General features: G+C 40.2%; 2 protein-coding genes across 3 annotated transcripts; one reads left to right on the top strand and one right to left on the bottom strand.

Moving 5' to 3' along the window:
• Nucleotides 1–42346: 42346 nt before the first annotated feature.
• On the top strand, nucleotides 42347–71510 carry TBPL1 (TATA-box binding protein like 1). Its single transcript, XM_061207275.1, has 7 exons — nucleotides 42347–42433; nucleotides 65175–65353; nucleotides 66844–66926; nucleotides 67093–67156; nucleotides 68686–68789; nucleotides 68882–68976; nucleotides 71002–71510. The coding sequence occupies exons 2-7, from the start codon at nucleotides 65219–65221 to the stop codon at nucleotides 71079–71081; spliced, it is 561 nt and encodes a 186-aa protein (XP_061063258.1). The 5' UTR covers nucleotides 42347–42433; nucleotides 65175–65218; the 3' UTR covers nucleotides 71082–71510.
• A 2398-nt stretch (nucleotides 71511–73908) lies between these two features.
• Nucleotides 73909–130122, bottom strand: SLC2A12 (solute carrier family 2 member 12). 2 transcript variants are annotated; one of them, XM_061207065.1, is made up of 5 exons: nucleotides 129859–130122; nucleotides 109861–111198; nucleotides 91006–91128; nucleotides 87391–87523; nucleotides 73909–75462 (listed from the first exon to the last, which is right to left on the bottom strand). In XM_061207065.1, exons 1-5 carry the CDS (start codon nucleotides 129971–129973, stop codon nucleotides 75309–75311), a joined length of 1863 nt encoding a protein of 620 aa, XP_061063048.1. In that variant the 5' UTR covers nucleotides 129974–130122; the 3' UTR covers nucleotides 73909–75308. The 2 variants fall into 2 exon arrangements, with proteins under 2 accessions (XP_061063048.1, XP_061063049.1); XM_061207066.1 differs by lacking the exon at nucleotides 73909–75462 and adding an exon at nucleotides 83554–83701.
• Between the last annotated feature and the right edge of the window lie 14057 nt (nucleotides 130123–144179).

Raw genomic sequence — 144179 nt, 5'->3', positions numbered from 1 at the left:
AGCAGGAAGGTAAACTCCACATTCTACAACTTTCCAGGCGCGTACATGAACCCAAGCAACCCATAGCTGCAAAACAGTGAAGAAATACTGGGAGTGATGAAAAACGTAAATGCCATACCTTTGGAATGTGTTTTACGATTTTCAAAGGGCTGCAACGTGTATTATATATTTCTTATTAATAACTGATGAATTACTTATAACAACGCGCATGCCTGCCTTTCGGTTACATTAGCCAGCGCGTTCAGCTCCTCTCCACGACTTCCGGTGGATTGGGTTTTAATTTAAACATCTTCCAGGCTACGGAACAGCTCGTTGGGGAAGATTAAGTTGAGATAAACAGAGAGGCGAGTCCGAGGAGCCTGGGACCGGGTTCCCTCGCTGCCCCAGCGCAGCCAGCGGCGGCCGATGCGCCAGATGCCACCAGGGCTGTTTAATGTTCGGGGTTATGACCGCAGTGTTTACAAGACGTCTTCGGTTATTTATACTGTTATTCCTCGCAGAGGGCCTTGAAACTTCCGCTTCATTTGCTCTTTCTTTTCGATTTTTTTTTCCTTTTTCTCGGCTCAGTTAGGTACCTTGAGTAAGGGCTCCCCCGCTCTTGCACTTACCTTCAACCAACACCAAAGGCCGCTTAGGGGGTGGAGCCCTCAACCTGGACAGCAGGGAAGGAGCCAGCGGTGCTCTTGACCCAGGGAACGGCTGTGCCAGGAGGGATGTTCTCTGCCAGAGATAGTCACCACGTTACCAAGTCCACATCTCCATTCTCCAAGCGCTGGGAACGCGGGTGACTCCTCACCCACGTACCTGTCATTCGCACGTCGGAGGACCTCTCAGGGTGTCAGGCTTCCCTCCCCCTCCCTTACCCCCTACCCGGACTTGACCCTCAAGAGAGCATTTTAAGCTCTGGCCACCTCCACCATTCCCAAATTCGCTTCTACCAGAGGGACGGACCATCTACCCTCGCCTCACCGACCCAGAGTTCAAGTCAGAGATGCGTCCCAACGTGATTCAGTTGTCTGCGTTTCACGTTCAGCAAATTTTCCAAGCTCCCACTCACGTTTTTACAATAAATACTCAAAATTCTGAGCACTCTACGCAGGCGGCCCCCTAAAGAAGAAATTTCTGCTTGCTCATTCTTTGAGGACCCCCAACCGCAAAAGAATTTGTTAAAAAAGTCCTCATGCCTCCCACCGACAATTTGCAGCCTGTGCTTTCAGCATAAGGCCTGAAGCTGTGCACACGGGACACGCAAGTTAAGCCCTAGTTTTGCGTCCAGTTCTTTCCTGAAAAGGTTTGGATTCTCAGTTTTCTCATCTCCAAAAGTGGGGATAAATGTGATTATAATGATAATAATAATCGTACTCATACATTTCCTCTTTCACCTCACAAAGCCTTAGTGGCGCTCAAATGAAATTATAGTTTCGCAACTGCTTTGTAATGGAAAAGATCCGTGCACATATTGGTCACTTGTACTAAGTGGCTGGCGGTGAGCTGCCTATACTAGACCCGACTAGACCTGAAAGTACTCAGGCAGGAAGCTCAAGAGCATGCACAAGCGAGGGTCTTTTTATTGCAGGAACCAACACACCCCTTATATGCAATGTTGAAGGTTACAATTTCTCTCTCTCTCTCACACACACACATACACACACACTCACACACACACACACAATCCTTTACCCCTCCTCGATGTTCTTCCATTTTGTCCAGAGCTTTATACCAATGTGACTATTTCCTAGAAATCCAGAGTTCAGAAAAATTCAGAGAACAAAGATAGGGACTGGGACCAGCAAATAGAAGGGCTACACTGGTGCCTGGCTGTCAGGAAACCCTGAGCACAGGGGTCTCAGCCTTCGAGCCTGGGCACACTAGGGGACCCAAGTGTTGTCCACTGAAAGGAGCAAGCAACATGGTGGGAATGACTGGGTTGTGGCTACCAGTAGCCCTGGCACAGGACAACCCCCCTCCACACACACACACACATCCACAGTCTAAACATCTCTCCTTCCCATGGACCCTTCTCTTCTGCCAGATCATCAGTCCTCCCACACCCACCATGCCCTGCTTCCCAATGTCTGGTGCTCTTCTCAAGCCTGTCCCAGCGGGGTGTGACTTTGAGCCTACCGTGCCAGCACAGGTACTTGGCATGTCTCGATCTTAAAGGAGGCAAGCGGTATCTGAAGGAGTGGGGGACCCCCTTTACCACAAGCCAGATAGTTAGGGGTGAGGGAGGTGTGACCTCTCAGTTACAAAAAATATCTTAGAAGGTGCTTTCTAAGATAGTCTAGAAGGAGAACGACCAAAGCAGGTTGTAGAAGCCTGGAAGGAAAATGAAGTGTTTCAAATAAGCATGTCTGCGAGTTCTCAGGAGGAGGAGACAGATACTGAAAGTGGACTGAAGCTGGGGAAGTCCCTTCTCCTCCCTTCTCTCTCTCTCTTTCTCCTTCTGATTGCTTCTATGACTTCTTATAGGCAACACATTGTGCTTCCAGCAGTCTTCCCCACTGTCACGTCAGACTTCTTTCTAAACAGATAAGTGGTAAACAAGGTTGGTACCTGCTAGTTATATTTAGTGATCAGTGGGAAACACTGCCCAGGGAGGATTTTGAGCCAGGGATTCCTGGGCATGTATGGGAATCACCTGGACAGCTCCTGGAAGTAGAATGTTGGGCTCCATCCATCCGAGTTCCAGATTCAAGAGGTCTGAGGTGGAGGTGAGGCCCCAGAATTTCTACTTCTAACAAGTTCCCAAAATATGCTGAGGCTACTGGTCGGGAAACCACATTCAGAATCACTGTTTGGGGATTTGTCTCATTAAAGAAACAAAAGACGTTGAAACGGAGAGAAAGAAAATATTTGGGAATTACTTTTTCTTAAGAGGCTGCATGTTCTGGGCTCCAGGTTCATTTACATTTCTATTCGCTCCACGGTGGCATGCAGTGTATTCTTAACGCTTAAATGCCAGTCGAGACATCAAACCACTAGTCCTCAGAAAATATTAATAAAAGATTTGTGCAACCCTGGTGTATGGATGTGTGCGCGCGTTCGTCTTGAGCTCTCAAAGAGATTTCAGGTGATGGATTAAAGGCCTGGATGGATTAGGGCCCGGCTGCTGTTGGCTCCGTCGCGACCCCTAAGGGGGAGAGAAATCCGAGCGCCCGGGACTCATGCCCCCTACAACTTCTCGGTTGCGCAGAGGGTCCCGCGATCCAATCCAGGTCAGCAAAGCTTTCCCCTTCACCCCAGGGGGAGTAGGAGGGTTTGCTCTGGGCTGGGGCCCTGCGCTTCCGGCTGGTGGGAAGTCGGCCTGGGGTTGAGGTGCAGGGTCTCGGGCTGGTAGGGAGAACGTGGCAAGCGCCCGGTGGGGCTCTCGGGCAGGAAAGGGCCCCGAGCCAAGAGGCGGAGTAGGGAACGGCTCCTCTGGGGCTTTTCTACCCGGGACACAAGTTTCTGGAAGTGGGCGGGAGAAGAAGGATGGAGAATCCGATTTCGAGCCCCAGCCTACACCGCCTCCTGGGTCCGCATCCCTTTCCGGGCGCCGCCTCCTAGACGGCCGGGTGCGTGTGCCAATGCGGACTGGCCCAGCGCAAAGACACCGCCAGGGAAGGTTCTAGGGTAATGACCCTGCTCAGCCAACAAGGAGAGGCGCAAACTCCAGCCAGCTGGCGAGGGGAACTTCCTTTCTTAGCTTTGCATCCTCTTCTCCAAATTCTGGCGATGCCCTAGGAAACTCGCGCGGTGCCAGTGGCATTCTTGAGAGCCAGGCTGGCTTCCTCCAGGCGTCGGGGTTCCAGGCGCCTTTGATCTTTCTATCTGGCAGGCTCAGCTGGTCCACCTCCAGCCCGTTCATGGAAAGATTAACCACCCCAAGGACTAGGCTAAAGATCCCTTCCCAGGGCAGAGGGAGGAGAAAGGGGTGGAAAGGGCAGAGAGAACAGTTGAGAATGTCTTCGAGTTATGAGACCAGACTCCTCGAGGCGACGTCATCTCATCCATTGTACCCAGCATCCAGCTTAGCGCCTGACACCTCAATACATGTTGAACCGCCAGTGAATCATTAACTCTCTGAGGCTATGGTGAAGGAAGAAGTTAAGATACAGGGCAGTTGGAGCAAAGAAATTGACGGTGGGGCTGTTGCCATGGTTAAATTGAAGCAAACCGGGACTTCCCTGGTGGTCCAGTGGGTAAGACTCCGGGCTCCCAGTGCAGGGGGCCGGGGTTGGATCCCTGCTCAGGGAACTAGATCCCACATGCACGGCACAACTAAGAGTCCACATGCCGCAACTAAAAGATCCCGCGTGCTACAATGAAGATGGTGCAGACAAAATAAATAAATAAATAAAATATTAAAAAAATAAAATTTCTGAAAAAAAAGAGAAAGAAACAACCTCTTAGTTGAAATCTGGTTGTATGTTTGAGAAAAGAATAAAGCAAGCAGACATCTTGGGACCAGATGGCATCAGCTGAGGATGGGTTGTTTGAATTGCCCTTGCCCCTGACACTCAGATGAAGTCTGTTCTTTCCCCTCCCAGTAGAAGATGACATTATTAGTTTTGAATTTATATGGCCCTTAGGTCAGAATCATTAGCTTAAAAGGTGCTTTGAAGAGTGGAGATAATTTGAGAGACTTTATAGGATAAAATGTAGACTATACAACTAAAAGGATCCTTATTTTAAAATTAATCCAGGTCATGATAAGTAAGTAATTTGTTGCCTTTTGTGCAGGTTAGATCTACATCTAGTGGAGGGTATAGCGGAAAAAGCTTTTGACTGAATCCTTGGGCAAGAAACTTGACCATTTAGGACCTTAGTTCTTCCATCTGAAAAAATGGGTATAATAATGACTGCTTTGCAAATGCCTACCCAAAAGGCAAAGATATACGAAGCAACCTAAGTGCCCATCAACAAATGATTGGATAAAGAAGACGTGGTATACATATACAATGGAATACTAGTCAGCCATAAAAAAAATGAAAATTTACCATTTGCAGCAACATGGATGGACTTGGAGGGCATTATGCTAAGTGAAATAAGTCAGAGAAAGACAAATACTGTATGATATCACTTATATGTGGAATCTAAAAAATACAACAGACTAGTGAATATAACATAAAAGAAGCAGACTCACAGATATAGAGAACAAACTAGTGGTTACCAGTGGGGAAAGGGAGGAGAGGAGGGGCAATATAGAGGTAGGAGATTAAGAGGTACAAACTATTAGGTAGAAAATAAGCTACAAGGGTACATTGTACAACATGGGGAATATAGCCAATATTTTATAATAACTATAAACGGAGTATAACCTTTAAAATTGTGAATCACTATATTGTACACCTGAAACTTACATAATATTGTACATCAGCTATACTTCAATTTTAAAATTATTTTTAAAAAAGTAATGGCTGCTTTGGTAAGATAATGTATGTGGGTGATGTCTGGTACATCACGGGCACTAACTAGTCTTGGTTTTCTTCCTTTCTTCTCTTCTTCTTCTGGTCATTAAGTTATAAAAGTGCCTGAAAGAATGATATGCATCTCCCCTAAATAGTTATCTACCCAGTAGTAATTACTGAGTAGAATAATTATTATATAGAATTATTAAATTCTCATGAGAATCCAGTTGCTTCAGGTCATCTTGAACGTGATTAAAACAGACCTCACCACCTTATCCACAGTGGATCCTGCTCCTAATTCTCCCCCCTGACCCTGACCCTGACCAGGGATCGAACCCATGCCCCCTGCATTGGGAGTGTGGAGTCTTAACTGGATCACCAGGGAAGTCCCCGGTTCCTAACTCTGTATTTCAACATTTATAACATTATCAATAACAGGTAATCATTATTTCCTTTCATTTCTCTGTTTCTTTACTTAGTTTATACTTATCCTCACTAGCTCCATGAGGGCAGGGACCATGCCTGACTGATCCACTTTTGTTTCCCAGCCCCTAGCAGAGTGACAGGCATGTGGTAAGTGTTTGAAGAGGACTGAATGTATAAAGCTTAATAATAGGCTTCTAGAGATACCTCTGTTTTCTAGGTAAGTTCATATTGCATTGCCATAACCAAGGACTGGTTTAAATATATCATCTAATTTTAATTTTAGAATTTGGTAATGGACACGTATTCTAAAAATGAAAATAAATCTATAATGAAAAAAATCACCATCAATTATGTTGATGGGGAATTAACCTGAAACATTAGTCCTCACCACATGCAGATTCTCCTTTTAGCACTAAATCCCAGGAAAGTGTCTATAGGAAGTACTGTGTCTTTCAAAACAATGCATGTCTCCCTTCAGTATTCTCACTATCCCTGGGGACCAGTCACCTCTAAACTTTTCTGCTTGGTTCCTGGAATTATTCACTAATGAATCTTAATAGAATGTTTTTGTTCTTCTTTTGCACTTTATGTGAATACCACCTTCTGCTGCTGCCGTCTAATCTCTCACTTTCAGGCATCTGTCACCCACTCAAAAGCTCCTTCAACTTTTTTTTTTTTTTTTTTTCTTAACAAGCATTCTTTCTCTCCCCACCAAGGACTAAAAAGAAACCCAAGACATCTCTAAACCCCGGAGAATTTTTTAAACCAACAGGGGTCATTTGGTTACAAGGAACAAAAATCCCTTCAAACTGGCTCAAATAAAAAGGGGAATGAGGCATTGTAAAGATAGTACAAGGACTCTGGCTGACATCTCCAGGCAAAAAATAAACAGTAGGGAAAAATCTATTGGGAAACTGAAAGTCAAGAGTACAACTCCCTTCCTCTCTCTCTGGAGCTCTCTGGGCTCTTATCTCTGCTTTCTCTGCCAGTCTTCTGCATTTCCTCTTCTGATTTTCTGTGCTGACTTACTTTCTACTTCTCCTGAACTTTTTATTTCAGATGGAACTTGTTTGTTAAGTTGCTATGGCCCCAATTCTATAAGAACATGCAGTTGCAGGCTCTACTATCCAAAATTTTAGTCTCAGCACCTCTTAATTTGAATTCTTAAGATAAGGAATATGCATATGGACTACTATAGACTCGTTCTAAGAGGCTCTGATTAAATTCCCCAGGTCAGTTGTACGCCTCTTGTCCTGTCGGCTCTGGTTGGCTGGGGATGGATGGACAGGTGGGCTGATGGCTGGGGCAGATTCTTTTGAGATGTAGGCTCTGGGTGAGACAAGAATCCCAAATCTGTTTGCTACAAATGCAATCTAAAGTAATCAGGGTTGAGGTGTCTGCATATGGGCCACCTGGTTTTATTCTGGTACACCAATGGTGAGCAACATGTGTTTGGAAAGAGGTCATGTTGTATTTGTAATGGGGGGAAAGGGTAGAGATACCAACATCAAGAAAACATATATACATATAACCAAATGATCTACTTTATGGAATAGAATAATTTTATTGAGAAAATCACCACTGGTATGCCAGTGCTATTACTGGGCATATTTAGGAAAATGCTAACTCGTATAGATTCAGCTTTATTAATTTTCTTCATCCATCTGCATTACACAGAGACCATGCATATGAACAATCATATTTCATCTTCAAAACAACCCTAACTACAAGGTATTATCATCCTTACTTTTCATGTAAAGCAGCTGAAACACAGAAAGGGGAAGTAAATCACCAGAAGTTATACGGTGGATTAGTGGCAGAAAGCTGAGTATAGAATTTTTCTACTTAATTAAACTGAAATGGTCTCCTGCCTTGAAAATAGGAGACTCCCCAGGATAAAAGAAATTAAGGATGATTATAACCCTATAAAAGAAAGAAATCCTTACAAGAAGGGCATGACATGACGCTTTTTTCAATCAGAATTTTTGTTTTATGAAAAAACAAAAAAACTTTTAGACTTATTTAAAAACTCTTTTAAAAAACTCTTTTAGACTTATTAATATTTTTTATCCTCTACCACTATTAAAGATAAAAAAAAGGAAACTATAAGCAAAATAAGTTAGTTAAAATAGTCCAAAAACCTATTTTGTAGTCAGAGTGCAATTCATTCCGAATTATTTATTTACTCCGTCATTAAAATCTAGTGATTTTCCACCCATTACGTATCAGTTTTTGTCATGTAATAAACTACCCCAGAACCCAACGGCTTAACACTGTAAGCATTTGTTATTGCTCATGCGTCTACAAGTCAGCTGTGCAGTTCTGCTGATCTGGACAGGGCTATGCTGTTCTCACTCAGCTTTCTCATATATCTGTGGTTGGGGGGCAATTTGTCTGAGAGCTAGCTGGTCAAGGATGGCCTCACTCACATGTCTGATGACAGTCTGGCTACTGGCTGAGGTGATGAGGGTGACAGAGCCACGTGTCTCTCATCATCCAATAGGCCAGCATGTACTTGCTTTCATGGTGACTGGGGAGGGACGAGAAACTCACAAGCTTCTTGGACTTGGGTTCAAAGCTTGCTAGTGTCACTTTGGCTGTGTTGTATTGGCTAATGCCAGTCACAGAGCATCCTAGGTTCAAGGGGTGGGGAAATAGATGCTACTTCTTGATGGGAAAAGCTGCAGTCACATCGCATAGAGCACGGATACAGAGAAGGGTGAGATTTGGGACCATTTTTATAATTAATCTGCCATATTAAGGTTTTCCTAAAACTTCTTCATATTCAGAGTCTAGCCTTTCTGAATTATTTCCCACTTTGAATTGTCAGTATCTAGTGCTGTACCACCCATTTTGTCCTCTGGGTTACAAAGACTATTTCTTAGAAGATTTTTCCTCTATCATTACTGTGATTTTCTTCCAAGCCACTGATACACATTCTGCAAATTTCAGTGCTTACCCTTTCTTGATTTTGTCAGAAGGGAGAATAAAGAAAATACCAACAAAAGTTAATCATACCCACCTTTCTTTTACCTATTCTTAGAAATTTGGAGGTTCTTCTGACACTAGTTTCATTACTTGACATGTATAAGAGGATGAATGGTGGCCTCAAAGACATCAGATCCTAATCCCTGAAAACTGTAAATATTATCATAATTGGAAAAAAGTATTTGCAGATGCAATTAAGTTAAGGATGTTGAAATGGAGAGATTATCCTTGATTATTTGTGGGCCCTAAATGCCATTACAAGTGTCCTTAGAAGAGAAAAGGAGAGGGAGATTAGATACACAGAGGAGGAAAAGGTCATGTGAAGACAGAGGTAGAGATTAGAGTGATGAAACCACCAGAGGCTGGAAGAGAAAAGAAATTGATTCTCCCTTAGAACCTCCAGAGGGAGCAGGGCCATACCTACATCTTGATTTTGACCTAGTGAATCTGATGTTGAACTTCTGGCTGTCAACCAAGAAAGGGTAAGTTTCTGTTGTGCTAAGGCAGCAAGTTTGTGGTCATTTGTTACAGCAGCCACAGGAAACTAATACAGCATGTGACAGGCAATCCGTTGCATGTATCTCAGTAACAAAATGTAACAGGGTCATCTACTTATGATTTACTTCCTTTCTTAATTTCTATAAAGCATCTGCACGTGCCTTTGCAAGAAAGTACAGAATTATGGATATTCCTCCAATGAAAAATGCATTTGTTCCTATACATTAGTTCTCTATTTCCATGCCTTGCTATGCATAACAAAATTATATTTATTATTGATATCTATATACCAAAATAAAATTTTTTCTGATGCAGTATAATCTTTTAAAAGACATTTTCCATGGCAATTTAACCCAGCATGGATAATACCAACAATATAGAAAATTCAAATAAATAGACCAGTGTTAAGATGCATCTCAATTTTAGAAATGTGAAAAATAATGCATCTTAGAATGATGATATATAGTAGCTCATTTCATTCCATGCATCATCACTGAGTACCCACTGTATGTAGGACCCCGTGTTACACACTGAAAATAGATAAGATGACACCTTTCTTATCTCCAGCTTAGGTCTTACTCTCCAGTAGTTGCAGACTTTCTTCTCTGCAAGGACCTGAAAGAGCAGGGCAGTCTTGCACCTGCTGTGCCAGTTTCCAGAAGGGTGGGCTACTGGGACATACTGGCTGCTTCTGCCACACTCTAAGTTAGTGCTGCAGACATCTCAGCCTGTCACTCATTAAGCTAGTCCAACATGGTGCACTGCCTCTACCCCACACTAACCAATCTCCCAGGAGTGAACAAATATCTGGGGAAGTGATTTCAAAACGTCACTTTTTGCATCCAAGGTGGTTGTCCTGGAGGCTTTTATTTTCCCAAAGCTAAAATTGGATCTCAGGCCATTTGGAGATGGGCTACATAGAGTGGGCCACCTTTCTACCACACTGATATAGGAAGTCATTTTGCAAATATGTGCTCTCGGTCCAAAGCAAAACATTTTCAGGATATGATAGGTGCATTAGCAGAAACTTATCTCCACTACTGGAAAATCGACACCAGAACTATGAATGACAGACCATCAGAGTCAGCCATGCCCTATAACAGAACCTGTCTTTTGCTTTTTCTTCTCTTCTGAATCTTATAAAGCAACTCATAAATTATATGACACTGAATTCCACTAACTTCCTCACTATTACATTATCAGGTATACTCTAATTTATTAGGACAAGATATTTTTAAAGTGGTATTTTCAAAAGCTCATAGACACCATGGTACTCTTCCCCCAAACCAATAACACCAGCCTAATTATTTTAAAAAATCAGACATATCCAAATTAATGGATATTCTGCAAAATATCAGTACTCTTCAAAACTATCAAGGTCATGAAAAACAAGGAAAGACTAAAGAAACTGTCATAGATCAAGGGAGATTAAGGAGACACAATGACCAAGTAAAATGTGGTATCCTGAATAATATTTTGGAATAAAAAAAAGACATTTGGTAGTGATAAAGGAAACTAAATAAAGTATGGATTTAGGATAATTGTACCAATGCTAATTTCTTAGTTTTGACAAATTGTATATGTAAAAAGTTTTAAAATAGGGAAAGTGAGTTAAGATACAGAGTCTATAGAAAATTTTGCAACTTTTCTAAACATCTAAAAATTTCCAAAGTAAAACAATAAAACATTTATTAAAAAAAAAAAAAAAAAGCTCATAGGCCTGAGCTTTAGGGGCTAAGCTACTCTGACCCCAAGCTAATCATTAATCATTTAATCTCACTGTGCCTTGATTTCTTCACCAGCAAGGTTTTTAAAGTTCCCTTCATCATTAAATTAAAAAGTCATAACTCTAGAAAACACTTTCATGTGGTTTTTGAGCCAGACTTATGGTATTTGGCCAGGAAAATGCCCACCCACTCTCAACTAAATGTAGGAAGACCCAGAAACTGTTGGTACCATGACTAGTTTTAGAACCTCTGCTGGCCCTGAATACAGAACCAAGAAGAACATGAGATTTCTTCTAAGACTCTCTCTCTCTCATTAGAATGATTTCTTTTTCTGCATGTTACATAATATTTAGAAAAAATTCAAAAACAAATGATATGTGCATATCTATTTAGTTACCATTCTGACCCTGGTCTGGGCTTATCTCCACCAATGGCTGAATAAGCAAAATAGGACTGAAAAGAGGATGATGGCCCAAAGGCACGGCACTCTGAAGAATTATTGAACCTTCAAAAGATTTAATGTCTTATCAAATTTTATTTATCCTATCCACAGTTTACCTAACCATTCCATGATTTTTAGATATTTAGATGGTATTTCACTTTAGGCCACGATACCCATTTTTTTATATATATATATATTCTTTTTCAGTTTCTTTTCCATTACAGGTTATTACAAGATATTCCATATAGTTCCCTGTGCTATACTGTAGGTCCTTATTGTTTACCTATTTTGTATATAGTAGTGTGTATGTTAACCCCAAACTCCTAATTTATCTCCCCACTCCCCCACTTTGGTAACCATAAGTTTGTTCACGATACCCATTTTGGATCTTTGTCTGCATCTTCCAGAAGTAAAATTCTGGGCCAAAGAGCATGACCAGTTTTAGGCTCTTCATACATTTTGCCAAATTGCTTCTCACTTTACACCCCATCAGCAATTACCTAGATCACTACTGGGACTAAATTTTAAATTTAACTGTTTTTTTCCTCTTGCCCATATAAGGAAGTCTAACCATTGAGTAGGGAAAGAGAATGAGGGATTGAGATGAACAAATTTCTCTCTTCTCTGCTAATTTATACCATCACCCCCTTTTGGGTCAACTTACAACTTTAAAAAAATAATATTTGTTTTTGTGCAAGGACTGAAGGAGAACATGAAAATATTAAGACTATTATAACTGTGCAGCTGTTGGGGGAGGGAGTAACCTTGTTTCCAATTTTTTTCCTTTCCATTCCATCCTCAAGAACTTTTAAAAACAAAATTTTACCTTGTGTGCCTTATAGAAAAGACTTTTACCCACAAACCAGAAAGTCCCAATTTAGGTGCTGCCAAATTAAAACAAATGCTCTTAAGTAAATTTTTTTCTGATAATAAAAGCAATCTATGATTATTTTAAAACATTTGGAAAGAAAAGGTTTACTTCCATAGATATAGGTTGATAAACATAACAAAATTAGGTTAATATTGTATATGCGGTTCGTACTCTACTACTTGTCACTTAATATTATGAAGCAGGCTTTTTGCTACATCATACAATTTTTTGGAAACATTATTTCTAATGACTGGGCAATCTTCCATTTAATGGAGAAACTATAATTCATTTTTGGACATTTAAGTTGTTTCTAATTTTTCCTATGATAAATAATTCTGTATTGACCATCCTTATGCACCCTTATATCTTTGATTACCTCTTAGATTATTACTTTGGATAGATTCCAAGAATGATTCTTTATAAATATTGCAAAATTGCTTTACAGAAAGGTCGTACCCATTCAAACTCTCACTAGCAGCATATAAGAATACCCATTACAATGAACCATTATGAATGCTTAACATTATTCTTCTAGGTCTTTGTCAAAGATGTCTCTATTTTTCCAACTTGTTTTCCAGCCAGGTCGGGGTAACTTCACTTATTTCTTATACAGCTTTTACTGAGAGAGACTGTGAGTTTCTGCCCCCAAAATTGTTCAGATTGCTAGGAAAGGCAAGTTATTTCCCTTGGTAGCATTTGGGTTGGGTAGTTGCTGAGTTATATGGTTGATCGGAGTTAGTCGCCACCACCCCCTAGAGTTTCCCTAAATGTTCTGGTCACGTTTGCTTCATGATTAGCTTTACTGCTATGAAATACTGAGGGATGTATAGGACAGATGCCCAGTCATATCCCTTGGTTTGCATGGAGCTCAGAAGTCCTGTGAGAAATCACTTGAAACTCTCTTTACAGTTGGAGTTAAGAGATGTACAGACCTGATAACCTGCGGGTCCCCAAAGTAATCTGGAGTGGTGGAAAGACAGTGAAGGCTGAGTGAAAAGGAGTGGACCAGCTGTGTAGCAGGGTACGGATATTGAAGACAGCATTTTTTTACAGGGAGAATAAAAAACTAGGCTCGATCATCCTCTGAACTAGCCACTGAGGGCTGAAAGAATAGTATTCCAGATGAGCAAATTACAGTGCTGTGGGAACCCCCTTTTTAAAGAGGGAGTCACCAGAAATAGGGGACTTCCAATAGTGTAAAAAGAATACCAGGAAACAGTCCCGAGATTAGCAGAGGAGGGAGCAGAAACCCATGGGAGGAGAGGGAGCCTGCTCTTCCAAAGACGCTGGTTCAAGGAGAAGAGTGACAGCTGTCAACCTCAAACCGAGCAGGAAGTTAGAAGTGCTAACACTGGCTCAAAGGAGCCAGAAGCCACTGTTCCTGATTACCTTGAAAGGACAGCCCTGATGCTTCAGTCTAGCTCCTGCCCTTACCCAACCAGTCCCCCAGAGATTCCAACATTGAAAATGACCCTCTACAGGGTCAAACTCTTAGAAATTCATTAAGAAAAAGACTACAGATTGCTAGTCAAGACAGTGGGGACCTTAGCCCATTGGGATGTGTGGGATACAAATATGAAAGATTTATTCTCATCAATTGGTGAAGCCTTTTCAACTTTGTGAAATTTATGGACATGCTGTTATCTGGCTGGAACATACAGTGTGTACATCAATTATTGGTAAAGAAAACCCTTTTATTTCTCAAATTAAAAACCTATTGGTTGTTATAAATTCCATCTTTATATTGGCCAGATTGTGGCCACTGTAAATAATGGAGCACAGAAACTTCCAAACAGTTCTTTTTGCTTAGAAAATATATACACATATAGACTAATGAATATATATGCACACTTGCATACATGCATACACACATGAACATGTAACATGTTGATGAACAGTTTTAAGTTCACAGGGATAAAAATGAAACCAGTTTCACTTTCCTCCTGTTACTATGCTATGTCGAATTTCCTCTTCTGAGTGGGAAACAGATCCTTAACGATATCTTGGGCAGATACCACAGCATTTCCAACACTTCGTAATTAAAATACAAATTCAGTATTGTCCAGTTTAAAACTCCAATCTCATCTGATGCAAATCTCATCCCTGCTAGCCATGGTCCATGGCTCCAGAGACCTGCAGTGAGTTTGGTCATTGACTTGGGTTGGAGTCAAGGGGGACGGGGGTCTGGCTTTTCTCTTCCTCTACCTATTTAAGAACTTATTTTCGGTTGTGCAGGTTGTAAGGGAGGATGAGAGAGGATGTTTCTTTATTGACTGCCTACTCTTGTGGTCCTCTGCTGGTTGTTGCTTCTCACTTGCCTACGCTGCCCTCTGTGTAACAAGGGCCCAAATATATCTTCTCACCTGGGCTCAAGAGTAAGTTCTTCTGCAGGCTTTCTTCTGGGAGGGGGATATTGGGAGGGGAGAGGATGCTATTAAGCCACTCTTCTGCACAGTTCCATCAAGTGGAGTTTGTCTCTACATCTTCATGTCTAGCTTTCCCAACCTCTTCAGCACCTTCCCTCTTGCCTCTGGTGTCCTCTCACCCTGTGGTCAGCTCTCATACATTTACCATCTGTCTCCAGTTCTGTTTTCCCCTGTTCATGTACGTATATGGGCCGATTGATGGATCAACTATTTTAACCAAATCCCCAAATTTCCTTCAGGGAACGAGATGCCAGTCTCACAGTGTTTCAGGCAACCTTAATGTCTGTAAGCAGTTCTCCTGATCTTCTCTCCCTTACTTGATTTGTGCAGATGGGGTGGTGGGGGGTAAGCATCACCCCTCCTTTTTCCATGGAAATCAGTGGGGAATAAACAGAGATCCCACATAAACTAACAGCATCTGACTTCAAAGACTTTTCCCAACCCTACCACTATCCCTAGGTCTTCTTTTTATAGGACTGTAAGGGAACACTGAGATGATGGCTGAGGCTGGAGGAAGGGGAGGGGATGTACTAGGATAATGTTTGGAGGCAGCAGAGCTAATTTTGCCCACTTGTTTTTAGCCTTAATAGAGAGGTCAGCCGCAAATGTTCAAGGTTCCCTGGAGGGTATCACTGTAGAATAGGTTACTTTATGATCCTTTGCCCATAGCCTATAGCCTTAGTTGCCCAAAGCAACAGGAAAAGCCTCACTTAACAATTTTAGTATGTGTAGAACGTTCAATAAGTTTTATTTTTCAGCTTGCTTTTAAAAAGTCATACAATTTCATTTATGGATACCATATTAACCATTTCTCTATTTTTGGATAAATTTTTTCTAATTATTTTCCCTATTATAAACAATGTTAAAATAATCATCTTTATTCTTTATGTACTCATGTTAGTATTTGCATAGAATAGATTCTTACAAGTAGGATTGCTGATCTTGTTCAAATTTTTGGATGCCTACTATCAAATTGCTCTCACCAAAACTTGAAAAAGTTTACACTCCCAGTACCAATTTCCTCATACCCTTCATAATATTCAGTGTTATAAAGTTTTAAAACTTTTGCTGAGGACTTCTGCTCCCAGAAAGATGAAATAGATGTATTTTTCTCTATCTGACTAAGTACAACTAAAAACTCTGGACATTTTATATAAAGCAAAAACAGACTTTGAAACCAGCCAGAGACCTTGGAACCTAAGAAACAACATGGAGTAACTTTCCTACAGTGTCAGTGGAGACCATGTGAGGAGACTGGACTTCCATCCCCACCTGGCAGTAATGCAGTGTCCCTCCACTTCCCTCCTGAGGTGGTGTTAGAGGTCTACTGGAGAATCAAGATTTTTACCACCACCCAGCAGTAACAACACCACTGCCACTGCATTGTCAGTGGAGGCCATGTGAGGAACCAGAACTCCTACCCTGTCCAAGCAGTAACAAGGAGCACCCCACCTTTGAGTCTCAGTGGAGGCCAAGTGGGTCATCTGGACTTTTACCTCTGTCTGGCAGTAACAAGGTTTGATTACAAGTAACAAGGTGTTAACAAGGAACAATGGCACCCTGCCAGAGTAGTGTCAGAGAAAGCCAGCTAAAACAGAAGGCTTAAATAAGATCCGTTTTCTCAATACAAAAATGTGCAGGTTTCAATAAAAAAATTACTTATACTAAGAACCAGGAAGATCTCAAAATAAATTTAAAAAGATAATCAATATGGCAGTTCTAACTTATGCAATAAGACAAGAAAAGGAAATAAAAGGTATTCTGATTGGTAAGGAAGAAATAAAGCTGCTTGTTCTTGATGATGTGATCATCTATGCAGAAAATTCAAAAGAATCAACAAAAAAATTCTAGAACTAGTAAGTGATTATGGTAAGGTAGCAGGATACAAGGTTAATATATGAAAGTCAATTGCTTTCCTATACACCAGCAATGAACAAGTGGAATTTGAAATTAACAACACAAAACCATTTACATTAGCATTCTCCAAAATGAAATATGTAGGTATAAATCTAACAAAATCTGTACAAGATCTATGTGAGAAAAACTGCAAAACTCTGATGAAAGAAATCAAAGAACTAAATAAATGGGGAGCTATTCCATGTTCATAGATAGGAAAACTCAATACTGTAAGGTGTCAGTTCTTCCCAACATGGTCTCTAGATTGAATGCAATTCCAGTTAAAATCCCAGTAAGTTATTCTGTGGATATCAACAAACTGATTCTAAAGTTTATATGGAGAGGCAAAAGATCCAGAATAGCCAACACAGTATTGAAGAACAACAAAGTCAGGGCTTTCATAATCAAGGCAGTATGTATTGGTGAAAGAATAGATGGACCAATGGAACAGAATAAACAGCCCAGAAATAGACCCACCTAAATATAGTTAACTTATCTTTAACAAAAAAAGCAAAGGCAATACAATGCAGCAAAGACAAACTTTTCAACGAATGGTGCTAGAACAACTGAACATCCACATGACAAAAAAAAAAGGAATCTAAACACAGACCATACACCCCTCACAAAAGTTAACTTAAGTGGATCACAGACCTATATGTAAAATGCAAAACTATAAAACTCCTGGAAGATAAAATAGGGAAAAATCTAGATGACCTTGGATTTGATGATTTTTAGATACAGCACCAAAGGGACAATATACGAAAGGAAGAATTGATAAGCTGGACTTTATTAAAACTAAAAACTTCTGCTCTGCAAAAGATACTGTCAAGCTAATAAAAAAACAAGCCACAGATTAGGAGAAAATATTTGAAAAAGATATATCTGATGAAGGACTGTTACCCAAAATATACAGAAAACTCTTAAAACCCAACAATAAAAAAAAAAAAAACCCGATTAAGAAATGGGTAAAAAGAGGGGGTAACAGCAAAATGTGTAACAGGCCCAGGTAGGTAGATTTGCTATCTTAATTGCTCCCACACACCACAGTCTTCCAGGGGACAGGTTGCTTGCAGCTCAGAGCTCTGCTGCCCCAGGGGAACCCATCCATCAGTGGAGCATGCAATGTGGGGGCTGGGAAGGGGAAAAAACAAAAACTAACCAAACAAAAAAAGGACAAAGACCTAATAGATACCTCACAAAAGAAGATATACAGATGACAACTAAGCATACAAAAAGATGCTCCAGTTTATATGTTATCAGGGAAATGTAAATTAAAAACAACAATGAGGTACTACAACACAGCAACAGAATGGCCAAAATCCAGAATACTAACAACACCAAATGTTAATGAGGATGTGGAGCAACCGGAACTCTCATACATTGTTGGTGTGAATACAAACTGTACAACCACTTTGGAAGACAGTTTGTCAGCTTCTTACAAAACTAACATATTCTTTTAGCAGGAGGAGGAGAAAAGGAAGGGGAAGAGAATGAGGAAGAGGACGAAGAAGAAAAAGAAGAGCAAGAAGAGTAAGAGGTAGGAGGTATAAGGAGCTGAATGGAAATTTTAAAACCTAAAAATACAATAACCATCAGTGGATGGGTCCAATGGCAGAATGGAGGGCACAGAGGAAAGAATCAGTGAACTAGAAGATAGGACAATAGAAATTATTTAATCTGAACAAAAGAGAGAAAATACACTGAAAAAATTGATCAGGTCCTCAGTGTCCTGTGGGATTATAACAAAAGATCTAACATTTGTATCATCAGAGTCCTGGAAGTAAAGGAAAAAGAAAACAAGACTGAAAAAGTACTCATATAATAACTAAAAGGTTCCCAAATTTGTCAAGAGATGTAAACCAACAGATTCAAGGTGCTGTGAAGATATTTTGTAATTAAAGTCCATAATCAGTTAACTTCAAGTAAGAGAGATTGTCTGGATAACCTGGTTGGGCCTGATTCAATCACTTGATAGGCCTTAAAAGCAGGGCTGAGGTTTTCCTAATCAAGAAGAAATTCCACCTGTGTACAACAGCTTCGGTCCGTGCCAAAGAGTAGACTTGTAGAATGAATGCCTTATCCGCTATCGTGGGATTCTACACAACAGTGCTTCTGATAAAGGAACTCACTTCAAAGCAAATGAAATGCAGCAATGGGCCCATACTCATGGAAATCGCTGATCTTATCATGTTCCCCATCATCCTGAAGCAGTTAGTTTGCTGGAATAGTGGAATGGCCTTTTGAAGACTCAGTTACAGCACTGGCTAAGTGACAATACCTTCCTGGGTTGGGGCAATGTCCTCCAAGAGGCGGCATATCCTCTAAATCAGCCTCCCATAACCAGGATTCACAGGTCCAGGAATCAAAGGGTGGCAACGGGAATGGCTTCACTCACAATTATCACTGATGATTCACTATCAAAGATTTTGCTACCTGACCACACAAACTTAGGTTCTGCTGGTCTAGGCTGGTCTAGAGGTCCTAGTTCCAAAGGGAGGAATGGTTCCACCAGGAGACACGACAATGATTCCACTGAAGTGGAAATTGAAACTGACATCTGGCCACTTTGGGGTCCTCATGCCTCTGAATACACAGGTAAATAAGGGGTTACTCTAGTGGCTGGAGTGATTTATCCTGATTAACAAAGGAAATTGAGTTGCTACTATACAGAAAGTAATAAGAATATACAGAAGATACCCTAGGGCACCTGTTAGTACAGTCAGTTCTCTTTATTTGTGGTAGTTATGTTCTATAAAGCCCATACAAACACTGAGTAGTAAATATTGAACCATTGTTTCCAGGGGAAATATGTCTATATTTCACATGTATACATACATTTCTCACATAGACTACAATCTTAAATCTTAAAACAACTCATCCTGGTAAATTCCGTTATCTTTATTTCACAAAAGGAAAAATGCTACAACTATTTCAAAAAGTTTCATTTTTTTGTAAAGTGAAAATGAGGTTCAGAAATGTTAAGTGACTTGCCTGAGGCCACCCCACCAGCAGGGGCCACAGTTGGAATTCAAACCCTGTCCAACTGGCCCCAGAGCTGGAACTTCTTGTACTATCATTGCATTGTCCTACTGGCTATATCTTCTGGTTATCTTTATATTGGAGCTGCAACAAAAAGCAGAGTGTAGCCTTGTGTATAACCTAACTTAGAAACATGCCCAGCAATTGATTCAAATTTTTCTCTGCTCTGTCCATATCTGCAAATGACCACAAAAGCCTGCTAGTCTTGATTGGAGGATTAGAAATACATTTTAGCATAAGCGAATTCAAAAATACAGAATCCCTGAATAATGAGGGTCAACTGTACTATCGTGCCCAGAGAAACAGAATGTATAGGATTATATAAATATATAAATGTAAATAATATGTATATATGATTTATTATAAGAAATTGGCTCATGCAATTATGGAGGCTAAAAAGTTCCATGATCTGCCAAATGCAAGCTGGAGACCCAGGAAGGCCGGTGGTGTAGTTGTAATCTGAGTCTGAAGAACCGAGAACCAGGAGAGCCAATGGTATAAGTTCTAGTCCAAGGCCAAAGGCCTGAGAACCAGGGGAACTAATGGTGTTAGTCCCAATTCAAGGGCAGGAGAAGACCTACGTGCCAGTTCAACAATCAGGCAGAGAAGGTGAATTCTCTCTTTCTCTCCTATTTTGTTCTATTCAGGCCCTCAATGGATTGGATGATGCCCATCCACATTGGGGAAGTCAATCTACTTTACTCACTTTACCGATTTAAATGCTAATCTCATCTGGAAACACCCCTAGAGACACATCCAGAAATAATGTTTAATAATGTGACCCATCAAGTTGACACATAAAATTAAGCATCATATCCTGTAATTAAATCAATGGAAAGCTGTAAAATATCGAATTTAGCCAGGACCACTGATGGCCCACACCCTTCAGAAATGAAGATCTGGGTCACTTCACCAGGTAAAGAACCACGACTAGCTGAGGTGCTTGCTGAGGGCAAAGGGAATATGAAATGGATAGTGGAAGAAGACAGCTATAAATACCAGCTACAACCATGTAACCAGCTGCAGAAATTAGGGCTATAATCGTTACGAGTGTTTCTTCCTGGTTTTGTTATAAATATTTTGTATATATTTTAAGCAATTATTTTTGTTTTCTTCCCTCTTATTCCTTTATCATCTAAGATATATTAATGACAATTAACTTTAGATCACATTTATTTTTTTTATTTCTGAGATATACATTTTAAAGTAATAACTAGAATTATGACTTATAACATTATACCAGAACATATAAGATTTTTAGAAATTTCATGTAATGTCTGAAAATTTATATTAACATATTTCCATACAAATAACCCAATGAAAGTTTAGTATTAGTTGTTTTGTTTGTTTTTTTTAATACTGCAGGTACTTGTTAGTCATCAATTTTATACACATCAGTGTATACATGTCAATCCCAATCGCCCAATTCAGCACACCACCATCCCCACCCCACCTCAGTTTTCCCCCCTTGGTGTCCATATGTCTGTTCTCTACATCAGTGTCTCAACTTCTGTCCTGCAAACCGGCTCATCTGTACCATTTTTCTAGGTTCCACATACATGCGTTAATATATGATATTTGTTTTTCTCTTTCTGACTTACTTCACTCTGTATGACAGTCTCTAGATCTATCCACGTCTCAGCAAATGACTCAATTTCGTTCCTTTTTATGGCTGAGTAATATTCCATTGTATATATGTACCACACCTTCTTTATCCATTCGTCTGTCGATGGGTGTTTAGGTTGCTTCCATGACCTGGCTATTGTAAATAGTACTGCAATGAACATTGGGGTGCATGTGTCTTTTTGAATTATGGTTTTCTCTGGGTATACGCCCAGTAGTGGGATCGCTGGATCATATGGTAAATCTATTTTTAGTTTTTTACTGAACCATACTGTTCTCCATAGTGGCTGTATCAATTTACATTCCCACCAACAGTGCAAGAGGGTTCCCTTTTCTCCACACCCTCTCCAGCATTTGTTGTTTGTAGATTTTCTGATGATGCCCATTCTAACCGGTGTGAGGTGATACCTCATTGTAGTTTTGATTTGCATTTCTCTAATAATTAGTGATGTTGAGTAGCTTTTCATGTGCTTCTTCGCCATCTGTATGTCTTCTTTGGAGAAATGTCTATTTAGGTCTTCTGCCCATTTTTGGATTGGGTTGTTTGTTTCTTTAATATTGAGCTGAATGAGCTGTTTATATATTTTGGAGATTAATCCTTTGTCCATTGATTCATTTGCAAATATTTTCTCCCATTCTGAGGGTTGTCTTTTTGTCTTGTTTACGGTTTCCTTTGCTGTGCAAAAGCTTTGAAGTTTCATTAGGTCCCATTTGTTTATTTTTGTTTTTATTTCCATTACTCTAGGAGGTGGATCAAAAAAGGTCTTGCTGTGATTGATGTCAAAGAGTGTTCTTCCTATGTTTTCCACTAAGAGTTTTATAGTGTCCGGTCTTACATTTAGGTCTCGAATCCATTTTGAGTTTATTTTTGTGTATGGTGTTAGGGAGTGTTCTAATTTCATTCTTTTACATGTAGCTGTCCAGTTTTCCCAGCACCACTTATTGAAGAGACTGTCTTTTCTCCATTGTATATCTTTGCCTCCTTTGTCATAGATTAGTTGACCATAGGTGTGTGGGTTTATCTCTGGGCTTTCTATCCTTTTCCAATGATCTATGTTTCTGTTTTTGTGCCAGTACCATATTGTCTTGATTACTGTAGCTTTGTAGTATAGTCTGAAGTCAGGGAGTCTGATTCCTCCAGCTCTGTTGTTTTCCCTCAAGGCTGCTTTGGCTATTCGGGGTCTTTTGTGTCTCCATACAAATTTTAAGATTATTTGTTCTAGTTCCGTAAAAAATGCCATTGGTAACTTGATAGGGATTGCATTGAATCTGTAGACTGCTTTGGGTAGTATAGTCATTTTCACAATATTGATTCTTCCAATCCAAGAACATGGTATATCTCTCCACCTGTTGGTATCATCTTTAATTTCTTTCATCAGTGTCTTATAGTTTTCTGCATATAGGTCTTTTGTCTCCCTAGGTAGGTTTATTCCTAGGTATTTTATTCTTTTTGTTGCAATGGTAAATGGGAGTGTTTCCATAATTTCTCTTTCAGATTTTTCATCATTGGTGTATAGGAATGCAAGAGATTTCTGTGCATTAATTTTGTATCCTGCAACTTTACCAAATTCATTGATTAGCTCTAGTAGTTTTCTGGTGGCATTTTTAGGATTCTCTATGTATAGTATCATGTCATCTGCAAACAGTGACAGTTTTACTTCTTCTTTTCCAATTTGTATTCCTTTTATTTCTTTTTCTTCTCTGATTGCCGTGGCTAGGACTTCCAAAACTATGTTGAATAATAGTGGTGAGAGTGGACATCCTTGTCTCGTTCCTGATCTTAGAGGAAATGCTTCCAGTTTTTCACCATTGAGAATGATGTTTGCTGTGGGTTTGTCGTATATGGCCTTTATTATGTTGAGCAAAGTTTCCTCTATGCCCACTTTCTGGAGAGTTTTTATCATAAATGGGTGTTGAATTTTGTCAAAAGCTTTTTCTGCATCTACTGAGATGATCATATGGTTTTTATTCTGCAATTTGTTAATATGGTGTATCACATTGATTGATTTGCATATATTGAAGAATCCTTGCATCCCTGGAATAAATCCCACTTGATCGTGGTGTATGATCCTTTTAATGTGTTGTTGGATTCTGTTTGCCAGTATTTTGTTGAGGATTTTTGCATCTATATTCATCAGTGATATTGGTCTGTAATTTTCTTTTTTTGTAGTATCTTTGTCTGGTTTTGGTATCAGGGTGATGGTGGCCTCATAGAATGAGTTTGGGAGTATTCCTTCCTCTACAATTTTTTGGAAGAGTTTGAGAAGGATGGGTGTTAGCTCTACTCTACATGTTTGATAGAATTCACCTGTGAAGCCATCTGGTCCTGGGCTTTTGTTTGTTGGAAGATTTTTAATCACAGTTTCAATTTCATTACTTGTGATTGGTCTGTTCATATTTTCTGTTTCTTCCTGGTTCAGTCTTGGAAGCTTATACCTTTCTAAGAATTTGTCCATTTCTTCCAGGTTGTCCATTTTACTGGCATAGAGTTGCTTGTAGTAGTCTCTTAGGATGTTTTGTATTTCTGCGGTGTCTGTTGTAACTTCTCCTTTTTCATTTCTTATTTTATTGATTTGAGTCCTCTCCCTCTTTTTCTTGATGAGTCTGGCTTTTTCTTGATGAGTCTGGCTTATCAATTTTGTTTATCTTCTCAAAGAACCAGCTTTTAGTTTTATTGATCTTTGCTATTGTTTTCTTTGTTTCTATTTCATTTATTTCTGCTCTGATCTTTATGATTTCTTTCCTTCTGCTAACTTAGGGTTTTGTTTGTTCTTCTTTCTCTAGTTCCTTTAGGTGTAAGGTTAGATTGTTTACTTGAGATTTTTCTTGTTTCTTTAGGTAGGTTTGTATAGCTATAAACTTCCCTCTTAGAACTGCTTTTGCTGCATCCCATAGGTTTTGGATCATCGTGTGTTCATTGTCATTTGTCTCTAGGTATTTTTTGATTTCCTCTTTGATTTCTTCAGTGATCTCTTGGTTATTTAGTAACCTATTGTTTAGCCTCCATGTGTTTGTGTTTTTTACACTTTTTTCCCTGGAATTGATTTCTAATCTCATAGAGTTGTGGTCAGAAAAGATGCTTGATATGATTTCAATTTTCTTAAATTTACTGAGGCTTGATTTGTGACCCAAGATGTGATCTATCTTGGAGAATGTTCCGCGCGCACTTGAGAAGAAAGTGTAATCTGCTGTTTTTGGATGGAATGTCCTATAAATATCAATTAAATCTATCTGGTCTATTGTGTCATTTAAAGCTTCTGTTTCCTTATTTATTTTCATTTTGGATGATCTGTCCATTGGTGTAAGTGAGGTGTTAAAGTCCCCCACTATTATTGTGTTACTGTCGATGTCCTCTTTTAGAGCTGTTAGCAGTTGCCTTATGTATTGAGGTGCTCCTATGTTGGGTGCATATATATTTATAATTGTTATATCTTCTTCTTGGATTGATCCCTTGATCATTATGTAGTGTCCTTCCTTGTCTCTTGTAACATTCTTTATTTTAAAGTCTATTTTATCTGATATGAGTATAGCTACTCCAGCTTTCTTTTGATTTCCATTTGCATGGAATATCTTTTTCCATCCCCTCACTTTCAGTCTGTATGTGTCCCTAGGTCTGAAGTGGGTCTCTTGTAGACAGCATATATATGGGTCTTGTCTTTGTATCCATTCAGCAAGCCTGTGTCTTATGGTTGGAGCATTTAATCCATTCATGTTTAAGGTAATTATCGATATGTGTGTTCCTATGACCATTTTCTTAATTGTTTTGGGTTTGTTTTTGTAGGTCCTTTTCTTCTCTTGGGTTTCCCACTTAGAGAAGTTCCTTTAGCATTTGTTGTAGAGCTGGTTTGGTGGTGCTGAATTCTCTTAGCTTTTGCTTGTCTGTAAAGCTTTTGATTTCTCCATCAAATCTGAATGAGATCCTTGCCGGGTAGAGTAATCTTGGTTGTAGGTTCTTCCCTTTCATCACTTTAAGTATATCATGCCACTCTCTTCTGGCTTGTAGAGTTTCTGCTGAGAAATCAGCTGTTAACCTTATGGGAGTTCCCTTGTATGTTATTTGTCATTTTTCCCTTGCTGCTTTCAATAATTTTTCTTTGTCTTTAATTTTTGCCAATTTGATTACTATGTGTCTCGGCGTGTTTCTCCTTGGGTTTATCCTGTATGGGACTCTCTGCGCTTCCTGGACTTGGGTGGCTATTTCCTTTCCCATGTTAGGGAAGTTTTCAACTATAGTCTCTTCAAATATTTTCTCTGGTCCTTTCTCTCTCTCTTCTCCTTCTGGGACCCCTATAATGCGAATGTTGTTGCGTTTAATGTTGTCCCAGAGGTCTCTTAGGCTGTCTTCAATTCTTTTCATTCTTTTTTCTTTATTCTGTTCCGCAGCAGTGAATTCCACCATTCTGTCTTCCAGGTCACTTATCCGTTCTTCTGCCTCAGTTATTCTGCTATTGATTCCTTCTAGTGTAGTTTTCATTTCAGTTATTGTATTGTTCATCTCTGTTTGTTTGTTCTTTAATCCTTCTAGGTCTTTGTTAAACATTTCTTGCATCTTCTCGATCTTTGCCTCCATTCTTATTCCGAGGTCCTGGATCATCTTCACTATCATTATTCTGAATTCTTTTTCTGGAAGGTTGCCTATCTCCACTTCATTTAGTTGTTTTTCTGGGGTTTTATCTTGTTCCTTCATCTGGTATGTAGCCCTCTGCCTTTTCATCTTGTCTATCTTTCTGTGAATGTGGTTTTTGTTCCACAGGTTGCAGGATTATAGTTTTTCTTGCTTCTGCTGTCTGCCCTCTGGTGGTTGAGGCTATCTAAGAGGCTTGATGGGAGGCTCTGGTGGTGGGTAGAGCTCTATATCACATTTTTAAGAATATCAAAAAGAAGAGTGAATATTACCCTAGGATTTTGCATCCTCTTCTGGAGAAAGGGTTAGTGTGTTTTGGTTGTATGGAGTATGTGTGATGTCAGGTGGAAGTATGATTCTGTTGTTGTCTTTATTTGGAGCTTAAGTATGGTTTATGGAGTTATGTGTGTGTGCCAAGTAGACAAATAGTGGACTGTAATGGTCTTTTTGACATGTCCACTTGGCTAGGCTATAGTCCCCGGGTACTAAACAAAAAATCCATGATCCATTAAAGTTGACTTTAAGTAAGGGCAGTTGTCCTGGACAATTTGGATGACCCCATTCAATCAATTGAAAGAGCTTAAAGTGGAGCTGAGGCTTCCTTGAAGAAAAAGAAGTTCCACCTGTGGACAGAAATTTCCGCATACGCCTGAGTTCCAGCTGCCCTTCCTGACAGCCTGCTCTGCGTATTTTAGACGTGCCTAGACAGCCCCTGCAATCGCATAAGCCAACTCCTTGCCATAAATCTCTTAATATATGTCTCCTACTGGTTTTGCTTCTCTGATATACGTGCCAAAAGAGAATTAAGGCTGCAGATAGAATTAAGCTTGCCATTCAGCTGCAGCTGACTTTAAGATAGGGGGCTTTAGCTTAGATTACCCAAGTGAGCCCAGTGCAATCTGATGCAGCATGAGAAAGACTGGACTGCCATTGCTGGCTTTGAAGGTAGAAAGGAGCCATAAGCCAAAATGGTGGCAGCCTTTAGAAACTGGCATTGATGAGGAAACTGATTCTCCCCTAAGCTTCCAGAAGGAATGCAGCCCTGCTGATGTCTTGATTTTAGCCCAGTGAAACCAACTTCAAACTTCTGACCCCCCAAACTGTAAGATAATAAATTTCTGTTGTCTTAAACCACTAAGTTTGTTTGGTAATTTGTTACAGCAGCAATTAGAAACTAATATACCAAATATATGAATGCTGTCTTAAAGTTTTCCTTAGACTCAGAGAGTGATATATATACATACACATATATAGTTTAGAAATATATATAGTTTATAATTATATTGTTTATATATAAATATAATTTAGATTATAAATATATAAATTATTAATATGAATTTTGATATAAAAATTATAGCATTGACTTTATTCTTTATAAAAGAAATTCATAAAAATAATTACCATTAGGATTAGTCTCGCATAAGAGAATGTTCATATAGAAGCTTCCACTGAGGCAGTACAAGAGAACAGATGTTAAGATTCACATCAGAGCCCCCTATGAAGAATCAAGAATATGAAAGGGACAGGAAAGTGTGGAGAGAAAGGAGATTGTCATGTGAAGACTATCTTTGGAAGAAGATATTGCATGTGGTGTAGGGCTCAGCTGAGAGCCCCACCTCACCCCAAACCAAGGAAGCAAGGAGGAACCTGCCATACTGTGGGATGGGGAGCCTCCCCAGAGCTTTAGGTGTTATTCCTGTGGGGGGAGGATAGGACTGGCTCTCCCTGAGGCCATAGAGATTAACGTCCCCTGTGGCAGGTCCAAGAGTCGGATACTTGCTGGGATCTACATACCCAGAGCCTGTCCCCCTATAGGAGAGAGTAAGCAGGCATGAGGTCACCATGGGTCCAGTCCCAGCAGACCACCTGGAGAGGCAGAGGGGCAGTAAGTTACAGCCCACATATAGAAACTGAAGTGGCCACCTGACGTAAAGATGCATCTGTCTGGGACAAGGGACAGTGCCCATAAGAGAAAGGTTGGGGTCAGGTTATAATGATACTCTGTTCCTATAATATCTTTGCTTTCCCTTACTAGTCTCACTAGACCCACTGCTTCCTGTTTCAACTTTTGGGGGTCAAGAACTGGCAGAGCAAGGGGGTTAGAGGAAGAGAAAAAAGGGAGGAGAGACTGAGATGAAGCCAACTGTAATTCTAGAATGGTACAAGTCAGCCAAATTAAATCAACTAATACCTGGTATAGGCATAACATTTGCAGGTTCCCATCAATACTGGTTTGCCCATTTAGTGAAATGTATATATCTGAGCCAAGGATGGATTGACAAAAGGGACGTGATCTACATAGAAAAGTAAACTCTCCATTCTATTCAGAACTTCCCAGAAAGATATAAGAAACAGAGGAAATTTTTTCACAAGAAAGGTACTTTGATGGTAGAACAGAGTTCACTGGGTTTCCACAGAAGTTGGATTAAGGACCCACCTTTATAGTCAGTGTCCAATCAGAGAGCAGAAACCATATAGTTATCTGAACAGGGAAAATTTAATTTAAAAAGTTATTAACTACAGCAGAGGATTAACTAGAAAGGGAGAACCCTGGGGCTGATGGGGTTTACCCACAGAGGGAAGAAACTTGTAAGAGAGGCCCCCTTCCCAAGGCTAGGATTCAGTTTTTACTGAAGAAGTCCACCAGAGAAGATTTCTGTGCTGTTCTGGACCACAGCTGGTCCACAGGTGCTTGGAGCAGAGGCTGGCAAGCAAGGAATTTCAGCTGGGACCAGCATGCAAGGAACGATCTTCTGGGGTGGAGGCAAACAGAGGCTGGCAAACTGGAAACCTTGGCTGGAACTCACTGGGAATTGGACCTCTGGGAATTCTAAAAGGGAAAACCATCCACAAAAGGTGCCATACCTCGGAAGTTGTTGTAAAGCCACCAGAGATGCTGGGTGGAGGCCCCTGCAGAGAGGAGCTATGTTCTGTTGGCCACCGGACTCTACAGGCTGCCACACATGCTGCAGGAGCCTGGCCTGCAGAAGCTGGCCCACAAAGGAGGTTGCTAGAAGGAGCACAAATGGGTGAAACAGAAAGGGTACCTTTCCTCCTTCAGTGTCCCTCCTGCGCCCTCTACTGACAAAGCTTAATATCCCGCCAGCTGCAAAGGAGAGATGCTTATAAAATCTAGCTCCGGAACACTGGATTTAGAGCTGAGCAGGCAAAAGGGTGGATTTGGAGCTAAGAGGCAATACCTTGATAACTGGAACACTGGCAAAACCATTATCTTCCTGTGTTTTTGTCTGTTCATCAGACAAAATGGATCTGTAAATCAACTTCCCAGGTATCTAAACCCTAAGGGTTCTTTGGACACCACCATCACCACCACCACCATCAAAGAATTCCAGGGCAACAAAAACCAGTTCTTGAGATTTGCTCTAGGACAGATGCTTGCATACATTATCTCCCTGATGCAGGATAACACAATCTACAGTGTTATATATTGAATAGTAAGCAGTATGTAAGTATATGCTACTGTTCTTATTTTAACAAACATATGAGGAAACTAAAGTTCAAGAACACACAGCTAGTAAATGATGGATCTAAAAATCTGAGCCTAGGACCATCTGACTAGAAAATTGCTGCTGTGTTCACTAACTCAGTCTTTCGCACCAACAGACTAATTTTTGTGCGATGTGCTAAGAAATTCCATGTTCTAGGCTAAAACGTGGTGCCTCAACTAAGGTCCTGCCTTTGAGAAATCCTGCTGGCAAGAATCTGTTACTTTTAGGACAACAACTTTTCCAAGAATGCGTTAAAAAATGAAATAGAAGTGCTGGTTTTCTTTAAGAAATTTGATAGCTTCATTGTGATTACACTTAAAGTATAGTTGTACACACATCTCTGCTGCTGAGAGATTTTATCAGCCTAACATCTATGCAGCAGTGAGTAAATGCTAGTCATTGTGCTAAGTTCCGTGAATGCCTTTTGCTGTGTAATCTTTGCCACAGCCCTGTGGGTAGGGTTAGTAGTCCCATTTTCAGATAAGAAAACTGAAGATTGGAGAAGTTGAATAATTTCACCAAGTTATCACATAAGCGGTGGCACTGGAATTTGAATCCAAAATAGGTCTAACTCCAGAGCTCAAGTTCATGATCATGAGGCCAGGGCCCATCCAGTTACCCTGTGTTGTACACTTTCTTTATTTCAAATATTCTAGATTTTAAGTTTTAAAAATAAAAAATGGGCTTAATATATTTTTCAGTTGCTTTTTTTTTTTTTTTTAATTTATTTATGGCTGTGTTGGGTCTTCGTTTCTGTGCGAGGGCTTTCTCCAGTTGCTGCAAGTGGGGGCCACTCTTCATCGCAGTGCGCGGGCCTCTCACCATCGCGGCCTCTCCCGCTGCGGAGCACAGGCTCCAGACGCGCAGGCTCAGTAATTGTGGCTCACGGGCCTAGTTGCTCCACGGCATGTGGGATCCTCCCAGACCAGGACTCGAACCCGTGTCCCCTGCATTGGCAGGCAGACTCTCAACCACTGCGCCACCAGGGAAGCCCTTCAGTTGCTTTTGATTAATAAAAGAGATTGCTCCTTTGAGATGATTAGACTTCTTTAAGAATAAGAATGTTAAGCGGTCTTACAGGGGGAAGCCCATTTCTAACCCTGTTAGATTAGCAGGGAAAGAAGAGTTTCTGATATGGTGCCCCTTGCCCATTTTCATTAATTCCAAGTGAGGTAGGGCAGACATGTGGATACTTGACATGAGCAATTTACAGTTGTCTAGGATGAAGATAGCAGCTGATACAGCAAATATTTTGGCGAACTTATTTTTCATTGCCTTTCTTCTTACCCTACGTCTGCTTATTAGGAGCATCCCAGCCACAGAGCAGGCCTCTATGCAACTCAAGCAGTGATTCCTCTTGGGCCCCCCTTTATTTTTAACCAAAAAAAGATCTCAGTGCCCATTTCTGTGACACTCAAACTAGAGCAAATCTATTTAAATATTTGCTTCACTTGGCATTCATTAAATTCTGTTTAGTTAAATTATCTCATTTATATAACATGGCTATCATGTCAAAAGTATCTGATTGTGAAAAAGGTAGGAACAAAGAGAATTTTAAGAATTTAATACCTTATATTTTGTTTTATCAAATAAAATTATGCATATCTAGATATATTTTTAAATGAAAACTATAGATTCCTAAGTGCCTTCTATAGACCTTTCAATCTGTGGACATGGGTCAATTATAATATCTTCCTGGGACCTCAGGCAGCTACATGGCTAGGTCCAAAAGTTGTAATTACTAAAAGTTGGTAATTACTGTTCTAACTAATGGAAATTTCACCTTGTGTAATTTCCCCAATTCTCACGCTTCTCTGTATAAACTCCACCTTTCTGTTCAAGTATCACACCACACGATGGCAGCCTTGTTTCTCATTTCCTCTTCTGTATTTTCAAGGAGGGATCCTCATTGTTACTGAATGAGTAGTGGGTTTGGGAAGAAACCAACTGTTTCAGACCGAAGTTTCTGGAGGACGCTAGTAGGAAAAATAGTGTGGGCACTTGTTTCCTTATTTATGGAACTGAATAGATCTCCAAACTCTGATTTATGATTCCAAAGCTGACTTGCCACTGAACTTAAATCTACTAAGACTGTGAGAAAAGGATGATGGGACAAAGCCTTCAGGAGCAAGCTGACCAGCACAGGCAAAGAGTAAGGAAGTAATGAGGGAGGGCATGAAGTGAGGTGTTCCCAGCATTTCCCAAAAGGAAGGTAAGAAAACAAGCTCGGCAAAACTCTTTGAATGTTTTAAGGTCTCCGGGGCAAAAGAAATTAGGAAGATTGTGATGGAAGTTATAAATGACCTAGAAAACACTGGTTGTGTTCAATTTCCATACCCTAGAAAATGTACTAAAATCAATCATTATGTATAAAACTACCATCTCAGAGGAAAACCAGAAAGCATCAATTCCTGATGAAAGTAACTCTAACAGCTGCTCCTACGAAAAATACAAAAACACTCCAATCCAATCAGGGCATAGTTTCAGAGGAAAACCAATATCTAATCAATAATATTATAACTCTTCTGAAGAAAAAATAAGATGATAGAAAGATAACAGGTTCTTCCCTGGTGGCACAGCGGTTAAGAATCCGCCTGCCAATGCAGGGGACACAGGTTCGAGCCCTGGTCCGGGAAGATCCCACATGCCACGGAGCAACTAAGCCCGTGCGCCACAACTACTGAGCCTGCACTCTAGAGCCCGCAAGCCACAACTACTGAGCCTGCATGCCACAACTACTGAAGCCTGCGCGCCCTAGAGCCTATGCTCCGCAACAAGAGAAGCCACCACAGTGAGAAGCCCGCGCACCGCAACGAAGAGTAGCCCCCGCTCACCACAACTAGAGAAAGCCCGTGTGCAGCAATGAAGACCCAGTGCAGCCAAAAAAATAAATAAATAATAAAATAAAATTTATAAAAAACAAAGAAAAAGAAAGATAATAGTCTGCATGGTGTCTAAAATAGGGGAGACAGAGAAGAATTTAAAATGTCTTCTGCAGCATTGTTTAGGAGAGAAGGTCTTGATCGCATTACGTATATATTTGGTCCATTTGAAGTGAATGTATTTTTTCAGCTTTCTTGGAGTTTCTTCTGTTTTTCTTTCTCTAACTTGATACTTCCCATATCAATTTTCAGGCTTTCTTCTTTAAAGCAAGTAAAACTTGTTAATTATGTTGATTAAAACTTCTATAGCTCTGTTCACAGATGTAGAGAACAAATGTATGGACACCAAGGCGGTGAAGTGGTGGGGGCGGGGGGGGAGGGGTGGTGGGATGAACTGGGAGATTGGGATTGACATGTATACACTAATATGTATAAAATAGATAACTAACAAGAACCTGCTGTATAAAAGATAAAATAAAATTCAAAAATTCAAAACAAAAAACTATAGCTCTATTAATTTTTAACTGCTTTATATTTCAATAAATCAGAGATTTATAGGGATATCTTCTCTGATCTAAATTTGTCAATTTCTCATCATCAATTTTGTTTTTGTTTTGACAATATTAATATGGCTACTGGTTTTTAATGTTTAGCATTTTTCTAGAATCATTTGCATTTTTTAGCTTTCATTCTTTCTGTTCTTTAAATGTAAAGAATATTTTGGAAACAATATAGTTCTCTTGGTTTTTTTATTTTTTATTTTTTAATCCACCAGAACAATCTTTATTTTTTAACTGGTGAGCTTAATATATTTATAGACAGAATATAGTTGAATTATTTTTAATCTATTACTATATTTTCTGATTTTTTGCATGTGAGGTTAATCTATTTACATGTATTATGTTTACTGGAAATTTAGAATTTGTTTCCACTATCTTACTTTATGATCTCTTCTGTTCTACTATTTCTATGTTTTCTTTCTCTCTTGACTTTCTTTATATCCGTTTGTTTTGTTGTTTAATTTTGGCCTTCTATTAGATGGGAATTTATAGTCTATTTTTTACTTTTTATAATAGCAATAGTCTTCTAGTAATCTTATTTAACAACTCAACAATGTCTAACATTCAGCATACCTTAACTCCTCTTTTAAACAATACAAATCTAAGGACAGTCTTTTTGCATCAGACTCCACTTTGCTCTCCCAACTTACTTGAACTGCTAAATAGCATGATAGAATTTCCAGAGTAGAAATCAAGTAGATAACTTTCTCACCACTAGAGGGCAAGATGCATTTTCAAAATAATTTTTTATTTTATATATTTCAAAATAATGTTATTATTTATCTAAGTTGTGAATTGAATTATTAATCAAATGACCAAGTAAATTTTGTTTCAAGAAGGTGGCCTAAAAACATATTTACCCCCTTTGTTTTTCAAAATACAATTAACAGAAGAAATACAAATAAAAATTAATTCAGAGCACTAAAAAGGAGTCTATGATGCCAGAAGACTAGAGCACTGGAGAATTTCTGAACCGTATAAAGGAAATGTCACACTACAGTGTTAATTTTGAGGAGGGATGGGACGGCAGGAGGTGGGGGACTAAAGGAGACTTCACTTCGTGTATGTTTGTGTTGTCTGAATTTCTACTGAGAAGTGTATTCATGTATTACAGGTGTCGAATGAAAGATTATGTAGTCACTTTAAAATAAACTATATGGATAGAGATTTGATGATAAAACCTAATAGAGCTGAGGATCTTTGAAACCCATGCATTTGACAAATGTCAAGAACTTCTTCAAAACGGAGCTAAAATCAGAGACAGTGGAGATCCTTAATCCATGTGGAAATTATTTTTGTTACTAAATAAAGATATGACTATATATTTTTCTAATGGATAGCCAACTGTCTCAATACCATCTATTGATAGTTTATCCTGTTCCGAGTTGAAATGTCACCTTTATCACTTCGTAGATTTCTTTCAATACATCGATCTGTATTTTCTATTCTTTTCCACTCATATTTTTGCCCATTCCTGCCCGAAGTATACTTCATTAATTATTATTGCTTTTTAATGTGTTTTTATATCTGGCAGTATAATATTCTCTCTTTTGCAAAATTGTCTATGTTATGCTCTTGCATTTTCTTTTTCAGATGAAATTTAGAATCTGATTAATTTCATTAAAAAATTATTGCTGGCTATTGACTGGGATAACATTAAATTTATAGATACAGTTGAGGAGAATTGACTTCTCTATACCACTGAACTTTCCAGCCAATCACTTGCTTCTCTTTTCTCTCCATCTTCTGTCTCCATGTCGGCTTTGTTATCTCCTAGTGATTATCATTCTCTGCCTTACAGAAGAGGATATGTCAGCCTGTTGCCCTCATTTCACACTTTCCCAGTTTCACTACCAAAAAAGGAAATTGTTCTTTTTCCTAGCTGCATCTCAATAAACAAAACTCTTTGACTTGACTTGGTCGTATACCCTCTTCCCAACCAATCACAGGAGCCAGGAAAGTGGAGTAGTGAATCCAATCAGGGGAGATAAATCACACAGTAATTTGAGCAGAGACAGTACAACATAATTCTTATCTATAACAGGGGATTGGAGTATTGAGGAATTGGCTAGTGTGAAATAAAGAAAACTCTAAGGAATACAGGAATAGTGCAAATAAGGAACAGGTGCCACCTTTAGGTCTGAGATGGAACACCCAAGAAAAAAGCCCTCCATGGCTGAGCTCCAGACCTTGTCGGAGAGGGCATGGCCATGGCTCACCAAGTGACACAGAATTTGCTATGATGCTTGACAGACGAAATTCACTGGAAACTGGCCCTGGGTGCTGGGGAATGTAGTTCACAAGGTGATGACTGACTGGAGGCAATATCCTACAATACCAAGTGATGAGGAGGAGATTTGGAGGTAGCTGCAGGAGCTAGGAACTGCAGTAGCTGCAGGAGCTAGGAACTGCGGGAGCTGCATGTGTTGCAGGAAGCAGACACTCAAGCTACTCACTTTGTAGGAGCCCCGTGCACTACAGGAACTTGTGACTACTTAGCTTCCATAGCACCTGTCTACTTAAATCAATGCTGTGGTTCTATGTATTACAGTAAGATACTGCTATCCTTCTTACAAGTGAACGACTCGCCTTTTCCCCAAAATGAGGAGACAGACTCCTAGGAGTCATTGTATCCACTGCTGCCTGTATTGATTAATCCTCAAATTCAGTCACAGTTCCACTGAATATTCTGTTACCTAAAGACTGATTGTAAAGCTAACTTCTATAGTAAGTTGCACTGTGGCCTCAAAATATATGTCCAAGTCTTAACCCTCAGTACCTGTGAACATGACCTTATTTAGAAATAGGGTCTTTGGAGATAGAATTAAATTAAGGATCTTGAGATGAGATTATCCTGATTTAGAGGCGGCCCTAAATCCAATGCTACTGTTCCTTATATGAGAAAGAAGAGGGGGATCTGAGACACAGAGGAGAAGACGATATGAAGATGGAGGCGGAGACTGGAGTGATATGTTATAAACCAAGGAATGCCAAGGATTACCAGGCAGCCAGTCACCAGAAACTAGGAGAAAGACATGCAACATATTCTTCCTCAGAGCTTCCCAAAGAAACCAACCCTGCCGATACCTTGATCTCAAAATTCTGTCTTCCAGAATTGTGAGAGAATAAATTTCTGTTGTTTTAAGCCAGCAAGTTTGTGGTACTTTGTTATAGCAGCCCTAGGAAACGAATACAACTTTGACAACTTCAATATAAAATAAAAATGGGAAGGAGAGAAAGGAAGAAAATGATTAGTAAATACAAATAAACACATGGATATAACAAGTCAATAGATAATATACAAAGATACTGCAGTCCCTGTTTCTGTAATTGTTCACAAAATCATAATTCTTATCTATGGCTTCCATTTTCCTCTAACCATTCTGTATTTCCCCTGCCCTCAGTCAGAACCTCAACTGGTTGGGATTCTTTACTTGGTGAAATGACCCAGATCTTCATTTTCAAAGGTTCTGAGCCCTCAAGAACCCTACTTTTTATTTTTGGTTGCTTTAATTTTTCATTATTCTTATTACTAGACATGCAAGTACTAAGACAATGCCCAGAAAATCTTTTGGGTTCCAGGCTGTCCTCCTTGCCTCCATTGTGTAGAATAAGCAAGCCCATTTCCCCTTGGTAATCAGGATCAATCACTCCAGCCAGTAGACTACCCCATTTTTGCTTTTTGTTTCAGTGGTATAAGGAACCCCAAATGACCAGTTGATAGCCTCATCTTCCAATTTAGTGGAACCATTGCATCTCCTGAAGGAAACATTCTCCCCTTGGGGACTAAGACCTCCACACCAGCAGCAGTCAAAGTTTTTAGGTAAGGGAAGAAAAATCCTCAGAGTGAAAAGAGACACTCCCACTGCCATACCTTGATTCAAATGTATTCTGACTGTAGGAGAGAGAGTACCATATAATGGTCTCTGATTCAAAACATACCCGGTAAAACAGAATCCCATTTCTCCAGAGTGTTGCCTCCCAACTGGATCATAACAGTGTCGTCAGTAAGTCATTTAGCTTTTCAGTTAAGCCAGCTGCTTCCAAGTGATGGTGTATGTAGTAACATCAGTTAATTCCATAGACATGGACCCATTGCTACACTTCCTTTGCTGTAAAACGAGCACCCTGATCAGATGCAGTGTTGTGTGTGATGTACCGGTGGTAGATAAACCATTTTGTGAGTTCGCAGACAGTGGTGTTGGCAGAAACATTATGAGCAGTCAAGGCCAATCCATTTCTAGGACATGTAATTATTCCAATGAGGATGAATCTTTGCTCCCTCAATGATGGAAGAGGTCCAATGTAATCAACCTGCCAGATGGCTGGTTCATCACCCTGGGGACTGGGGCCGTATCAGGGACTCAGTGTTGTTTTCTGCTTTTGACAAATTAGGCGCTTGGCAGTAGTGTCAGCTAGGTGAGCCTTAGTATTGGAAAATCCAGGTTGCTGAGCACATGCACAGCCTGCATCCCTACAACTATGGCCACTTTGTTCATGAGCCCATTGAGCAAGCACTGGCTAGGTGGCTAGGCAAAGAGGCTGGCTGACATCCACAGAGTGTGCCATTTTATCCACCTGATGATTAAGTCTCCTCTACGGTGGGTACCTTTAATGTGCATTCAGATAGGACACAAATATCTTCACAGTCTGTGCCCATTCAGAGAAATCCATTCATATACCTCTTCCCCATACTTCCTCGTCTCCAATCTTCCAATCCCATTCCATCTAGAAAAACCATTAGCAACTGCCCATTCTGGTCATCCCTCACTCCAGACATGGTGAATAAACAAATATACTATTTGAATTATGCCCACTTAGAAGATTTTCCTTCACCACTGACTGTCCTTCAGACCCCTGAGTGGGGCTGGGGAAGCCACCTGTGCTGCAGGAGGTGGATTCTAGAAAAACCTTCCATGCTTCCGGTGCCTGGCAGGGAAGCACACTGGAACCAGGAAGCAAAACCTTCCCCTCCTTCAGTGTTGCTCCAGCACTTTTTCTACTGACAAAGTGTAACACCGTGATAGCTAACGAAAGAAGAATATTTAATGGGTCAAGATCTACCTTCACAGAACAGGCACAAAGACTGAATTTGGAACGAAGAGCCATAACTCAATTACAGTACAGATACTATAGAGTTGCCTTAGCTCAGCTCAGAAACCCACTGCTCTGTCGATCACTGTGGCTACTGCACATCCCATTTGGACCCATATTAGATTGGCAGTAGATAAAGAGTAGAAGTAGTTGCCCCAAATAGGAGGGAAGAGTACTCTTCCCAAAAGAAGAGGGGAGTTCTGGGTTGACAAAACAATAAATGTTCCCTTCACATCACCCTTGGCTGCTCGGTGTATACATACACACACACACGCATACACACACACACACACACACGCATACACACACACACACACACACACACACTGATTTCTCCATAGCTATAGTTTCTCTTAACATAAAGCAATGATCCATATACAATTGACAACGTACTCAATCCCTACCAAGTGGGAGGAGAAAACTCAAAGTCATACCCAGCCCAAATTCAGGGTCTTTGGGTGTAGTCAATCTTGATCAGGTCCAGATATAGCTAAAGGATGAATAATAAAATTTTCCCCAATGCACAAATATACAATAAAGGAGGTAGGGGATGGGATAACAAAAACTAATGAGAAAGGGCAAAAAGGAGACACAATATATGATGGCTGTGAGATTACACCGTATCCTGTTGGACAAGAGTAACAAGGGTGAGAAGCACCTCTCTTCTCCAGCAGAGAACTGAGATATCTGGTGAGCCAATCAAAGCGCCAAGATTTCCTTTATCTATTATCCTGAAAGACCCTGCCTTAGAGGAATAGTGAGAAGGAATCTCCTGGGACTGCCCCAGCAAGCGAATTCATCTTTCTACAGAGACAGAGACTGGGACATTGTCTTTGAGACAGCATAGCAGGAGATGCCTTCTGCCAGGCTGAGGATTTTCTGGCTATACCTTCAAACAGTGTCATTTGGGGGAAATCCATTAGCTTGTTAACAGAAATCTCATTGAAACATAAGCTTTGAATATGGACTCTGCCCTTCCTGCTTCTATCCCTTGGAAACTGGCCTGGCCTCTCTATCATTCTCCCTAGATCTTAGTTCACTGTCTTTGCCATAGACACTACGCTATCTGAGCACAGAGGGAGGGAACAGCTGGGGTCATAAAGCCAGGTTACAGTATCACACTCTGTCCTATAAGTTGCACACTACTCAACTGGCATAATGGGAGGAATTACTTTTTCAATTGGTGTACAGAGTGTACAGCAGGAGATATTCGAGTAGAATCCTGAGAAATGAGGATCCCCAACTCCATTGTTCTGCTGGGACTCTGCATTCCTAGTTAGTATGTTAACTTTACGTGGGGCAGAAAATTTCGTTGTTTCAATTGGCAGAGTAGATATTATCTGATCCCTACCAGTATAGGATAACTAAATCACTGGCAGAAAGGACTCCTCTTAACAATGCTGTTTAAGTACCACCCCACTATTGCCTGTCTCCTCAGAAAGGCTGTGCTGAACCACAGTTTGTCTCTCTCAAAGCACTAAGGGAGACAAGCAGTAGCCAACATATTCCAATAACCTGATTTTTTCTTAACCAAGTTCATAAAGTTGGAGCCTTAGTGGGCATAACTGTGGTGAAGGATCAGTGTTTTGGTTTGTTTGTTTTTATTTACCAATCCAACACAGACAAGTGTTTTCATAAATACAAAACTGCATGCTTAGATGTCACAGTAATGTCAGATTATTGAAAGTTTCAAAATGCTCCTCTTGATTTCTATACCTATTTTATTGTTGATCAGTAGTTTACAAACTGGCTTTTGTCTATAAATCACATTTTTAGTAGCACATATCTAACTGATAAGGTTTACTGTTTTCCCAGCCTAGATATCAATTTCTGTATTAATCGAGAGGCTTGGTTCAGAACATATGCTGTATATTCTAACCTTACCTGGCACCTGAATAATGAATAATATTATAATCTTACCTGGATCTTGAATAATGGAGCACATTATAAGACCAGTGAAGCCCATGGGCTTTATCTCATTGTCTTACTTCTTTCATCTTGAAATGAATTCCTTGGTCAGAGGAATGGTGTTTGAGCTAAGCGTTCAATGAGTCTATGGAGAATGGTGCCTGCAGTAAAATCAAACCCAATTCCAGAATAAGGAAATACTGTAATGGGACAGATTGTTGACTGATCTGTGACAAAAGGGGGTCCAAAGCAATTGACATGCTTGATACCAGGTATATTGCTGGTCTCCTGCAAGGAGGGTGCCTCATAAAGACCTTAGTCACCATTGCTGTAAAGCTGACTTTTCAGCAGTGGCAGTAATCATTGGGATAGAGCCTTTCCCTGCCACTTTCTTGGTAAATCAGCCCTTGCCACTCTACAGCTTAAACCACTTCACTTCCACTAGCACTTGAAAGAAAATCTAAACTCCCTTCTGCATGGTCTGCAAGGCACTGAAGTTTCAAGGCCTTAGTTTCTCTCCAACTTCATCTCATGTCCTCTACCCCTTGCTCTGATCATGATGCCCCACCCACTCTAATACTCCAGCACAGCAAATTCTAGCCCATACTGTTCCCTCCGCCTGGAACACTATGTGCATACCTTCCACTCCCATCCCTTTCAGATAACAGTTAAAATATTACCTCCTGAAAGTCATCTCCCCACTACCCCGCAGACATTACTCTCTAACCCAGCCTCTTGTTCATTTTCTTCATCACACATATTCTTGTTCATTTTCTTCATTAAATAATTATAATACAAGCTATAATTATTGAATATTATTCAAAAAATAAATTAGTAAAGAAAATGAAACAAAATGGAAGTTACATAATTCTACAGTGCTTTTAAATGTCAGATATTTTACTGAACAGTCAGAGTGGGAAGCAAAAGATCTAGAGGCATCCTTGAAGACCCCGTAAGTAGTGAAACACTCAAATGGTTGTCTACTCCCAAATCCCCCAGAAGTCAGCCCAAGTCTTTTCAAAAGGACTGTGGTGTTATCATTTTTCATGCAGGATTCACACCAATCAGAGGCCAGGTACTCATTAGCCCGCCTCATGGCCTTTTATTAAATTAGAGCTGCCCACTGGCCTCATCCAGGGCCAGAGGCTTCTGACTGCAGCCCAGCCCTGGAGCAGAGGCCTGCGCCGGCCTGGGAGTGGGGCTCTGGGGGCGCCGCGGGGTCCCGCACTGCCTGGAGCTCCCAGGGCCGTTACTCGGGTCTCGCTCCCGCAGGCAGCGCCTTTTAAGTCACCCCGCGAGGGTCCCCGAGGACCCCAGCGCAGCCGTTCAAACTGGCGAATGTGCACCCCTGGGAGTCCGCCGGGTCAGTTCACGGCTACTTGGGAGCACAGCCGAGGAAGGGTCTCAGTCCCAAGTGCCCAGCTTCCACGTGAGCCGAGCCGCCGCTGCTCCTGCCCAGCGTCCCAGTCCCAGCCTGCAGCCGCCCTCTCCCACCTCCCGTCCTTCTTGGATCCGGCTACGCGGCTTAGAAGCCTCGGAAGTGCCTCCCGGCTCCCAAGGCAGAATCCTGATCGCAAACCCAAGCTGAGTAAGGAATATCGAAGGGACAGGCGACAGAAGCTTGACCTAAACTCCCTGCGTTATCTATCTATCTATCTAATCTATCAATTTACCCGTGTATCCATTCTTTCATCTTTCATATCCTATCGCTCTATTTTAGGACTAGGATTAGAATTCATTCTTGAGAGTTTGATCGCGAAGTCGTAAATTAACCCGAAAAAGCGAAGTAGGACTTTTTCACAGAAAATGTCTTCGTTAGAATTAGAAGAAAAAAAAAATTAGTTCTCAAGGGCTAGCTTCGCTAATTATGTTGAATTTTGGACCTTTTCTATAAATTGAATGAGCTAACGAAAGTTCCAAGGTTTTGGCAAAAAGCAAACAAAAAACCCTAAAATCCGTTTATATTATACTGTACGCCAGAAATTACGTGCTCATGTTTAGCTACCAGCTAAAGATGTACAAGGCATACATAGTTTTCTCGAAATCTTTTCAAGCGGTTCTGAAGCAAAAGTCTAGCCTACTCCACACCCACCAACCCCACCTCGCCAAGGTCTCCAGCAGGCCGGGCCGGACCTGGGCACCAGGAAGAAGGAAAGGAAAGCGGAGGAAGGGGCGGGGGAAAGTGACGGGAGCAGTGAGAGCCGGAAGTGATTGGCTAGCGAGGAACCCAGGAGCGGCCTGTCCGGCGGCGCTCTAGCCTCCGCGCGCTGTCTCTGTGCTCCCCCGCGTCTCGTCTATTTATTGTCGCGGGGAAGCAGCGGCCGCCCTGTACCCGGAACAACAAAGCACGAAAGACGGAGCCCGACCCTCGGGGGCTCCTAGCAACGGGCCGGGGCGGGAGTTCCATGGAGACTGGGGAGCGCGCCCGCCTCATCATTATCCTTGTCCTCCAGCTTATCCTTCGCGTCCGCCGCAACCGGCAGCAGCGCTGCCGCCGCGTCCTCTGCCGCCGCCCGCTCTTCCCACGGTAACCCTGTCGGCGACCCTGGGCGGGGGGAGCTCGGGCGACCGGACTGCCTGAGTGCCGGGTGCGGGGCGACTTGGCGCGGGGCTGCGTGTGCGGAGCCGCGGCCGTGCTGCGGGTCGGGTGTGTGCGGGCGGATGCCTGAGGGAGAGGCGCTCAGATGTAGGAAATCGGTCCGGGGGCCGAGGGAGGGTCCAGTTCTTAGGAGGACAGGGTGATATTTGGGGGTCTCATCAGGGATAACGGGTTGGGGGTGGGGCGTCACTGCCTGGGAGCGTTATCCAGCGAGGTGTAGGATAAGAAAAGAGGTATTTTATTTTTCCTGTTAGCCACCACTGGGAAAGACAGGAGAAGGGAGATTCCCCATCCGTCTCTGTGGAGCCCTCCCCCAGGGGAAGAGAAATCGTGCAAAGATGCTAGCGGGTCCGTTGCTTCCCAGAAAACTTCCAACGGCCTTTGCCGCGGCGGGCCGGCTCCCATATAGCACCTTCGTCGGTTCCTGGTTCTGGCAATGCCAACAGCCTCGCTTTATGTTATTATTAGTAGTAGAATTAACCGAAATTAGACTTGATGCAGAAGGATCTGGAACTGAGGAAGATAAAATGGATAGTAGGTAGGGCTAAGCAGGGTTGAGAGTCGGGAGAAGCGCTTAGTGATATCCAGTAGAAGCTCTAAAAGTACATTTAATTGGGAATGACGGTTTTTAAACTCTCTCCTTCTGCCGAGATGTGCATCTGCGGGCTGTGTCAGTGTGCTCATTGCGATAGGATTCAGACTGCAGCCAATCCACATCTGTGAGCTCTCTGACTGCATCTGTCACCTGCAGTTCCAGAGCGACACTGGCAGTTAACTAGCGTTAGGCTTGTGTATTTAGGGTTAAGAACAGTGCCTTAAAACTGGCTCAAGGAAAGAAACCGAAACAAGCTTGGTGTGATTATTGTGTGAAGAAATAATAACAGATTCCTTGGGGAAATTGGGAAAGAGAAATATGAGAAGGTTCAGCTATTCTAGCACAATCTGCAGTCTCTTGGAAAGTTTGAGAAAATGGCAGTTCATTCAAATCGAGAAAGGATTTTTATCACTGTGTGGTTTAAAGAATTATTCGCAGTTGATATGTTAAATGCCAGTTTATGCTATCTCTTTAAGCCTTACGTCTCTAACTATTTAATGGTTTTATGCTTTCCAAAACCATTCTAGGTCAGTAAATGAGGTTTTCCTGTGGCGTGCTGAAACGGCCATGTATGCATACTACAGTAATACTATTTTTGTGTCCAGTGGGAACAAAGCTCTTTATATAAAGTTGAAGATTAAAGATGAAAATAAAATTGATAAATAACAGAAGCAATGATGTCAACCACAGTTTCTATTTGTTCCTTACCTTTTTCGCTAAGTCTGGCTTGTCTTAAGCAAATAGGTTTCATCCTTGTCCCCCAGCCCACTTTTTTCATACTCTGCCTTCGGAATCAGTCTCAGAAACTGTAATGATCTGCTGCTCTGTGCTCTTGATTGGTTGATGCCAGAACAGAGTTTTTGACTTAGGCATTTTCATGGAATTGAGGTGCAGCATCTCTTGTTAAGGAATTTCATATATGTGCAAAGAGGTGGGCAGTTTCCTTTGACAAAGATGGGAAGTATAAACATTGGGAAACTTAAAATTGCATTTTAAACCTCTTAAGAAGAAAAACCTAATATTGTCATCTTTAGGTTAGTGAATCAAGGACTTTTACTTAATCTCTTCATGTAGCTGTACTTCTGTGAACGTTGTTCTGGGGGGTGACCACACTTGAGGCTATTGGATGTTGAGTCCCAGGATTTTCTCAGTGTGTATGAGACTTAGTGAGGTCCCTCAGTCTCAGGGCTGCCATCACACTCACTTCATTTAGATTTTGTTTGCTGTTGCCTCTGTCCCTTACCCCTTCTGTGTTTGAGGGGGGAAAGGATTTAAGCCCCGACTTCCACCTTTATTAACAATCCCTGCTTTCCCTGCTCTCTGCTCCAACACTCCCAACGTTTTGTGTTGTCTTAGTTCCTCTCCTTACTTAATCACATCCCAATCAAAAGTGATTTTTTATGCTATTTGTATTATTTCTGTTTCTTACGGAATTTTCAACATATGTCCTTGGCCTGTATATCCTTTTCATTAATGTTACTTTGTTGCATTTTCCTTCTGTATCCCTCCCCTTATATGGAAAATGGAGTGATCATGTCAGATGCTCTGTATTTATTCTGAATACAACAGGTAAGAGCCTTAAACCAAGAATCAAGACTGTATTGAAATAAGGCACGTAAAAATATTTGAACGTTTAGGAATAAAAGGTGTTTCAGAAGTCCAAGTGGTAACACTGTAATTGGAGATGTAGTCACTTTTTTAAAAATAAAAGAGTATTGTAGAGCCTGCTGTGTGTTTTTAATTGAACCTTAGATTTTCATAATTTGTACTCTAAAAACCTTTTCTTAACATCCATCTTTTCTGATCATTTTGCATCTGAATACTTGACTGAAATTACACTTTGCCAAATTAGAGGGAACAATTTAAGTGAGTCCCACAATTTTGTTTCATGTGGAAAATTGTCATGTCGAAATTTTTGTGGATGTATATATATATAGAATGTGCAGAGTTTGCTGTAAAGTAGAATGAATACATGCAAAATCTACAGCTGAATATTTTTGGAGAGTGTTCTTTCTTAGCATGGGTGTGGCACAGTATTTAAAAGTCAGCAAATATTGTATAATCTAGTTGAGTGGGTATTAGTGCTGTTTTTAGGTGAGGAGGCCCTTAATTACCTGGTGATTGATTTCTTTCTGTTGCATCATAGACCATGTGATGAATTTTTATTGCTATGAAAAATAAAGTGTAAATTGATTGTAGAATTGATAGTAGAATGTTTCCACAATGGCTCAAAACCTGTAGTGCTTTGAAAATTTAGCTGTATTGTGACATTTGAATTAATAAATAAAGATTTCCTGAAATTTACACTCATGTTTGTTGTACCTTTAATATGTCTGATGCCACGGCAGGTGTTCAAAGCTGGATGAAAGTGTTTCTCTTCAGGTGCTTTTTGTGCACTTGCAGATAGCAGAGAAATGACATGCATAGATACTAAAACATGACAAACATAAATTGGAATTTTAAATCCTTTATTACATACTGCCTGGTGCTGTAGTTACTGGTGTATGGATTTCATCATGCCTGCTAAATTAGAAGTTTCTTGGGGGTCAGGACTGTTAAGTCGCCATCATGTTGTATGTTCATGTTGCATATGTGTGTATTTTGAAGATTAACATATTAATAAAAGGATGTATATATATTTTATTTCTTTCACTTCAGGGACTTATCTAGTGGATGAGGGGAACCTTTAGGCATCTAATCTAATTAAGAATCTAATTCCTGATGCCTAAAATTAACTTTTTATACTGGCTGCAAATTCTAAACAGCAAAATTTCTCAAACATGATTAGGGCTTTTTTTTTTTTTAACCAATTCAGATAATAAAAATAATGGTTTACTGCCTTGAGTTGATACAGTATTTGCTCTTGTTACATGACTGCCACTTTGGGTAATTTCAGAAGGGTGAAAGAATATATTTATCTGAGGTCTTTCCAGGCCACGTAAACAAATTTGATTTTTGTATTGTGACACAGTTTATTTAGAAGAAAAATGGAGTGTATGTGTTTGTACAGTTGTGAAAAAGCAAGATCCCAGAAGTATGTCATTAGTGGAAAGGAATCAGGTCATATCAAAAATTGTACTTACCTGGTCTTATCTTGTGACTAAAGGGTGACAAAATTCACAATTTGGTTTAAATGGCTTGTTTTGTAATGGGAGGTGTGCTGCTGGGGATCCCATTAAATGCTAAAACAACACAAGGTGAATTCTGGGACAGTTCAAATCAGCCTTCATGTGGGAGTCCATAATGAAGCTGTTTAAAATTTCACCAAAAAAATGCAGCACAAAACTTTGGCTGGCGATTTTGACCATGCAGTATTCATCCATCAAGAAAGAATACTGAAAATCAGATTGCATCTGAAGGACAGTTTTCTCAGGACATGTGTGGATGACTCTTGGTACTATAATTGTGTTTACCATCATAGACTTCTGTCCATAGACCTTGATCCATGATACGTTTTTGTTTTTTAACTCACTAGGTGAGAACTCACAACATTTTAAAAGAAGTCAAAATTTGTTTTTATTACTAAATGGTTCCAGAGAATCAGGCATTAACCTTTTTCCTTCTGATAAATTACAAGTATTTTAATTGTAAAACCAGTTTTGATCAAAATCAGTTACGCTTTCTTGGGATTAGGGTTAGTATAGCGCTTAAGAGTATGGACTCTGGAGACAGGCTGCCTGTGTTCAGCGTGGTGGCGATGCTGCTTGTTAGTGGTGTGGCCTTGAGCAAGTTTTTTCACTGCCTTCGTTCCCCAGTTTCCTCATCTTCAAAATGGGGTTCATATAAGTACTACCTCATAGGGTTGCTGTGAGAAGTAAGTGTAAAGCACACAGTTCTGCAGAGTTAGCTGAAAAAATACTAGCTGGTGCTTGACTCAGTGGTGCGAGGTGTAGTACATTAAAGGTGAACCATTAGACCACTCAGACGCTTTGTTTCTTTCCTTTGGAGGCTATTAAAACAGTGAAATTCTTTGTGATGCTGGCTATTGGACTCATCTCTGCTGTTAGGTCTTGGGAGGGGGAAGCGCTTTTGTTTTAATTTTGAATCATCACACAGACATCTGGTTATCACTTATGGCAGATGGATTCAGTAAAAAGAGACATCTCTGTTTCTTGGAAAAGGAAGGCCAACAAAGCCCGGTCTGGCACCATGTTGCAGCTATTGAAATGCTATTTCCCTGTGGACTTGACTGCTTGTTTAGTTGTGTGGTACTTCTGAATAAAAGGAATAGACCCCAGTGGTTTCATTTAGCAGAATTAGTCCTTTTTTAGAAGACACTGTTTTTTACTTGTATAGCCTTAGGTGGTGGTAAACTTGAAACTTATTGGTGTCATTATCACTTGGGTTTTCTGTGTCACTATAAATGTGCTCTACATAGTAGCTTTCTTGTAATTTTAGAGGTAGCTGAAACTACTGCTGTGCTCCAATAATTCAAGTGGCTCAGGAATGACTGCATAGGATTGCAAGATTATTTGTTTATGGTAAGGCTGACACCAAATACTGAGGCTGCCTAGTAGGGGATAACCTGATCATTATAGCTTTGTTTATTAGGCTGCTATTGAAATGGCTAACTTTTTAATGTTAAATCCAGATGTTTTAGTTTAGTTGTATGGACCTTTGAAACTGTTGACTAGAAAATAAATATTTGTCTTAAGTACAATGTATCACAAACTGTTCTTTCCTATTTTGGCTAATATGTAAGTCTTGGTTTTTAGTTGAAATAATATTTTTTATAAAACATATAGAAGTTTATATAAAACATTATTAAAAGTATGTTTTGCTTTAAATATACAGGGGTAAAGTTTTATAATTCTTTCTTCTATATTGTGCAGTTTTTGTTTTAGTTGGTTTTTATAACCACCCCACCAAGAAGATTGGCAAATAGGCTTGTATTTAGAGGCATGACTTCTGTTTTCCTGATTGAAGAGAGTGACATTTAGTTGATACTGTTGATTTCATTGAGTACTAATAATTACATTGGCCAGAATAGATGAGGTATTGATATAATATTGTTAACATAATTCCTATAGCCATCATGGATTCTGGGTCTAAAAAAATACTGAGATAAGCAAGGAAATGATCATGGCTGTTTCATATATATACTCGCACATGTATATATCCTTTAATTTTAGATATTCTGAGGACTGTATTGGGAGATTTTTAGGACAGCAGGTCTCCAAAGTGTCAATACTGTTGCCCAGAATAAAACCTGGGTGTTTTATTCTGTCTAACACATGTTAATGTTTCCCTGGTGTCCTTAACACCACCCTTTTTCAGGGACAGGTGTTGCCATCTTTCAGATATGAAGATAATAAAACCAGTGTGTAACCCAAAAGTGCGAATCTGAAGATGGGCATTTGGTTTATGAGTATGGCCAACACTTATAGACCCTATCATTGTTTGAACCTCTGTTCAGATTCACGATGAACCTGCAGCTTATGTGGAACAAGAACCTCTCCATTCTTTTTAATTTGCCAGATACTTTTGTTGAACCACAAAACCTTTTATCTTTCACCTGCTTATGGCTGCAGTGAACCTCTTGGGTATCTCCAGTTTCTTGTATGCATGTGCAACCTAGTGAGGTTGTCATGAGCAGCCGTTAACTGCTCATGGGTTGACTGCATCCCAGGACGTGGCAGGTTAGGGTGGTGGTAGGAGCCACAGCCGTGTTGAAGGCACAGTCACCAGTTCATTAGATCTTCCTCAACACCAGCCTGGTGTGCTCATCTCAAAGGTCCACCAGATTTCTTAACTCAGTTCTCTCCTCTTTTTTGTTGTTGGTGGGGGAGGACCTGAGGTAAGGGGTGTGATGTGGCTCAACAGTTCACAACTGATAAAAAGCTCTATGAATAATACTTTTTTCATTATCTCAGCAGCATATTGCTAATGTAAATCTTTAGAAAAAACCTTTGGCTGACCAGTAATCTTGAAAATTCTGCTTCTATGCATAGTGTAAACCTACTTGGGTGATAGTTTAATTTGTCTGTGCATTAAGAATGTGTACCTTTTAAGTTACTCTTTGTAGGCTTTTTGTTTAGGGCCTGTTAAATTAGAAGAGTTTCAGATGTCTGAAACTATATTCTTAACTTAATTTGTATTGTATCCTCTCACTTTGTAAAGAGAGGAATAATGGCTTTATTATCACACCCTGTTTAAAGGATGGTTGTTATGCTGAAGGTAACTGACAGGGTAGCTAGTCTATAACCAGCTTTCATGGAATAAACTTAGGATATGGATGAGTTAGGACCCTTGGGGCTGAAATGGAGGGTGTAGCTTAGGAAAGGGGAAAGAGAATATATACCAAAAGTGCTAAGGGTCTGTATGTGTGTTTTAACCAAAATTATTCTTTCCTTACATCAGAACCGTATTATATTTCTGTATTTGTGAAAACTCCTGGAACACAGTTGCCCTTTAGGACTTGGGGGTCTGAACTAAAACCGGTCTATTGAGTTGATGACCAAGTGCCAGCCACTAAGCCACATCCTCTTTAGAATAAAAGCAAAAGGGACTGCAGAATAATAAATAATAATAATAATAAAGCACACATTTATATTAAACCGTTCTCTTTAAGGAGCATGGTGCCTACAATCTAGTAGAGTAGACAGTTATAATACAGTCAGTACCTTTACATTTGCTGTGCCCTCTGCTTGGGATCTCTTCTGTCAGTGTTTCATATGGCTGGCTCCGCCTTATCCTTCAAGATCTCATTTTAAGAATAATTTCTCATCTCTGAGGAAGTTAAGGGACCTTCCTGGATCACTCTAGAGTTTCTCTTTATAACATAGATCACATTCTCTAATTATTTTCATGGCTTGTCTTTTCATTGTCTGTTTCTTCCACTGGAATACAACTGCCATGAGGGTTTCTTACCTGACTGTTTTGTTCTGAGCTGTATTCCCAGTGTCTAGCCGTAGTGCTTGGTTCACATCAGTTGCATGCTAATGAATACAATTGTGAGTAAGTGTTTGTTAGTTGACGGAGTGGGGAAGGGGCATCCTAGGCAGGTATAAAATCAGGAAACGGTGTGCTGTTGCAAGAGGAGTGGTAAAAAGTTTTGAAACAGTTAAGGTGTGTTGGAAGTGGAAGATTAGGTTATAAAAGGTAATTTGGATACATGAAACTCACTGCGTTCCAAGCTGTCTATGTAAGAGAGACAAGAGATATTTATTTAAGCAGGGGTGTGGCACAATTAGGAAGACAATTCTGGTAGCTTATTTGGTAGATGGACTAAATTGTGGAGACTGCAAGCAGAGAATTCCACTAAAAGGCTGTAGCCTTAATGGCACGTGAAAGCCTAATATAAAACACTGATGCTTGGGATGCAGAAAAGAAGCTAGATGAGAAGTTAACTGGGTGTAGGAGAAAAAGAAGAAATGAAGGATGATTCTGAAGTTTCTGATTCAGGTTTGGGAGTGTTGGGTGGTGGCTCCATTAACTAAAATTAAGAATCTGGAGACAGCAAGTATTTCTGAGGGGATTAATTATTAGTTTTGGATGTGTTGGTTTGCCTTAATGAATATGCCTAACAGACAGGAATATGGATTCAGATCTCTGATAGGTCAGGATTGAAGTAAGAGCCATAAATTTATGGGTAGCAGTTGAAGCCTGGAAAGCTTAAATTAGAAAGGGATTTAAGGCAGTTGTTTATAACCTTCAAGGATCTTAAACTCATTTGAGAATATGAAGAAAATAATGGCCTCCTCAGATATACATCCAAATTTGTGTGGATATGATTTCAAGGGGGTTTGCACCTCTGGACCCAATTGTTGAGCTCTTCAGGGACTGTCGTGGACTTCCCTGAAGAATTTATGACGTAAGAGGCAGACAGAGCAGTATTTGAGATGGGGAGAACCTAGGAAAGGTGCCTCAGAAGCCAAGGATAGGGGATGGTGAGGAAGAATTGGGGGAATCAGGGGTTCCCAGGGCTTTATGCTCTGGAGAGGTCCAGTAGGAGGAAGTGTCAACTGTGACATTGGATTCAGCAATGAGCAGTTCATTTGTAACATTTCATCCCATGCAGAGGCAGAAGGCAGATTGTGACAGTTTAATGCATGAATCCAAGTTAAGGAAACAATGCATGGGAAAGAGTGCAGAAGTCTTGATGTTCTCTATGATAAACAGTCCTGATATGAGAATATAACCCACTTTAAGGACCTGCTGAAAGGGAAATTCCATTATTTTGTTGACCTGTTGTGGCGTTTCAGCCCAGTGGTTCTCAACTGACTGCCCCATTAGAAACAACTTGGAAATGTTTTTAAAATCAGGGCCCTACAGAGGTTAGTTAATCAATATCTTTGGGGCTTGTGTCTCTTTATAGCTTTTATTTTGTTTGTTTTGTTTTGGCTTTTTCTTAAAAGTTAAGAACCAATGTTCCCATCAGAAAACCTCCTTATCACTCTTTTTATGCGTCTGTGTTAGAATACTTTCTTTAATTGTACGTTATTATCAATTACGCAGTTTACTGTTGTGCTAGGTTTAAATCAGTGCCCTTTAGTCCTTCTCACAGACCGTAGTTTCCAATTTAAAAAATTTTATGGCTTTCTTCTGATCTTCAGCCAAGTTCTACATATTTATCGTTTTTGAGTGATACAGCCTTCAATCAGTGAAAGATCTGCCCATTTCTGAGTAAAACAGGAAATTCTTAATGGTGCTTACATGTGGAAAGAGTATTCATTCTGCAGTCCCTTTTGCTTTTATTTAAGTATGTTATATTTTTTACTAAATAATAAAAACTATTTTTTAACTGAAAAGTTTGAACTCTGTACACTATTTTCCAAGTAGCTAATTTCATAATCTTACCTTCCTTTTTTTAAAAAATGACAGTCATACATGACCTAGACCTTAAACAGGTTGTCTCCATTAGAGCAGACATTTTATATGAAGGGTAAACCTGTAAAAGCAGTTGAAAGGAAACTGTCAAAATAGGAAATTCCACCAGTTGTGTTTTCAACTTGCAGTGCTTTCTCTGGATTAAATTCTTGATGAGCTGTCAGCAGTTCAAGTTTGAATCCTGCGTTCATACCCTTGAAATAAAAATCAGATTACGGAAAAAATTGAACTTTATGCATGCCAACCTTGACACCAACCACAAGCTGAAAGAAGGTTTATTCCGTTTTTTAGCAACCTAATTAATTAACATTTTTACTTGGGAAGAAAATGATAATCTTTAAAAAATTCTGTTGTGTTATTAGCATCAACTTAATGGCTAGAGTAGTCTCACAAATTGTAGTTGCTTATTATGGGTAACTTAGGGCAAATATCAAGATTCTCTGTAAAGAGACAAACTTCCTCATTTTTTAAATGATAGCTCATAATATGGGAAAATAGGGATGCATGTAAGATCTGCTGGGAAAAACTGAGGCCTTACACTTAAAATGAACATGATAAATTTACACTTTAAATGAAATGAACATGATGAATAGTTTTGTTGCAGTTTAATATTCAGTTTTCCTGTTTTTGCAGGTGCCTAGCTAAGTAAATGTTGGCAAAATGTCTGTTTTGTAATTTGTAGTAGACTTGGTCAGACTCTTCTCCCCGTCTCTTCCTCTCTCCTTCTCCTCCAGACTCCCAACTCCCCACCCCCCAAAAAACCCACACAATCAACAACTACTTTTTGTTTTGGTTTGAAACGGTTTTGTTATTGTTGTTGTTGTTGTTTTAATTCACTGTTAAATTTAGTTGTTTTTTAAATACTGATTTCATTTACCAGATACATCAAAATTGTATTCTTTATTTTTACCCTTGCTTTTAGACCTGAAGCAACATGATCTGTTTTTGTGTTCCAAAGCTGGAGAACCACAATGAATAACTGGAAATCCTTTCCGTTTTTGAACATTTCTCTATCCGTGGAAGATGAAGAAAGGAGATAATTATAGTAACAATAAGAATAGCTAAATTTGAATGCTTACCGTGTACAAGTACTATGCTAAATGCTCTGCATGAAATTTTAGCTTTCCCAGCACTTGGCACTAGGTGCTGTTATCTGCCTTATCTTACAGATGCGGACATTGAGGCACAAAGGCGTTAAATAACTTCCCCAAGGTCACACGACTGATAAGTGGTAGAGTCTGGATTTAACACAAGTAATCTGCTCCAGAGCCTGCGCTCTTAAAACTTGTGTTTGTGTGTGCATGTGTAGAGATGCTGCTTTTTAATAATCTCAAGCTAACAGTTAACCTCTCACAGACACTTTATTGAATGTGTCTCATGCACTGGGAACTATTCCAAGACTTGGGTACAAAAATAAGTAAGAATTGATCACACGTCCGAGGAGCTTATTGTCTACCAAGGAGACAGAAATACAAAATTTCACTATAGTGTGGGAAAGTGCTGTGTAGTAGTACAACTAGCAGCATGGTCATGAGACTCGGAGCATTCATCATGGTAATGGATGCTCTGGCTCAGTCTTGGGGATCAGATGTCTTAGTTCCTTTGATTTCTTATTTTACCCATCATGGTTTTAATTACCTTCTGTATGAGGGTTTCCAAGTTTTCACCTCCAGTCTAGACCTAGGCCTGCCCTGAGCAGTGGCTCTTATCTGATTGTCTGTATCTCCTCTTGGATGTCTCACAAGTTCCTTCAAGTCAACATGTCCAAAACAGAATCCTTACCCCTCCTCCTTTTCCCATCTCCCCTTGCAAACCTGCTCTCCCTTCAGTGTTCCTGTCCCAGTAGATAGTATCTTAGGCCACAAACCTAGAGTCATCCTCCATCTCCCTTTTCCTCTTTCCCGTATCAGTCACAAAGTTCTGTTCACTCTGTCACCCAAAAATGTCTCTCTTCAATCTACTTCTTTCCGTCTTCATCCACCCTGCTCCCACGACTGTCCTCTCTCACCAGGACTGCCGCACTAGACCCTAACTGAGTTTTCTGCCTGTTCTAACCTTGCAGTCCATTCTCCTGTTACAGAAATGGCAGTGATAGATTTTCATGAAAAGCAAATACGTTATGTCATTTCTTGCTTCTCTTTAGCCCACCATTATCTTGGGATAAACATGAAAATCCTTAACTTGGCCTAGAAGGCATAATTTAACCCCTGCCTGCATCTCTAGCCTGGTTTCATGCCACTTTCCATCTTCCCACTCTAGCCAGGCTGGCCCTTCTTCACATCCGAACAGTTCACACTGCTCACTCACCTCAGAGCTGAGAACACCAGCTATTCCCTCTGCCAGATCTTGGTTACTGCTGGACCCCCATCCACTGGGACTGGGCCTGATGCTTAGATTTCTGTTTCATTGTTATAGAATTGATTGAATGAAGGTGATGCTGAGCTATAGAACAAGTAGGAATGAGCTAGATATAGAAGTCGGGATTCATCATTTTTAGCAGAAGGAATAGCATAAGCAAGCAAAAGGCTGATATTTCTTTACATATAAGAGCTTTTTATAAATCAGTAGGATATCTCAGAAGGAAAATGAACAAAGGATATGAGGCAATTAACATAGAATAAATACAAGTATTCATATTTGAAAAGTTCACCTTCATTAGTATTCAAGGAAAATCAATTCAATATTGCTATATTTCTTATCTCAGGTTGTCAAAAGATTTTTATAAAATCCTGTGTTGACTAGATACAACACCGTATGCATATGATCTCAATCTTGTTTAATATGCACAGATAAATATATGGATTTAGCAGCCTCGAAACATATGATCTCAATATTGTTTAATATACACAGATAAATATATGGATTTAGCAGGCTCATATACCTATATGAGCATAGAAAAACAGCAGTAATTATCACTGTGGTGGGATTATGGATGACTTTTTTTTTCTTTAAGTATTTCTTATGTAATCAGAAAATGACATGCCATCTTTTAAAATCATATATTAAGACCATGTAATTGAAATACTAAGAAATCTATCCAAAATAAATTTTGCTTTTACATAATAAGGAATCTGTATGCCAGATTTCTCATCTTTGAGTGTGAATCGCCAGATTTCAAGTTGTAGTCAGTAAAATACTTTTTTCCTCTTATAATAGTACATTAGTTAAAATTAATGTTAGCATTGACTAATGTGACAACACTTTAATAGAGCATATTATAATTTGTGAGGTGCTCATTAATCCCTCAGATCAATCATATGATGAGTAAATAGTGTTGTTTGTATTTTGCAAATAAGGGGAGAAACAGTTTAGAGTCAGCCCCCTGTCACATAGCATCCATTAGACATCCAAGATTTCTTACTTTACAGATACATATTAGTACATATTAAAGTAGTGAAATTCTTAAGCAGGCTACTGTTTAAGCATTATTAATATGGGGTAAGTATTTGATTATGTATTCTTAAACTGCAAAATACTTTTTTATACTGGAACTTTTTCATGGCAGTGTAAACCATTGACTTATCTTTCCTTAAGCAGTCATTTTCAGAAAATCAGCATCATTTAAATCTTCCTCCACCACCTTTTAGGCATCATTACAAATATTTTCATTGATTAAAACATATTAATATACTCCTCTTTACTATTTTTTTTTAATAGATAGTTGCTGGCAACCCTCAGAGTTGTTTAAAAAACAGTATCTTTCTCTGTAATAATCTATATGGGAAAAGAATCTGAAAAAGAATAGATATATGTAAAAACTAAACTAACTAAACAACAAACTAAATCACTTTGCTGTACCCCTGAAACTAACACAACATTGTAAATCAACTATACTCCAATGTAAAATAACAAATAAAATAAAAACAGTATCTTTGTAATTCTCAATGTAGATTTTTAAAAATTGTAATAACCATTTTGCTACCAGTCTTCAGAATTGGTATTTAGATTAAGTCAGAGATAGAAGGTGGAGACATATGTAATGAAGATAGTTTAACTTTCTGTTTAACTTAATGCAGTGATGGTTTTGTACATCAAATACTTTTGCTTTTATTTAAGCATTTAACTGTTTTATATGAGTGGTATACTACATAATCCTTTCCTTTGGAATATACAAGGATTTTTGTGCCCAGGCATACTGTTAATAAAACTTTCTTAATGTGGCTAGAACACAAAAATGCCAACCCCAAGGGCTGTTGGTATAAAGTATAAGCTGTTGGGCCGTGCAGAGAAATGTCTTCATGGTGTGATGTCACCATGCCAAACAAAGAATTTGCAATTTGGTCATCTGCCTCTGCCCCTCAGTGCATCTTTCTCCCTTTACTGCCTGTTTGAACACGAATGCTTGTTGAAGGGAGGGTGGGAAGTTCAGAATTGGGATGTTAATTTAACTAAACTAACATAATAGTTCTAGAATGAAAATTGAAATTTAGTATGTAATTCCTAAATTTGTCTATAGTATGTCTTCATGTTAGATGTTGGAATCCTGGGATTTGAGAATTATATGGCATCTTAGAAACCATCTAGTGGCATCTTCCACCTAATAAGGGAATCATTCTATAACATTCCTAACTTGGTTAAGTATTTTGCCCTACCTCCCCTTTTTTGGGAAACTTACCTTCCATTTAGGCTTCTGCTTTGCAGGTATTTGCTTTTTGGTGTGGCTTTATGAGGCCTGCTTCCGTGCGACTTTATTTGGCTCTTTCAGTTTCCTTTTTATTCAGACATTTGAGAGCAACTGCTATCTTTCCTTTCTTGTGCTAAATGTCCTGAGACTTTCCTCATACAACTATTTTTATATCTCATGCCATCCTACTTTCCTCTGGATATCTGGATATCAGTGCCCTCTTTAAATGATAAGGTCAGGATATTCTAGATGTTTTAGTAGCAAAGAGGCTACTAATTCCTTTGCTCTGAATACTCCTTTCTAACCTAGTTTTTCTTTTTTTTGTAAGTAATATAATTAAAATCCATGTTGTCTTAGTGTGACCTATTGTGAGGAAATTCTTTTTTTCTTTTTAAACAGCTTTTAAAAATTATTATGGAAATTTTTAGACAGAAATGTAGGGAGAGTAGTGTAACGAATACCCATATATCCTATCACCTAGATTTAATCATTAGTAAGAGATGAGGCAGTAGTATGGTACTTTTTTGTCTTAAAATTATACCTACTATCCAGATTCATTCTGTACCTCAGAATAGATTGTCCAAATTTGTTTGGTTCCTGTGGTAAGATTCCAGATAATGAGGGACTCATCGGAAACTTTATCCAAATCTATTTGTTACGGAGTTCAGACAGTGGAAGATTCCTGTATCTTAAAGTAAATTACAGACATGGCATTTCCCCCGTGAATATTTCAATATGCATGTCTGAAAAATAAGCATAATTGTCTACATGACCACTCTATAATTTCACCTAACAAAATTAACAGTAATTCCCTAATGTCATCTATCATACTCAAATTTCCTCTTATAACTGTTTTGTTCAAACCAGGAACCAATCAAGGACCATGATATACAGATGTTTTATTCACTTTATTTATTTTTTTATTGGAGTATAATTGCTTTACAACGTCGTGTTAGTTTCTGCTGTACAATGAAGTGAATCAGGTATATGTTTACATCTATCCCCTCCCTCTTGGACCTCCCTCCCACCCCCCCATCCCACCCATCTAGGTCATCACAGAGCACCGAGCTGAGCTCCCTGTGCTATACAGCAGGTTCCCACTAGCTATCTATTTACACATGGTAGTGTATTTGTGTCAAACCTAATCTTCCAGTTCATCCCACCCTCCCCTTCCCCACCCAGTGCCCACACGTCCGTTCCCTATGCCTGCGTTTCTATTCCTGCCCTGCAGATCCGTTCATCTGTACCATTTTTCTAGATTCCACATATATGTGTTAATATACAATATTTGTTTTTCTCTTTCTGACTTACTTTACTCTGTATGACAGACTCTAGATAAAAATGTGAGCTTTACATTTATTAGCATTAAATTTTATTTTATCGCTATTGCCCCATTGCGCTAGTGTAGGGATCTGCAAACTTTTTCTTAAAGGACCAGATAGTAACTATTTTAGGCTTATAGGTCATTTGGTTTTTGTCACAACTATCAGCTCTGCCACAGAGTCATTATGTAAACACATGAGCATGGCTGTGTTTCAGTATGACTTTTTTTTTTTTTTTTTTTTTTTAACAAATCAGGCCCTGGCCCATTGGTTGTAGTTTCCTGACCCCTGCCTAACCTCTTATGATCTCTGTTTTTTTCTGTAAATGTGACTGTTCTCAAGTTTTGTGTCAATTCACTAAATCATACTGTCTGGTTGTGATATTCTACTACCTGTGAATCCATTAAACAGTTATAGCTACCATTTAGTGAACACATGCTGTATGCTATGTACTTGACATAAATAATCATAGTTAATCCTTAAAAGCCCCCGGGGAGATGCAGTGATGTTATCACTGATTTTCAGAAGAAAAAATTAAGACTTAGAAAGAGGTCAGGTAACTTACCCAGTATCACACACCTAAATGTAAACACTAAGTCACCATACCCTTTTGTAAGGTTTATGCTGTACTATTAAACAGATATGAAATAAGACCCTCTTTCTAAAAGGCTTTTGTCCATCTTAGTGTCATAGGCATGTGTTGAGAGACGATCGAGTAATCTGTTGGGATCAGGAACACAAAATGTCTCTTTCCTAAGCTGCTATTTTGGGGGCTTTATAAAGAATATGAGGTTAGTTTGGATGGCGTATCTTATTTGTAGAAGAATGATCTCTAGGACACCACCTGGGTTCACACTGTGTTTGCAGTTGGACTATATCCAGTCTTTCCCTCCTTCTGCCATTTCTCAAATCATGGACAGTAGTTCTGTGGTTAAACCTTTGAGGACCCACACCCACAGTATCCTCAGATGCAACTTAAGTACACTCAAAAGTAGCTAGAATCTACTTTTCTGTATTCTCATGTTTATTTTATTCTTTTGGCTCTTAGTTAGATTTTTAGGGTTATTTTTGCATTGTTTTTATAACAGTGTTTATTGTGCCCTTTTAGTTTAAAATGTCTTTCCTGGTGTGGAAAATTTTAAATGTAGTAGCCTCGGATGTAATTTGTCTTAAAAACCAGGAGGTGGCGATGTTTTCTAGGTGATGCTTTAAGGTTGTAGTTCGAATACCCCTGTAAAGAGGATCTAACTTGTCCATAAAAGTCGGTGAGCAGGGAAGAAGCTGTTTCAACTTCAATAATGCATTTTAATACAGTGCTAGAAATATGTTATTTCTTGAAGTAGGACAGCTTCAGTTTTCAACTTTGCTTTTTATTAGAAGGAAATATTTGACAAACACATGTTAGGCATTTACTTGAGAAACAGGACAAAACACCTTATTAAACCATGTCTTAATATTAGGCCTCGGGCAGTGGGGAAATTACCAAAGTCACTCTGTTGCCAATTCTCTGAATAGAATAATTGTTAACATTTTGGCATTTTTAATGCATACAGAGATATGTAAACCAAAATGAACTCTATCAAACATATATTTATTTTTTACATTATGAACCTCCATCTACATCCATGTAGTTGTAATTTATAAAGTCTGTTCAGTAGTCTGTTATATGAGACTGCTATACTTTATTTAATCAATCCCTTCTAGATGGGCACTTAGGTTTCTGTTATTAACAGAATTGCAGTGTATAATCTTATTTATACTTTGCTCAGTTGAATAATTTCTCAAGATGCATTCTTAATGGTTGACTGCAATTCATCATATACACATATTTTTAATTATTTGAATACACACTGCCAGATTATCTCCTGTAGAAATTGTTCCAAATTATAAGAGAATGCTCTTTTATTTACATCTTCATCAGCAGTGTTTGATGCTTACCAGTATAAATAGTGGTATCTCATTCTTTTAAGTTAGCACTTCCTCATTACCAGTAAATTTAAAAACTATACATGTCTAAAGGCAAAGAATTTCTAAATAAATAGCTAATTAGTCTAAGAAAAATAATAATGGAAATGTAAATATTGTTAGAATCAAGGGATAATGAAAACATAGTATATCCAACTTCAGATGTACCGAAAGCACTTGGTTATAAACGCCTTAAATGTTCATATGAGAATAGAGAAAAAGTTCAAAACTGAAGTATTAAGCATCCAACTTACTTTCCAATATAAGAAATTAGGAAAAAATAGATCTGTAGAAGGAAGGAAATAATGAACATAAGGCAAAAAATTTAATAAAGAGGATCAACTAACTGCCAATAGTTTGTCCTTTGAAGAAACAAAAAATAGAAAAACTTTTCAGCAAGATTGATAGGAAAAAAAGCAGGGATAAATGATACTATGATGAAAAAGAGATAAGTATACTAAAGTTGAGTTTTTAAAATTTGTAAGAAAACCATGAAAAATTGTATGCCATAAAATTTTAAATTTTAGAAGAAATGGAAAATGTCCCAAGAAAATTTAATTTAGGAAAACTGATTAAAGAAGAAATAGAAGACATCAAATGTCTTAAAACTCTTAAATTGAATTAATCTTTTAAAATCCCCCAAGGAAACAAGAAACAGGTCCACACAATTTTCAGATAAGGTCTTCTAAAACTGTCTTCCAGAGAATTGTTTTTAAAAAAAGAAGAAGAAACCTCACTACAAGTAACTCATTTTTGTTTCTTTTTATGGCTGAAAAATATTCCATTGTATATATGTGGCACATCTTCTTTATCTGTTCATCTGTCAGTGGACACTTAGGTTGCTTCCATGTCCTGGCTATTGTAAATAGTGCTGCAGTGAACATTGTGGTACATGACTCTTTTTGAATTATGGTAAGTCAGAAAGAGAAAAACAAATAGTATGTAAACACATATATATGGAATCTAAAAAAAAACAGTTCTGATGAACCTAGGGTCAGGACAGGAATAAAGACACAGATGTAGAGAATGGACTTGAGGACATGGGGAGGGGGAAGGGTAAGCTGGGACGAAGTGAGAGAGTAGCACTGACATATACACACTACCAAATGTGAAATAGAAAGCTAGTGGGAAGCAGCTGCATAGCACAGGGAGATCAGCTCGGTGCTTTGTGACCACCTAGAGGGATGGGATAGGAGGGAGGGTGGGAGGGAGACGCAAGAGGGAGGGTATATGGGGTATATGTATGCATATAGCTGATTCACTTTGTTAAACAGCAGAAACTAACACAACATTGTAAAGCAATTATACTCCAATAAAGATGTTTTAAAAAATAAAAACAAGAAAAAAAAAAGAAACCAACCTAACTTGTCTAATAAGTCTAGTGTCACCTTGATACTCAAACCAGATAAAGACAGTCCAAGAAAGGAATATTAGAGGCAAATTCTACTTACAAACTTAGACATATCAATCCTAACTGAAATATTAGCAAACCAAATCCATCAATGTATTTTTTTTAAAAACATGACTTACTGGGTTCAAGGACGTAATACATACGTCATGACTTTAAGAGGAATATATGAGAATGATAAAACAATTCAGCAAGAGTAGAGATTTTCTCCAAAGGGAAGGTATGAGCATGTAATTTGGGAGAAGTGCATGAGGAGACATCAATTGTATTGTAAATTTTATTTTTTAAGCTGGGTGGTAGGTACATGGATGTTCGTTTTTGCCATTTATGTATCTTAAATATTTCATGCTATAGTGTCAGCAGGCTTAACAGCTTTGTAAGTTTAAATGCCACTCTAAAATACTATTCTTTTTTGTGGATTTGCTTAAACACATTTCCCTTGGAACTGTACAAACAAGTTTAAAAAGTTTTATGTGTAAACCATCATGAAATATAGTAAAGTGTACTACATATGCATTTTCATGGATATTATATTAAGGGGCATGTAGGAAAGAAAAAGACTCTTAGCTCTTCTTCATTTATATGAAAATGAGTGGCTTTGGAAGTAAAGTTTCAGATTTGCTTTTAGTTTTTTAAAAAATTTTCCATGCCTAGTATTAAAAGAAATAGTTTGGAATTCTAAGTAGATGAGAAATTTAATATAGGCTAAAGATTGAAATGTTGGATTTTCTAGCATTCATTCACCAAATAGTAAGAGAACATTTACTATGTGCCAGATATGGTGCCAAGCCATGGGTGTGTACAAACATTTAAGATGTAGTCTTTGACTTTCAGAATTTAGTAGGTGAAGTAAATGGTCCATATGTTTAACTGTAGGTACCATAATAGTTACAAGCAATTTGGAATATTTCTTCCCTAGTGGGAATTAATTGTCCCCATGCTTTTTATAGTAGTGTGTGTGTGTGTGTTTAAACTGTGTTTAAAAAGTTATGTGTGTGTATTTTTAGGAATAATCTAAGCCTTTTGAACTACTTTTAAGAGGTAATCAATTCATTCCTCTTTAATGCTGACAATAAAGTTTCCTCAGGTAGAATTTTTTACCCATTGATAAATGATTTAGCTTCACTCAAAATTGAAAGGGGTATGATAGGCTGTCAGATGCTCTGTAGAAGTTGAGATTTGTCTCTTTCACTGGATTGCCATTTGAATTATCCTATTTAAAAGTGATATGAAATGCTTTAGCTTTAAGAAGTTAATCTTTGTTAATATTTAGTACTACTCTTGTTTTACAAGATAGATAAACTGCAAATGGGCCTTTTTTTTTTTTTGATACTGCTTGAAAAAGGTGGACTCTTTCATGTAGTATGCCTTGCATCGTTTTTTTTCTTAAGTACTGATTTCTTCATATTTTATCCTTGATTTAAAACCTATTAAAGCAATGATATATCTTCTGAGACTGTTTGACAGCTTACTCATATAAAATATGAATACTTCCTAACTTATGATGATCTATGCCCATGACTTCATTTTTAGAATTTAAGTTGCTGATGTATAGAAACAATCATCAATTTTGAATTAATTTCAAATTAATTAAGGCTTCTTTGCATTCTCAAAGATTTGCTTTACCCCTTCTTTCTTGACTTATTTTTTACCTTATATGTTATCCTTGTATTCTCTCCCAGACAGTTCAGCAGTTTAATACTCACAGTAGTAGATTTGAGTCAATTTGTTTTAGCCTGTTGTAAAAAGTCTATGTGAAACAATAAATTTGACATAGTTTCTTCATATGCAATTTCTCTGTTAAGTAGTGCTTTTTGTGGCCTCTTATCATGGGATGTGTGTCAGTCAGGCTGCATATAACTAAAGTCCACCATGGGGGCTTAAGATAGAAATTGATTTTTCTCTCACATTTGTAAAGTCTAGAATTAGAAAGTACAGGGCTAGTAAGGAGTTTCACAGTATCAGGGACTCGGGCTGCTTCTGTCTTACTATTCTTCCATACTCATCTCATAATCTCATGATCCCAAATGGCTTCTTGAGTTCCAACTCTCACTTCCAGACTCCATGCAGCAAGAATGAAGAAGAGCAGAAAGGCAAAAGGGTCTTCACTGGTTAATTTGGTCCCTCTAAGCAGACTTCTCAAAGGACACAAAACCATTCATTTTACATTTCTTTGACCAGTACAGAGTGACCCTAATAGATGTTGGGGTGAGCGGCCGGGAGCCTCTACCTCACAGTTATTTCCTAATTTTAATAGGAAAATAGCAGGTGGCTCAATATCTGGGTTGTGATGTAATCGTGGGAAGTAATGCTAAGAAATCTCTGCTCTGCCTGTGGATTTGAACTTGTTTTTGTCCCTAGTCACTGTTATTTTTGTGTTATTATTTTCCAAGTATATGTGCTAAGTACTTTTCATACATTTTATATAATTCCCATAACACTGTCTGGTAGGCACTGTCTATTCCATGTCACAGGTGAGAAAACCAAGACACAGACAGAATGCATAACTGGCCTAAGTCCTGAGAACTAGTCGGTGGTGAGTCAAACATGGAGTCTGCCCTTAAGATCACCACTGATAACTGTTTCTGTCCTCTGCTTATTAATCTGTCCACCTATATATCTATCCCTCAGACTCCACTGCCACCCCTGTCCTGCCTCTTGTACATAAGAATCATTTGAGGTTGCTCAAACATACACAAAGAACAGAGAAACAAAAAGATAAGCAGATTGAAGGGAATATAAGAGTGAGAAAATAGAATGACGTTGAGGTTCAAGTAATACACAGAGTTCAATGCTATATGATCCTATAGAGATGCTAAAAGTTTCGGTCTGACTTCTCATTGTGTCCTATCAGAAACTAAAAGGCAGGAAAACAAAACTGAATTTTTTGTATTTGGACTCTTGGCTTCTTCATTTTTTAGTCATATAATGACTTGAATCCTTAGTCATATAATAACTTGAATCCTTATAAAGAATCCTAGTTCATTTTCATATTGTGGCTTCAAGGAATTGTAAAGATAATTATAATAGTATTGTTACTATTTTCTGATTTTCTTTTTGTGGGGTAGGTAAGCTGAATTACCATTACTTATTTTTTAAGATGTGGAAACTCAGAGAATATTTTAGCTGGACATGGATCATGTGCTTAGTAAAAACAAGGGCTTGTTCTTGTTTGTTTATAGAAATTCAAACAGTTTTGAAAAGATATATATTTTGGAAGATTAGGATCTTGATAAAAATGCTGTTGTGCTAAGTAACTGTTTGTTAGAGCTCCCCGTACACACACAGGTTTGTGAGCTCCTTCAGGACAAAAGACCTTGCCTTATTCCTTTTTTCCTCCAGTATCCTCAGTGTATGGAGGTGTTCAGTAAGTGAATAATGAATGAATGACTAGTAAGTGAGAAAAGTCTGTTAATAAATGTTATAATTAATATTGCTGCCTCTTTAAACTTAAGTCAATGGCTCTACCCGAAAAAGCGGAAAAGTAGGTCATTCTTTTTATAGCCCTTAAAGGTTGTATGAGGTGGGTTATAGTACCATTAATGGTTGGACATTGGGACCACAAAGTCCAGCCCTTGAACATGGTGTGTTTGGAGAATGGCCATAACTGCGATATGCCTGGAGCATGGTGGTTGTAAAGGCGAGTTGCTGCAGATACGTCTGGCAAGCTCCTGGCGTGTAAAAGTTACTGATTAATTTTAAGGAATGAAAGTTAGGTCCAAATTTGGAAGGATTTTATATGACATGTTATCTTTTAAAAAGTGACATTCTTCGTGGGGAGAAGAAAGGATATGATTTGATTTGAGTACCATTTGAACAATAAGTAATGAGATCGACTTCTTGCATTTTAGTTTTCAAGATTACTTGTGAACAATATATTAACAAAACATTTGAGTTTAATTATTTTATTTTGTTTTATTTCTCAGGATGTGATCTTCGTGGTGGGAAGCTAAGTTTTTAAACTACCCCAATGGATGCAGACAGTGATGTTGCACTGGACATTCTAATTACAAATGTAGTCTGTGTTTTTAGAACAAGATGCCATTTGAACTTAAGGAAGATTGCTTTGGAGGGAGCAAATGTAATTTATAAGCGTGACGTTGGAGTGAGTATCTGAATTTTGTCGTGTGTGCTACATTAGCCTAATTTTATAGTGCTGTGAAGATACTAAGTAAACAATGATGACACTACCTTATACATTTATTATAAAAATTAAGGATGTGTATGAAGGCTCTGTTTAAGCTCTAAGAATCAGATGCCAGTATACCTTGATAAATTTTCATTAGTTCTTCATGCTAGAAACTAAGTAAAGATGAATTAAATTCAATTAAAAACTTCAGTGAATCACAATGAAAGGTTTTCAGGTTCATCAATAATGCCATCTTCACTTTAAAAAAGGAGCAAATATATCTGCTAAAAAGAGAGGAAAAGGCTTAATGCTGCGTTGGAACCTTAGCATGCCATATGGTAGAGAAGTCATTTTTTCTAGGAAGGTTAACTGAAAACTGAGTTGATGGACGAGCTGGTAGTGCAAGACAGTTAAACGTAGAATAAACTCAATGTTTCTCAGCCACACACTTACGTATGAAATTTTATAATGTATTTTAGCTCAGATTTTATTTTGCATCTGTGGTAAATTTTGTCTCCCCAGATTTAATAACTTTCTAGTTTGATAATATGGCATATGACAGAGAAAAGAAGGAACTAAAAATGTAACAAGAGTTTTAAGAAGAAATGTCTCATTCATTTATTTGCTACATATTCAGTAAACATCTCTTTTATACATAATGGCCATATAATAAATATTGCCATAAATGAAAAGCTGCAGTGAAAATTTAAATTCACATTTTATCTTGGACTTTAGTCCTTGACCTATTTATACTCACACTGTAGGTAATTTCTTCTAAACCCATAGCTGTAAGTGCCTTTCGTTTCTAAGGAATCTAAAATTACATCTCCAGCTCCAGCATTCCTCGCGCATTCCGGATTTGCACATCGACCTTGAATATGTAGTGGGCATCTCAGCTGTAAGACACAGTATCAAGTAGTGGCGGGCACCAAGAAGCAGAGAAAAGCAGGGTTAGAAATCAGGGAGGGGTGAAGGGATGGGTACTTTGGTGGAATGATCAGGGAAGGCCTCTCTGTGGAGATGACATCTGGTGAGAGACCTGAATGAAGGGAGAACACTGAAGGAAGAATATTCCAGATGAAAGTAAGCTAGGCAAAGCTCCTGAGGCGTGAACAAGTTTGGCATGTTTGAGGATGCATGCAAATTGCAAATTCCAGTTATGTGAACAGAGTGGAACGAGAGTTGGAGTGTGTACATCCTTGTGGTACATTGATTTCAAGTATACAATGAGAGATTTATACAGGCCTTGAATTTTTAATTGATTAAATGTCCTTTTGGATTAATACATTCTTTGTGTTCAGCGTGGTTCTTGATTTCAGAATGGGTGATTTGGAGAACAGTTATTTCAGTCTTGGGTAAGCTTGGCGTAGTATTTAAACATGAAATGGCCACATAGAGTAGAACCGTGTGTGAAAATCAACACTGTGTAATCAGGTTGTTGGAGTTTTGGTTGTCTTTTTTTGCAGAAAGTATTAATGAAGCTTAGAAAGCCTAGAATTACAGCTACGATTTGGTCCTCAGGAAAAATTATTTGCACTGGAGCAACAAGGTAAATGTTACTTGGGTTTTCAATTTTCATTTTTTAATTTTCCCCTCATGGGAAGGACATTTTTCTAGACTTAAAAACAAAATCACGCATACAGTTTGTTGTGTTCCTCAGTATAAAATTTATTTCCTGTGTAACTGATCATCTTTTTCTTTCTTTCAAACCACAGTGAAGAAGAAGCTAAATTTGGTGCCAGACGTTTAGCCCGCAGTCTCCAGAAACTAGGATTTCAGGTAATGTTTTCAAAAGCTATCCGAGCTGCAGATACTCAAGGATTTATTTTTGTAAAGTTAACATTTTTTTTTAACGGACTAAAGAAATCTCCACAGAAAGTCCTCTTACGATTGACCTTTTTCTACATTGTATAATACCGTCCTTCAACACAAAAATTTAGTGGCAGACCTTGCCCGTGTGGGTATTTGTAAGGAATCCTGGCTTTTTCCCAAATCCTTTCCCCATAGAGAGAGAGAGAGACTTGTTTCCTTACAGATTAACTGCCTTTTCAACTCTTTACATTTTTCACTTCTCACAAAAAAAAAAAAAAAAAAATTCTGTTTTTGATCATCATAAGAATGCTGTATCCGGATGGTGAGCGGGAGCTGCAGGACCCTGTTGACGCGGACACACTGGTTAGCAGGCTCTCACCCTTGTAAAATGACTGTTACTAGCAGGCCAGCCTTATCAAATATAATTTTGTAGAGGCATGCACTTGAATAAAATTAATACATATCCTGGACCTGCTAGGTCACTTGGAAATGATGAGTAAATGCAAGAAAAAGATGAGCTGCGGTTCCTGAACAGGCGGCCCAGGCAGTTTGGGATTTGGGGGGGAGGTGATGGATGAGAGGCTGAGTTTCTCTCTGGTGACTTCAGTCTCCTCTGAGGTGGAAGGTGCTAGGAAGGCACTGAGGTGCTGGGGGGGGCGCGGGGGTGTTGGTGCTGGATGGGGGTGCAGGATAGAGAGCCATGATTGACAGCGGGGCTACTGTGCACGTTTTGTGACTTTCTCCCACTGCCTTGTGCCAGTACTGAGTTGGAGAATAGTTCATCCAGATTTGTGGTTTTACTAGGGACAGTTGAAAAGATGACAGGGTAAAACCATTAAAATCTTGGTAGGAGTGGCTGAAGTTATTCATATTGAGAGGACATTATTTGCAGCCTTGGAGCCTCTTTTCTTAGCATAATATTAGAAATGTTGAGAGAAATCCCAGTGAGTTAAAAACACAATTCTATCACACTATTCCTCATTTTGTCCCCCTAAAGAGACACACATCTAACTAAACTCGCAGAAATGCCATTTTACCCGACTGCATATAAGAAAAAGTCTGGCGTTTGGAGCTCAGTATCCACTACTTTCTGAGTTTTAAGTGATGGCTTTCCATTCTGAGACTTCAGACTCTGCTTTAAGTTTTTCCTCACTGTTCTCCCTCTTATCCCAGTAGATTAAATATTAAATGGGTTTAAAGTATTGAAAAATTAAACTGAAATAAGATTCAGAAGACCCCAGATGTAGCGCTTTGATCATGCAGTTATCTCAGGCTTTGTTTATTTTTTTAATGAAGTTTTTGAGCCTTTTTTCCCCCCTTTAATTATAGCATTAAGGAGTCCCCGATAACTTAAAACACTAAATCCATGCTTTAAATGTTTCTGTTTATCTTGTTTGTTCTTATATTTAAGGATTACAATTCAATGATTAAGATTGCCATGATGAGCAGATTTTTTTGTTTCAAAATAATTCATTCGTTTTACTTCTCTCCTAAAGGTAATATTTACAGATTTTAAGGTTGTTAACGTTTTGGCAGTATGTAACATGCCATTTGAAATACGTTTGCCAGAATTCACAAAGAACAATAGACCTCATGCCAGGTAGGTCTTTGAAGAATCAAGATAACTTAGCAAATTTGAAATTACTTGTCAGGCTATAAGTATTTATATTAATTTTGGCTTTTTTTGCATAGTTACGAACCTGAACTTCATCCTGCTGTGTGTTATCGGATAAAATCTCTAAGAGCTACATTACAGATTTTTTCAACAGGAAGTATCACAGTAACAGGTATTTTATGATATTGAAACCAAGCTTGTCAATTATGGATTGAATGAGATAAGAGGTGCCCATACCAAAATAGAGATAAAGTCTGCTTTGTCCCTTTTAGCCACTTCTGCCCTTCTAGGGGAACCAGTCTCCTCACTTTTAACGCAGTGGATTAGTTTAACCTGCTTTTATATACTATTTTGAAATCTTATGTATACTATTTTGTGTCAGTCTTCTTTATCTTCATCATTACCCTAGTGAGATTCATCTGTATTGCTCCATGTAGCTGTAGATCAGCCATTCTTACTGCTATTTAGTACCCAGTATGTGAATATATTGTTCCCTGGGCATTTGGATAGTTTTCAGTTTGGAATTAAAAATATTCTAGTATGTATTTTCATATATGATTTTTAAGTTTATGACATCTTACATTTAAAATACTCAAGAGAAACCCATTCTATGAACTTCATAGAGGTTTTACATGAGCAAAATATTCATATATAATTGGTACCTATTTGGTATGTTTTATGTGTATTTTGTTATATCTTTTGAATTGTTTTAATTACTTGGAAGGGGTAGTTTCAGAATACTAGGTAGGCATAGATGTCCAAGGGTAGTATTAGCATGCAGGATGATTTTTTTAATGGTACTATGGTTATAAATTGTTCAGAGACATTACTTGAGAGTCAGACCCAACCTTTGGCAAAACTGAGTTAAGGAAAATTTCTGTAGTGTCCTTGAATTTTCTTTTTATTCCTTCAATCCTTAGAGGAAAATAAAAATTATTGACACCTGTAAGCCTTCAACGAAAAAGCTTTAGTTCTGATTCAGCCGTGGATTTTCACATCTTCCTTGGAGACTTAAAGGCTCTTGCCAGAGTCATGCCTGAATCTTAAAAATGGGGGAGCAAGTCCATTTCTTTCCTTCTTTGGACTCTCTGTTTCTACACTTTGGAGCCCAGACCTCACAGAGGCCTCCAAATCTATTGACAAGTCCCTACTAAGTATGGAAGAAAATAATGCATATGTAAAATATATATTAAGTTAATAGATTTAAACAACATAGTAGCAAACTGAAGACCATTGACCTGGTTAATTAGTATGCATTATATATTAACCTCTGGAATACCCTATGAACTGTTAATTCAGTGGACATATACTGAGTGAGTGGTACCCGTGGGCAAAGCTCTACTCTGTGGAGGGACTGAGGTGAGTCAGGAAGGATCGGACCAGGGTAAGACGTGGTCAGTACCTTCAAAGAGTTCACAGTGGATGCATATGTACGTTTTTTAGGATCTTTCAAAAGGTAAGTTTACGTTAGTAGAAAAAACGTATTTATTCAGAATAAGTTTTATAAAAATATTTTTTCATTATCCTTTTTAAATACTTTTTTAGCTATTTAGATGAAAGGCTACATATTTTTCAAGTCCTAGCATTATATAGATTAATTAATACATAGCATAACCTCATCCCCTGGTGCTTTTTTTTTAACGGGCAGAGTAAGCTGTAAGGGTGAATGGCCAGATTAGTAATAAACGTGTGAGTACCAAATAGTAGTAAATTTGTGGGGATGTTTAGACCGTGCAGTTTATAACAGCCCTCTGGTTTCCCAACGCTCAGGTAGCAGCTTTGTTTAGCTCTGCTGGGTTCCTCGATACTCCTGAGCTTCAGTCGTAGCCTAACCAAAAGCCAGACTACAGTGACCAAAAGCATAATAGTTGTGTAGTCCCGCTTGTTATTCCTTCCTTTAATAAGCATATTACGGTACTTTGTGACTGTCTGCGTGGTTTTTTTATATACTCTCTTTCCACAATGGCGCCCTAAAACAAGATGAATATCATCATTTTGTGTTTGATTCCCTTTAATTGTCCATAAAAAATCTTCTCTTGGTTCTTGCTGTGACTGTGTGTATAATTATGTAAGTGTCGATTTTTTTAAAACAACCTGATAAATTCTAAAGTACTTGGTTATTTGTAATTCTGGGAAATCAGCTTTTCCTAGTGCTCTTTTGCCTCTTCACACCCCTTCCTCCATTGTGTTGTTACAGGGCCCAATGTAAAGGCCGTCGCTACTGCTGTGGAACAGGTATACCCATTTGTGTTTGAAAGCAGGAAAGAAATTTTATAAGTCATCACGTAATTGGTTAGAATCCCAAACTGAGCACCTTTTAAAACCTGCTGCACATTGGACTCAAAACAAAAGGAAAACTGGACCAACAGTAATTGAGGAAATAGACTCTTTTATTCATTCACGGCTACAGTGTAAGCTCCAGTCCCTTTGGATTTTATTTCAAACCTTGCTGTAATATAAAAAGGAAGTTTACAAGACATGACATTGCTGCTTTTACAAAAGGACATTCTATTTATTTTCGCAGTAATTTCATGTCCCCACGAGCAGAGCTGTCACAGTGTGCACTACCTTAAAGTGTTTTGTTGTTGTCATTATTTTTTTCCAGTTTGAGCTGATGTGTTTTATTTGTGAGTAGTCTTTTACATTTTTGTATGCTGAATATGGGCACCAAAGAACCTGTAAAAGTTATCTTTTTCAATTGAATGTGCACAAATAAAAGTTTGGAAAAGATCACTCTTCATATCCATTCTATTCCCCATTTTCTATTTTAACAAAAATTGTATTCATAATTCTTTTTTTTTTTTTAATCTATGCAAGCTTAGACTTTTGCTAAAGTGTGTTGGCTTCTTTTTGAAGTGCACTTTGTAAATACATATATGCCACATGTGTATAGTATCTTTTAGTGCTCTGTTACCAAATATCAAATAGGAATTTTTTTCTTGCAGATTAGAAATAAAAACATGTATATAAATGCTAGGGAACTGGAGTAGAACTTTATAAATTAAGCGTAATGTTTTATGTTGCTAATTTAACATGATAGAAAATGTTAACTATCTTTTAAAAGTCGTAAAGTTGTAGTTTTAAAAAGAGAAACTCTTACCTACCAGATGAATATAAGAAAGAAGCTGTGATGGGTTGTACCTCATATGTACCTTTGTTATTCTGGAAAGACTCAACTCTGGTTATAGGAAAGTAAAAATCTTAGGTTGGTACTCAAGGCTTTACTAAGAGTCTTGTCAGAAGTTGAAACTTTGTGCTGTTTTAGCAAGAAGTGCCCAAAAGCTGACTCTGTGCCACAGTGTAATTATACTACAGTTCAATTTGAACTTGAAAGCCATTTTGCAAGATAAGTCTTTCCCCTTGCTGTGTCTTATTTAATAAAGCTAAAGAGCGACTACTCAGTATATGGGATTGCTCCTCTTAAAGTTATAATAAATATGCATTTGTGAAACAGTGGCTCTCTGGCTCACCCATGAGCCCAGGAATGGTAATATAGGATCAGGCTGCAGTGGTGCTTGGCCCTTTGTGTTTAGGAGTTTAGTATAACTAACAATGATTTTACCTAGAAATAAAGCTGAGTGGAGAGTCATATTAGCTTCTCAGTTAAAATTAATAGAGGTAATAGTACAACACAATTTTCCATTAAAACCTTGAATTTCCAAAATGTTTTGAAACCTTTGTGAAAAATTGGAACATCTTAACCTCCATTTTCCCTACCATATTCTAAAATCTTGAAAGCTGCACTGAACAATACGTATTATTTTTTATGTTTATTTTTATCTTCTTTCTTCTCGATGCCTTCCCCTACCCTGCCTCTCACTCCCTCATAAGTTGGGGCCAATGGCTTTTATATTTTCTTTCTTAGGAAAGACTTATATGTGATTTTAAGACTTCTTTCTCATTTTTTACATTTGTGTTTATTTGCTTCATTTTGAGATCCAGTGGGATAGGCAACCTCAAAAAATATACAGAATAAAATTCAATGAAAGTTATAGGTTCTGGGCAGACTGTTTCAAAAATTTGAGGTTTTCCACTTAGATTTAATTAACAGTAATTAAGTGACCTCCTGTTTGGCAGTGTTCACAAAAAAGAAATAGCGAAAAGGGGGGGGGGGAACATGATTATATAGCCAAGGTGCAGATCCAGATGTTTGTTGTAATATTTTTCAGTATTCGAGTGACTTGAAAACTATGTAGATCAGTAGCTCATCAAAATGCTTTCTCAGAAAAGAGGGAGAAAGACAATCTGACTGGGTCTGGTTTCAGGGCTGCTTGCTTGAGTATCGCCTGGCAAAGTGTCATGGGTGACCCACTATACTTAACAAAGCTGGTAAGAAATGAGTGTGTCTGATGTCTTCTGGCTTTTCACAAGTGCTGTACATTTTTTTTATAAATAAAAACTGTGAATATATACATATAAATTATAAGTATTCCCCCTTTTTTATTTTTGAAAGTCAAAAAACTCTAATTGGGTGCGTATTGGGTAAAATTTAGTTTGAAAACAGAACTGTTTCATTATAGATTCTGGATAATAAAAGAAAAATACAAGAGAGTGTTTAAGATACTGAAGTTGAAATCACTTAGTGATAAACCTACTAGGTTTATAAACAGTTTCCTGCCCATTTACAATGTGTGGCTAAGCCAAGAGATAGCTAAAGTATATACAGTGTTTGAACTGCACAGCGAAATATGTAACAGTTTTGTTAAATATCTGACAATCTGTGATGCTTGGCAAAGAAAAAAAGAAATTCATATTGATTACTTGTCTTGACCTTTTTTAATCTCAGCGTATAATTGCACTGAAGGTTCATAATAAATTTCTTAAATTGATCCTCTACAGAACACACTTTCCCTTCTTCCAAAACAAGTGAACAATGCATGTTCCAACTTGCATATGAAATGTACCATGCAGAATGAAGACTGCAAATCTCCCTTCCTCATAACTTCCCCTGCCAATTTTAATTTAGATAGTATGTTTCAGCACCAGGACTTTTAGTCATTCTCCTGAGTTCCTGATAATACAGTTTTACTATTGCTTACATAGGTTGTAGTCAGATCACTTCATTATAAGGGAATGCAGTAGATCATATTTCCTTATATCAAACTGGGACAGTTTGTTATGGGCCAACAGAAAAATTTCAAGCTGAATAAAAAGGGCTTTTGACTCTTAGGATTCTCCTTTCTTCAGGTTAATCATATTTTTGTATTCTTTTTCAAGTTAGGTTGTTCAGTACTTTTTGTGTGTGTCTCCCATAGCTTATAATATTAGTCATTTAATGGGTTACTGCATAAGTGGTTTGAGATTCTTTATTGTAGATTTTCTATCATCGTATCCAAATTCTATTGGTAAAATGCCTCCCCACGTCTTAAAATTCAACTGGTGAAATACAGAAGAGAGCAATCCATTGTTGTGTGGGTGAAAACCCAAGTTTCTGGTACAGTCGGTGATCTCTGTTTCATCATAGAGAAGACCATACTGAGGGAATTGTCCCGATGTTTGGATGTCATTTATTATGTTTGCAGGCATCTGAAAGTCAGCATCAATTATAGCCTGTAGGCCATAACCTGAGGTAGTGATAATCCTGAGGAGTGCGAAGAATCACAGGAAACTATGGATCGCTATTAAGGTATGAAAGCCTTACAAAGAGAGAACTGTATAAGCTTGACTTAGTAACTCAAACCTAATTACTTACAGATTTGGATAAATAACCTAATGGCCTGACTCCTTTTCTCGTGTTTTACTAACAGCTACTTCTAAATAAATATGGTCCCAGGATTTTGAAATTGTCCTTTCTATTCGTATTTTTAAAAACTGGATGGAAAAGTGCTTATTTTTCTCAACTATTGCAGAGTTGTTTCTCTTAATATTTTATAATGCTAATACCAAATTCATAAAAGGATATTTTGAATTACATTGTAGTTCATAATTCATAAAATAGGATGTATAATCTTTATACTTGTTGAACTGTAATTAGAAATTATCACTAAAATCCTAACCAGGACCCTATCCTAACCTAGAACATGTTTGCAATTGTCCACATTGTGTCCTGGTTCTTTTTTACACAAGACCCAGTGCAGGTAGTGTCTTGGTAGGCAAAAAACCATAAGCTTATGTTCAGACAACTTCTGTGTCTTAATAATAAAGCCGCAACTGGCCTCTATGCATACAAACCTTAAGGTCAAAGTTGTTCTCATCACTAGTTCATAGTCTTTCAAAGGCTGCTCTGTGAAGAAGGTGGAAGAGAACCAACCGGTATTATTTTTTAACCTGGTATTCTGCTCAGAGTAAGAAAGGGATCACTTGGGACCTTGTTCCTCACCTCCCTTTCATGGTTCCTTTTTGGGGGGGTAGAGATTAAAGATTGTCTCTATAATTTCAGGGTGTCCCTTTTAAACTAGCTCTGTGAAACTGAAGAGAAAACATGGGAGTGGCCAATATGTATTGGTAGGAAGACACCCTAAATGTTCTCATACTGTATCAACATTTGTAAGGTTTTTGAGGCCATTAGGTCTCTGGAGAAAGCTGCCTTGGCTGTCCCCTACCCCGTAGCTTTTTAGACTCCAAGAACTGTTCTTGGGGTTTTCTTTTTTGAAGCTGTTTTGGCACTAATTCCTCTTGGTGATGACTCATAAAACAAATATTGTTTTTCACATAGTTCCTGAAAGAGAAAGAGGCACTAATGAAAATGTCATTCTTAATTTACAGTATTTGAAAATGTGCAGGCTATAATTTTTTAAATCACCCTGGGGCTTTAATGTTTTAGCTCTGCAAAAAAAGACCAAGGTTTATTGCAAAGTTTCCACGTGTCATGAAATTCAGTGCACCACAGACCTTTGATCAATCTCATGCAAAGGGTAAGGTGGGGTGCCTTCTTCTCAGAACATAATCATGGCATTCCTGTCTGCAGGGAGGGATTCCAAGGATAGTCTAACATAGAACTACTGGAGATTACATCCCAGATCCTCTTTAATTTCTTCCCTTTTCTCAAACTCTGCTTACCAATATGCCTATATTTATATCTACATATTCTGCTTTCTGCATTATCCCCTTGCCCCTGCATTAACAAATTCATTTCTGCAACATTATTCCCATCAGCATAAAAACATGCTCTAGTATTTTATGTTTATTTAAACAAACACCTTTGAACCTCTCTCTCCCCTTTCAAATATCCTGTCCTATGATTTAACCAGTTCATCGAGTGGCTACAACATGCCAAGTGCTATGGATGGAGGAGATAAAGACTCTGGCTTTCAAGGAGCTTACACCTTAACAGGAGCCAAGCACGTAAGCATATAATTTCAAGTAGTAAGAGTGCTAAGGAGAAAAGTAAACCAAGAAAGGGAAAAAGAATGACTTAGTTGGGGTGTGGGGGACTGTATCATACTGCTGGCATCTCTAAAGATTAGGTGACATCTGATCAGAAACTGGAGTGAAGTTAGGGAGGGAGCCACGTGAAGGATTGCAGCTAAGTGCTGTGTTGCGGAAAGTCCGATATGGCTAGAGCATGGCGAGTACATGAATGACAGACGTGAGGTTGGAGGGGAGGGTAGCAGCCATAGTTAAGAAGCTTGAATTTTATTCAAAATGTAGTAGGAGCCATGGGATTTTGAGCTGAGGAATGACGTTTTTAAGATCCATCTAGGGACTTCCCTGGTGGCGCAGTGGATAAGACTCCGTGCTCCCAATGCAGGGGACCCGGGTTCGATCCCTATCAGGGAACTAGATCCCACATGCATGCTGCAACTAAGAGTTCTCATGCCACAACTAAGGAGCCCGCCTGCCGCAACTAAGACCCGGCACAACCAAATAAATATTTTTTAAAAAATTTAATCCTTGAGCCTCAGTAAAGTCCTCAGATGATTGCAGCCTTGACCAACAGCTAGATTGCAACTTCCAGAACCAAAGCCATCCTGCTAAACCACTCCTAAACTCCAGACCCACAGACACTGTGTGAAATAATAAATGTTTATTACAAAAAATAAAAGATCCAGCTAACTGCTGTATGGAGAATAGCGTGCAGAGCGCAAGAGTTGAAAGAGAAAGACTAGTTTGGAGGTTAGTAAGTCCAAATAAAAGATGGTGGCTTGGATTTAGAACAGTACTGGTGGAAAGTGTATATTCATATGTTTTGTTAACATCTAACAAGACTTACTGATAGTGTAGCCGTGGGGTGTAAGGAGTAGCGTGGATGAATCCTAAGCCTCTGGCCTCAAAGCACCCCTGGCTTCAGAAGTTCCCCCCAAGCAGAAGACCGGTGGAGGAAATGTGACTGCATGATCAAGGGGACTGGGAATCAAGAGTTCTGTCATATTAGATTAGAGATGCCTTTTGGATGTTCCAACCAAAGATGTCAAGTGGACACTTGGATTTCGGAATTCGAAAATCAGGTAAAAGGTCTGAGACTAGAGATAGCCATTTGGGAGTCATCAATTTATGGATGGCTGATAAAGCCAGGGGAATACATCCAAGAAGTGAGTGTAGATGGAGATCTAAGGATTGAGCCCTGGGCATTATGGTATTTGAAGGGAGGGAGGGAGGAAGGGGAAGCAGCGGAGACCGAGGAATGACTAATGAGGTAGGAGGAAAACCAGGAAACTGTAATATTCCAGAAGACAAGTGAAAAAAAAAAAAATGTTTAAAGATAGGGAGCATGAGGGCCTGGGCACGTGCTGCTGGAAAGTCACATAACACGGGAACTAACCCTGAGGTTTGGTAACTCGGCAGAAGTCATGAGTAGCCTGGGGAGTCAGAAAGCAGGAAAGCAAGCCTGAGAGGACTAAGTTCAAGAAAGAATGAGAGGTGAGGACCTGGAGACAACAAGCAGAGCACTCTGGAACTGAAAAGTGGGCAGGGAGTGAGTGGGTACCCGGGGGGAATTTGAGGTTTGAGGTCTAGGGAGGTATGTTGTTTAGGATGGGGAGTACTGCAGCTCTGTGTGTGTGTGTGATGATAATCCCATAGAAGGGGGAAATTGATGACATGCTCAGGACAAATGAAAGAATTGGCCTTTGCACCAAGAGAGAGAAGGTGGGCATAGATGTAGGTAGTTGAGTAGATGGTGTGGAGGATGAAGTGGGCTCTTTCTGTTTTCTCGGTGAACTAAAAACCCAAGACCATCAGCAGAGAGTGAGGAAGTGGGAGGGAGTGCTGGAGGCTTGAGAGGGGACAGGGTGTGAGGCCACCATCTTGGACAGTAGGAAAATCAACTGACCAGGGCCATGTGGTAGGTTGCAGGACATTCCTGAAGACCTACTTGAGACTTATGTTCATCAATTTAAAATTGGACTTGTCAGTATAGTTGGGTGTATCTTAAGCCAAGTTCCTCGGACGCAGGGATAAAACAAGCTAAGAACTGGCTTAATCAGAATTAAGGTTTGCCTGAATGGAGGGAGAGGGGGCAGGGTAAAGGGAGGGGTGGTGCATGGGATCTAAGGAAGGTCAGAAAGGAAGTGAGGACATGGGTGATGACTCTTCAGTGGATTCCCAGTCCTGGTAGGTGCTTGAGAGAGAGCTGAAACGCAGAGTGGTCCGAGGGTGAGCGGGATGCTTGTGAAAGGAGCAGCGATGGGTAAAGACAGTCGAGGTTATGATCATCCTGTTTGCTCCCCTTCCCAGCATCATCCAGTCCCTCCTTCTGACAACACTCCTCTTGGCTTCAGTGATACCATATTCTCCTGGCTCCTCTCCAGCCTCACCGTTGGCTTCTTTTCAGTCCTTTCGATACTCACTCTCCTCTGCCTGTTCTCTAAGTGTTGGCATAATCTAGGGCTTGGTCCTGCACCTCATTCTCTTCTCTCTGCTCTCTGACTAGATGATCTCATCTGGTTCCATAACCTAAATACCACTTACCCAAATCTGACCCTGACTCTGAGTGTCTCCAGAATTTCATACTTACATATCCAGCTGCCAACCAGTACTATATCCATCTGATGTCTAATGGACATCTCTGTAATCTTTCCAGCCCTGAAACCTAGTTCTGAAAGGGCTCCCCTGTTTTACCGTCCATGCACTTTCTCAAGCTAAAAATTTAGGTACCACCCTGACTACATCATTGCCTTACTCCTATATCCAGTTAATTCATTAATTTATTCATTTTCAATAATGAGCTTCAATTATATGGGAAGAAATTATTCCAGGTGCTGGGAAACAACAGTGAACAAAGTATACAAAATTCCCTGCCTTCAAGGAACTTAACGGAGCGAGAGGAGACAGACAAGAAACCAAGTGAAATATAGAAGGTACCAGCTTTGGGGCAAAAACTGAAAAAAGAGAGTGGATGCAGAGTTGGGACACGATTGTGATTTTAAATAGGGTAACAGGACAATTCAGAAGGAGATAAAGTGGTGAGACAAGTGGATATCTAAGGGAAGGGAATTCTAGACAGAGGAAACCAGGGCAGAGACCCTGAGTCTTGAGCATTGCGTGGTGTGTTTGGGATGCAGCAAAATGGCCAGTGCAGCTGATGAGAGTGAAAGAGGGGGAGAGTAGTAGGATATGTAGGGCTGTACGGGCCATCAAAGCCGCTGGAGGATTTGAGCAAAGGAATAGCTTGATCATATTTAAAGGGATCACTGGCTGCTGTGCTGAAAACAGATCGGAGGGGATGGAGGCTGAAAACAGGACCAGGCAGGTGGTTACTACAGTAACGCAGGAGAGAGCACGGCGACTCAGATCAAGGGAGGGGCAGTGCAGGTGGCAGGCTCTGGATCTTTTTTTTTTTTAATAAATTTATTTATTTAATTTATCTATTTTTGGCTGCGTTGGGTCTTCATTGCTGCGCACGGGCTTTCTCTAGTTGCAGCGAGCGGGGGCTGCTCTTCGTTGTGGTGCGCAGGCTTCTTATTGCAGTGGCTGCTCTTGTTGTGGAGCACGGGCTCTAGGCGCACAGGCTTCAGTAGTTGCAGCACAGGGGCTCAGTAGTTGTGGCTCACAAGCTCTAGAGCACAGGCTCAGTAGTTGTGGCGCACGGGCTTAGTTGCTCCGAGGCATGTGGGATCTTCCCAGACCAGGGCTCAAACCCGTGTCCCCTGCATTGGCAGGCAGATTCTTAACCACTGTGCTTCCAGGGAAGTCCCTGGATCTATTTTTAAATTAGAGCCAACACTGTTTTCTGAAAGACTGAACATGGGGTGGGAGGGAAAGAGTCAGGGGAGACGCCAAGGTTTGTGACCAGAGCAAGTAGAAGGATAAGGTTGACATCAACTGAGGTGGAAAAGTCTGCGAGTGGAGTAGGTTTGGGGAATATTGGGGTTCAATTCAGATCATGTTTGTAATATTTGTTAGACATTTGAAAAGAGTTGGAGAGCAAACAGTTGAATAGACAAGCCTTGTGTTCAGGAGAGATATTGAAGCTGGAGATGTAAATGTTGGATTCAGTGGCATATGGATGGTGTAAAGACCGTAACTTTGAGATCAACGAGCCAGTGAGGGGATAGAGAAGGGGTCAGAGGACGAAGCCGTAGGGCACACCAACTTTAAGATAGTGACAGATGAGATGGAACCAGCAGAGGATGCTGAGGAGGAGTGACTGGTAGGAAACAACCAGGAGGTCAGTCCCTGAAGGCAGTGAAGCAAGTATTTTGGGAAGGAGGGCATGCTCACCCCAGTCAATGCTGGGGATGGTCACTACATGAGCCATTAAGACGACGAATGAGAATTGATCACTGGGTTTAGCAACATGGAGGTAACCAGGATGTTAAAAGGAGCAATGACAGTAGAGTAATGGCCATAAAAGTCTCATCAGAGCAGGTTCATGAGAGAATAGGAAGAGAGGAATTGCTGACAGTGAATAGAGACAACTCTGAAAGAACTTTGCTATAACTGATGGCAAAGAATACAGGTGAAAATGAATGATAGCAGAGCAGGACTTCCCTGGTGGCACAGTGGTTAAGAATCCGCCTGCCAATGCAGGGGACACAGGTTCGATCCCTCGTCCGGGAAGATCCCACACGCCACGGAGCAACTAAGCCCGTGGGCCACAACTGCTGAACCTGAGCTCTAGAGCCCGCGAGCCACAACTACTGAGCCCACATGCCACGACTACTGAAGCCCGTGTGCCTAGAGCCCGTGCTCTACAACAAGAGAAGCACTGTAATGAGAAGCCCGCACACCGCAACCAAGAGTAGCCTCCGCTCGCCGCAACTAGAGAAAGCCCGCGAGCAGCAACGAAGACCCAATACAGCCAAAAATGAATAAATAAAAATAAATAAATCTAATTTAAAAAATGATAGCAAAGCAAAACCTAGGGAGGAAAATGGGGTCAAAAGATTTTTTTTTTTTAAGATGGGGAAAAAAATCACACAAGGTTGCTCTGCTGATGCAAAATAGAGATCTAGGAGAGAGGGAAGATATGGATGATGCAGGGGTGATCAGGGAGGACCATTGGGGAATGTTCTGGAGAAGGGAAGGGCAGAGGGCATGAAGTGGTTGGCTTCACATAGGAATGAGTTAAAAGATAGAACCCAGAGGGATGGTGGTGTATTCGGATACAAATACTGATGTGTGGGTTGAGGTGGAAGGTTAAGGAAGTTCCCTTTCTGATTGTGTTCATTTCTTCCATGAAGTCAGGAGCAAGGCTGTTGGCGGGAGTGAGGATGGCTAAGGAGGTGGGAGGTTTCCAGAGAGAGGCTGGTATTGAGCAGTTGTCTAGGAGAGACAGTTCATGGACAAGGGACATGGGTGATTGCCAGGTAGCATGGAGGGGGCCTCTTGAGGTCAGTGAGGATGATTGAACCTGGGCCCCAGCCCTGTGCTCGTGTGCTTTCTCAGCTATGTTCAGCTGTGTGCCTGCAGACGCTGGCTTGGCACGCCTTAAAGTAAATGAGGTCATGTCACTCCCCTGCTGAAAATACTTTAGTAGCTTCCCATTGCACTTAGAATGAAATCCAAACTCAGTCTGTAAAGCCCCACACGTCAGTCTCCACCGACTTTCTCACTGGATCTCAAAGATCGCAGCCTCCTGAGCATCTTTTGGTTCCTGGAACAGGTCCAGTGTGTTTCTGATTTAGTCTTTGCACTAGCTGTTCTCTGCCTGAATTCTCTTTCCCCCTACCTTTGCAGGGTTGGCTCTTCATTACTACTCAGATTTTATCTTAAATGTTATCTCTCAGGATAACCTTCTCAGATCACCAATCAAAAATACCCCCCTGGGCTTCCCTGGTGGTGCAGTGGTTAAGAATCCACCTGCCAGTGCAGGGGACACGGGTTCAAGCCCTGGTCCGGGAAGATCCCACATGCTGCGGAGCAACTAAGCCTGTGTGCCACAACTACTGAGCCTGCGCTCTAGAGCCTGTGAGCCACAACTACTGAGCCCACGTGCCACAACTACTGAAGCCTGCGTGCCTAGAGCCCATGCTCTGCAACAAGAGAAGCCACCGCAATGAGTAGCCCGCGCACTGCAATGAAGAGTAGCCCCCGCTCGCCGCAACTAGAGAGAGCCCACGCACAGTAACAAAGACCCAACGCAGCCATAAATAAATAAACAAATAAATAAATAAAGTACCCCCTACAATAAGATACCACCTCAAGCCATTAGGTTGGCCACTACCAAAAAAAAAAAATAGAAAATAACAAGTGTTGCACTACTATACATAAAATAGATAACTAATATGGGCCTACTGTATAGCACAGGGAACTCTACTCAATACTCTGTAATGATCTATATGGGAAAAGAATCTAAAAAAGAGTGGATATATGTATATGTATAACTGATTCACTTTGCTGTACAGCAAACACTAACACAACATTGTAAATCAACTACTCTAATAAAAATGTACAACGAAACAAAAACCCAAAAAAACAAAAGTACCTCCCCCACACGCTTACTATCTTAATTGTCATGGCATTTTTGCTCACTGATTAATGTTATAGCACCTAGAACAGTTCGTGGCACAGAACAGGTGCTCAGTAAGTATTTAGCGAATAAATGAATTTGGGTGAATGAATGAAGGAATGACCACATAAAACGAGCTGCTAAAAGTGAAAAATAACCTAAGTCTCAGAACTAAAATATTTACAAAACATTAACCTGTTAGCTTTCTCTAATTGTTTCCACTTAAACTGGGGAAAAGAATGAAAGTCACAGCTGAAATAGCACATATGGCAAATGTCCCATTTTGTGTTTGTGTTTGTAGCTGGCAGGGCACAAGTTCAAAATAAAATCCTTTCAAATTACATTATTGCTGAAATCTTTTCTGACCTCTCCACTGAGTCATTGTTTATCTTACAAGAAACTTAACAACTTTGGAAGAATATTTGTTTTCTCAGCCTTGTAGAAATAGAAGGAAAAGAAGCCAACTCCAAATATGAGAAAGGAAAATATCAAGCGGTATGGAGTATCAAATTTGAAGTTAATTTGGTATTATAAATAGTTTCCTTTCTTGCTGCTTAGAAAATCATTGGGACATACACATTTGGACTCTCTTTCCCTGGGGACAAAAGTTGATTCACTGTTTCATTAACTCCGAAGTTCATGAAGACTCCCTTAGCTCAGCAGTAGCCGTCCTCCATCTTCGAGTTTACATCAACTTTCGTGTCCTCACAAGTCCCCGGGGGCTTTCCACCGCCCCACGTTCACTTAGCTAGTTCGATCACTTTTCAATACCATTATGTATTTTATTTCTATTTTTGTCTCTGCCATTTCCCTCCAGGGAACCTTGTTTAACACACATACTTCATACATAACTTTGGTCAATTTACACCATTCAGGCTGCTTACATTTTCATTTTTAAAGCATTTGCCAACCTACTGCTTCAAGCTAAGACATGTCCCAGGCTCTTTGATGTTGCAGAAATCAGAGTTAGCCAAGATTTCTGAAGGCAACTGTTTCCCTTCTGCCCTCAGGTACTGGGCTTTCCCCACAAGAATGCATCCCTGGTAGACACTGATGCTTGCTGCTCCTAGAAATGAATTTGAAATGCAGAATTGTTTTGCCACCTCGTCTTTCATAATTGGCACCTGTGCCCTTATCTCTATTTTTTCTTCTTCACCAACCTCCTGGTACTTGTGGAATCTGTCTAGGGGTGGGGAGTACTTGGGCTTTTGGATCTCTCCTAATTTGCAATTTAAAACTTTCTTGGAGAGGGTCTGGATTTAAGTTTGAGTAATTCAAAAACATTTCATAATGCAGAGTTTGGTTAATTTAGACAGATTTCTTCCCCACCCCGAATTCTGAATGAATATGTTTTGTTGAGTTTTAGACACCCAAATCACTATGTTCTTACAGAACGTCTTATTCTGGAGGCCTACTGGATGGAAAGATTGGCTTAAGTTTTGTCTTCAAATTTTCATTCGATTTGAAATTTGATCCATTCTGACAGCCCCATATTAAAAAAAAAAAAAAGATCTAAAAGTTTCTTAACTTTAATTCATTGAGAACATTCTGCTTTCAAGTTAGACTTTTTTAAAAAGAGGGCAATGAGGAGTGATTCTTAGTTTCGTTCAATTAATTCATTACTGCTTTCTCCCTGCTTCAATTTTTTAGTTAGTATTGCTCACAAGAATTGTAACAAACCTTTATTTTTAAAGGCATTCTCTACCCCAATACATGTGCCCTTCCTTTGCACTTGCCAACACAGTGTATTGCAATGGTCTGTTTTCTGGTCTGCCTCTCCAAGTAAAGGAGCTATGGATTCTTTGTCTCCTATATTTTCAGTCCTTTCCTAATACAGTGTCTACTCCATAGTAGATAATCAACAAAGAGTTGAATGAATAATCTCTGAAGTTGCGGGCAGGGAGTGGTATGCTGGAGGCCATATGTCTCCCTTTTCTGAACACATACCTCTTCCTGTTGCACAGATTGTTAGATCATAAGATTAAATCTCATCTGTGATCCACAGATCAAAACTTGTTGTGGTTTATATTGTTACCCATAATCTAATCCCCACACACAATGAATTCAGCATTGGATTGACCACAAGGTATCCAACTGAACAGTGGATACTTTTTAATCATCTGCTAGGAATCAATTTTAAGCTAGGCACTGTAGAGATTACATACAAAAGATAATGGGCCAAGACCATTCCTGGATGCCAAAACTTTATAACCTACTTAATTAAGGAAGTGAAATCACTAGAGTTTTAGCTAAGGCAATATAAGAAGAAAATGGGGGGAATTCCCTGGTGGTCCAGTGGTTAGGGCTCCCCATGTCCACTGCAAGGGGCACAGGTTCAATCCCTGGTCAGGAAACTAAGATCCCGCATGCCCTGTGGCGTGACCAAAAAAAAAAAAGTGGGACTAGAAAATATTGATGATCCTGGTGAAAGGAATATTATCAGGGCTAGGGTTACTCAAGGCTTTGAAGATGAGGATTTGCATTGGCCCTTAAGGCATAAGGCTATAGGGCTAACTCTTCAAAGATAACTCTCATGTAGGAATAGAAGCAGAAATAAGGAAGTAAGAGTTAGTGAGGCAGGAGAAAACCCAGGGAAAAAAAATTGTTTCTTAGGAGGTAAAAGAATTTCAAGAAAGAGTAGGTGTGGTAGATTAAATGTGGTAAAAAACAAAAACAAAAAACTTTGCCCTTCGTTTCATCAAGACATAAGTCAATCCCTACACCCCTTGAACCTGGGCTGGCCTTGGGACTTGTACTGACAATAGAAAGTAATGGAAGTGATGTAGTGTGACTTCCAGAAGGGAAACCTCATGGAACCTTGCAGCTTATGCCTCCACTACCTTGGGATGCTGCCCGGAGGCAGACATTGTTGATGTCTGACAGGTGAGGAAGCCACACTAGCCTCCTGGAGGATGAGGCTACCTGAAGAGAACTGAAGCTCCCCGCTGTGTCAGCACCTTCCAATCCAACTGACCCTCCTGCTGATGTTGGGGGAGCCTGGGTGACATGAGCAAAGGCCCCACCTAGCCAAACCAAAGGATCACGGAAAATAGTAAATGGTGTATTTTAAGCCACTACATTAGGGGAGAGCGTTTTATATCTAAATAGACCACTGATGTGAAACAAGCTCTAGGGAAGATGAGAAATGAAGGGTGACCAACAGATGTGGACATCACTGGTGTTCTGGCATCTAAGTTCTGGAAAAGGCCTGCATCGGTCAGACATGTTTCCAGTTTACAGATGAATGCACTGCGTTATCAAGGTCTGAGGCTATTCGTTATTTGAATCATGTATGTGTAATTAATTGTCGTTCAGATTCTGTGCTCGCCAAGAAATCTAATTATTTGACTTCAACTTGAATAGAGCCAGGCAATGCTCTGGCCAGGCCAAGGAGATAGCTGGCTTTCCTGACAATTATATTTCTCTTTGTAAATGAATACTTTTCATTTTCATTGAAGGCTTTAAAAATAGGGCCTTATCTGCATCAAAAATCAGCCCTACAGTTGACATTCACCTTGAATTAAGAGAAAAGTTTTTCTGCTTACTAAAATGAAATGTCTTTAAAATGTAAACCTTTTTTTTTTTTTTTGGCCACCCCACTCGGCTTGTGAGATCTTAGTTCCCTGACCAGGAATTGAACCCAGGCCCTGGCAGTGAGAGTACCGAGTCCTAACCACTGGACCGCCAGGGAATTCCCTGTAAACCATTTTAAAGTATATAAGGTACAAAGTAAAAATCATCCATACTCCTACTTACTTCATACCCTAATAATAATAAAAAATTATTATATAATACTAATAAACCAGGATTAAGAGCTCGGTCTATATTTTTGTACACATATACCTACCACCAATTCACCTATCAGGTTTATTCTTCCTTCAGACAAAACATGAAGAATCACTATGCCCACAGTTTCTGTAGCCATCATACATTTCTCTCTAGTGTAATGCAAGTTTTTTTAGAAGAAAGGCACAAACTATAAATACGTAGTTTCCTCCTGTTATATTAAAGTCCACGAACAAGTATCCCTACATTTTTGGGCAGAATGATTAAATCCTAGGAAGAGCAACAAGTTCCCCTTCATTCCTGGCCCCTTTGCATCCTCTCCTCCCCCAGGCCACAGTTTCAACAGTCAAGAGCTGTGAGACCTGCTCCTAAAGAAAAGAGGAGTATTCTACAGGCCACTGCTATGTCAAATTGTTCAAGCAGTCTCTCCGTATGAATTTTATTTAACCAGTGTTCTAACTGCCTATTCATGTAGGAAACTCTTTATCTTTCTTCGTGCACTTTGTGCCATATTTGGAATAATTGTAGACATTTAAGCCCAAGAGTTTTCCTGGTAACCTTAGCCTTAACAAGTGTTTAGGGCTTAGAGACCTACAAGTGTGATAGAGGTGGAAGGCTGAAGCCCACGGTGCTAGCACAAGGCAAGCATGACATTCCAGGACCACCTGAAACCCCAAGCAACTCCCACCCCCTGTGTGGGAAACCAGAGATGGGCGAGGTACTTCAATCATTACTGAAAAGAGCTTTGAAAGTTTCACTTGTTAGAAAGCTCTGCTTATTCTAATTCCTTAGCTGAATTAGCCAAATTAAATGCATGGCAGAGAAACTCGAATTATGCTTTGAGATATGGTTTCTCCACCAAAGGGAATATCCTAAAAAATTTCAGATATTATTATTATTCCACTGTATATAAAAGTTGAATTTTTGACCAAAGAGTGCTGTTTGGAGAGCAATGCACATAATACTCACTCTTTTGCCAGCTCCATTGATATTTGTTCCAAAGAGCATCCCTTTGTTTCGGGTATAAACACAACAACAAAAACCAGAGATGCTAGACTCATAATTGTATATATAAAGCACACACATGGCAGGCCAATGAGATCTAGAGAGGACAAAAGAAATTGGTTAGAGATGCATTTTGTGTTGCTTTCATCCCATTTGTGGACAGCTGCTTCTTAGAGCATATATGAAAACATATGTATTTTCAAACATACCGGTAGTATCCAGGAAAATAGCAATCACAAATTAAAAATATAGCCAGCCTCTAAAAGTTTCATTTTCACAAACAACCCCAGCTTTCTCTGGTAAAGTGAATAACAATCTTGTAAATATCACAATTTAAACCCAATGCCATCTTCTTGGTGAACATAATACTTTTCGTTTTCAAAATGGTAATAGAAATGCTCATTGCCAAAAACAAAAACAAAAACAAAACAGAAACACATAAAACAGAAGGTAAACTATCTCCTCTCTCCTCACCCTCTACCATTCCTCTCGTGGGAATCCCCGCCATCGCAGTTTGGTTTCTACTTGGTAGACATTTTTAAAGACATATTTATACAGATGGACTCTTCTTGGAATGAGCTCCCCCTTCTTTACTCTGATTTGAATAAATTGTTTCATGTTGGCAATATTTCATCATTTTAGTAGCTGGCAGTATTTGTAATACTGCTTCCTGGATTCAGAGAAAAAAAGTGATAATGGTTCGACTGAAAGGCATTAACTTGCTAAGATGCATCAGCAAGAAACAGGACCCTCCAGGTTTTGATGGATCTCACCCGCCAACCTAGTTTTCCCTCTGAGTGCTTCTAGCCAGAGGTACAGTCCCTTTGTAGTACTGACCAAGGTCAAGGTATGTTAGCTGGTGAGAGGTGGCCCCCAAGGCACTTGAGTCTGCCCTTGCACTGCGGCACCCCGGGCTCAGCGGCAAGTCCAGTGTGGCCAGGAACAGGGAGGAGGAAGCTGGATTTTTTTGAACACAGGCTCAGACCAGCCACAGACTGAAACAATGCAAATAGCCCTTAGCGGCCACAAATCACAACTGGTCAGTCGGGGACATTGAGCAGTTATGCGGAAGGCATTTGGTAATGCAAAGTGGAAGGCTCTATGCATATTAACCACTCATAGGTCAGCTGTGCTGAGGTGGGGAGAAGCAGGGAGAAGGAAGAGCTCTGCAGTCCTTCTGGCAATTTTAATTGAAGTTCGCTCCCTCTGTGCTTTTCTTGCTGCTGACACAGGGTTTTGCCCAAGTGAGTGTTTAATAAAGTGCTTGGAGAATTGGTCCTTCTTTCCTCTCTGGGGCATAAAACCAGAAAATAAAAAGTGGAAAAAAAAACAAAAACCCAAAAGGTTATCTCAGCAAACTTCTCTGCTCTTCTGTTTGAGTACTTTCAGTAACAGGGAGCTCATCACTTATCAAAAATGCACACTGCAAAAAAAAAAAAAAAATGCACACTGCGTTGTGAGTCAGCCCTGTCTGTTTCAAACACATTCCCCACTCGTTCCTAAGCCCAAGTCCACCTTCCGGGAACTTGGGTTCAGAGGTTCCGCTGTGCCCTCTGGATCAGCCTTCCTCATCCCTTCTTCACGAAAGCGGCGCAGATATTTGAATGCACCTCCATCCCTTGTTGAGCATCCTCTTGTCCAAGTCAAACTCCCAAACTCTTGCAACCGTTCTTCACAGACCATGGGTCACCTGCCCATGTTATCCAGGTTGCCCTCCCTTGGTGGACACACTGCAACCCTCTTCAAATATTTTACTCAGAGCTGAGAGCAATACCACAGCTGTATTATGACCACAGCAGAGTATGTCTGTGTCTCCGGTACACCCCGTTCTTATTGATACAGCTGAAATTGCGCTAAAAGTTGGTGTCCAAGGGCTTGCCACCAAGCAGAACCCTTATATCTTTTACTTGGAAAATTGATTTTTGAAAAGAAGTATAGAATTTCAAACCTAGTCCAATGAAATGTCATTTACAGGTTTGAGCTCATTCCAGAATTTTTTTTTAGAATGAGTACGCTTTCCCAACGTTTGTTCTAAGAGCCCATGCAGAACTTCTGAATCTTCATCAAGTTCATCCTATGTATTAGCTATCCTTCCCAGAAATTCGTGTCATCTTTATCCATCCTTTATCATTTCCATTCTTTCTTTTATATTTCTCTTTCTCCATATAAACAGTAGGTAAGTGTGTGTGTGTGTGTGTGTGTGTTTGTGTGTGAGAAGGTGAAGGGCACGGGTCTATGTGTGTGATCTGAGCAGGAGACGTACGGTTGGTGCAAATGACCAGTTCCTGTGTTTCCTTTCATCTTGGGCTATTTCCAAAAATGTAGGACATAAATATTTTAAAATTTTATGTAAAAACCCAAACTGTGCTTAATTAATAACTCTAAAAGTTCATTTCCAAAAGTAGATATACTCAAAAAAAAAGTGACAAGATTCAGAAGTACTACATATAGATATATACTTTTTTGACTATACATCCACTTTTGAAATGGTATCAATATATATTATCTCTGTATTATAGATACTATTTAATATTTATACATTATATATATATACATATACATATAAAATAAAGGAAGGGACGAAAACTCAACTCATTGGTCAGTTTTGGAGGATGCTGGGGAACTACCTCATTATTTTGAAAAGCAGAAAATAAAGAGAAAATTTCAAACATTAATCTTGGTTTTCTTATATGATTCATACTTCAGGGTAGGCAAATAACTAATGAGAAGAAATTTCTCCTTAAGAGAAGTATTGCTGATAAAAAACTTAGTAGGAGTGATGAAATGAAGATAACGGATCTGAAAAATGATCCTCAAAGGATGCAGGCATGACAAAGTGGGAGACAAGCACACAGGATGTGCCTCTGATGGCAGGACACAGGCCATCACCAGGGAAGGAGTTTGCAAATAAACAAGAAAATCTAAATCTTTTTCAGCCTCTACATCTAAATAGCAGTCTACAGGAAACACAAAGGACAGAGGGTCACGTGATGTGACTAAATCCAACCCCCGGGGAAAACAGCAAATCCAACCCCGGGGAAAACTCTATGAAACAAACGACCCAGTTTCTTCATTAAAAATATAAAGTGTAGGGGGAGGAGAAATGGAGACGAAACCTACAAATTATGAGACATATCAATCAACCATAAATTAAGTATTTGGATTGTGATTCAAACAAAGTATAAAAAATAATTATGAGACAATTGGAAGGATGTGAACACAGACTGGATACTTGATACCAAGAGACTATTAATAGTATAATATTTTTAGGTGTGATAATGATATTGAAGTTATAGTGTTTAAATGTCTTATCTTTTAGAGGTCCCTGCTGAAATTTTAGGGACAAAATGACATGTTTGGACAATGACTCAAAATAATTTGGGGGGAAGAGCAGGTGGGGTCACAAATGAAGACTGATAAATTTTTAAATTGGGTGGTCAGTACATCAGGTTCACTGCCATTCTCTTTACTTTTGAGTGTGTTTGAAAATGTTGACAAGAAAATGTTTTTCAGGCGAGTGTGCTTCCCTAAGATTTGTCCTAAGAGCACAAAAGGCATTAGAGGAAAGCGAGTTCTTACCTGTCACAGTCAAAAAGGTCAGAGAGATGAGGAGATTGATGCCCCAGTTCATGCTAGAAGTTAGAGCCATGGCTCGTCCTCGAATTCCACCAGGAAAAATCTCACTCAGCACCAGCCAGGGCACTGGAAGACAAGGAAGAGTGGGTGGGGGACAGCAAAATGAACAAAAAGCCATTGAAGCTGAGGGCCAGCCCGCTGACCTCTGCCCTAGTCCCACGTGATCTGTGGTTGGAGAGCAGGGCCATGTCCTTTTACAGGACGAGGGAGGAGAGAGTGTGCTTTCTCTTCACCTCCAACCAAGTGAGAAGGGATTCAGGAGAAACACTGAGAGAGCTTGACAATGGTCCCTGGAAGTAGGGGGAGGGACATAAAGGGCTGGTAGGGGACACTGGCCTGAGAAATGCAAACAGAAAGGGCAGTGGCTAGGGCCACCTGCCCACGACAAGGGGCAGCTGTGAGCCTCCTGCCAAGCACAGAGCCTCAATGCCAGAGCCCGGCTCTATCTGCTTTCCTCTGGGCCCTTTCCTGTAATCTCCTCTGCCCCCGACCTTTGCCAAGTCCAACATCATAGCTACTGAGTGGGTAGGAGATAGAGCCAGGAGGGCGGAGGAAGGAGGCTGGCTCCTCTCCCCTCCCCTACTTGGGCTTCCTGACCTGTGGCAAGCTGGGTGGAGAGAAGCTCTCAATTAGACAGAGCTCCAGGATTCGATGTTATGCCAGACAAAACATTTGACTTTCTGAAAGGAGACTCTTCCTGGCACGAAAACTGATCAGAGGACTTTTTATGATCTGAGAGTGACACAGAACATTATAGGACCCGCCTGACGGGATTAGAAAGGGCAGCAGAGGAGCAAATTAACTTGTCTTCTGCTCACAGCCTATCAAATCCAGTTTGCCTAATAGCTACCAGTTCTTCCAATGGGCTGAGACCTTTACAAACCTTATCTCATTTGATCCTCGCTGAATTCCTACCAGATAGGAACTACATTACTCTCCCTCTTTTATAGAAGAGGAAATTGAGGCTTAAAGGAGTTCACAATTTGCCAAGGTCTCAGAGCTCAGAGGTGGCAGCAGAGGTGGCGTTGAGCCTGGGCAGCCTCTGGAACTCATGCTTTTTCATCTCGGTGCTCTCTTGGGGGTGGCTCAATAAATATTCGTTAATGAATACATAAATGTGGAGTATAAGCACCTCTGATGCTGAGGAAAGAAGGGCTTAGGAGCTGTCCCAGCCCTGCTCCCTGCTGGCTAAGTCACATTGTGTTGCAAAGCCGGTGTTTAGATACAGACCAGATGCATCGCCTTGCCCGAGAGGAGGCGGTGTGAGGGAAGGAGCGAGAGGCCAGGGAGCGGCCCCCCCGCCAGCAACCACCTGGGCTGCCAGTGCCAGAATCATGGAGCAGTCACCTGTGTCCCTGATTGAAAAGTCACCTCTCACGACAAGATCATGCTCTGTAGAGAAAACACCTGCTCGGAGTAAATGTGCTGTTTTAAAGTAAGAAAAATATTTAAATTATACAAGAGGGCTGGAAACACATTTTTTTTCTCGATTATCTTCTCCAAGTGAATCTACGTAGGGCGTGGGCGAGAACTGCAACCAAAGGAACATGATTATTATTGTTCTAATTAAGAGGGAATTCAAAAATAACATTCCAGATCCCTCCCCTCCACTCTTTCCCCCAGAAGACCTTCACTAGATTCTTGCAGATTATATCCTTGGAGACCAGTGCAAAGCTCAGGTAACCTTGCCTTGAGCTTTGCAAGACTGGGGATCTGGATCTGAGTAGAATGACGGCTGCATAATTCTGGTGAAGCCTTTGTAATGACCTGTCCTTGGGCAAATACAAGATGAAAGTATGTAAGTCCACTCTGTTGAAGATAAATAATCTATGCCGCAGGCCAATCCCCCAGGCCCCTTCCTGCCTTGGGTATTTGGTGAGGGTAGGGGTGGAGCAGAGAGTACCTTAGGGTCTTTTGCTCTAGCAGCCATGAGGAAAAGGTGGGGGAATGGACACGCTGATTTTCTTTGAGGATAAGAGTTAGCACTGGTTTTCTTGATCTACTTCCATCCCCTCTTCATCATCTCTGATATACCCCACTTCCCCTCCCCATCTTGCATCACGATGGCTTCTTGGAATTATTTGGTGGGGTTTGGGGAAAATCCTTTCCACGCTGTCCTCAGATGAGAATGAGTTGATCCTGCTGTTACAGAGAGTGGTGGATCTTACCAACAAGAAGATGGGACAGTTGCACAAAGCACTAGTTATAAGTGCTCAGTTTGAACTGTCAAGGGCTCACCTAAAACAACCCAGCAACCACACTGAGGCCTGTCCTAGGCATGCGTTCAGTGCAGCAGCTGAGCCAAGCTCTTGGGCAGTTTAACCAGTCAGTGAGCAATGAACTGAATACTGAAAAACAGACTTCCGTCAGTCTCTGATGGGCCCTTGTTGTCAGGCAAAACTTACACCTGACATTTCCAAAAGTAATATATCATTGCTGAAAGCGACTACTTCTTTTTTGATCTAGTGGAGAAAATTCAAGAATTGATGCCTTGGTTTATGTAATACTGACAAACTGGATGTTGCAGCAATTGACAAAGGTTTTGACAAGGATGGTTCAACACCCCCAATATGGAACCTGTCAAGTCAAAAATAAGGAGAGTAAATAATTAATAGCTATTTGTAAATTAATTTAAATAATTAATTAATTCATAATCATGTTAAAATAATTTTAACAATGATCTTAGAACCATAAAAATCACAGGTTTTCAGATCCAGAGAGCGTGAAATAAAAATCTGAAAGTGGAACTTGCAGCAAGATAGAACTTACTGAGAGGGTACAGTCTTTCCATGGAAGACTTAGGAGCAAGATAGTGCCAGAATCTTATAGGCCTCCATGTTGCCTGAAAAAGGGCTGTGAGTACCCAAAGCGGAAGGAATAGAGAAGCTCTTTCAATTCATAAGTAAAGAGCAAAGAGGTATAAATCATCACATGGAGATATATACTGGTATTTAATAATAACAGGTGGAAGTTTTTTTTTTGGTCGTTTGTTTGTTTGTTTGAATCCCTAATGTTTTCCCAGTGAGATGGCCTAATTTCTCTCCAACAAAAATCAGGCTATTGTCACATGCCACAGTAAAATGGTGGCTCTCTCTGGCTGTCCTCATTATCCCCTTCCCCTTCCCTGATGATAGGCCCACAGGGGGTGCTTTGTGCTATCTGCTTGTGAAGAATCCAGAGTAGTCAGAGATATAATAACTCTTCCACAGTGAGTGAAGCCACTCACTGCAGGTTAGCAGGCCCTGCAACAATTCTCCTCGATGCCTATTATTTCACCTTTAACCCCATTATTCCAGGCCCACCTCAGCAATATGTACTTCTATAAATGTCAGAGTCTGCACATGTCTTTAAAGTCTTCTCTAGGTTACAAGGGTTGAGGAAATTTTGGTCTTGCTGGGAGATAATTGTCCACAAATATTGAAACTCATATTTCACATGGCATTAAATCACCAGGGCTGCCCATTAGAACTTGCCTGATCCAGATGAAATCTGCAGTGTTTATGGCTGCACAGAGTGTCATAAAAAGACCATGAAGGACAAATACGTTGAAATGTCTTTGTTTGCAATGGAGGACATGAACTTGAATGAATAGGGCCAATCAGTGGAAATGGCTGAGCTCTATCACATATCAACAGCCACACTTAGCTCCTCCCTCCTCCGTATTTCAGCCACTGCTGAACATTTTTTTCCACTGAGGCTGTCATTTCTCTCCCTGTACTTTCAGATTCAAACCCCGCAGCATTTCGGGCATGCTTTCCATTTGCCTTGAGCATCTTCTGAACCACCAGGCATGGCAGCCTCAGGTTTGAAAGATTCATGGAGGGCTTGAAACTCTTACCAGGGAACTCCTAGCAACTTTGGAGGAAGTTCTACACTTAGGCTGCAGAGTTCTCAACAACTTGATGGAGCCAGTGTCCTATACTTTGTGGGAGTGAAGCCAATTAAATTATGGCCTTATAAGTTCCTTGAGTGGGAAAGTCATGTCCTTTAAAAATATACTCCACCATAGGCCACCATCTCCAATATCAGCAGTGATATTGTAGCTTTATTTTTATTTTTATTTTTTGTATTCTCCCTTTTCTCAGTCTCTCTGAGTTTTGCTTACTCCTGGCCTCTTTTAAAATACTTTTTTCAAGAATATGATCTTGGATTACTTAACAAACCAAGGAAAACAATGAAATAAAACCTCAATGTTCCCAGTCTTTCTATCTTAATGATTTCTAGTCAGAATCAACTGAAATGATTTCTTAAAATATTTTTGGGGAAATTGGATTAAATGAAATAACCCTTAATAAAAAATGTCAGAGTTAAAAATGGAGCCCTTTTGTGATCAGGTACTAATTGGGAATAAGAACGGTGGCAGTGGTCTCCAAACTTTCTTGCTTGTGGAGCCTTTAAAATAATTAGAAAAACTAAGTACTTTCTTTCATTTATAAATCAACATCTAACATTTTTTTACCATAAATTTAAATGACAGCAAAAGATGCAATTTCTATAGTATTTTTAAACTCTATATTTAGAGTAGAGAATAATTATATCACTCAAGTATTTCCAGTGGAATTTAAATACAATACCTATTTGATACTCATCTTCATCCATTTAAAAAATATAACAATAAGGCATTTAACATAAAGTTGACATTGTTTTCAAATAGATGAGACATGGGGGACTTCCTTGGTGGTCCAGTGGTTAAGACTCTGCGCTTTCAATGCAGGGGACGCAGGTTCGGTTCCTGGTCAGGGAACTAGGATCCCACATGCCGCGTGGCATAGGCAAAAAAAAAAAAAGGGAGATGAAATGTACTGTTCTCAAGAATAATAAAAATAGATGGGGAGTTGAAAAAGGTTGTTAATAGGAGTGTCACTACATTCTTTAACAACAAAAGTTTGTTGTAATGATATATCATCTGATAACTTGATTAGGTCATCCTACAGTTCTGTTGAAAGCAAATTATTGGAAATATCTAGGCTTATGAGAGAATTATTATCTAGTCATTAGAGTCATTTTTCCATACCACACCTACACCAATATTTCCAACTGCCTTTTTGATGAGTGTTCCTAAGGTTTTTATAATTGGGGACATATATCATAATAAGATTTCTGGTGGGGGCTTCCCTGGTGGCGCAGTGGTTGAGAATCTGCCTGCCAATGCAGGGGACACGGGTTCGAGCCCTGGTCTGGGAAGATCCCACATGCCGCGGAGCAACTGGGCCCGTGAGCCACAACTACTGAGCCTGCGCGTCTGGAGCCTGTGCTCCGCAACAAGAGAGGCCGCGATAGCGAGAGGCCCGTGCACCGCGATGAAGAGTGGCCCCTGCTTGCCGCAACTAGAGAAAGCCCTCGCACAGAAACGAAGACCCAAAACAGACAAAAATAAAAATAAGTAAATATATAAATTTAAAAAAATAAAAATAAATAAAAGATTTCTGGTGGGTAACAGGTGTGATTTCTTTTACGTGGAAGAATAGTTATTACTGGGAAGACAGGGAAGAAGAAATTTTAGGAAACAGACTTTTCCTAAAAATCCAAAAATTGATTTCCTTTGATGTTTCATTGAAGGAATATTCCAGAACGTAGCCCCCAGGATTATGCTTATCCCAATTTGCAGATCACTGAACTAGAGTTCAAAAGGCAAAACAAAAAAGGGAAGGAGATACAAGAAATTAGTCTTTTCTGGTTTACACTATAACTTGAATGTCATGTTTCACAGGTAACATTTTATGCTGTGCTTTTTTCATGAATGATGCTTCAGACTTCAATGAGAAAAGTATTAATAGTTTTTAATGTTACAGGTGTTCCTTGGAAAAATGCTTAACATTGTGTTCTGAAAAACAATAAAGTAACAGGTGAATGCTGTGTTTATTAAGATAGTGTTAAAACCTTAGTCTGTTTCTTTAATGTCTTTACTGTCTGATATTCGTAATTTTCAAGGGCATGGAACTATGATCATAGCGTGGGATGGAGAGGAAAGTTAAACACCGATGCATTATATTATGTGAAGAGTTGCTGACGGCAATGTAGTAAATGGTGTTACTTCTCTTTGTTTAGCTGTGCTCATGCTACAAAAATGTAGTTTTAGACTCTTTGGTTCTATTAGGTACCACTGTGCATCATTTAACTCCGAAGAGGAAAGTGACATTTAATTAGCTAAGGCACATATCTCTTTAAGTTTTTCCTCTTTTGCTGGGGTGCAAATTTAGTATAAAACCATTCAGATCCTATTATTTGTTTACTTTGCATTATTGCAACGACTAACACCAGAGGACCATATAAATCACCACTTTAATCAAGCAAAATAACTTTTAACTTCAGTAACTGGAAAAAAAAAGGAACAGTATTGGTGTGAATATTGATGATAACTGAAATGTAAGATTTAAAAGAAAAAAAAAGATTTGAAAGATCTTAAAGGTAGACACAATTAACACAAACCCATTGTGTGAATACGATTGTATAATGGCTACATTTGATAATAAAATTCTCCTGTTTAAAGAATAATAATTTAATCAATATGCCTTTTCTCTAAGCATATGTGATTATCCAAGAAGAATGGTAGAAAAAGAAGATGAGCACTAAAAAAGTCTTTGACGGTGATGGTTTGGAATATTAGAGGCCTGGTGTCTAGGAGGAAATATGAAGAATATCAAAATATCTTTGAAAACATTTGATATAATTCTGGTCTGCAAGCCTTTGTTCTAAACCCTGTATATCTTAGAGTGAAGCGACTGAGTAAACTTCCAAATTAGAACCTGCTGTTCCACACCCCTGGAATTGTCATAATTTTTAGCTGTGCAAACATCACATAAACAATTGCTTTTGGAAGAGCTAGAGTTATTTAGGTATAAAATCTAAATTTAAATGTTATGGCAGATGAGTCATATGCTTCCTACTGATACCCATCCTCCAAAAGACTGGTTAAACTCCATAAAACCAAACAAAACAAAAAGCTAGGCTCTACAATCTTTGTACCTTAAAAAGTTCTAATTTCTTGTTTTAAACAGAAAAGTGGCCTTTTTAGAATATTTGAGTTGAAAGACAATTTTTCATGGGTCTCGCATTTCAGCATGTCTCATGAGAAAAGGCACTGATTTTGTTCTAGGCTGTCTTTCTAAGGATGTTCATATAACAAACAACCTTGGAAGATAGAGTGTCCCCTCTAGAGCAAAGTTTTGTTTACTATCCAGTAAGTTAAAGATAATGTCTCCCTCCAGGGGAAAAATCAGGCTGGCTTACTGTCTATTATAAAAGATTTGGGTTCCCTAAGCTTGGGGTTCCTCTCCTCTAAAATAACCTGGTCTATGTATAGGTGTCACCTGGCCTGGTTCATGATGCCCTGTGGGTATTGGGGCTTGGGGAATTTGTGCAAATGCTGATAGTCTGGCTATTGCTATTGCTATGAATAATAAACTGTCCTTTGTCTCTGACCAAGGAGTCTTGTGTCTTTTGCCAAAATCCATGAAACTGAGGCTAACTTGTAAGCTTGCAAGTGGGCTCAAATATCAGCCAGTTTACAGTTCTTGAGAGTTTGATTACTTGTGGCTATGGTATGATTTTTCTACAAAGATCTTTTATTACTATTATTAACTTTAGACTTCCAGCTTACATCTGAGAAATTTAACGTGATTGTTAAGCCTGAGATAATCCATTGAAATATTTCTATAAGCTCTAACACTAATTAAGTAAACAAATTCCAGGCTCAGACTTCTACATATTTCTCTTAGGAAAACCAGGAAGGAATTGTCTCAAATCTTTTTTGGAGAGAGTTAAGTTCTAAAACATTCAATTACTAAACCAAGGTAGGAATTATTATCCCATGATATGACTAATCTCAATCTCTCTCTTTTTTTTTTTTTCCCACTCTAGGGGAAACGTTGAATCTTGTATTTGGAGCAAATATGGAAATTTGGAAATGAATATTTTGGCTAACACCATACATTTTTTTAAATGGCCTTAATTTTAGTAAATTTACAACATGAAACTTCTTTAGTCATCAAATGAATTAGAGGTGGCCACACATCCTCAATTGAGTAGTTTTACTCAGATATAACTTTTGGTCAAATGTGCATGGGGTTCCCCACAAACCACTTTTATTTCTGATGGCCTAGATATTGACACAGATTCATACTAGAGGAGATCAGGATATGTCAACCCCAGACTAGAGAGACAGCTCCCCTTCATCACAGAAGCTGAGAGAGTTCCAGAAACTTTTTTTGACTCATCTAACAAATATTTCTTGAGCCCCTATTGTGGGCCAGGCCCTAGGTTAGGCTCAAGGAAACAACAACGAACAAGCCAAAGTTTGTGTGCACACAGGACACAGAGTCTAAATTAGTTGCACCAACTTAGAAGAATGGACAGTTGGGTGTTTCTCAACCTAAATCACACCTTTCACCAAAGACTCAGAATTTTCTGTAACACCTGTCTGATAACCTAGAAAGCTCTCTTGACTGTAGGTAGTGCAGAAATGAACCATATTTCAAGCAACACATGTATTTTCTTTAGTCTTGACCTAACTGGAATGGTGCATAGAAAGGAGGTGAGGAGGACCATGGCATCATAATTCAATATGGGGCTATGGAGCATCTGCTGTGTCTCCTGATGTGCCTTAAGCAAAATGACTGCTGGGGTCAGTGCTGGCCTTACCAAAACTATACATCTCTTGTCTAGACCATGGCCAGATATTTTTAAATAGCACTAATAACTAAGTGTATTGAGTCCATGCCACACACCAGGCACTGCACTAGGTACACATCATACAAATGGCTCTGTTCAACCCCACAGTTACACTGTGAGGTGGATCAGGAAGCTGAAGCCTAGGCAGATGGATTGACCTGCCTGGGGTCCTACACTGTAGAGCTGTGATTCAAGGTCAGGCAGCCTAATGCCAAAGCGTAGTCTGAATTCACACACTCTGTTGTATAGCCTCCAAAGGCTTTCTGCTCTTCTCCTAAACCTCCAAGCTCAGGTCCCCCTTAAGGCCACTTGATGTTATCCCTGATCCTTCTTTATTTTTCTTCATCACTCTTACCTCCACCTAAATGGTGACACTTCTCTCCTCCTGAAGTTGTATTATACATGCCTTCATTTTCTGGCTTATTGCCTGTCCCCACCACTAGCTCCACTGGGGCGAGGTGTGGCTCTCACTCATCCATCCCTGAATCCCCAGCAATGGGTACCATGTCCAGTGGGTTGTGGTGAGCAATCCACACGTGCTGGACAAGTAAGTGAGCAGATGAATCCCTACCACTTTCTCCCTCTCTCCTCTCTTCCTGGTCACTCCAAGATGCTTTCTTGCTGGAACTCCTGCCTATTTGGTAGAAGAGATTGGGGGAGGTGATTTGCTGTCACCTGTCATTCAGTCTTCAGTGTAAAGTTCCGCTTGAACTTGTGAATACAAAGGCAGTTAAAGGATGACAGTCATAGCCTCATTACAGAACTTAATATATGACCTTGGACAAATTCTTTCCATCTGCTCTAATGAAAAGATATTAGTCATGAGATGGAAGAGGAGTTTAATTAATTTATGGACAGAGGAATTTTTGGATTTAAAAAAAGCCCTAATAATTGTTTTTTAAAATTACTTAATTTATTTTTATTTTTATTATTTATTTTTTATACAGCAGGTTCTTATCTATTTTATACATATTAGTGTATACATGTCAATTCCAATCTCCCAATTCATCCCTCCACCACCCCACTCCCCTGCTTTCCCCCCTTGGTGTCCATACGTTTGTTCTCTACATCTGTGTCTCTATTTCTGCCTTGCAAACAGGGTCATCTGTACCATTTTTCTAGATTCCACATATATGCGTTAATATACGTATTTGTTTTTCTCTTTCTGACTTACTTCACTCTGTGTGACAGTCTCTAGGTCCATCCACGTCTCTACAAAGGACCCACTTTCGTTCCCTTTTATAAAAGCCCTAATAATTGTTGTGAAAAGAACAGTCACACACATTTTTCTGAGTTACAGAGACTGTTCTAAGGAGGGCAGCTACACAAGTATTACCTCAGATGAACTCATGAAATAATAACTTTACGCCTTGGGCTTGGGCTTGGGCTCATCTCTGCTTTACTTTTGAAGCCCAAGAAGAAGAGAAATCGTTATGTGGCTCTATGTCCTCACAATGTCAGGACTTTTTGGTTCTACCCTGAAGCTTGAACCACAATAAAAAAGTGTTCAGTTATTAGAAGGAGCTAAAATGATCAGGACCACCCCAGAAAGACTGGAAAGTCAAGTTAAGATTTCGAACATATTTTAAAGTGAGAGATGAGGCGTGGAAAACGGAATGTTTCATAAAAATCTCCAATAAAAGCAGTGGGGTATGTATTGCGATTTTTATTTGATGGAAGAGTTTTAGTATTAGTTACAGAGAAATGGAGGGCAGAGATTCTTAACCTCGGGCTATGAAACCCTTCAGCAGGCTAGTGAAGCCTACAGATTCCTTCATAGAATAATATTTTAAATGTATAAAATAAAATATATGAGATTACTTGGTACCAAATTTATGCCCCCTCCTGAATTCTAGATTCCAGCGTACACCTATTATTCTAAAATCAAGGAAACAGATGACCAGAAAGTAAAGTGATGTAGGGCATACACTTTAACCTAAAAATAGAAATACTTTTTGACAAGAGAAACTATGTTGTGATCTAATACAATGAAGGAATGTTGTTCTAAGCCAACACATATTTTAAAAGATTTAATAAAGATGAATTAATCTTGCTTTGATTTTGCTTTGGAACAGCAAGTGCTTTTCCCTTTATGCCCCTATTTACACAAAGGATTTGCTTCTATTACAAGTAATAAACTCTTTAAATGAAATACCTGAGCAATAATCGCATCAGGTTAATAAGTTTTATAATGCATTCATGATCTGGTATGAAAATTTGCTCTTAATAAAAATCTTCTTTAAATTCCAAATGGTTCGTGCTAATGCTCTAGAATACAATTTTGGTGATTGAATTGGAATTTTTATGGTATGTTTTCTTTAGAAAAGAAAAAATGAACTGCAGCATGAATATAAACAGAAATGACTAACTCTTAGCAAGAAAAAAAAAAGGACAATTATTCAGATCTCTTCTAAAAACCCTAAGAGAATTGACAGTCTCAAGCCACCCATGTGAATTAACTGCTTGTTTTCCTTAGAGGGAATGTTTGGGATTCTGTCTCTGACTGCTTGCCTTCTACCCTCAGGCGTGAATATCCGGATCAGTGCTTGGAACAGCAATTACAAGTTGAAGAAACCATGAGATGAAGGGTTATTTCCCTTTCCCAAACCCAAACCTCCTTCAAACTGAGATTCTCCATCTCATTAGCATTGCTTTTGTTCTAAGAAATGCTCAAAAAGACTCTCTTCTCCATGTGAAAGCAAAAAGCAAAGGTGTCCAAAAAAAAAATCTGGGACGACTTTTAGATACTGTGTCTAAAAGTAGGAATTAGTGAAATTCCCAAATAACTCTTTATGACCTGACAAAGAAATGCCCTAAATGCTTCCAACTACTTATTTCTGAGCACTGCTAACTCTCCTGCATCTTTTCTAAGAGGCAAAAACAGAAAAAGATTTTTAAAACTCACACCACAGTTGAGACAGGAGGGAAGGCGGCAAGGCACAACCTTTAAAAGAATGACATAGCTGTTGAGGATATGACAAAAACTAGTTAGAACAGATTATGCCCAAGATGGTGGAAGATTTGACTTCCAGAGGACCTTGAGCCTCATTATAAGCTCATTATAATACATTAGCATATGCTAAATGACATACACACAGGTACCATGACAGTTCCAAAGCCAACCATTAAAGGCCAAAAAGTGGGCTGTGGCCCAATTCCTGGAAATCTCTGCCCCTTCCCCAAAATAGTTGGAATAATCCTCCCACTTGTTAGCCTATGAAATTACCCAGCTCATAGAAACTAACTACCCCATATTTCGGGGCCTCTCGCCTTCTGAGATGGCCCATGCTCTGTCTATGGAGTGTGTATCTCCCTAAATAAACCTGCTTTCCCACTTAACTTTCAGGGCAGAGTCCTCTTGCCTGCCCTCTTGTATCCTTCACAAGCGTCCTATGTTAATAAATCTACTTGCCTATCACTTCGCCTCTCACTGAATTCCTTCTGTGCTGAGACGTAAAGAACCTGAGGTCCATTAAATCCTGTGACCAGGTGTGTGGTTTCAGCTGGGAGATTGTGGGTTTGAGTCCCCGCCTAAGCCAGAAATTTTAGGTTCAAGTTCCAACTGAAGTGCAGCTGGATTCGAGTCCCAGCTGAAGGAGTGAGATTAGAAGATTGTGGGTTTGAGTCCCAAACTGAGGTGTGTGGTTTCAAAGTGATGGATTGTTTTGCAAAAACATGATGGTTTCAGGAGGAACAGGAGCTTCTGTGGCAACCTAGTGTTCCCAGCTTTCCTGGTACTTAGCCTACCCACTAGATAGCTTGACACAGATAAAGAAGCACACTTTGAGATTTTTCCTGTATATTCACCTTAGTTTTAAAGTTCTTTCCCTCTCCTCCTTAGAAACATAAATGTACCCCTGCATGGTTTTCAAACAGATATATACAGTGCTGACTTAAAGGGACAGAAGGAAAAAATGTGAGATGTCGTGTCTTCCCTCAAAGAGCTTACAATCCAGTAACCACATTCTGGTTAATAAACCAAACAAGCATACAAAAGCAGTACACTATATCATTAAGGACTAAGTTGTATTATCACGCGGTAACTTCCATTTACATCATACACTATAACATCCAAAACACTTGCACATGCATTAGTTCCCTTGATGCTCACCTATACTCTGTGAGATAGGACAGGTATTATTATGCCCAATTCATGGATTTAGAGGCTTCAGAGAAAACAAATGACTTAAAAACATATAACTAGTAGGCAGAAGAACTGAGATTAGAACCTAGGTTTTGTGATTTTAAATGCAGGCTCTTTGTAGCCCAGAACTGAACTAGTCTACACTAGAAATAACTAGTAGTTCATACAAATAAAGACCTTGAAGAAATGGAGTGAATTCATAAAAGAGATAAGACTTTCACTGAGCTTTCAAGATAGGAGGGACTTGGGTAGAGTAGGGGGGGGAAGGAAAAGAGGCCACAACAGATGCTTTCTGTCTCTTGATCTGGGTGGGGAGCAATGGGGAATAAAAATGCCCAGAGAGGCAAAGCATTGCCTCATGTCACAACGCCAGGGGGGCATCATTCTCTTTATATCCCATGTGAAATCTATATGTGTTTCTATATGAATGGTAGCCCTGAAAAAACACTCCACAGACTGCGATGTAAATGGTGCCCCTTGGAGTTGTGCAGACACTCTGATGGAGTTGGGTGGGATGATGGAGAACCTTGAAAATCACACATCTTTTCCCTCCAGGATGAGTGATATAGTCGTAGAAAGAGCATGGAATTAGGCTTCAGATGTCCAGAGTTCTAGTCCTAAATCTGTGTGATCTCAATCTCTGAGAGTTTCTTGTTTCTTTTCTCTAAAAGGAAAATGTAGGACTAGATCATTTCTAATCTTCTTTTCATCTTGAAAGGCATTTGATTCTTCTGATATGAAAGAAAGTGGGAAGCCATGGAAGATTTGTGAGCTGTGGTGATGTGGGGAACACAGTTACTTAGGGGATACTGGTACGGAGGATGGTTGGGTGTGGGAAAGGCCTAGAAGGGGAAAGAACCACAGGAAGGGTCTCCCAGTAATCTAGGGATGAGATCGAAAGGGGTAGACTAGGATGGCAGAAATGGGAAGGAAAAAATGAACACAGGAACCCTTTGTGAGGGAAAATCCAAGAGCATTTGGTCATTGACTGGATTGGGAAACGGGCCCAGAACGTCAGACCTGAGTGACTGGCAGAGTGATTACCCCATGGAAAAGAAAGACAAGTCCCCTTGACATGAGGGGAATAAGAATTCAGCCTCAGCTTGTTTGTGTTCAGCTGACAGTGAAGCATCAAAATGGAAAAGTCCAGCACTCATTGGGAAAAAGGGAACAAGAAGTCATGTGAGGCAATGGAACTGGAGATACGTGACAGTCGTCAGCTCAAGGGAGACAATTAACGTTCCTGAGAAAATAAATATGAAAGCTTTTATAATGCATTAGCAAAAGAGTGTTTTTTGGTTTTATAGCTAAAGAAACAAAAGCCAAGAGACAGTAATGAAACGACCTCATGGCTTCTTTAGAACTAGATGGAATGGAAGCTAGTCATATAGTTTAACAAGTAATGTTTTAATTAAAAGAAATAAATGTCTGTCACAGAAACTGAAGACAGAATACAGAGCCTTTGACCTTCTGAAATATTTCTTTCCAGATTCACATCTATTCTCTTAGTCGAGTTTATCACCCTGGTCATTTTGTACTGTGTCAGTTTAGCTAAGCTGGAACTACATTTCCTTCCCTGTGTAGTTCTGGGTAAGGGTTGCCCAGAAGAGAAATTTGCCTGAGACTTGGAAGGCCAAAGTGACACTCAGCCCTGTGCTTGGGGGGTTGGTGCCCTGGACATCAGTGCAGGTTGTACACATTGTTGTGATCTGCTGGTTCTCCTTGTTGGCATGGGGAGCAGCCAGTGCACCCAGATCTCCTCCTCCAACTTCTCCAAGTAGCAGGCCAGGCACATGGGCAGGGCTCTGTGGAGAAGGACATCAGTTTTTCTGCAGGTGGCCTGCGTCATCAGAGTTGACATGGTGAGAGACAGATGTGGGTTCCAGGTTCTTCTTATGGATTCCAGTTTGCCCTAGCAGGGTCCCTCGTCTTTGTTCCCCCTGCCCTGCATCCAGCTTTTCCTCCCACCTGCCCTGCTGACCTGCAGAGACTTCAGGCTGCAACCAGATGCAGAAGCCACAGGCTTCACGGACTCCGCCAGCTTTTCTTTGCGGCCCTGATTAGTGACTTTCTCCTTTGCCTCTAACCGTCCCCTACCAGACCTTTGCTTGCTCAGCAGCTCCCACAATTATGGATGTCTAATCCCTGTAGAAAATTCCTTATCTCATATCACTCACAGCAGTTCTGCTTTTCTGGTAGAATTGCTCACACTGTCTTCGCATCCAGGCCTTTCAATACCTAGCCTCCCTTTAATTGACTGTACTTTGTGCATTTCACTTATTCTCAAGGGATCATTAGCTATCAGAAAAGGGTGATGAAATTTTAAACTTGATCTTAATATCTCTAAATAGGCATCACGATAGACTGGGAACCAATATTAAACCATGGCGTCTGGGGACACTATCTATAGGCTTCTGGTGCCTGGGCTGGAAGCCTCCACAGCACCCAGAACTACCCAGCTCCAGCTGTTAACAGAAAGAAAGAAACTGCTATCTTGTTTAAGCCACTGTTATTTTGGTCTTTGTTATAGCTGAGCTTGAATTCCAACCAATATACACACTAAACATTATCTTAATCAAGTTTAGTTATTCAAGTAAATGCACATCAAAAACTTCTGCATTCTCATCATTATTTTCCTTCTCTTTTAGCCTGTAGCTCAGCCTTATAAAAAAATGTACATGCTCGCTTAGCTCTAGGAGAGCTTCAGAAAAAGAGAGACTGTCTCTATCCTGCATAAAATGCAGTGGCCCATTTAATAGCCTCATGTGATGGACAATGATACACTATTTTCATTCATTCTTATTTCTAATATATCTTCAAGGAGAGGACCGAACTGACAATTAACAGTTACTATCAAGACCAACACAGTTCTGCCTGTTCTTGTCTTGGCCATTTCAGAAGACAAGAGATGTTTTCATGAGAGCAAGTCACTTAACTTCTCTCAGATTCAGTGTCTTCATTTATAAAATTTGGTGAATACTTTTCTTCCCAGGCTTGTTGTGAAGGTAAAATGAAGTATTCCAAAATATGTAAAAACTTCCTAGAGCAGTGTTTGACATAATAGGTGCCAATAAATATTAGCTGAATCTAAAGCTTAAATTATGTATTTTTAAAAATTAGTATAGAATACTATTTAAGGAATTCTAGAAGGTAAATAACAAATAGCCTCCAATAATTTTTTCCAAAATCAGATTGAGCTTCCTGAAAAGGGGAACTCTTGCTCTAATATAATAAAGTATCAAATGATATGTGAGTGACTGAGGATTTACTGTACTTTTCAAAGTTACCCAAAAACTAAAGAGAAGAAGAGTATCATGAGCTCAGGAGGACTCTTACCATGAATAGTTTGGCTCTGGAAGTTTAAGATCAATGTCTCTCATATTATAATGTGTGTCATGTCGTAACCTCTGCCAACCTGAGAGGTTCTCTGAATGAAAACAAAGAGGGCATCCTTTTCTTAATTGATCTGTGATATTTCAAAAGATTGGATCAAGAAAACTGATGCAAAAAAGAAATATTTTTAGTTTTATGATGAATATATAGGGAAAAAAAGATACCAGCAAAGGGAATCAATGGAACAATAAATACCACCTGAAGTTTATCAAGTAAGCAAACCTTATTGATATAGAAAGTTTCACAGACAAAGTTAAGTTGATTCTTTGGTACAAGGTAGCACTCATATCTTGCTCTTCTAATAGACTTTAAAGAGTTTCTGAAAATAACAATTTTAAAAAGGTGCTTACTCAAATTTCATTAGCTTTATGTATCAGAGTGGCCACATAAGTATTGTTATTGCTGCATGTTATGGCTCCCCAAAATTCATATGTTGAAACCCTAATACCCAATATGATGACATTTAGAGAAGAGGCCTTTGGGAAGTAATTAGGTCATGAGGGTGAAGCCTCCATGGTGGAATTAGTGCCCTTATGAGAAGAGACACAAAAGATCTAGTTACTTTTCTCCTCTCTCTCTCTCTCCCTCTCTCTCTCTCTCTCTCTCTCTCTCTATCTCTGTCCCATACAGCAAAAAGTCTGCCTCTACAAACCAGGAAGAGAGTCCTACCAAGAACTGAATCTCCTAGCACCTTGATCTTGAACTTCCCAGCCTCCAGACTGTGAGAAATAAATGTTTGTTCTCTAAGCCATGGCAACCCAAACTGATTAAAACAAGTGTCTCACAGGTGCACACCCAAGATAATTGAATCTTGAAAGAATGGTAGAAACCTGTTTCCAGGAAACTATTCGTTAATGATGTTTATCATTTTCAGTCTTAAGAAGCAGGGTCAGGGTCCAGGAACAGGTCAGAGAGAGCAGAGGTTGATGGTATTGTAGCATTTCCTCTACCTGCCCATGCACAGTCCCTTATGGGGAAATCTGTCTACTCATAGTGCGAAAGGAAGGGCCATCTTCTGGACATCAGTGCTTTAGATCCTGTAGTCCAATCTAGCCATAGCTGCTTAGACTAAAACAACCCCTTATGACCTGGCACAGCAAAGAGCAGTGTACATCAGATTCCCTCTATGGAATTTGAATGAATCAGTATCTAGATACTGATCTCACATAGACGTAGGAGTAGAAACTAAAAGATGAGGAAGCAGATTTGGAGAGGCCGTATCAGCCAGGTGCAAGGCCAGTTATTAATTAACTGAGATTAAGCAGGCCAAACCTGCTGGTTGCTGACCAGAAAGAAGCAGACACAGGGAGCATAGCTCAATCCATTCAACCAAAATCTCCTTGAAGACAGGGACAGTATCTGCCTTGTTCATTACTGTTTCCCTAATATTGAGCATAGTTCCTGGCTATTAAAACAATTAGTCACTCAGTACATATCATTTGAATGAAGAGTTAAGAGTGGATCACTAGGACAAGCCCTCTCCAGAAACACTGTCCAGCGTCTGGCACCAGAAACCTGCACGTGTTCATGAGATTCCTTCTCCTTCAACACAGCCTATGTCTTCTCATTATTCTTGAACCTCCAGCACTTCCCTTTATGGGAGAAAATTTGTCTGCTCCTTGATCATTGTAAACAAAAGTTTCAATATCAACTCTGTAAGAGAGGAAAGGAAGGAGGAAGAAAGGGAGAGAGATGGAGAGGAATGAGAGTAGGAGGGAGAGGTGACAGGTAGGAGGTGATGGTGGTAGAGACAGACTACCCTTGATTTTTAAGCACATCATTTTCTAGTGAGGCATAAAAAAGAGCCTTCACAACTTCCCTGCAGAGAGGTTTAGACTTTGGATGTGAGGCTAAAAGATGAAAGAACTGCAACAAACAACCTATTCTAGCAAACTCCAGAGTTTGCTCAAGAGAAGTGATTAAACTTTGTCACTGCAATAGACTGACTATATCAAATAAAACAACCTTGTAGCTACCTCCCTGTAGATTGTTTGTACTATGTTCAATGGGAATGCATTGACTCCCATTCTCCTGTTTAACAGACAGAGTAAAGTGCCCCAGGATGTTACTCTAGTGATCAAATATACTTCACTAACGCATTATCCTTTCCATAATAATTCCTTCTTAATTCCTTTCTTCTTCTTTATTACTGGAATGCATCTACTATTGTGTCTTTAAGAAAATCTAAACACAATTTTTTTTCCTTGCACCTATGAAGAAAGTAGAGAATGATATAGAAGACAATGTCCCAGTAAACTTTGTTTTCATAAAACAATATATTCTCTTGAGCAACAAATATCTTTCAAGGTCTGATTCATTCCTCATCAACTGATATTAAAGTATCCTCATGTGACAGATAATGGGAAACTAATACTTGGTTGAATACTAGTCCTGCACATTTCACACGGCAGATATAAGCCAACCATACTTTCCTCATTAGCAGAAACATCAGGTGGTCAATATCATCCCCATCTTGCTTCTAGTAGTTCCATGTATGAGGTACTATAGCAGTAGGATGCTCTGACGGGTCAAAGATAATATATAACATTCATAAGGGGAGAGAGGGAAGGAATACAAAATAAAATACTTACTTGGTCCTAGACCAATTGAAAATGCAGCAACATAAACAAGCAAGCTGGCTAAGGACAGCCATTTCAAAAAAGCTGGGATGTCCGCAGGGTCTGTGATGATCTGGTATTCAGTTTGGCTTAGCCCAGCATTCGATAAGGATGCCAAGGTCGTTTCTCCTCTCTTATCCATGTCATTTCTCGTGGGCCTTAGTGAGCTTCTGCGGGAAGCCATCCCTTTAAAGGATTCTCTAAGAGTGTCATTGCTGGCTGACAGGTTACCTGGTCCATAAAACACAGACTCATCCAAAGACTGGTTGATAGGACTATGGTTTCTGCAGATATTGGTGAAGTTCATATGGATGTTGAGGTTCACGATGCCCATGGTTACCAGTGAAGCTGCCATCACAGAGGAGCCGACACAGAGGAGGGTTTTGCTCCCAACATGGTCTACAAGAAGGGTGGCCGGGATGGTGCTGATGACCTTGACAACCCCAACCCCTGTGGAGGCGAGGCTAGCTGCCTCGTTGCTTTGGAAGCCAACGGACTTCAAAACAGTGGATGCATAGAATAATATGTTTGGCTGGCCAGTGATTTGTACAAAAAATACCAATGTTAAGCCTATCATGATTCGGGTCCTCATGTTGTCCTTTGAACGAAACAGATCCCCAAAACTGTACTGATATTCATCTTTCAGGGAAGATTTTATCGCAGTGAGTTCCTCCGTTGTATCGGAGATGGCTCTCAGCTTTCCGAGAACCTTGCTAGCAGCTTCCTCGTGTCCCTTCATCACCAGAAACCGAGGACTTGGAGGAAGAAAGTACATCGCAATCGCTTGCAAAACTCCCAAGGGAATAACAAGGCCGAACATGTATTTCCAGCCGTGGGAAACATTGGCAAACGCGTAATTTGAAATGTAGGCAAAAAGGATGCCAATGACAATCATCAGCTCGTTCAGCGACACAAGAAGGCCTCTCTTGTGTTGGGGAGCAATTTCTGCGATGTAGACACACGTGGCGATGGAAGAGAGTGAAATGGAAACCCCAATAGCAATGCGTCCCGCTATGAGAGCCGCATAAGATAAACTGATGATCAAGACCAGGCTCCCAAGTCCAAGGAGGCAGGACGACAGGATGATGGCGGCCCTTCTTCCGCACCTGTCAATCAGGACCCCTCCGATGAGAGAGGCCAGTAGGGCCCCGATGAGGAGGGAGCTCACAACCATTTCCTGCTCGTGGCAGGTCAGAGCTAACAAGGTTCTTATCTGCAGAAGAGCCCCAGAGATGAGCCCAAGTTCATACCCCACCAGGAAGCCACTGACAGCAGCCGTGACAGATGACAGGAGAGTAAACATACCGCAACCTACGAGCAGAGAGAAGAAACAGGTCAGTTCTGAATTGTGTCTGATGGAGACTTAAGCTTGTCTAAGTACGTTTTTCATAGCACATATAATCATAGTCCAATAATACACTAACCAAGACATGATTAAAGAAGGAAAAATCCTTTTTCTTTCATTTTTGGGGAGGAGAGGGGTGGAGACATTTAGAAAGTTATTTAGAAAGTTATTTCTTCTATTTGTGATGTGATGTTGGTTTTCGTTTTGAGCAGACAGATATTCGAGATAAGCAGATGACAGATGACGAGGACTGAACAAAGAAGAACACGGTTTCATTCCTGCCTTGGTGTTGGAGGAGAAATTCAGAGAGCGTGGCTCCTCGGGTCCCGCTGTCTAAGGCAAACCCTTGAGGGCAGGACAGAGAGTGAAGCAGCCTCCGGAAGGGTCCCAGTCTTCCCAGCGTGGAACCTGGGGCAAAATGAAGCACAGCCTCCAGGAAACCTGCCCTCCGGTCTCCTTGGCCGCAATCGGGCCACTGCTGGCTTTTGCTGAAACACATGAGGGTGTTGGGGGGAGGGCAGGATGTGAGCGCCTCCACGAATTCAGGGCTGGGTCTAGAAAGAAGGAGGCGGAAGTAGGTGCAGGGGAAGGACCCGACAGCATCCATCACTCACTCTGAGGAAGGAGGAAGGGGCATGGGACAGGGGGAAGAAGAACAAAAGGGGCTTTATATTGTTCCATTCTTGTAGGGTTAACATCTGAGGGAAAATGGTGAAATGTTAAAAGTCATTAATTTTCGGTGGTAGGTACATAAGTGTTTGTTACATGTCTGTAACTTGTCATAACAGAAAGGAGACAAAACAAAAAGATAAAGGCTTAGGGAGGAGTATCACAGGTCCAGGAAGCAGTAGTTTCCAAGGCCGGAGCCCAGAAAATCGCTCGTCCTGTTTTAGGAACTATGAGATGCCGGGATGTCATGTCATGTATGGGGGCACAGCATGAGCTTGGGGAGGGAGGTGGGAGGGGGCATCAGTGAAAGTGGGTAGGTAGAGAGGGGACACTTCATGCAAGGCCTGGCAGGTCACAGTGACAACTTTTTATTGTATTCCCAATACAGTGGGGTCCATGCCCACTGACCAGTAAGAGGGAAGACACTCTGAGCTTCTTGTTGCTGTGTGGAGACTAGTTGTCAAAAGGCAAGACTGGTAGCAGGGGGTAGTTTGTCACCTTAGTCTTGACAAGAGACGGTGCCAGCTTGCATCTGGGTGTGAGGAGTGGAACTGATGACAAGCAGACAGATTCAAGAGTTAATTTGGAGGTAAAAACGATGACACTTGCTCATGAATTGGTGTTGGAGGGTAAGGAAGTGGGTCAGAACCCAAGATGGCTCCCTGGTTTGAGCAGTCGGTTGGGTGGCTTTACAATATTCAGTACCCGGTGTGCAGGCTTATGTACTATATGGGCCACAGGTTGACCTAGGGAAGAAGCAGAAGGGACCTGGCTATGGGTGGGGGTGAAAGGAGAAGTGGAAATCAGAAGTTCCACATTAGATTTACTAAAACGGTTTACTTGTTTTACCTGTAAGCTGTTCCGATTAAAATATCAGGCAGTGGATTGAGCATACAGATTTGGAATTGAAGAGGTAAGTCAAGGCTGGGGAGATGTATTTGGGATCCAGCGGTGTGTATTTGGTATTTACAGCCACAGGGATGGGAGAGATCACTTAGGGAGACAGAATAGAGGAACAAGAGAAGCAAGACGAGGACGAGGACCTAGGGAATGTCAACATTTAGAAGAGGAGGCAAAAGCAAAGGCGATGGAGAAGCAGCAAATTGAGATGTGTGTGAAATGGACTAGAAACGTGTGCTTGGACACAATTATCACAGGCTGAGCTGAGGCTGCTCAACTATGCCGTTGCTGGAGTAGGAGGTGTGGTTTCAAAATGCCATTTAGCTTTGGTGAAAGGAGCAGGTCAGATAAAGGTGATCTGACATCGCTTCCCACAAGTATCCAAGGTATTTTACATCTCTGGGATCCTGATGGCATGTAGAAAATGGGAGACTCCAAAAATAAAATTTAAAAAAGCATCAAATATTTAGATGGAGGAGCAAATAAAAATGCAATAATCCACAATAAAATAAAGTTGATGTATGAGCATTGCGAATACAAACCATTAAATTGAAACTACATCAGCTATTTAACCAGCTAATCAGAAAACAAATATTTAACATCATTACACAGCAGGCATCTTCCTAGGTACTGGGAGGTATCTATATATATGTACAGATATCTCTCTATATGTATCACAATGAAACAAAACAGATGTGGTTCTTGCCCCCCAAGAAACTTAACATTCTAGTGATATCTCTATTTTCTATTATTTATTATGTACTCTTTTAATTTTCACATGCAAAATGACTTTGAAGTACTCTCATGCCCTCAATTTCCACATATTCTTTTTTCCCACGTGATCTTAAAATCCTCAACAACAAATTCTTCTACCACAGGTGATCTGAGTCAGATTCTCACATTTGGATAAGAATATCACATTGCTCCGTATCTCTTCTTGTCATTGTTCTTTATATCTAAGTTTGATGTGCTGATTAGGGTGTGTGCTCTGGCAGTTGGTCTCCAGTATTCAGGTTGGAGAAATAAGTGACTCTGGAGAATGAGGCACTTGAGAGGCAGGTTGAGTGAGGCACCCCAGAAGCAGATTTAGAGGGACAGAGGGCGGCATGGGGTACTGAGTCAAGGACACGGGGGAAGAGATGCCAGAGCTGTGTGAGTAGCAGAAGACGGTTTTTACCACCTTGTCCTTCTCCTTCGCCTTCCTTAGTTTCCCCGTTTTGTTGGATGGGAAATAGTGCTTCCCTAGAAAAAGAAAGACCCTTGAGATACAAGAGTTCCTTCCTTTGATGCTCTATTATCCTACTTTATTTTTATTTTTACTTTTTTAAAATAAATTTATTTATTTATTTATTTTTGGCTATGTTGGGTCTTTGTTGCTGTGCGTGGCTTTCTCTAGTTGAGGTGAGTGGGGGCTATTCTTCATTCCACTGCACGGGCTTCTCATTGCTGTGGCTTCTCTTGTTGCGGAGCATGGGCTCTAGGCGCGCAGGCTTCAGTAGTTGTGGCGCGCAGGCTCAGTAGTTGTGACGCATGGGCTTAGTTGCTCCGCAGCATGTGGGATCTTCCCAGACCAGGGCTCGAACCTGTGTCCCCTGCATTGGCAGATGGATTCTTAGCCACTGCACCACCAGGGAAACCCTCTATTATCCTACTCTGGAGAGAGTCGAGGCAGTGGGTTAAGGAGGAAAGGGGATGGTGGGGGGGTGCATGCCCCAAAGCCAGCTTCTTGTGGTCTTGCGGAGATATCCCCTGACAGAAGAGAGACCCAGCTTTTTCTTCTGCTTTCTGGACTTAGCCTCATGTGCCTAATTCTTTTATTCAGGGTTCATAGGACACTGACAGACTGGGATGTGTGCAAAGGGTCTGGAAACCATCCTGGTTTGTCAGTGTCCCTCTTCAGACCCAGCAGCTAGCACTGAGTATAATTCTTTAGAGATATAATAAAATTGTCTCCATATGAATTAATAAAAAATTCTCTTTGCAAAATTACAAGTTTTTAAAAATTATATATCACAGTATTATCTACCTATCTATCTATCTGTCATCTATCTAGGCAATTTGCCTTCAAAAGCTTATACAGTTGCACTAGGACATTCTATGACCCTATACTCACATAGGTTGGGGGGAGGATACCAACACAGGTTATATGCTACAGAATTAAGCTATGGTCTTTACTGTTTGAATTTTATTTGAAGGGTATATCTTCCCCATTATATGCTTTAAGGGCTACTGACCCAAACTAGCTTCCCCACTCATCTCATGACTGCTGTTTATTACTGCTGAGGTTCCATTACAGTCCTCAGGCTGCCCATTCAGGATTTGGAATTCTAATTCAGTGTGGAAGGCTAGACCCTAGCGCTTCCAAGATCTCAACCCTGTGACACCTTAGGACTTCCACCATGGGAAATTTTCCTGGTGCTATTTTACCATATAAATAAAATGAAGAAAGACATAGAGTGGGTTTTTCTTTTTCTGTGTCTACTTTTTGGTTGATGATGTTAGAAGCAGGGTGCTATCCTATGGATGCCAGAAAGTAGAGATGACTTTTCCAAGAAATCTGACAGAGAACGGGAGGAAAGAGAGAGAATGTCTGCCTAAACACGAATGGCAGAGTCTGGGGCAGCTGGGTGGACTGAGGAGAAGCAGCCAGCACTACAGGAGAGAGGAGGGTGAGGAATCATAATTAGAGCCTTTTCAATAGACATCCAGCCCCGAAGTCAGTCCGCACTTAAAGTTCATGGTGAAGTTTAGCATTCCTGGCCATTTGGCTCATGGTCTTGATCCACGAGGGCCCTTCTTTACATCCCAGTGTCCCCCCAAAGATGCCATAGGGAATTCTCAGCCTTTTGTGGACATCACAGAAGTAGAAACTATCTAGAAACTTGCAACTGGTACCCACAGGCTCCTGGGTCATGCCTACCCTCTGGGTCTGGCTGCTTTGTTAGACCAGCCATGTTCCTTTTGATGCGATGATAATTCCTTAGTAAGATAATAAAGTAAAACTGTGCCTATTGAAGATGTGATCACAACTCAGAGGCTTTATGCAAATGAGCACTGAGACCCACATCCAGGGCACAAAGGACAGGCAAGCCCCCCGGGCTAGGAGGCTGCAGCCGCTTTCACAATAGCTGCATTGTCTCCTGCTCACGGTGACTCAGACGGAACCACAACTTTAACTGGCAAGCACATGAAACACTCCATTTTTCACAATATTTGAGTTTCTGCCCGCTTTCTTCTTTCCTTTCTCCCCCATGTGCCTATTATAGCGTAGGTACATAATGGACACACAGCAAACACTTGCCAGAGGACTGAATCCTACAACAGACTGGAAAGCAGCGTGCACACACAGGTCTTTTTCTGGCAGGCAGCCAGGTCATTATGCAGCTTGACCAACTGTGAAGGCTTCACACATTTAAAAGACCTCCTACTTCATGTTTTGCTCGAGAAAAACTTGCAGTGGCCCCCAAATGGCCTTGCATTTGTGTTCTCCTCTTTCTCTGCTCCTTCCCTCTGAATACCTGTAATCCCAACCCATCATTCAAGAGTCATTTCAAGTGCCACCTCCCCCATGATGACTACCCTGCTCTGCCACCTTCTGCTGTCCCACCCCAGCCCCTCTGCACTCCCACTATGCACAGAATGCAGGGTTTCAGATATATGAAGGCGTACTTCTGTCACTCATTTATTGACCTGTTTGTCTTCCCCTCTTACACAGAAAGACCTTGAAGGCAAGAACCCCACTTTCTTTTTTTTTTTAATTTATTTTTATTTATTTATTTGGTTGTGCTGGGTCTTAGTTGTGGCAGGCAGGCTCCTTAGTTGTGGCAGGCGGGCTCCTTAGTTGCAGCTCGAGGGCTCCTTAGTTGTGGCATGCAAACTCTTAATTGCAGCATGCACGTGGGATCTAGTTCCCTGACCAGGGATCGAACCCAGGCCCCCTGTATTGGGAGCATGGAGTTTTAACCACTGCACCACCAGGGAAGTCCCCAAACCCTGCTTTCTTTACATCTGTATTCTTACCTCTAGTCTTTGGCACAAGGTCAATCCTCAATAAATATCTGTTGAGTGAATAAATAAATGAATGAATGGTAACAGCACTGCAAATGCCAATCCTTGGTCCTCTCTTCCCCATGGTTGGTCAACAGACTAAGGCTAATACCTAGTATTACTTAAGGGTTAGCACCTGGAACTTTATATTTACATAAATGTTTAGCATCTGAACAACATGCAATCAGTATTTCTATAGCACTTTCAGCACCGTTATTAGCCAGTTAATATGGCACCACTGCAGGGACTCTAAAGTGTTCCACTGTCACTCGTATACTTATGTTTTATTTAATGTCAGCCCCATGCACAGGCTTGTTCACTAGTCACTCGGATTCCACGTTTAGCAGTCTCCTTTCTGGGGACCAGGTTTTCAGGTCCCAACAACAGTCTCCAGGCACAATTCTCCAGCCCTTCTGCACCACTGGTTGTTTCTGGAAAATGCCTGCCCTTTCCCAGACTTGTGCTTCTCTTCATGCTGTTGTCCCTCACTTATGGCACGTGGCACATATGGCATCCCTCCTTCACAGCCTAGGGAAACCTGAGTCTTTGAAGATCCGGCTCAAATATCCCCCCTCTACAAAATCTTCCAGACTCCCTCTCTGTGGTTAGCATTAATCTCTCTTCTCTCTTCTGCCTTTGTGTCCAGGGCCTTACAGCACTCTGGATTAGTCTGTCTCCTGCTTAGATTGGGAGCCCCTTGAGAGTAGAATCTGTATGGGGGCCCCACACAGGACCTGATGCCAGAGCTCTGCAGAGGCTATTGGATGCCCAGGAAGGAGAGCGCTGGCTTAATCAGATAGCTCTCTTGTATGGAGGGTGTGAGGAGAGTGTGGTGTTGTGGTATGGTGTTTCCAACAGCTGTCAAAAGTTCCAGGTGCTGCCTCTTGGCCTTGGACCATGTGTGGTGCTCCCTGTGACGGTAAATATTGGGCACTATCCTTTATCTAACCACTCTCCCCCCGCCTCTCCCCATACCCGCATCCTCTCTTTAACATGCAATGAAACTCAGAACAACAGAAAATGTGGCCTTCCTCTATACCTACTATTGTTTGGACTTTCTAGGACAAAAAGATAGGAACTTTACTTTCTTTCCTTTTATTTTTCCAACCCCAGGTAGTACTTTCACAGATACACTTTTCTGAAACTAATCTTCTCCAAATTCTATTGGCTGGGGAGGTATAAAGAGGGGGCATAAGAGCACTTCCCTGCATTTTGTTCTGTTAACACTTCTTTTCTGCCTGATCCTTTGTAGGACGTTCATTCTTTTCTTTCTTTCCTTCCTCTCTTTTGTCTTTCCTTCAATTTGAAACTTTCACCAGGACAAGTCAGAGTACTTGTTTCTTCTAAATTTTTTTTGCTACTGGTTGAGTTCTCCTACTCAGAAAAGATTTCCTCTAGTATTTTGGGGGTTTTTTCCTTCCCATTTGTTTTGGAATAATTATTTATATGTTAGCTAAATATATTCATTTCCTCTCTCATCTCTATCTTATTGTTCTTTCTATGTGATCCTAGAATAGCTTCTCTTATTTTCCTCTGCATCACAGATTTCAGATAATAATTCTACTCTTGCAGTTTTAGACGCTGACACTTTACACATCTCATATTAGGTCTATTAGCATCTCTGATCTCAGCTAGTTCCATCTTCACCTCAATCTACTCTTATCACCAGGTGTTGTCCTGCATCTCTTTTTTCCACACAGTCCATTTTTTTTAAATTATAGAGAACAGAAATCAGATGCTGTCCAAAATGTATTTGTTTTCTGTAAAGAGAAATCTTAAAACGCATGCTTTGCCTTTGTATTTAAAATGTGCTTGACAATAACCAGATTGCCACATTCTCTTTATCCAGCCCCCAAATCATTTACGATATTTTTGACGGCAGGAAACCAAAAACCTGAAAAACAAGGGCATTTATTGTTTACTTTGTGAGAAGACCAAGTTGAATTTGGTGTCTCCAAGGATTCACACTCTATGCATCCTTCTGTTCCTGCCTCCTCAGAGGGTTGGCTTTTGTCCCCAATCTGTCACCATATGTGCAAGGTGGCTGTCACAGCTCTAGATATTAGATGCTTTCACAACCAGACTCAAAGGCAGCAGACAATGGAAGAAGGCTTAGGGCAAGGGGTTAAACCCATGTGCCTCTTTCCTTTTATCAGGGAAGGAACTTTTCAGAAGCACCTTGGAAGATGATGGGGTTCAGGACGTGCTACCCCAAAATACAACCCCTTGGCATATTGAATATTTTAAGCTGAAGGAATTTGAGAAAATGCCAGATACAGGAAGGTGGCTCTAGCCTTCCCCCTGCCCTTCCCCCCTGAAACAGGTCATAAAACCCTCATGTGAGAGGTGCTCTCTGTTATACCCAGAGGAAAAGAACATCCTTATGTCAGAAGACAAAGGGGCACCAAAAAGAATTCAAACAAACAGCCTTGCTAAGTTTCCCCTGGCTCACTACACTTACCTCATACTCCTTGACCTGTCATATTTTCATGACTGTCCACTGTTCATCAAATCTAGCATAAAAATACTCAGGTTTAGTCATGTCTTTGGGTCTTTATTTCCTTATGAAGGTTTCCATGTCACATAAAACTTATATTAAATAAATATGGATGCTTTTCTGTTAGTCTTTGTCAGTTTAATTTTCGGACTCAGCCACAGGTCCTAAAAAGGTTGAGGAAAACTTTTTTCCTCCCCTACAAAGACTTGCCCTAATGTCTCGTTGACCAGAACTAGTGAGTTCCACAGTCAAACTTGGCTGCAAGAGAGACTGAGTGAATCTTCTAGTTCCCCAAATGGGAAAGACCAAGAAATAAGAAGGAAGTTGGAAAAGCTGGTGGGTTTTCAGTGTCTGACACACCTTAGTCTAGCCACCCAGTTGCAATTGGAAACTCTCGTAGTTAGACTTGAAGGAGCAGTTGATGTGCACAGCTGCTAGCCAAATTTCTGATGTCTGGAAGTTATTTTTGTGGAGTGACCCCACTGGACTGAGAAAGGAATTTTTTTTCTTCCACTTTTTGGTCCCCTGACTATGAACAGACTGTCATTTTTTGCTTGTCAAAAACAATACATGGAAAATTACAACTTCTAGAATGTACCATTCTAGTGGCTCATTTGGACTTTGTCTCTTCTTAACACTGATTTCACATTCTAGAATGCAACGAGCCAGCCAGAGTTGCTGAAATCTTGAAAATTGTAGCCCTTAAGAGATATAGAAAGAGAAGTGATGGTGACAGGATAGGGTGGGAAGAATTGGATTATGGAGCAAAACCTTCTGACCCTCCGAAAAAGCAGCTCCGGGGGGGGTCTGTGGAGATGTCATCCTTTGATTGATGAAAATTCTCTCATTAGGGGTGCTGAGTGAGATTTTTGTGGAGAGCTAAAATACTACTGCCTTAGTTTATACATTAGGCCCATATTTGCATTTTATTTAGGGGTAAGATCTAACTCATTGATGAATATATCTGGCTTTAATACTATTGTAATTTTGCATCTCTTTTCATCTTTTCAAGGGGATTTTCAATAGATAGTTAAGAGGGGGTGAATCTGGAGAACAAACCAGCAGCCATTTTACCCAGAGGCCTCTGATGTCTCCAGAGATTTTCAACGTGTATGAGTTGTGGTGAGCGAGGGACTTTTGAAAATTGGCAAAGTCTTCAAAAAGGATCCTCATCCCATCAATGATTATTAAACATTGGGAAAAATAGTAACATATATATCTGTACTTCAAGATTTCATACATATGTAGATGTGATTGAAAAAAAAAGGTTTTAATTCAAAGTGCGAGTGAATGCAGAGTAGCTTTCTGTCATCCTATATTTTCTAATCAATAAATATAAAACTGTGAAAACTATTATGTGAGAATTTGAAGTTGTTTTTCTATTTAAAAAGGAGTCCAGGACTTCCCTGGTGGCACAGTGGTTAAGAATCCACCTACCAATGCAGGGGACACGGGTTCGAGCCCTGGTCTGGGAAGATCCCGCATGCCACAGAGCAACTAAGCCTGTGCACCACAACTACTGAGCCTGTGCTCTAGAGCCCGCGAGCCACAACTACGGAGCCCACGTGCAACAACTACTAAAGCCCACGCGCCTAGAGCCTGTGCTCCGCAACAAGAGAAGCCACCGCAATGAGAAGCCCGTGCACAGCAACAAAGTGTAGCCCCCGCTTGCCACAACTAGAGAAAGCCTGCGTGCAGCCACGAAGACCCAACGCAGCCAAAACTAAAAATAAATTAATTAATTAAAATAAATAAATAAATAAAGGAGTCCAGGTACTCAAAAATGGTTGAGAATCACCCTGAGTGCTTTAGAAATTCTTTAGTTAAGGAAATGAAATGCAGAAAAAATAATATTGTAAAGCCTGTGGATGTAAAGTTCTTAGAAAGAGCACTTTATTTACTAAAAATGAATACCTAGACGGTCACCTCAGGGTTAAGGGGAAAGCCCATGGGTCATGTTGGTAATACAGTGGTGGGCTATGGGAGACAGAGGGAGAACAGGAGAAAAGGCCAAGAAGCAAGAATTTTCATGTGTGTGTGTGTGTGTGTGTGTGAGAGAGAGAGAGAGAGAGAGAGAGAGAGATCAAGAAAGAATGGCCAACAGAACCCAGAAATAAGAGAAATGAAAGAAAAGGTCAGGAGAGTTTGTCAAGTTCTGGGGGATGGGGATGGGGAAGACAAGGGAACAATAGTGCAAGAGGCCTGTAGCTTTTAGAAAAGTTGGTTTACAAGAAATTCCCTAGGGTGGACTTGACAGGAGAATTTTATGAATGGGCCCACCTAATATTTAATTGCACTATAGCTCTCTTCAAATTGTCGGTAAGAATCGACAAAGAACTTGTGTGAATGAGATTTGAGTATATGAAGGAAAAGGGCTGTAATCCACGCGTGGATTGGAGCAGGGATAAGAGAAAAGACCAGCTGCAGGAACTGAAGGGCAAAAATCCAGGGGAAACAGGAAGTTGGTGCAAAAAGTGATCAGAAACCACAAGACTCCTAAGGTGTACCGGTATACCGGGTGTGCTTGAGGATGGGCGGAGGGCAGAGGAGCAAGGGCAGGGTTTGAGCAAGGTGGAGGGCATGTGGATTTAACTTTATGGGGGCTGGAGCTACTTTTGTTTAAATATTAAAAGAATGGTGATCCCATAGAGCTGAAGGACTTACAGCCATGCAGGTGGAGCTTTCCAAGACTCCCTAATTCTTTCACCACTATCATCACTTTCAGAAACTTTTCTGGATTTCTATAAACCAGTAGGATCTCTTCCTAAGAATTCCTCCTCTCATGATACTTATCACACAAAGGTTTCATAACATCGTCCCTACTTACACCTTCAGATTCTTTCATAACCCTCTTTCTCCTGCTTTGAACTCTGTGCTTTCATCAGACAAAAATATTCGTAGTTCCCTGAATGTGCCATTCTCTCCTTTCCAAACTTGTATACAAGCTATCTTCTCTGCTTAGAATTCTCTCTGTAAATCTATTGGCCTCAGTGATACTGTCTTGAGTCAGCTTAGCCATACTGTCTTCCAGGATCCTTCAAAAACTGGCTGAGCTGCCCCCTGTGCACTACTGTGGCGTTATGTGTCTGGCCACCTCCTCCCTTGTAGGTTTCCTGATCTCTTCTCTCTCATCACCAATTGTTAATAAGTATTTGCATCGCATGAATGTCACTGGTTCACCATTGGACCCAGGGTCTAGCATCATGTCTGATTTCTAGGAGACACTCAATATTTGCTAAATGATTGTCTTGTCATTATTTACACTCTTATCTCTCTGACGAGTTGGTAAAACTTATGGACCTGGATAATGTCTTAGATATCTTTTTTTTTTACTGTGAAGTATCCGGCACTGTGCCTCTCACACAGTAGGTGGTCAATAAGTATTGCAGAATTAAATGCTCTTTAGTTCAGCTCAACAAACACTTCTTCACTCACTCACTGATTTAACAATTAAGCACGTACTCCATGGCAGTACCGTCTTGGACACAGATGGCAGACAGTTTCAACTATATGGACAGTGCAATCAGCACGGTGGTCAATCCAAGCACAGTGCTGACACATTTCCTAGGTTACAAGATGGCTGTACTTGTGCCATTTGCATGTGATCCCTGATGGAAATACAGAGGAAAAGGCATAATTCCTCCCTCTTATGAGCTACACAGTACTTTCTAAACACTTGCAGTTAGCTCAGAGCTCTGATAGGTACAAGAATATATATTTTATCTGGGAATTTATAATCTTATAGAAAAAGACATGTCACATGGAAAATTAGAGAATAGCTAAAACAGAATGCAATAAAGTTCTGAAAGGCATATACTGGGTACCCAAATTCACAGATCAGATCACGGAACAGACCAGGAAGTAGAAACATTGGTGCTGGATGGTATTATCATTCAAGTGGGCAAAACCCTGGCTTGGATTTAGGATACTGAGGTTTGGATCTCTGGGCTATTATCCATGCTACATGGAGCAAGTCACTTTGCTTCTCTCCCAGAGGTACCTTGTCTTAATGCTGAAGGTACAATCTGGAATCAGAGCGTCTGGTTAGTTACCAGCTAGACCCTGACATGTCCCTTAATCTTTCTGTTCCTCTGCATCCTCATTCCTAAAATAAAGATAATATTACATAACTCATAAAGTTGTTATGAGAATAAATGAGATAGACGAGTGGCTGGTGCACACTAGTAAGTGCTTGGTAAATGTTAACTGTTGCTCTCTTAGCCTCAGTTTCCTTATCTGTGAACGTGGGGTAATATTACCTCATTGGGTTGCCCACAAAAATCATCCAACAAAGATCTGTTTAGTCTGAATCTATGGGGGAAAATCTCCATAACACTGAAGTAAAACTTTGTAACAGTCTCTTACTGATAGCAAGGGAAGTAAAATGATACCTTGTTTCCAGCATAACAATTCTGCCTTTTCATAAATTCTTGAATTCCTTTGTTTTTGGCAATACCTACACAACTGGGCTTATATCATTAAAAATTCTTCCTGTGATTTTGCCTTGGGCTTTCCACAATTTTGTTTCCCAATAGAAATGAAACATTCATTAGCTTAGGGATGTTCTTTTACGACACCAACTGATTAAAATTACAACTTTTTCCCCTATTCTTTTTTCTTCACTTCTCTATTTTATTTTATTTATGTTATTTTTATTTTTTGGCCACGTCACGCAGCATGCAGGATTTTTAGTTCCCCGACCAGGGATCGAACCCTTCCCCCTGCAGTGGAAGGGCGGAGTCTTAACCACTGGACTGCCAGGGAATTCCCTCCCCTATTCTTAAAAAACCTTGCACATCTGAGGCTGAGATGTCATATCTAAATTAGCATTGCACATGGCTCCCAAATTCCACAAAGTGTGGGAAACAGGTGCATGCAGGAGCCACACATTATAAAATAATAATAATAATAATATAAATAAAATAATATGGTTGTAGCTAACAGCCCCAGAGCCTAGTAATGCCAGGCAGACCTGCGTCATGAATGTTTCTGAGAAACAATTACTTCCAAAGGAAGCACAATTTACCAGTTTAAAGTTTAAAAACACTTGATTTACTTAAGAGAAAAAAAATACTCCTATAAGTCAAACAAAGGACTGCTTTTCTCCCTGATATTTTGGTACAACAGTATAAAGTGAGTCATGCTCAAAAAGAATGAAAACTCCTAAAATGAGAATAATGTGATAAATTATTTTAGTCTTATTACTTCTACCTAAATTGTATAGAAAAATTAGTATATCACTGAAGCATAGCCATTTTGCAAATGCATAAATGAATGTGCTGCGATGCAGGAAGAAAAGTGATACCAAGGAGCCAAAACAGAACAAAATAAAATAGAAAAAAAACTCATGTGAATTTATGATTTACTATGGAAGTAATATATTTGGCTTAACATTTCAGCTGGGAAATACTTGGAGGGGTTTCAGGTTCGGGATTTTTTTTTTTTTTTTTTTGGCTGTTCCGCGCAGCTTGTGGGATCTTAGTTTCCTGACCAGGGATTGAACTCAAGCCCTCAGCAGTGAAAGCGCGGAGTCCTAACCACTGGACCACCAGGGAAGTCCCAGAGATTGGTTACTTTTTGAGGGAAGATGGGATGGGAAATTATCATCATTTGGTATTTGGTGAAATAGCTCCTTGGGAAGAAGCACATTTCAGCTTTTCTCCTTTCTTACCACCGTGACTTGGTGTACTTTTAAGTGGTTTTCATTGCCTTATTTTATTCGCTAACTCATCCTCTTGGGGAAGACTTCATGAGAAAAAAATTGAACTTGGGAGTCCCGACTCCGTTCAATTTAAGAATCTTATAAAGCCAGTTCTTGCTCATACAATCTGAATAAAAAGCTGCTTCAAACCTTTAAAAGCCCAAAGCTAATTCCACACTCAAGGAGGCCTGTTTGGAGCTTTTAGAACTTTTTGAACCCTGAAGCTAAATAGTATTATACTTCAGTTCCTCCTAGTGAGATGATGCTATGAAAACAGATTCAAGAACTAAATATTCTTGAATGAAAAATACCATCCCACACATCTACAGCAATTAAAAACTGCATTTTAAGATTCACCTCTGATACATACATGTAAATTGGAGTTTCCGCAGGCAGTTCCAGGGTGGACCCATTGTATTTTGAGTTCTGTTTTTATCAGCTTCTACAAGGTCTAGACCACTGACAAGTACCTCCTTGAGAATTCACAAAAAACATACCTGAGGGATCACAGTAGGGTCCTACCAGCTACCACCAGTCTCTTTCCTAAGAACGTAGCCGCTCAGGTCCTGCTGGCAATGTTACCAGACAGAAGGGTAATGTTTAAAATATTTAACAACTGGACAGAGGCACTGACCTATCGGAATAGACATTGGCTATAAAACCTGTTCAGGCACGCTGGTGTTTGCTGGCTAATTTCAGGCCCTCCGGGTCAATGGCACTGTTGGTGGCTCCTTGGTCTGGCCTTGTGTGCCCGGCCCTGCCAACACAGGCACTCACAATACATGCCTGCTGCTGCAGCAGCCTAGAGGTGGTTTGTGACAAGCGGCAGTCTCTCTGCTCTCTCTGTGATGTGATATTAAAGGGGAAAAGAGCCCTGCTGCATGAGCCAAACACCACCCAGAGTTGGTGGTGAAACAGCTCCCACCATGTTTATTTAGAGCCTTCTCCCTTCTGAGATCCCAGAGAAGTCACTTGCCCATGCCTCACTGTCACAAAAAGCCTCAAATTTAGACTTTTGATATGATTTCCAAGTGAGGTTAAATGTACAGCCCCAGACATAAGCTGACTGAAGAGAAAGGGGAGATGGTTATCTTTAAACCTCGTCTTATTTCCAGTCAAAAAAAGTCTATAGTCCCTCACAAATTCAAGTGTCTATAAATTCTGTCATTTCCTTGGGACTATCAAGCTACACAACATTTTTTTTGCTGTTGTAATTGCCATCAAGTTGTTAAATACACATGTTTTTAAGAACACAATTTTTGTCAAGGGTTTTGTCACTTTTTCTTTTGATACTTACATACTTTATATATTTTATTAAAAAGTTTATCACTGTGTTTTTTTAAGGTATAGTTGATTTACAATATTATATTAGTTTCAGATGTCACTTTTTAATATATGGAAAGCCTGGAAAAATGGGAATGGCCAAGACCTGGGTCTTCCCAAAGTGACCAGTCTGTTGGTCTCACAGCCAAAGCTCTGTTATCAGGTCAAGCTGGTCAGTCTGACCTTCTCTTCCCTGGTGATAAGTTTGTTCCCCAAAGTCTCCTCAGTCTGTCTTACAAGCAGACTTCCCCTTGGGCTGCCTGAGGAAGCCTGAGAAAGCCAGACCTGACTCAATTCAAGGGGGTCTGTTTTAGGCTAATCTTGAGAGCCCAAGGCTCACGGCAGGAGCACAGTAAATATGCCCCAACCTCAAAAACATGGCCTGCATAACCGGAGTGGTGATGGGCCTGAGGTTTGCTAATGTGATGCTGACCCAGGAGCCGGCTCAGGGCCACAAGGGATGAGAGAGGAGCAGGGAAGTGGCCAGGCTTCAGGTCTTTCTTTCTCTACCTCTCCCCTTTCCACTAAAGAGGCACCATGTTTACTTGTCTTAACATACTGACCGCCTACTCAGCTTCCATTTGCAAAAAAGGTGTTCACAGTTTTAAACAAGTTTGAGAACAACTGCCACAGGGTATTCACCTCATTAGCAGAAGTGTGCATTTCTTAAATCTCAGACTGTGGCATCTCAGGTTTAGAAGAGTCTTGGAGGGGGTGAAGTGCAGCCCTTTCAGCTGGTTTGGAGTCTAGTTCTAGCGATCTGGGTTCCACTGCTTTCGGCAGCTGGATCTGCAGCGCGGAGAACCTACACTCATACGGTGAATATTGTTCTTGGTTTCTGACCTTTTGGGCAGATCTGAGAGGCAAATGCAGCGCTGGTGGGGTAATGGGGGACTTAAGGAAACCTTCCTCCTAGCCAGTTGTTTGAATCATGAATTAGAAGAGCCTGGGAGACCCAGCTCCTGAGATGAAGGAGCAGGCCCCCTGAGCCACAGGTCACCAGGGTCAGCTTTGATCAACCACCGCGTGAACGTGGGCCAACCACACATCTTCTGGACTCATGCTCTCCTTGTGTAAGATGCCCCAGCAGTCCATGTTCCTCACCTCACCTGTATCTGTTGTTGGCTCGAGGTACCGAGATTTCAAATCGAGCTCAACCTGCCCTACAAGGTCAATTATAATGTGTCTATGAACACTGAAAGGTTTACTAAAAATGTACCCACTTTGAGCCATAGCTTTTTGAAAATGAATTTAAATTCATTAGCTTCTAGCCATTGAAACAGAGCATTCCTTCCAGTTTAGAGGGGTTAGCCAAGGAAAACCTGCCAACACTTTTCATTACACACAATAGCATTAAGGGGGTGCAATCAAAGAGATTAAGGTTTTTGTTTTGTTTCATTTTTCAATATCTCAGATGTTTTAATGACCTTGTCCTGGGTTGTATAACTCATTCCTCTTTGCACGTTAATTTTTTCATCTAGGAATATAGAACAACTTGCTACCTTCAAATGCAGGAAAAGTAGGATAATTTAAGCATGTTTTAAATACTCAGAATTTCCTGGATGAAACTATGGAAGTTTAAAAAATAAAGAAGTTGAAAGGAGTATTTGTCAAATATTTCATTAAACCTCAACATCTTCGTAAATCATACAAAAATACAATCCCAGTTGGAGAGGTGAAGTAACTTGTCAAAACCACAGAGCAAGTCCGTACTATGGATTCATTATACACATAGATCTGTATAATTGCCTTTGGGTACCAAGAATGTTTAAGACAATTTATGAAAATTTACAAAAGTAATAATAAAAGGTTTGTATTTGTCTAAATATAAACTACATATAGCACCCATCAAAGCTGTATTAAGGATTTAAGAAAAACATTTAGGTTTCCTCTTCTACATGATAAAGGTTCATTTAAAATTAAATGTAAAAGATAATTTATGGTATTTGTTCATTTATCATTTCTTTTCAATGGCATAAACAGTTGCACTATAAATTGAATTTTGTGTGTGTATTCAACCTTTACAAGCACATATACATGTTACCTTCCTTTGGGATCACTGTGAACTTGGGCAATTTAACCTATGAAGAGTAGTACACCGTGCTTTCAAAGACATATCAAAACTAAATAGTCCATTTTTGAGCGTTACCATGGAGGCCCCTCCAGGACAAAGTTTCTTTTCATCTTCTTTGTGACATTTATCAGCCACTCTATCTAGTTAACCCTTTTGTCAATATCACCACCTCAGCTCACCCTAGAGCTCAATCTTGCCGGAATTCAGAGAGAAGAACTTTGCCACTCTTTCTCTTTACCCCCGAATTCAAGTTTCCTTTGTCTGCTCTTAGACTTAGGAACCAAAGATCACACTTAGACAAAGGAACAGCTCTGCTGAAGAGAGGGCTGAGGCATAGTGTAAGGTGACCCCAGATATTCATTCTTGGCTAGAAGGAGGGAAGCAAGAAAAGGCTGAGCAGGGAGAGGGCAGGGGATAAGGAGAGCTTCTCAGTTCCCAAGGAGGGGCCGCTCAGTTCCTCCTGGAGAGGGGTTGTGGATTCAATTCCAAGATCGTCAAACCCGCCATGCAAACATAAGTATACAGATCCATCCCAAGGTGAAAGGTAAAATGCCTTTCGTATCATTTAGTGTTTTTGGTTATGCATGAAATTCCAATATACGGCGGCATGGGAATGTATTATATGATTAGAGGGAGCAGAGCTGAGGGAAGCAGTGGGAAGAAGGGCATTATTTGTGTTTGATTTCATTTCATATTACGATTAGTTCCTATTCCTTTGAGAATAAACTAACTGAATAGGAAAAGGCAACTAAAAGTGTGCAATGTGTTTGTGAAAATTGTAAATGCGGGAGTGAAGAAAGGCATTTGGTTTAGCAAAGATAACTGAAATGAATTAAAACTTTTCCAAATTTCACCTCTGGAAGGAAAAGTATTAAACAAACCTCAGTCTGAAAGGCCAGTTTTAAAGAAAGCAGGAGCAACCAAGCAGAGGTTTTAGGCTGTAAATAATGCTCAAATTCATTACAAACAGATGCTGGGAACTTAAAAAGAAAGTTGTATTTATTGATTATATAACTAATAATTGTATGACGCTTCCTTAAAATGCTGATTTTTGAAATGGTAGTTATAATGTCCAATTGTTACAGATCATCCATTTGTGACAATAAATGAAAAAGTGTGTGTATGCGGGGGGGTGTGTGGGTGTGTTTACACGTGTGATTATCTTGCCAGTCAATTTCTCCAAATGGAAAAGATTTATACATCATACCGTCAACACGGCGGAGGGCGCCCGGCTTACGAGTAGTGGGACTTCAACCTTCACATTAGAGCTCCTTGTCACTCCTCCCAGCAGATCCTGTCCCCTCGTCTCCAGGCACCTAGCACGCTCACGTGTACACACACACACACACACACGAGTGAGACACGCGCCCAGCTCGCTCCTCTCGCGGTCCCCGAGCCCTGCAGCCTCGCTTTACCTCTCGCCCAGGGAGGATGCCGGCCGCCGCTGGCTCTGTCGCTGCCATCAGTCTCGGCTGCTGGCCCCTTCGGTTTCAGCAGACTGGGGGCCTCTGCGTTTTCAACAGGTACCATGGTCACGTAGAAGTTACAGCCGTTCCCTGGGCACTAAACCACCCTGACTTCCCCCACTGACACGAGCGGTCACTTTCCCCATGGTCGCATGCTAAAGAAAGGTGAAAAAAAACTTCGGACAAAGCCAATGTGATTTGTGACCAACTTTGTTTCTATTTCCGAAAGCTTTGCCCTTTTCGGTGACACAGGCTCTTGCTATTCCAAGCAGCCTATCACAGGCAGTGGGAGGGCCGAATCTCCGGAGGATTGTTTTTTGCCTTCAGATGCAGAGCTGGAAGCAAAGGATTTCCAGGCTTGGGAACCGGAGCTCTGACAGTGTTTGGCCCTTAGCTGGGGGCGTTGGGGGGGGGGGGCGGGGTGTAGCTCTTGTATTCCTGCACCTTTGAAAAGAGGCACAGAAAAGAATCAGGCAGATTCAAGCCCAGGCTGAGAGTGAGGGCCCAGAATACTCACAGATGGTATTAGTTAATCTTGCACAGGGAGGAACAATTTAGGCAAAGACATACCAGAAGGAAAAGTGTGTCAATTTTTCAGCAAGACGGTTATTCCAAGAGCAGTGACACTTAGCAAATTCAACAAAGCATGAAACATCTTCATTGTTTCAACCTGATTTTGCCCTAGGTGAGTGCGGTATATACTCTCCCTCTCCAAGGCCTGTCAGACAAATCAAGGCCTGAGACCAAGTATACACAAACTCAGAATACCCAGGTTCTTTGGACTTTTTATACCCTGGGGTTACAGCAAAGTATCGCAGGTTATTTTCGCATAGCTGTCTTTAAGGAAGGAACCAACCCTGAATCTTCTGTCGAAATGGACGCCTGCCAGCCTGATTGTAGGAGGAGGGGCATTTCCAGTTCTGAGCGCCCAGAGTGAATGGACCATGGTGTGGCTGTGGTGCCGTCCAATCGGAAACAAAAGCAGGGCCTGAGAAGGAAGATTTTTTTTTCCTCATTTGTGAATATATTTCTATAAATGTCTTACCAAATGATTCATTTTTGGGGGGAAAAAAAAACCAACTTGTGAGGCATGTACCCATATTACAGAGCAGAAAATGGAGGCAAAGTGACTTGCCTCAAATATCACAGCTAGTCAGTGGCAGAGGTGAGACCAGGAAGCCAGGTGGTCTAATGCCATAACTTGCCTATATCCCAACCTCCCAGCCTTGTCCTTCTCTGATTTTCTTGGTTTCCGTCACTTTCAGCCCTTCTTGACCTTAAGAAGATGACATGAAATACAGCTTTGGTCCTAGTCGTTCCTCCGGACAGAGAAACGAGTTCTTGCTTGTATAGGCAGAAGCTGAACTACACAGAACTCACTTTTGGCCTTTTGGCTGGATCCTAACACAGCTCTAAATTAACTTATCATTTGTACATTACTTTTGCTCATCACTAGATATTTCTGTATCTTTCTTATCCTTCGGGGAATCAGGCAACAAATGGAAACAAACCTGTAATGATTCAACTAGTATTGATTATGCACCTGTTTATGTCTGCTGCTAGTGCTGGAAAATGGCAGTTCTTTCAGCATAGCCCAGCCCCCTTTTGATTCAGAGGTGAGTAGTTCAGACTCCAACAGATCAGCTTGTCCCCACTAAAGAATGTGTGGTACAATGACGCTTTGGTTTTTATTTGTTTCCAGAATGTGTTATCATTGTAGGAGCAACAGGTTTTGTCTGCAGGACACACGTATTTCTCATCAGCTCTCTGTATTCTCTTGGCTTCTATCTTCTCTCTGCTGGGAATCAACGACCTCAGTTGGTGGACATGTTCTTGCAGTGGGTCAGTTGTATAATTGCTTTGTTTAATGATCTCAGGCCCCGTGTCTCCAGCAGCTTCCTGGCACCATGGACGTGTTAGGGTGTTTGCTATAGTCTTTGACCAAGTAGAAGATAAACCTAATTCCAGAATCCCTTACTACGGTGAAGAGCAATTCAACAATTCTCACTTTGCTTTCTGTAGCCGAACCACACAGGAACTCCTAAGGCATAAACCAAGCAGAAATCCAAAGGAATAAGCACACTATGTGACGGAACACATGGCTCCTGGTGCCCCTAATTCTGTTTTTCATTCCAGTGTTGACCCGATGGGGGGCCACTGGCTCTCCCAAGCTCTGTTCTGTGCTCAATTTACTCTCTTAAACTCATCTAGGCTAATGGGGCATATTCTCCTGCCGAAATTTCCTGAAGAACCCTGTACTTCTCCTTCACAGTATTTTGCACACTTATCATGTTACAGTTTTATTATAGTTACATGCAGTGATTTGACTAAATCTGCCTTTTTCTGCTAGATAGCAGGCTCCATGACAGAGTGGACCATTTCTGTTTGGTTTACTATGAATATTCCAAGTGCCTGGCCAGAATGAATACTCAGTAAATATTTGCTGGCTAACAGACTGATCCCTATAAATCCAACTAACTTTAGCATGACTAGAATGTAAGTTCCATGAGGGCAGGCACCTATGTCTGTCCCGGGCACTCGTCCATCTCTGTGTCTCCAGCTCTTAGCACAGTGCAAGGCATGCAGCACACCCTCAATAAATATGTGTTAAATAAATGAGTGCAGGGACTTCCCTGGTGGTCCAGAATCTGCCTTCCAATGCGGGGGACGCGGGTTCGATCCCTGGTCGGGGAACTGAGATCCTACATGCCGCGGGGCAACTAAGCCCATGCACTGCAACTAGAGAGCCCATGCGCCACACCTAGAGAGCAACCTGCACACCACATCAAAGAGCCCGCGTGCAGCAACGAAAGATCCCGCGTGCCACAGCTAAGACCCGAGGCAGCCAAAAATAAATAAATAAAAAGATTACAGTGTATGGAAAAACCTACCCCGCAAACTACTTTGGGAAGAAAGAGATGGGCAGCCAGAGCTGAGGAGTATGAACAAAGTCCTTTTCCTCACTTCATTCCATTCAAATTTCTATAAGCAAATAAATAAATAAACAAACAAATAAATAAATGAGTGCTCACAAATGGAGCATTTAGTGAGCTGGATAACTATGTAGTTTTTAAAAATCCATTTGACGATTGTCTCTAACACTTCGTCGTTTCTCTCTCCTTTCTGGTACTCTCTTTAGAGCAAGTATCACCACAGGCTGTCCCTCCTTAATAGAGTCTGAGCCACTACTATCGTTAAAAGCGATTCCTCCACTTAAGGAATATGTAATCAGCAGATGGACAGTTCATTTCCAATAATTCCAATAATTTTGCTGCATACCTTTTCAGACCACCTGTTCATAGGCAATGCTACCAAATCCAAAAGTATGTATTATGGCTTATAAACTGACAAGACAAATAAGAGGGGATGAAAGAGAAGGCAAACAGCATCACAAGGCTGTGGACCTCTACTATGTATATACCAGGCCTATTTTTACGGAGATTTTTCTTAAACCTCATAACAACTTTGTGAAGTAAACACTATTACTTTCATTTTGCAGAAATTGAAACAGAGGTTTTTGAAACATGTCCAGATCAAAAACAAAACAAAACAAACAAAAAAAACACTTTCCAATGTTTCATCCTGAAAATTTTCAGTCATACAGGAAAACCTAGATTCTATACTCAGCATTTTACTATGCTCACTCTTTCATCTATGTATCTGTATTTTAATCCCTCTATCCGTCCATTGATCCATCTTAGTTTTTATGCATTTCAAAGTAAGTTGGAATACTTTGATATGTGTATCGTGAAGTAGAGTCCAATACTTGTTTAGGTTCTTTTTTTTTTTTTCCCTTTGAGACATTTTACATACAATGATGTTCATACAAGGGTACCATTATATAAATTCAGAAAATCACATACATATGTACACTCCAAACCCCTACTAAGTACAGAACATGAGCATCATCCAGAAAGTTCCTTTATGTCTTTTCTGAGTAAATTTACATCTTAACCCTTAGAAGCAATCAATGTTCTGATTTTTTTCCACATGGGTTATCTTTCCCTGTTCTCACTCCTCATAGAATGGAATCATAGAGTATGTACTCCTGTGTAAGGCTTCTTTCACTGAGCATAATTTTGACATTCATCCTTATGTTTGTGTGTATTAGTAGTTTATTCTGTTTATTGCTGACTAGTATTCCATGGGTAAATATACCACAGTTTACTTATCCATTTTCCTGCTGATGGGCGCTTGGGCTCTTTTGTTTTGGCTATTGTAAATAAAGCTGTTATGAGTAACTCTTGCACAAATCTTTTGCAGAACATAACATTTCAAAGCACAGCGGTCCAAGTCCATTTGACTCCAAAACTCACATGCTTTCCACTACACCCTGCTGCTTCTCTGTGGTGCATCCCATTGCCCTATGTTTATGTAGAATGTACCTCCGGAGTTTTTATCCTAAAATAGTTCATTACAGTGTAAACACAAATAGGGAAATACAATCTTTAGACAAAAAATATCCAGATACAAATTCAGGTCTTAATTAGCCATACTCCAATAAAATATTCATCTTGGTATCAGTTTTTTGGAAGAATATTTATTATTTTACATGTTTATACTATCCAAATAACTCCTTTTTCTAAAGGTTTTCAATATAACTTTTTTTTAATGTGTAGAATATTACTAATCATAACATCGATTAAAGTTCCTCAAATTACAAAAGAAGTATGGTTAAATTCATTATGATATGTTCACTTGATATAAAATAAATTGTTAAAAGAAAGACAATATAGCAGTGTAATAAAATATTCTTTCTATTATTTTAAATGGAAAAATCAGAGTAGAACATTTCATGCTGATTACCACTATAATAATTTTAAAAAATATATACGTGTATTCATAGAGACTAGAAGGGAACTTGGAAAAATCGAAAATAGCAAATACGTTGGGATGGTAATCTTAGGTCACATAAGGAATTTAGACTAGTCCTAATCATGGGTAAATCATGTGTAAAAAGTATTTTTTGAAAAAAATATTTTCTTAACATTGTTATAATACTGTATATCTAATAAGTATAAATCTGAAGAAAAGTTCTTCGAATTTAGGGCTGCCATATACTGTTGTGCAATCCATACATTGCACAACTATAGGTGGGCTGTTCCCATTCATTTAGACAGAAGTTTGTTTATTTATAAAACAAGTTTTCCAGAAAATCAAAGTTAAAATGTAATTTGCACAGGGATGCATTTGGGCAATTAATGGGGCTGTTCAAGTTATAATCTTCCTCTAAATTGCAATGTCTTACCTGTTAGTTTGGCCTACATCTGCCTTTGTAGAGCTAAGCTATATAAGATGAGTACCCTTCTCCATTCTATTACCTGTTTTTCCAAATAAATTATCAATATTTCCAATTTTTAAATTTTCCTCAGTACTATTACCATGCTCTTTGGATGGAGGCATCCACAGAAAGTTGTTCAATGACTAAGCCTTTCCTTTAGGTTATCCTTCTTTTTATGCCATAATGACGGAAAAATACTGCTCAATCCTATGTGACAACAGCAGTCTTTATTGTCTTGAAAGACTGGTCCACCTTCATTAACTGTCTCCTATCTGCTGGTCAATGAGAAGGGCACTACATAGAAAATTGACTGTCTCCCACACAGAACTTGGAAAGACCCTTCTTGGGGCTTCCTTTACACCTAGGGCCACGCTCTGCTTAACATATCACACACCCCAGGTTTTGCATCAGAAGCTGACAGCATGAAGCAACAGGATTTAGTGTTTCTGTTCTGGCAAAATGGTGCAGTGGTCTGGCCGCCAAGTCCCTTGGTTGCTAGATATACACAGTGAGGTATGTGCCCGGGGCGGCTGGATCAGCTCAGAGCAGGACTTTGGGAATTGTTTTTGACCGCAGTCTCCAAGTTGGAGTTGGTTCACGAACTCATCTAGCTGAGTCCTTTTTGACGTGTGCAGAGGCAGATCAATCACAAAGCTAACAATATTTAAGCTTCAGGGCCCCTCACTCACATTGGCCCTTCCAAGGTCATGGGAGGGGCCCAGCAATGCATTCATAGGATCGTATATTTTCTTAAAATATGCAAAAGTAATATATTTACCTGCAATCAGTGAAGACCCCTAACCCTTTGCGTTCTGACACTGATATCCTTTTTGTCACCTTTTCCTTGTGTAGGTGACATAGGAGTGGTCATGGGATATTTAGGATCTGGCTTAGGGGCAGTTAAGTTGGAAAAATATTTGGTTTGGGTTTCACTTAGATGACTCACAGGCACTTCGGTGAGTAGTTAAGCTCTTGCTATCTCTCCTGGTAAAGGAAGGACTCCCAGGAATTCTCCTGCTACATACTGTGCCAACCCACACTGCACATTTTCCACATTATCGCTCATGTGGCCTGATGATGAAGGGGCTCAGGACTGGAGGTTGTCTATCAATGTCCTGTGTCTATGTCATATAGCTCCCAGCGCCAGGAGTATGTGGGTCACAGAGGAGGGCCATGCTAGAGAAGAGATTGGGTTCTTTCTCTTCTCTCTGTAGAAAGTAATATTGCCCAAAAAATTCTGTTATGAAGAAAAGAGGGGGAAAAAAGTATTATAGAGATGTATCAGGTAATTTCTGGATTGTGTGGTGTTTGTAATACTTGATTGCTTTTTAAACATTTGTAATTGATCTTAATAAATATTCACTTTCAGACTTAATTGTATATTTCTATTTTTAAAGATTGGAGTACCCCAATTTTAATAAACTTCTGGCCCCTCAAATTTTGTATCTGACCCTAGGAATATGGTTGGGAAATCGAGGTCTTCCCAGATGACTGTACTTACTAAAAATCTCTCGGATCTGTTCCGTTCCTCCCATCCCCACTGTCACTCTCTAAATCCAAACCACCTCCCCATCTCTCATGTGGACAGCTGCAATGACCTCTAACAGGTCTCCCTGCCTGCATTCTTGATCCCCAAAGCCCATTTTCCATAATACAGCCCAGGCTTTTCTCTAAAATTTAGACCCTTAAATGGTTCCAGTTGTTTTAAACTTTTCACCAGCTTCCAACTGTTCTTAAGGTTGGTCTAAATGTCTTAATGAGACCTAAAATGCCCAGCATGGTCTGGCTCCAGCTGACTTCCCTGAACCCATCTCCTGCTGCTTCTTCACTCGAAGCTCTGCAGTCTAGTCCTTTCTTGGACTCTCTGGTGGGCTAGCCGATCAGTGCCTCCTTGACCTCATTGGCTTTTAGACACTCTTGTCTCACTCTTCACTGTGGTTGCCCACGACTGACTAAACCATGAATAGAGTTCTCACGTTCCGGGAACCAAAAGAATGGGCCAGGATCCTCTCTTTGAGGGCCTTCTCTCTCTAAACTAAATTAGAGACTGGTTGTGTATCAGTCAGAGTTCTGTGTGGGAATTTTAAGCAGGAAGGAATTTAACACAGAGAATCAGGGGCTTATAAAATCATTGGAAGGCCTGAAAGATCAGATTCCAAGCATTCAGAAACGACTCCCAAAATAATATAGAGTGGACTCATCAGCTGAGCTCCTGTATCTAAGGCCACCTAATGGAGCAATGAGTTCAAGCTGCATTGTTTAAATCTAGGGATCAGATTTAAACGCAACTACCACCATAACTGCATTCTCCAAGAAGCTATAGATGTCGAATGCTGCCTCAGGAAAATCTCACATCACCTGATCTCATAGGCTAGTAGAAATCCCCCAAAAAGGCAGAGAAAATAGCTTCCCCATCATATCTACCTTCCTGCAGATGCTTCTAACTGATGTCTAGATCCTGATTGCTAAGAAGTCTGGGAAATGTAGTTTTCTAATCTACCCAACAAGAAGGAGGGTGGAACGGAGGTTGAGAGGGCCACTCTACTGTATCCACCAATGGTGGGTGAATGTTTGGGTTAATATGGAGTGAGGCCTGGGGTCAGAGTCACAGCAGGCCAAGTTTGTGCAAGCCAGATTTATGGTAGAGGGAGCAAAGGAGATGCGCAAAATAAGAGAAAGCTCAGCAGAAAGAGAGCAGGAGAATGAAAAATCATAGAGTGAAGCAGAGAGGTGGAACTCTAAGGCCCCAGGAGAATGGTCTTGGCTTTTGGCTTTCTATGAAGTCTGGCTGTGTTTTATACTTGCCTTCGGTACTTGAGGGATTGGGTGGTATGATCTTTTCCCTCCCTCCCCACTCCCTCCCCATCCCCCTTTGCCAGGTGCTTCAGTCTTCTCTGTCCTCCCTTCCCCCAGGCTGGGCCAAGGACCCACCTCTCTGCTCCCATGGCACAGAGTGCAGCGCTGACATAAGCAGAAGCATGGAGCACTGTGATGATTTCCTAACTTGTTCTCCCTACTAGACTGTAACCACTGTGAGGGCAAGTTGTGACCACCTGTTCACTGCCACTCCTCCAGAGTCCAGCATGGTGTCTGAAACCTTGAGTCACTCACTAAATATTTGCAGAAAGAAATACAAAAGAAAAAGATGGAGAAGAGGGTGTAAACAATAAAACTTCAAATTGATCACGTGTTGTTTCATTAAAGCATCATTTTGAAAGTAGGTTCTTGGACTAGTCAGTTTTAATTCTGGCTGCACCACTTACTGTCTCTGGAAGTTCTTTATGACTCAGTTTCCTCATCTCTAAAATGGGATAATAATAGTACCCAACTCATAGGGTTCCTGTGAGGATTAAATGTATTAATGTAAAGAAAGTATTTAGAACAATATCTGACCATAATGATCCTCAATAAATGATAGCTGTTTTTGCACCCAAGGGCTCCATGGAAGTATAAGTAATACTAGGAAAAATATTACTGGTTTAGGAGTAAGAGCATATAAATTCTAATGTGTTTTTTGTTTATTATCCACATGACTTTAGGCCATTCAAATAACCCATCTAGGCTCTTTCCTTATCTCTAAGATAGGAAAACCTGCACTTGCTTTGCCTAAAGCTGCTACTTTTTTTTGCCATGCAGCCAGGCTCCCTTCTTTCAGCAAAATCCTTGTAATTTTCTGCTGGGAAAGACATGCCATTTTAGGGGACCTGTCAACTAATGTGCACCACTCTCTAGCCAAGGGGTCGGCTTGTAACCCCCTGCCATGACAATTAGATGTTCTATCCCTGGAATGTGAGTCTTGAGAGATGACACTAGGTCAATACCTGGGTGGAACAGTCAGTCATTCCTGATGGCAGAACAGAAAACTCTACCCACTATTACCTATTTCTCCAGAACTTTCCTGGTTTCTCCCAAGACTTCGTTCTTCCTATTTTTTCCTGCAGTCCTATAAACCACTCCAAAGCCCAGCAACAAATTTGTTTTTGGCTAATGTTGACCAGAGTCCAAAGATTCCCTAACATAAATTCAAAGATTTTAGTTAAGATAAAATCAGACGAGTATCTTAAATCACTTTGAAAACTGTTCAGGTGCTATATGAATATAATTTACTCACTAATGCAACAGCAATAGCAACTGTAGAAGAGAATCAAGTTAATGCTCAGTCTATTTGTTTATCCATTCAAATCAGGCTCTCTTTCTAAATAAGGACGGAAGCAGCATATGACAATAGACTGGCAACTGATACAGTGGTGATAAACCAGAAAGGTCCACGAATCTCCATCCTCTACAATAGCATGACCTGACTCAACATTTCACAGAGCCACATGTCCAACTGGAGGCCCCTAGTGAGATCTTTAACTCTTAGACAAATTTGGGGGCTGATCTTACTACCAGGAAAGAAGGGGAGAAGAGAGAGTGTCAAGAATATAAAGGATTGGGGGTATATCTTTATCTTTCAAGCTCCATCTTCAGACAGTTTACTCTATGAAATGGCAGGGGTCAACGTCCCAGTCCTTCTTTCCCTGTTGGTAAAGAAAGTTGATGCTGTAAAGTGGAGAGAATCAACTTTGGCATTAAGATGGGAATGGATTGGCTAGGAAAGCACTTCCTAATTCATCTTCTACAGAGGTTTGAGATGTTAACAGACATTCTGAGGAATTAAAAACCCTCTTGCACTGTTGGTAGGAATGTAAATTGATACAGTCACTATGGAGAACAGTATGGAGGTTCCTTAAAAAACTAAAAATAGAATTACCATATGACCCAGCAATCCCACTACTGGGCATATATCCAGAGGAAACCATAATTCAAAAAGACACATGCACTCCAATATTCATTGCAGCACTATTTACAATAGCCAGGTCATGGAAGCAACCTAAATGCCCATCCACAGACAAATGGATAAAGAAGATGTGGTACATATATACAATGTAATATTACTCAGCCATAAAAAGGAACAAAATTGGGTCATTTGTAGAGATGTGGATGGACCTAGAGACTGTCTTACAGAGTGAAGTAAGTCAGAAAGAGAAAAACAAATATCGTATAGTAACACATATATGTGGAATCTAGAAAAATGGTACAGATGAACCGGTTTGCAAGGCAGAAATAGAAACACAGATGTAGAGAACAAACGTATGGACACCAAGGGGGGAAAGTGGCGGAGTGGTGGTGGTGGTGGGATGAATTGGGAGATTGGGATTAACACATATACACTAATATGTATAAAATAGATAACTAATAAGAACCTGCTGTATATATAAAAAAAAAATTGCAGGGGCTCTTTCATTGGCCAGAAAGTTTGAGAAATTTCCTATATTATATACTGTACTTGGCACACCAAAAAATATTTTATATTTAAGAAAATTTTCAGTATAGACATGAAATAATTTTAAGGGAGATTTCTCCCAGCTCCTTAATTTTAATCCTTAATTTCTCCATAAAAATAAATTAATTAAAAAAAAAAACATGAACTTTTAGGAGGACACAGTTTGGGCAATCTGCATTAAGATATTGGTGGAATTGGGATGGTTTTGCTCACAGCCAACCTGGTACCTGAATTAACTCTTCTCTGCTGCCCCTTTTTAAATAAATGTATTTATTTATTTACTTATTTACTCACTTATTTATTTATTTATGGCTGCGTTGGGTCTTTGTTGCTGCGTGCAGGCTCTCTCTAGTTGCGGTGAGCGGGAGCTACTCTTCATTGCGGTGCGCAGGCTTCTCATTGCGGTGGCTTCTCTTGTTGTGGAGCACGGGCTCTAGGCGCGCAGGCTCAGTAGTTGTGGCTTGCGGGCTCTAGAGCGCAGGCTTGGTAGTTGTGGCTCACGGGCTTAGTTGCTCCGTGGCATGTGGGATCTTCCCGGACCAGGGCTGGAACCCGCGTCCCCTGCATTGGCAGGCGGATTTCTAACCACTGCGCACCAGGGCTGTCCTCTGCTGCCCCCTTTTGATAGATAGAGGGAAGAGCATGTTTCCAGCTGCAAAGGGCCAAAGAAGCAGGAGACTGCAACAGTAGCTGCCAGCTGGGGAAAAGAGAGCACCAAATCGATCTGAGGAGTTGCTTTTGTCAACTGCTCTGCGCAGTTTTGTGGCTCTGGTTAGCTGCTCGTTCGTGCTTTCTGCCCGCCTGCCCGGAGTAAAGGGAACTTGTGCGTTCATTCAAAAACTCATCCACCTATCCTCAAATATTTATTATGTGCTTACTCTGCCCCTGGCCCAATGCAAGGTGATGACGAAGGAGGCCCTCTTGTGCAAGAACCCAAGACCTTTCCAGTTGATCTGACTATATCATTGCACCTGTGCCTGACCTTCTTTTTGACTCTTATATTCTTTCTCTCTAGACGTGACTCTCAGAGACTGAAGCCTTTGATTGAGGCTTCTTTCTTCTTCTCGCATAGGACAGCCATCTTTTCACAGTTTTCCAGACCCAAATACTATTTCGTAAGGACACTTTGCTTTATAGTCATAAATGGGCTCCTTGGGTTCATATAATTTTCACTATCTCCAGAATTCTTATGTCGTTCTGTCTTGTTCTGAGATCTGAGGAAGAATCTGGATCGCAGAATCTACCACTTGAAGCTCTCTTGAACACGAAAGATATTCACCCTGGAAAGAAATTCTAATGGAATTCTTAAGATCTAAAAGTGTCATTATCCTGAGCATGGCTCACAATAAATGGAACATTTTAGAATTTCTCTAGAAAAAAAGAAAAAAAAGAACATTCATGAGGCAGTTTCTAGCCCCTCCATCTCTTTCCTGGCAGTAAGCCCTAGTAAATATAATTTTCTTCCTCGTTATTCTCTCAGGTACCTACTTTCCATTTCCTACTCTACATGCTGAAACATTTAAATCCCATGGAGGGCAATTAAAAATGCATAGAATGGCCAAATTTGCTATGGTCAGGGAATTAGATAACCAAATTTTTTATGAACCTCCTGAGAGAAATTTTATTTTAACCATCATCCTTATATGCATTACACACTTCCCTGCCTTAGTTAACATAGAGTTGGAACCAGATGGACTATTTTCTGGATTATTCTGGGTAATGAGAGTATTGAGTTGTCATACAGTGATGTCCTGAAGAGTAGCTGATGGGCAAAAATATGAAGCCAATTTCACTCTTTCACACAATTTCTTCTAGCTGGTGGCCCTCAAACATTTCTGCTCAAGTACACCATAAAAAAAATTGGAAAACTCTTGAGAAATTCTGTACCTCTTCATATATTTTTAAGCTGACATCTAAATGTTTTACCATAAATTTAAATATTTACAAAGTCGATATCTTCCAGGGTACTGTATAGTGTATATATTCTTTAAATATATTCACTAAAAACAAGGAACTCTAGATTCAATCTGTGGATGACATCTGTCACGTATCGTGATAGACCTCAGTGTCAAACCAAACTGTCAAATAACAACTTATTTTCCATGAGGAAATATTTAAACTCATTTTTTAAGTTCAAATAACCACATTAATGTACATCTTTTGTGACAGTTTTCTCATTTCTGAATTCTTGTTCTAAAATAGATTGATGATAGATGGAAAGAAGGAGGGAGGTTTACATGAGTTGAAACTTGAGACCTGAAGTTGGCATGAGGAACAGGCAGGCCCAACGCTCACCTCATATTGGAAAAATTGTAAAAAAAAAAAGCAACTGGAACTCTCAAGTCATGAAGAGACATGGAGAAACCCTAAATGCATATTACCAAGTGAAAGAAGCCATCTAAAAAGGCTACATTCTGTATGGTTCCACCTATTTGACATTCTGGAAAAGGCAAAACTATGGAGATATAAAAAGATCATTGGGGTTTCCCTGGTGGCGCAGTGGTTGAGAGTCTGCCTGCCAATGCGGGGGACACGGGTTCGAGCCCTGGTCTGGGAGGATCCCACATGCCGCGGAGCGGCGGGGCCCTTGAGCCGCAATTACTGAGCCTGCGCGTCTGGAGCCTGTGCGCCGCAACAAGAGAGGCCGCGAAAGTGAGAGGCCTGCGCACCGCGATGAAGAGTGGCCCCCGCTTGCCGCAACTAGAGAAAGCCCTCGCACAGAAATGAAGACCCAACACAGCCATAAATAAATAAATTAATTAATTAATTAATTAAAAATTAAAAAAAAAAAAAAGATCATTGGTTGCCAGGGATTGGGGGGAGGGGGGATGAATAGGCAGAGCACAGAGGAATTTTAGGGCAATAAAACTGCTCTGTATGATACTGTAATGGTGGATACATCTTTGCACATTTGTCAAAACCTATGGAATGTGCAACACCAAGAGTGAACCCTAATGTAAACCGTGGACTTGGGATGAAAATGATGAGTCAATGTAGGTTCATCAGTTGTAACAAAGGCACCATTCTAGTGCGGGATGTTGATAGTGGGGAGAGGGGGAATGTAAGAAATGTTTGTACCCTCTGTTCAGTTTTGCTGTGAACCTAAACTTACCTTAAAAATAAACTCTTTTTTTTTTTTTTTTTAAAACACAACTGAACTAGATTTGGCCAAACTCAATCTGAACTTGTCTGGGAATGTCTCACAGGTGGTGTGGTACCCGACTAAATTAGCTCTGGCGTGGGGAACGGTGCCGACGCTGGTCCTCTGTGTGTGGATACCATTGTCTTGCTGGGGTCAGAGAAGGTCAACCCCTCTAAATGAAGGATGCAATTTCAGGAAGCAAGTGGAAATTCCCACAATCATCCTGAAAAGAGGCAGATCTAGAAACCAAAAATGAAAACTTGGAGCTCAGGGATGAGACTGGGTGGGCTTGGAGGGAGAAGTCCTTTCTTTTGGACTATGGGGAAGAAGGTTCAGGAATGAGAGGGAAGGATGTGCCCCGGGAACTCCTGTTGGAGGCCCAGCGGTGAGAGGAGTTTGCTTCTGGAACAGGAGGTAGGCGGGTAGATGGCAGGAAGTTAGCCTGGGGCCAGCCCTGAGCCCCTGGGCTGTTATTCTTTGTGTCCGTGCTGCCTACAGATGTGACAACTGTGGCGGCTGGT

Source organism: Eubalaena glacialis, chromosome 12 (genome assembly GCF_028564815.1).
Source record: "Eubalaena glacialis isolate mEubGla1 chromosome 12, mEubGla1.1.hap2.+ XY, whole genome shotgun sequence".
NCBI classification, from domain to species: Eukaryota; Metazoa; Chordata; class Mammalia; order Artiodactyla; family Balaenidae; genus Eubalaena; species Eubalaena glacialis.
This window is presented reverse-complemented; position numbering and strand designations above follow the sequence as displayed.

What these genes read in the sequence shown, in the direction of transcription:
- TBPL1 (XM_061207275.1), top strand. Translation starts at nt 65,219, where the DNA reads ATGGATGCAGACAGTGATGTTGCACTGGACATTCTAATTACAAATGTA. An exon ending in ATTTGCACTGGAGCAACAAG is followed by an intron (nt 66,927 to 67,092) that starts GTAAATGTTACT and finishes TTCAAACCACAG; the next exon opens with TGAAGAAGAAGCTAAATTTG. An exon ending in TCCAGAAACTAGGATTTCAG is followed by an intron (nt 67,157 to 68,685) that starts GTAATGTTTTCA and finishes TCTCTCCTAAAG; the next exon opens with GTAATATTTACAGATTTTAA.
- SLC2A12 (XM_061207065.1), bottom strand. Translation starts at nt 129,973, where the DNA reads ATGGTACCTGTTGAAAACGCAGAGGCCCCCAGTCTGCTGAAACCGAAG. An exon ending in TTCAATTGGTCTAGGACCAA is followed by an intron (nt 91,129 to 109,860) that starts GTAAGTATTTTA and finishes CTTGTCTTCCAG; the next exon opens with TGCCCTGGCTGGTGCTGAGT. An exon ending in GACCTTTTTGACTGTGACAG is followed by an intron (nt 87,524 to 91,005) that starts GTAAGAACTCGC and finishes TGTCCTCTCTAG; the next exon opens with ATCTCATTGGCCTGCCATGT.